At 38.7% G+C, this 143,754-nt stretch overlaps 1 long non-coding RNA gene across 1 annotated transcript; it reads left to right on the forward strand.

Moving 5' to 3' along the window:
• Window positions 1-72,053: 72,053 nt before the first annotated feature.
• Window positions 72,054-106,257, forward strand: LOC141738389 (uncharacterized). Its single transcript, XR_012585375.1, has 3 exons — window positions 72,054-72,654; window positions 92,220-92,287; window positions 105,228-106,257. It is a non-coding gene; the product is annotated as an uncharacterized LOC141738389 (long non-coding RNA).
• Window positions 106,258-143,754: the final 37,497 nt, after the last annotated feature.

Raw genomic sequence — 143,754 nt, forward strand, 5'->3', positions numbered from 1 at the left:
TTAGTCCAGTCCTTTGAGTTCTCCTTGTCTTTTTCTTCCATGGGTAGCTATCCTCAGCTAGCAATGCTTTTCATCTCCTCTTGTTGCAGTATACAGCTGAAGGTTTCATAGAGATGCTCCTCTCTTCCATTTTGTCCCAAAAGACATCTTGGCTCTAACATAATCAATTGAATTCTGAGTCTTTATGAGTCCATTATGTGAGTGTTTTCCAGGTATCCACTGAAGGATAAAGAAGATCCCGCTATTTAATTATCTTGTATCCTTATCCTAGTACACTTCAGGGATAAGCACCATCCTTTATTGAAGTCTAATTGCCATTACCTAACCACCCCTGTGTTGGAGTTGTGACCAGAAGAGTTGGTTGCTCATCTGACATGCACATTTTTTTTTATATGTTTCTTTATTAAACTACTTGGGAATGCTGAATTGAACCCAGATTACCTGTTGTTCTCAAAGGTGGCATAATCATTGTCCTGTATGTTACTTGTGCCTTGAAACTTCATAATGTCTCTTAGTAAAGATATTACACATTGTGTATCCTATTGTACTATTAACTGAGGCAGGGACAAGACCAAGTTGTGCCTTTGTGTTTATTTTTTTTTAAATACATATATGACTACATGGTCATTTCTTTTATTCAGTATTATATAGAAATATTCATTTACAATCTCAACAGTATATTTAAAAATATAGAATTACAGCAATTGTGACTGTGTCCCAGAATTAAATACAGACTTTGATTAATCTGAGTAGTGCTGCAGTCCCAAACGTTTAATTTCACACAGTGCAAATGTGTTTTGTGAAAAGAAAGAACAGTTTCAACAGTTTCAGAGAGGTAGGAGAGTGATCTCTAAACCAGAAATCCACCAAATCCACCAAGGTGGTGGTACCAGGACTTGGATAGAATTTGTGGGGACTTTTTCAGGAACTTGGGAGTTTGTGGATTTAGGAACTTGTAGGACGAGATGTCTTCTGATCTGCAATGTTGAGAATGGCATGGTGCCGAAACACTGGATAAGGCATGATTATACAGAGAGCCTGTACCTGGATTCACAGGTCAGCTGACTCAGCGATTAAATCAGTCTCTTTGGATTTTTAACCCTTTTTCATCTAATGTTGTTGAACTTGATAATAAAAAGTCCCCTATGATTAGTAAAATATGAAGTTCTCCTAGTACTGTGACTGTAACTGGCTCACCTCTTAATCGTATCTTGGATGTATGAATGAGTGGCGCTTTAAGTTTGGGTTTGTTTTTTGCTTTTTGGGGGATTTTTTTTTTTTTGCCCTCTTGCTGCAAAGCAGGTTTCCCACTACCGTAAATCAGTTCAGAACCCCTTCCAATTTTCCAAATTAATCTTAGGATACCAGAATCAAGGAGTCCTCCTTGGATGAAGTTCCCATGTTTGCCTGGCAAAAACAACTTAGATGTTGAAAAAAACGTACGTTCTAGTTCCCTTACTTGATGGCCTCTGGTAGATGCTTGCTGAATACCTGCGTGGCTCAAGTGAATGTTTTCCTCCCAGGGTGTGAGGCCGTGAACCTGTTTCATGAGGTCAGTTCTAGCCACTGTGGATAACTAGGAGTCTGGAAGAAACTCGTAAAGGAGCCAGCTGTAACTTCTGCATGCATACAGGGTACAAAATGCTAAGCTGAGACTAAAAGAAGCAAACCTCTATCATATTTCTGTACCCTGATTTCCAAGTAAGACTTGATATCAAAAGTAAAATGTACAAAGAATACTTCTTTGTGGGAAGAATGGGGTAACTGAGAGCGTTGTTAGTACTGAAATGTGTGGAAAATATGAAAGGAAGTACAAATAGTGTTTCACTTTGTAACTGCAGGGCCTTGGAGGGGGAAAAAAAAGAGAAAGACAATAGGAAAACAGCAAAATGGCTGGTTTAGGGTGTTTAATACTGTTTAATTAAACTATTCTAGAATAAGACTCATGTTATACGGTAAATAAAGCTTAAATTTAAATTGAAATTATCAAGATAGAAATCAAATTAAGTGTGAGGAGTCTTATTAAAAAGAAGCTAAATGTATAGGCAGAAGTAAAACTTATTCCAGTTGGAATAATTGTCATTATAAAAATACCCAAAACATACTGACAACTCAGAGCAAATGCATATTTGTTGTATGTGTTGTGGGAGGAAGTCTTCAAATGCCAAAAGAAGGATGCTATGGGTAAAGAACATAAGTAAACATGCCATGAGTAAATAAAGTTTCTGAAAGTGTAAAGAATTCCTTAAAAATTTTGAGATTGTAGCTAAATGAGAACAGAAAGGCAGTGAAATTGGGGCAAAAAAAAGAAAAAAGTGTGTTCAGAAAAGAATTGAAGAAATAACTTGCAAGAGGCATAACCACGAATAACAACTCACTTTTCATGGTGTGTTCAAAAAGTAAGCCTGCTGGAGATCTATAAGTCTAAGAGGTGATCAACATACGAAACAGGAGACAACATAGCTGAAAAATTAAACTCTTCTTGAATGTACATACATATATAAAAAAAGAAATTGCTGAGGTTTTCCATATGGTTATCATTTTCAATGGGGAAAACTGTTGGAGGGTCTTTCTCAAATCTAGTTATTGATGGATGAGGTCTCTCAGCAAATGGATGAGAAGGACAAGAATAAAGCCCCAAAGAGGGAAGATGTGCACTCAAGAGCTCTAAAGAAACTTGAAGATGAAACAGCTGAATTACTGATATACATGACCAGGCATTGAAATCTATCTTGGTACCAAACATGGCTAATGTGGTACTGATTTTTAAAACACTATCTCTGGGGACCGTCTAGGGAACTACATGTCAGTCAATTTGATGTCATGCAAGCTGGAACAAACTTTTCTGAAGAATATCAAAATTAGATGAACAAGTGGAAAACATGTACTTGGGATAAGCCTTCATTTTTTGTTTAAAAAAAAATATAAAAATTCAAGTCTGTCAGTGTTCTCTGGATTCAATAAACATATATCCAAAAGCAGTTTATCAAGATATCTCTCCAAAATCTTCTAAGAAGAGACCATGGCATAACAGGGAAGGCTCTCATACGGGTAGTGGATTATAAACTAGGTAAAAGGAGAGCATGGGTAAAACACTGTTTTTCACAGTAGAAGGAATTTGCCCAATAAAGTCTACTGTTCTGTGCTGCAAAGTGCTTTTTAACGTATTCATAAATGATCAGAAAAAGAATGAATACCGAGGCAACAAAGTTTGCTGATGATACCATCTACCGATGATGAAGAGCTCCAAAGCAATCCAAGAATACTATGATAAAACAGCTCTAGATAATGATGCCCTTAAGGGGGTGGGGGGGGAATAATGGTCCTAATTTTACATATTCTTGGATAGGTAGTGAGTTGACTATTACAACCCTAAATCTCATTCTGAGTGGTAATAGATGCTCTTATGGAAACAGGAAAGCAATGCTCAGTGGCAATCAAAAATCAGATGGAATATTATGAATTATTGTGAAAGGAACAGAGAACAAATCACAACCTCGTTATGCCACTTTGCAAATCCATCATGTACAATCATTGTGAATATAGTGTGGAATGCTAGTTTCTCAAATTAAAAAGAATATTATTGAATGAGAAAAAGCATTTTTAAGAAAAAAGAAAAAGGAAGTGGGGTTGATATAAGAATGAGGTATCTGAGTTTTTTATTTTTTAACAGAAAATACAAGAAAATAAAAAAATAGACTTATTTGCATGCGTGATGTGGCTGAAGAGCCATTTTCTCTCTCTCCCTCCATTCTTCTTTTCCTTTTTTAATGCTATTTCTCTGCTTTGTGATTAGTTTATGGGCAATATGTGGAATCAAAGTATCAAAAAAGTGGCTACTGTGTAGCTTAACGCTTGACAAAAGTGACTTTTTTCTGTGAAGGGAGCAGGTTTAAACATGTATGTGGAGTGCAGATGCTGCCCTCTGACCCTGCAGTCATGACAGATGATCCAAAATACTGTAAGAATGCAAGAAAATATACATAACTAAGTTGGTGTACCCAAAAAGCACCCGGAGATGATCATCATGTGGCACATTCTGGAAGATCAGAAAAAAAAGTGCATGCAGTTTGAGGAGGTACAAGACTTGTATCGCTTTGCAAGAGTTGACCAGACCTCAAAACATACCCAAGGATGATAACATCATTGCTAGATTAAAATAATTAATTTAATTAAAATACTTCCTAATAAAGGCAATGGATAATATAATATAAATCTGATTTCAAACAGGATTTTATTTTCTTTATAGTGGAGTTGGGCACTAGCACGTAAGCCACGGTGAGGCCAAGTACAAGCATTAAAACAGAAGATAGAGGTGGCCAAAAGAAGATGGATACACTTCAGGGCAAAGGCTTCTGAACATAATATCCTAAAGGAATGTGGTAAATGAAAGTATTGGTGAAGAAAAGCAATGTGAAAAAGTGAAAACAATGTGAAAATACACAAAAGTCTCAGCATGAAACGATGTTTGTAATAATAAAATAATGGCAAACCCTTTTCACCAGGAGAGAGTAATTGCTGAGGAATGAGGTAATTTGAAGAAATGTTTGAGGGCTTCATCCTGGAAAAAATAGTAAGTTTTTAACATGCACAAACAGAGCATTCACCTAGTTCTTTCACAGCTTGTGTCCTGCAGCAGAGTATGATGTGCCTGTTGCTATCAAGAGCCTAGGGGAAGTGATCCATAGAGTGGGTACAGTTTCTGTTCTCTGTAGGGGTGGAAAAAAAGCTCGCACACGATAGAACATTTCCTAAATTCATACATCCTTAAAAACTACATATGTAAAAAGGGGAATATTTTCAGTGCTGCAGTTGGAGATATTGAGTTTAGTAGTGCTTTGTGCCCAATGTTTGTTTTGGTTTTTTTAATTATTCTTGATGCAGCGATAGAGGTCTGGCAAGTATCCTGGGAGAATGAGAAGGTGTAGAAACATCTGTATGCTTTCAACAATCTGTTTGGAAAACACAGTTTCCTGAGACTGCCGTATTCGTTATCATTGGCACCCAGCGCATTTCACAATCAGGAGCGACAGAAAGTTAGTCCTGCAGTGAGCACTAAGACCCATATACAGAACCTTTTGATTTAGGGCAAAACTCTAGAAATGCTTTGCTACAGGATACAAAGGAGGCTTTGAAAAGAGCTGGAGCTCTAAGCTGAAGCGAACCGAGGAATGGTGTACGCTGTCTCGTGTAACACCGTTCCTTGGACGAGTGAAACATGCTTTAAATGGACTGCAGATGAACAGTGATGTTGATGCTATTAGGGCTTGTGCCATAAGAATACACATATAAATAATGCCTTAGAAACGTGCTAAAGCTACAAGTAAAAAGTAAAGCAGAAAATCCATCTGGGGAGCATAGGGGATAAAAGATCCCATGCAGTAAAGTGAACAGAATTATTAGCCTTGGCTGCCCATCTGTTCTTTCACTCCTCTGAGAAAGTCCTCCCTGAACATGCTGTCACTGAAAGGTCACCAAAAAATCAAATCCATTTGGGCTAGCCCTTGCCTACTTTATTAAAGGCTGCTATTAGGAGATTAGGCTGTTTGCAGCGAAGTGTGGGTACAGCTATGCCACCACAGTGTTATGAAGATAGCAAAGCCCCTCCTGAAAAGGAACAGGGGCTGTAATCGACAGTGTACTTCAGCTACAGATGGACAAAGCAAAGTTTGGTTTGCTGACTGCCACCACCTTTTGTTTCTTTTTTTTTCTCAGAGAATTGAAAATATGCATGTCTGCAGAGTCAGAATGTTATGTTCCAACTGGAGGTGTATACAGGCGGAGCAAAATGAAAACCTTAGCATTTTGGTGTTCAGGAGAGACTCATAATTCATAAAAACAATGCTGTGCTCTGATGTTACAGAGCTGAATGATTCTGTAGTGGAGAAACAGAAATAGTTTGAAATATTGCATTGAAAAAGATAGTGTTCCTGGTATATCAACGTACTGCAGATAAGCAGGTGTTTTCCCTGCATTCAATAGGAGACAAATAAGTGGTCACTCAACCAGCCATTTTGCTCAGGAAAGTGTTAGATAGCAAACAGCTACACTGGGTAGAGTGTCACTGGGGTAGGACGGGACCTGCTGGTTGGAAACAAGTCCCATGTCCTCTACAGCCATTTTGGGGTGTCATTTTCCTAAAATGAGACGGAATGATGACTTTCACTGCGTGATAATATCACGGGAAATCTCAGAGCATTAGGTAGGAAGTTATTTATTTTTTTCTTGGGAAAGGAAGATGTAGGTGAAATACCCCAAAGTACTTTTGCAAGAGGTATTTGGAAATGGTTGTTGGGTGGTGTAGAAACTCATGTAAGCTATAGCCAACCAGTTAGATCTTATACATTCAGTGAAAGATGCTTTTGCCAGGCTTCTACCTCAAGATACAGAATACTTTTCTCTGGTGGTCCCAATGAATATTTCAGGTTGGAATATCTTAGAGAGGAAAACTTGCAGTGCATATCCCAGCAGAATTACCCAGGGCTTCATGTTGCAGGCGTTTCGCAAGGAGCAGTGAGTGAGTTCAGAGCTCCTCAGGTAGGGAGCGGTTAAGGAGGCTCGTGCATGTAATGGCTTGGCTGTTGTAAACCTGGAGTTCTCTGTAAATAAAAAGAGCAGTCTCCTTGGATTTGTGTCTAACTAGCTATTCATTCCGTTGCTTTGCTGCTTTTGCAACGCCCATGGTGAAAATAAAATGTTTCTTGTCAGAGAAAATGAAATATTTTGTTTTTCCCTCAAATGCAAGTAGCTTTGCTTTTCCGTGTTGTTGAGGAGAAAACAAACACGTTCCTATCTGCTATTGTCAAGCTCACTTTTTCATTTTGCTTAGTCAGGTTTTTACATTCGTTCTCCAAGCAGGAATCCATCGTGCACCCAGCCCTGCTCTATGTCTCCTAGTGATCAGCTGCTCCCTGCTCATTTGCAGAATGAAGGGCTGAGACTTAATATGTGCCCTGAGCCCTTACAGGCCAGAGCGGAGGGGCCTGTGGCCATCTGTGTGCTGATGAAAGTGCAGTGTAAAGCAATGTCCACCTCTGTACGGACACTTTCTTGTAGTGGAGACAAGGTAGAAGGTGAAAGGAATAACATTGTACTTTCACTGAAATGTAATGAGACCAGCTAAATTCGAATAGTAAACATATAAGTTGAAATAAATGTACTCATGAGATTTTTAGTACTCGTTAATAGAATTAATGCTATATCTTTGGTAAAATGACATGGTTCTGATTGGAAAGAAGTCATGAGTCTATAAATATTCTTCAGATCAGTAAAACTGTAAAACTTAGCACGTTCTGAGTGAGCAATCAGGAAGGGCAGAATAAACATAGAGAATGTTTTATCTTGCAATAGATGGCTGCTTGGTGTTCGGCTTCTGTCAGAGGATATGCTTTAAAATGTGGCTACTGGAATATGGGGATACTGATTCCCTGCTTTTTTTCCCAGATTTAACCCATGTTACACAGGTGACTTTAGAATGAACCTAAGTTTTGACAAGGATAAATTGCGCTTTAATTAAAAGCGACTGTTTTGATACTTCCACAAAGTAATTGATTTTGTGTTAGAAAGGACCATTAGAACATTTAGTTCAAGCTAGCAAGGTAGCACAACCCCTAGACCATTACATGCATAGAGTTTAACAACTCATAATCTGTTATACTCTTTCAGAAGGATAGGCAACCTTAATTTCAAAACTGTAAGAGATGATTCATTATTTTGTCTCTTTGTTAAAAAATGGTCACTTAATTCTATTGGAATTTGCTTAATGTTAGCTATGAGTTACGTGTTCTGCTTTTACTCTTCTCCATTAGATTAAACGATCTTTTAAACACCCGATGGCTTGTTGCAATGAATCTACTCGTTCACTCTAATGAAATCACCGCTTGAACTTCTTTTGGCAACCAAGCCAATGGAACTTGTGAATTCATTTAAAGTAAGGCTAAGTTCAGTCTAAATCACTTTTGCACTTCCTCTGTATATATATAATAATATATAAAACATTTCTGAGACTAGAATTACAGTCTCTTCATTGTAGTTCTCATCAATGACTTGAAGAGGTAAAGTATATCTTGGTATTACATAATGCTATTCTGTTTAAATACAATCACAGTAGCCTTTTGTGTGGCAGAGCTGGGCTGGGAGTTTGTGTTCAGCTGTTTGACAATTATTTAGGAGTCATAATGGATGACGTCACTGTTTTCCCGAATACAGTCATTTAGTCAAGTGAGATGACTGGTATTCCTTGCTGCTATATCCGTGACCATGCACTTGACTGTATTAAGGTCTATGCTGCAAGAATGGGCTTAAACTACTAAATTACTTTTCAGATCCCTCTGTACAATTACCCTCTCTACTTTAATTTTCTGCAGACTTTGGTGGATCTATAAATGTGATCATGAATCAGTTTTTATTTAATTCCAGATTATTTACAAAATATTGAAAGGCATCAACTTGTGTAACGCATAAAATCATTACCACTTGATGATTCTTAGTGACTATTTAAGTCACTAAATAATTGCTTTTGAAGTTCCATTAATTATTCAGATCTTTATTCATTTAATGTGATTTTGAGTGACAGAGCAGAGTGCTAGATTTTTTTTGCCCCTTTGAAAAAAATATTTTAGAGACTACTTGTCCACTGTTGACATCTGTCTTGTGTGGTCACTGAAATGCATTTTCAAGCACCTTAAATCAAATGTTGAGGTTCCTAACTTTTATTTCTGAGATCTTTATGATACATGATTGGCAACCCTTTTTGGAATCACATCATTGCTACGTTTTGAAGGATCCCAGGAAATTGTCTAGTCCAACTGTCATGCACAAAGCAGGATCATCTAAAGCAGGATCATCTAAAGCAGGATGCTCAGGACTGTGTCTAGTCAGGTTTTGAATCTTTCCAAGGATGGAGACTCTGCAACATCTGTGGGCAGCCTGTTGCAGTGTTTGACCGCCCTCAAGAGTAAAGCAGTTTTTTCTGATGTTTAAATGGAATTCCTTTTATTTCAGTTTGTGCCCATTGCTTCTTGCCCTGCCACTGAATATGACTCAGTTTGACTCCATCACCTTTATCTGCCCCTTTTTATACGCATTGATAAAATCCACATGAGGCTTCACTTGCACATGCTGAACAGGTCAAGCTTTCTCAAGCACTTTTATGAGAGATGCTCCAATCTTCATGGACCTTCACTGGACTCACTCCAGTAAGTCCACAACTCTCTTTTACTGAGGAGCTCAGATTTTGAAACAAGGCTCCTGATGTGCTCTCGTCGGTGCTGAGCAGAGGCAAAGGATCACCTCCCTCTATCTGCTGGTGATGTTCTTCTTAATGCAACCCCTTTGCCATGGGGTCACATTGCTGGCTTATGGTCAGCTTGTCGTCCACCAGGACTCCTAGATCCTTTTCAGCAGAGCTGCTTTCCTGCTGGTTGGCCCCTAGCATGTACTGATGCATGGCATTATTCATCCACAGTGACAGGACATTTCTTTGTTGAACTTCATGAGGTTCCTCTCTGCCCATTTCTGCAGCCTCTTGAGGTCTCTTTGGATGGTAGCACATCTATATGGTGCCTCACCACTCCTCCCAATTTTTATCATCAGCCTCACAGTGACATTAGCCATCTCCCCCAGTACTTGTGGATGCACCCCATGAGAACCCATGGATTTGTGTATGTCCAGTTTCCCTAACTTGATCTTCTCCCACCAAGGCAATGTTACTGTAGAGGTCTGCTACAGGCCACCTCACCAGCAGAGCCAAGCAGATGAGGCCCTCCATAGGCAGATAGAAGTGGCTTTGCGTTCACAGGTCCTGGTCCTCGTGGGGGATTTCAACCACCCTGACATCTGCTGGAGGGACAACACAGCAAGGCACCAGCAATCCAGGATGTTCCTGGAATGCATTGATGACAACTTCCTCCTCCAAATGACAGAGAAACCAACAGGAAAAGGTGCTATGCTGGACCTTGTTCTCACCAACAGGGAAGGGCTGGTGACCAGCGTGAGGCTCAGGGATAACCTTGGCTGCAGTGACCACGAAGCGATAGCATTTAAGATCCTCAGGGCAACTAGGAGGATGTATTCCAAGCTTATGACCCTGCGCTTTAGGCATGCAGACTTTGATTGCTTCAGGGATCTGCTGGCCAAAGTGCCATGGGACAAAACTCTAGAGGGAAGGGGGTCCCAGGACAGCTGGTCAGTATTCAAGGATCACCTTCCCTGTGTCCAGGAGCAAAATACACTGACAAAGAGGAAGGCAGGAAAGAATGCTAGGAAACCTGCTGGATGAACAAGGAGCTCCTGGACACACTGTCACACAAAAAGAAACTTTATAAGGAGTGGAAGAAAGGACAGCTGGAATGGGGGGCATATAAGGAAGCTGTCTGAACAGCAACAGACCTGGTGAGAAAAGCTAAAGCTCAGTTAGAATTAAATCTAGCCCAGGACATCAAGGGAAACAGCAAGAATTTCTATAGGTATATTAATGGTAAGAAGCAGCTTAGGGAAGGTGCAGGCCCCCTCAGAAAGGAAACGGGAGAACTGGTGACAAGTGATATGGAGAAGGCCGAGGTTCTCAATGACTTCTTTTCCTCAGTCTTCACTGGCAAGGGCTCCAGCCACACTCCCGGAGTCACAGAAGACAATGGCAGGGGTTGGACAGAACTGCCCATTGTAAGTGAAGATCAGGTTCATGACCATCTGATGAACCTGAAAGTGAACAAGTCCATGGGACCTGATGGGATACACCCACGGGTACTGAAGGAACTGGCGGATGAGGTTGCTGAACCACTCTCTATTACATTCCAAAAGTCATGGCAGTCTGGTGAGGTCCCCACTGACTGGAAAAGGGGAAACATAATCCCCATTTTCAAAAAGAAAGAAGGAGGAACCAGGGAACTATAGGCCAGTCAGTCTCACCTCCGTGCCTGGTAAGATTATGGAGCAGATCCTCCTGGAGGCGCTGCTGAGGCAGAAGAATAATGAAGAGGTGATTTGGTACAATCAACACGGCTTCACCAAAGGCAAATCGTGCCTGACAAACCTGGTGGCCTTCTATGAGAAGGTCACAACATCAATAGACAAGGAGAGAGCAACTGACGTCATTTACCTGGACCTGAGCAAAGCCTTTGACACTGTCCCGCATGACATCCTGGTCTCCAAGCTGACAAAATGTGGGTTTGATGGACAGACAATTCAGTGGATAAAGAACTGGCTTGACAGCTGCACCCAAAGAGTGGCTGTCAATGGGTCCATGTCCAAGTGGAGGCCAGTGACAAGTGGAATCCCTCAAGGATAAGTACTGGGACCGGTCTTGTTTAACATCTTCGTCAGCGACATGGACAGTGGCATAGAGGGCACCCTCTGCAAGTTTGCCGACGACACCAAGCTGTGTGGGGCGGCTGACACACTGGAGGGAAGGGATGCCACCCAGAGGGACCTTGGCAGGCTGGAGAGGTGGACCCATGCCAACCTCATGAAGTTCAACAAGACCAAGTGCAAGGTCATCCATCTGGGTCAGGGCAATCCCAAGCACCGATATAGGCTGGGCAGTGACTGGCTTGAGAGCAGCCCTGAAGAAAAGGACTTGGGGGTGCTGGTGGACGAGAGGCTCAACATGAGCCGTCAGTGTGCACTAGCAGCCCAGAAAGCCAATTCTATCCTGGGCTGCATCAGGAGAAGCGTTTCCAGCAGGTCGACGGAGGTGATTTTCCCCCTCTACTCTGCTCTCGTGAGACCCCACCTGGAGTACTGCATCCAATTCTGGAGCCCCTACTACAAGAAAGATATGGACGTGCTGGAACGTGTCCAGAGAAGGGCCACGAGGATGATGAGAGGGCTGGAGCACCTCTCCTTCCTATGAGGACAGACTGAGAGAGTTGGGGTTGTTCAGTCTGGGGAAAAGAAGGCTCCGAGGAGACCTTATAGTGGCCGACCAATATCTTAAGGGGGCTTACAAGAAAGCTAGGGAGGGACTTTTTAGGATGTCGGGTAATGGTAGGATTAGAGGGAATGGATTAAAACTAGAGATGGGTCAATTCAGATTGGACGTTAGGAAGAAGTTCTTCACCATGAGGGTGGTGAGACACTGGAACAGGTTGCCCAGAGAGGTGGTGGAAGCCCCATCCCTGGAAGTTTTTAAGGCCAGGCTGGATGGGGCTCTGAGCAACCTGATCTAGTGGGAGATGTCCCTGCCCGTGGCAGGGGGGTTGGAAGTAGATGATCTTTAAGGTCCTTTCCAACCTTAACAATTCTGTGATTCTATGATTCTAAGGGTAAGTCTTCCTCAATTTGGATTTTCCAACTGGTCTCAGGGGTCTTGGATTTCTGAAGGCAAGCCTTGCAAGTGAAGTACCTTGGCCTTTTCCCATGTCCATTGTCACCAGGTTCCCTGCCCCATTCAGTGCCAGGCTCGCTTTTTTTCACCTATTATTCCTTTTGCTGTTGGTGGGCCTGTGAAAGCCCTTCTTATTGCCCTTCATGTCCCTCACTAGATGTGACTTCAGGTGGGCTTTGGCTTTCCTAATCTCATCCTTGTGCACTCAAACAGTATCAATATATTTCTCCTGCATGACCTGACCCTGCATCCCTGTCTTGCATGCTTCCTTTTTGTGTTTACATTTAGCAGGAGCTTGGTGTTTACCTATGTCAGCCTCTTGCCATTTTGCCTGACTTCCTACATGTGGGGATGGAACATGCTTGAGCCTGGAGAATGAGTTCTTTGAAGAACAACTATTCTGAAAGACTTTGCAAATGTGTTTGGAAACAGCAAAGGAGAGTCTTGGGACAGCAATAGTACAGGAATAGAACTGTTAGGTGTTGTCAGTTTCTGGGTTAGGTGGAAATACAACAGAAATACTGTTTCCTTTCATTTTTGTCTGCACATGGAAATATAGAGGTGTGTGGAAAAACATACACTGAAAGGATTTGGAGAAGCAGATCCAAACTTATCTGTGAAGTTTTGGCTTTGAACAAAAAGCATGAAAGTGTAGGGTAGCTGGAAATGTAATTGGACTGTAGAAAACCATCTTTGATCTTACTGAGTTTCTCTAGGTATGATGTAATTCCTGACAGGCCTCCAGGTCAATGAATGTGCCTTCAATTCAAACAAATGCAGCTTTCTCAGATACAAGATAACTTCCATGTTGTCTATTAGCATAGTTGATGCTTCTGATTGCCATTGTCCCTATCAAGAAATCATTTCCTGTTTTGCAGATCTATATAAGACAACATGCAAAAATGCATTTCACTTTGCATTAATAGGAAAGATAACACATTTTACATGTTGTTGCATTTTCAGAGATAGCAAGGGAAGAATAACCTTTAACATTTTGCCTTCTTATGATGGTCCTCAGTGCTCTGCTGCTGAAGTTTGGGAAGGGAGGTTTTTGATAATTTATCTTTTTTAAAATTAGACTGCACTATACATTGACATTACTTCCATGGAGACAGATTAGAAGTATCGAATATTCCAGTCCTGCAATACAGCAAGGAAAAAAAAAAAGAGGGCTTTTAGAAGAAAAAAAAAAGTACACTTTCTATATTAAGATTTCAATTTTAATAAATAAATGTATTCAGTAAAGAAACTTCAAAATAGAAAAACTTCTGTAAGTGTATTACATTTAGATATTGTATATAGATGAGAAGCACGTATGCTTCAGTGAAAATGTTAGGAGTTTAGGGATCTGAATGCATGAGGAAGTTCATTTTGGGTGTGCTGTTTCAGCTCAGGCTCACTCTTCGGTTGAAGGTTTATGTTTGTTCAAAACATTTCATATTTGTCTTTTCCATTAAATTCCATTCTTGTAAGGGCATTGGCTTTATAATAGTGATGGCTAGAAGACAGCCAGCTCTATCATTATTCAAATATGAAAGTTGCATAAGGAGAACAGGATACACCAGTAAGAGGAGGTAATGGTCTGTTTTGTTTTATCTGATTGTTTTAGCACCTTGCAATTTCCTCAGCCATCAGACTAGCCAAAAAAGTGTGAGTCTGAAAATCAGAAAAAGATGGGGAAGTAATTTGATGCTGTCGGTCTTATATATTTTGGCAACAGACTGTGAAAATGTGCAAGAATGTTTGCAAGTGGTTTGAATGAGTATGTGGAAAGATGTGGATCTGAGGTACCTTTTTAAAAATAAAATAAAACACTCTTAACACAAGAAGAGCTTTTTATGTTTCCCTGGTGTGAAAATTATTAGCAGCTACAGGCAGTCCCCATCTGGGAATTTGGAGCCTACTGTCTGGTCTTTCAATCAGATCAGTTGGTGATACTAGAAGGAATGAATGATACTTGGAGGAACTGTGTGTAGCTTATGACAACAAAAGACCGAATCGGCAACATGTGGCCAACAGCTCACAGACATCTGGTGTAAGCCATTTTCCTGAGGAACTAATTTTTGTTGAATATATACTCCAAATCTTTCCTTCTCTAACATAGGCCCTTGCAGGAAATTAGATGAAGAAAAAATAAATACTGTATCAAAGTTTCAACGTTAACTTGACAGGAAAGGAAAAACGCTGTGTTTGGCCTTTTTAATTTTTCTTTGTACTGTCTTAATAAGGACTGATGATCTATTGGTTCTGGGATTTTTTGAGGGGAGGTGGAGAAGAGAAAGATTTGATTTTTTTCTGCTCTATTTTTATCCTTAAAACTATTAGGGATGTTGTGGCATGCTTAACTGATGTGATCCAGTGGCTTCATGTTGCTCCTGTGGAATGAAGCAGCTGTAAGCCTGCTTAAAAAAATTTAAAATAATCCCGGTGGACAATTTTCCCTTGTTAGTGGATTTCTCCAGTGGTGCGGAGCTGACACAGTATTTCCAGTTCTGTCTTTTTTCTAGCGGGGGCTTGAAGAAATGAAAGAGGACAGACAGAATGCAGGTGCCACTGTATCTTGTTCAGGCATTGACTATTGTAACTCATGAAGAAGGTTGTAAATTATAGTACGTTGAATGGGCAGAGAATTTCACTTCCCTCCTTTGTTTTGCTAGTGCTTTCCCTAGGAAGATACAGGGAAGTGATATGGGATGCTGGGATTTTATCTGTAACTGAAGGGATGGGTAAGTTAAATATTTAACACGAGAATTTTCTTTTATGTACCAGTAGTAGACTTGTTCTGACTAAGAAATTGTGTTCAATTTCTATGTAGCTCGAAAATTGCTGCTTCAGTTTCAGATGTAAAAAACAGCTTGTTTGACAGGTTGTTTGGACTTTAAAAGCATCATATTTTACCTCCAATATCGATTATTCAACAAACAGACACATAAATGAGAGAGAGAGGGAGAGAGAGAGGTTTGAAACGGCCTAGGTAATATATTAGGACCCATCCACATGTCCCTGTTTGGCTGCAGTTGTGCTGGTCCACGGCGTTACCCCCAGCAGTCTGACACTGTCCTCTGCTCGAGTTCACCATCTTCTGTGGTCCGCTGGCTGAGCTGTGTGTGCCTGCTCGCTGAATTGTTCTTTAATTAAAATTATATGGGCTTTGCTAAGTAGTAGCCTTGAGATCATGATTTTTGCTGTTGAGCACCTTTGACTTGCGCAGTCACTCACAGGAATGTTTCATGTGGCAGATCAGAGAAGGCAGTGATCCTTGGCAGATCAGAGAAGGCAGTGATCCTTGAGCACATCTGTACAGTCAGATGTAGTCCAGGTCTATCTATTAGGAGCCAGCTCCCACCTCAACCCATGTAGATGTGGCAGTGTGCTTATGGCCAGCTATATTTATCTTTTGTACAGCAACGCGTACTAGTAGAGATATAGTGCCACAGCTACCCAGCTTCCCTGGGTCTTTCTTGTAACTGTTCTTTTAGCAAGTGATGACTGAGCAGGAAAGGAGCTAGCGAATTGCGTGGGTCACCTAGGAGTTACATGTGCAATTTCCATTTGGAGTGCAGCCTGGTGTTTGTTTTGTCCCCGCTGTCACTTAGGTTTCTAAAGCATTCTGTTCTTGCCTTCCAGATGAAAGCAGTCCTCCTTTCGTATGCACCCAGAATTACAAAGTTCCCATTCAAACATATGGTGTCATAGCTCTTTTTAATCCTTCTAGGTGTTTAATACGGTATTCCCGTAGCAACTTACGTTATGCTTTTGAAGGAACAGGGTGTCACTACCTGTCCCATTGTTCCACTGTAAAATGGCTCCTAAGTGGTGATGGTTCATTTGAAGAAGTATTGGGTAGGAGCCAGTTGCCCAAACACGAGCTTTCATTGCCATTTCTTGTGCCTTCAACAGATGACTTCCAGTTGGTCTCCAGAGAGGTACACATCTCTTCTGGTTCCTGGGCCATATCTGCTATGGTGACGTCTCAAGTACTTAAGATGTCTGAAACAACACTTGTCACCTCTGTTTAGCAGCAGATGTTCACCCATAATGTCACGGACTTCAAAAGTAGTTGGTAAATCTCAATGTTCAGTAAATTGGATGTTCTCTGAACAAGGAAAAGGCCTTTAAGAAGATGTGCTCAAAAGTCTGAAATGATGTATTTGTGTTTGTTTCAATGGCAATGTAGGAATGAACTAAATAATGATGTAGAAAGTCAGGAATAAAGTAAAGCAAGAAAAGAAAAACTGAAACGGGCAAAGAATGTAAGTAAAAGATTGAAGGAAATTTAAAAGACAATTCATAATCTTAAAGGAAAAAAACTATTTTTCTGCAGGAATTATATTAACAACCAGCAAAATTATTAAATTAATGAAGACTCATAAATGACTTAAATTCTGAAACTTTTTAAAACTCTGTCTTTAATGAGAAAAATAAAAAATATTGCATCCTCTGAAATTTGTGTAACTGGACGTTTACATTATTTGGAGAATAACGTCATTAAAATTACTCAAACATGCAGAAGCTGGACTGGACAATTTTAATTGAACTTTTCTATCTCTTAGTTCTATAGCCTTAAGACCAGAAAATAATTGATAAAGGACAAGACAATTCTGGGAGGTATAAGGATGTATAATCTGTCCCTCTAAATAGTCATCTTAAGGAGTTAGATAAAACCTATCACACAATCTTCTGACAACAATTTTGGAAGCCCTGGGGATTGCAGATATGCTGAAAACAAACCCAGTGTAATGTTAGTCTTTAGGAGAGTGCCATCTCAAGGAAGTTCATTGGTGATGTGGAAAGCACTGAGCTTTACACAGATACAACAGGCTCTTCAGACAGCTCTGGTCTCCATGGATGGTCCATCACGGAGGATGCAGCTGGCTTGAAATCTGTGCTGCTGAAGAGGGGCATCCCTGTTCATGATTTCCACACCCCTTATCTCCCACTCCATTTAGGCAAGGACATCGTTGTCTGTGGGTGATTACAAAAGTGGAGAATGCCCACAGAAATGAGAACGATCTCCTTCACCAGACGCAGGGACTCATGGTGGAAACTGCCAAGAGCATGGATGTGAGGTGCTAGTGGTCTGCCATAGGTTTAAAAACCTGCACTAGCAAAGAGATGACCTGGAGAAGTGAAGGTGTTTCTGTCTTGGACTTCAGGGATTCTGGGAGCCAGGAAGTGATGTTTACAGTGGTAAATGGACTGGAGGCAATATTGAAGTGAAACCCCAGAACATGTAATTGCCAGGGTCAGGGAAGACAAATGCCTCTTTTGCTTCTTCCTGGCTAGTGATACTGTGCAGCTCCAGATATTGCAGGCACATGTGTGTAGCTCCTTCAGAATGCTCACTGGCATCTTATGACCTCTTTTGCAGAGTTTTCATATTTTTCACTTTGAAGTTACATTTCTTGATGCTTCTTTAATAGCTGGCAGCTGTGAGTTCCCAGACCATTCCCCTGTATTGCTACCATGATATCTTCCTGGTAGCAAAATTTCAGCTCCGCTCCCTGCAGATGTCTACCAGGTCTGACGTCTCTACCAGTCCACAAGCTGCTTTGGTTTACCATTTGACACAGTTACCTTTTTTTTTTTTGGTAATAAACAAATTGTAATAGTCAATTCGCCAGAAGGCTGCTTTGCAGCTCAACAGACTGGGATTTTACACTATGCCATCAAGGGGATATTCTGTTTTTACAAGGTATTTTGGAGTTTAAGAAGGTTCAAGGACAGTGATGAAGGACTGTTTTAGGTAGAGGATTCTAATTTGACTTGGGTCGTAATCATATTGGCTTTGTCTTTTATGTATCGCTGCCTCTCAAGGGAACAGTTTGGTTTATTCCACACTGGAGCTCAGGAATAAATTATTATGTGTGTGTTGAAGTTGGCTATGGGATTAGGCCACTCCAGCAAACCAGGGAGTAAACCAAACTGATAGATTTTGTTAAGTTTACCTGTGAACTTGTGTCTCTTTCTGAATAAATGACAAGAGCAGCCGTTTCCTGTTGTCCACGATGTGTTCTACTTACATGGAAATAGAATTAGAGTGAAGAAATGAAATTCTCTCCTTTGACAATCAATTAAGGACGCTGATTAACTCAATCTTTTACAAAAGCTGAGCACTAGAATATAGTGATGTGATGATGAGTTATAAAGGTGATAAATTCTCCTATGTTTATATACAAAAATGTTTCTCGGGCAACATAGAGAGCAAAAGTAGCTAAACCTAATTTTCCACTTTGTGTTAATTTTCCACTTTGTCTGTGACTAATATAGAAAGTAAATGGTGTATGTGATTAAAGTGCTTATGATAATCACCCCTCCCACCCTCAGTGATATTTGTCCTTTTATTTTCATGAATATTGATTTTTTTTTTCCTCATTTGAATAAGCAAAGGAAACAGGATGAAAAATGCCACTACCTAATCCGTTCAATTTGTCTAGTAACAAATGCTTTCCACCTTCTTAGAACTTTGTATGAAGTGATAACATGAATTAGTTATTCTTAGCATAATCTTTCCAACTTCTCTTTTCCCGTCTTTTTTTTTTTTTTTTTGCTTTACTGTCCTACTGTACTTCTTCACAGTCTATGACCTTTTAGGTGCCAAGGATATGCATGTGTGTGAATAGTGCCTGACAGAGTGAGTCAAGAGTTTCTGGCTAGGGCAATGGACAGTAGCAGCAGATACAGCTAAAATTTTGTCCAAAAAGGACAATAAAAATTCTCGGTCCCAGAGCTTGAAATATTTTTTTTTTTATTGTGTTCTGTGTGTGGTTAACCTGGTCTTCATTTTCTGATTCCACAAGATGTCCTGAAGATCCCTTTTGTTCCCACCAAGTAAGACAAATAGGTCATCACATTCTTTGCCAAAGCTCCTGACCACTGGAGGTATAACTGTACATGGATAAGTGTATCGTCACTAATCTCATCCTTGGCTGTGTCGTGCCTATGTGGTATGCTTACCTGTCTTGCCGATTCCTCTCTTGTGTGTCTATGTGTCCTGCGCGAACTAGCTATTTCTCTTTCACTGTGTGCAGTTATCTCAGCAAAACAGTACAGATTCTGAGGGTCACTTGCCTTTCCTACACAACACACTAAAAGTAATAAACCAATTGCTACATTATTAACTATCAGGCTAAAGTTATTAAGAATCAGCCATAGGATGAAGAAAGTACTTATAAACTATAATGTACTTTAAATGAGATGATAAAATTGCAGCTGCAACTTAATAAAATTGTCATGTTTTGAATAGTCGCGGACTTGAGAACGTAACACAACAATTAAGTGCTAGATTCATGTTGGCTGAAGCATATGCAACTAACTAGACACAAAGCATTTCAACTGAACATTAGTACAAACTTCGTGCAAACAAGTATAGAATGGAAAGTGCTCATGGTGATATAAATACAGGTAGTAGCAGGCTACAGATCATGTATTTCCACAAAAAAAAAAAAAAAAAAAAAGCAAGCCATGCATTTGGAAGGCTAAGCCATCAATACAAATGTTGTGTAAACTTAACAAAAGCCTATGGAAAAGATGGTTGAGATGGTTGCAATAACTCCAATAGGGAAAGCAGGAGGGCGGCATTCAAAAATCTGGAGAGAAATAAAAACTTGCTAGCTGAATCTATTTATTTATTTATTTATTTTCATATATTTGGAAAAAAAAAAACCCAGTTGAATGAATGATTGACTTCCTTTCTCTCATTTAGATCACTAGGTAAAATGACCATTCTTTTCTTGTTTCTGGAAACAAAGTTTTGCATTTGAAGTTTTACGTCTCTATTACTGCTTGAAAAATAGAAGTGAATGTCATTCAGTGTAACTCTAGATTTCCAATAACTACATTAAAATTTAAAATATTTGTAAACTGTCAAGAATGGAAATATTGACATTATGATTTTGACTGTGATTCACTTGCACAGTTCATAAAATGTCTGAGACATACAGAGTCCTAGAACTTTTTTTGTTTCAAAATTTAATTGTTTCATACAAAAAAGATCATTTTTACTATTGTCATTTCAAAATGCAGCGATAAGAAGAAATAATCCTAAAAAAAGCCGTCACTATTTAATAATATGTCACATCTGGACTTTAATGAAATATTAATGCTAAGTTATGGTAAGAAGAGTACCTCTTTCCCAACTCTCTTTTATCTTAATTGTTTAATATTTAATACTTTATAATAGAGAGAGAGAGTAGACCAAAGTAGCATTTGATACTGTTTTATTATGCATGATTTTATTACCAGATAAGAGTATTTAAAAATGTTTAGAATATTATAGGATCAGATATAGAATATTTGAAGCTATGTAATGCATTCTGTAACAGATCCAGAAATCCGAGATGTTCCTTGCCAAAGGAAACCGTCGATATGAACCCAATTTTTTTAGGACAATCATCATTAATAGAAATATCTACATCCATGTTCCTTATGGGTCCCTTCCAACTTGAGATATTCTACCATTCTATTTCATTACTGCCACAAATATACCAAGGTTGGTTGTTTTGGGTTTTTTTGTTTGTGGTTTTTTTGTTTTGTTTTGTTTGGTTTGGTTTTTTGTTTTTTTTTTTTTTTTAAGAAAAGGTGCTGCATTAAATGGCATGTCAGATGTGGAGAGTAGCATAAAGAAGTCTGAGTTAAGCCTTATCAAAATGTTAGAAGAACACAATATCTGAAACCTGTTCGTATGATGCGTATGATTGACCGTTGCATAGAGACGGCTTTACATATGAAGTGATCCTACTTCATATGTATCTGTCAACTAAAAAGCGTAATCAAAGCTGAGACAAAAAGTATATTTAGTTGGTGCTATATACTTTCATTTAACTGATGTATCCTGTTGGACTTTGCTGACTTTGTTCTTCATTGCAAAACAAAATCAGGTAACTACTAACCAAGGACAGCACTAAAATATCACAGGATGCACAGAGGGGTTTCATAGACGTTATTTCCCAAATCAAAATGGATATTTAGATACATTGAACAATATTGAGAGAGGACACAGCTTGGATAAGAACTTGAAAATATGTGAGGTGGCTACAGGGGCACCTCAGGGAAACAGAAAGGTTCTTCTGAATCAGATTGCTAAATGGAATTTAGCCATCAAATGCTTGGCAGTTGCTATTTCAACATATTTTAAGTACTCTGACATAATATCATGTAATAGTAGTTTGACACAGGATCTTTGCCCCTGCAGATTTATGAACTTTTAAGTTCTTGGAATAGGAATCAGAAATAACCGTGCAAAACTAAATTGTAATCATGCAAAAGCAAATTTGTGACAAACCAGTGACCTCATTGTCTCCTTTGAAATGGTGGAGGGTACATAACTGGCTTTCAGTTTGGACACTGCAGATCTTTGATATAAGCAAGTGTTTCTTTTACTTGGTTCACATCTACCTTTCCAGAAGGAACAATTAGGCTACATGGTCCACCAGAAACTGTTTGTGGGGTTTAACTCTGATATAACACACAGACCAATGTTTCACTGTCTCCCTGTATTTCTCTGTATATCTAATCCTTCTACTTTCTGCTGCTTAGATTGTAACCTCTTGGGAACAAGGACCAACTTCTTGTTCTGGCTTTAGTCTCTGTTTGAAGCATGTCAGCAATACCTTGCACACATAGCATAAGACTTGACAGTGATTTGGGCTCAAACCCCCAGCAATTCCTTCTCTAAGTGAATCTTTGGAGTAGAAAGATGTGTTCTGTGCTTGCAGGGAAGTCAAATCCCTAAATACAGAGTCATTGTGATAGCCAGAAAGAGACAGAAGTACAAGTCAGTAACCCCTTAAAAGTATGATTTTTCTGTTACCCAAACAAAATGTTGCAAATCTAAAACTGAATTGGGGAAAGCATCTTTCTTTATATTACTTACATGAATTAAATTAGATGATAAAAACACTTTTATACATAGATTCTATTAACTCTAATGACAAATAGATTATTTCAAGTTATTTCCTCAAAAGTACCTATTCATTAAGCATAATTAAGCCCAGTTACCTCTACGCTTCATTAAAGGATAGATTAAAAACACCAAAGAATATGGTTGATAGGTAGGTAAGAGACTAGTGAGATTTTTCAGAAATGTGAAAACAGTGTGCTTGAAATCTCAAGTCATCTGGATAACCTTACAGTACAACCAGAGGTGAATAGATAATTGAGAGTAGAGTTAGAGAAACTCAAGACTCTAAACTTAATAGTATTTAAACAGAAAATTTTATTTATGTAGTGAGAAGGACAGCTGAAAAATCCACTGTCCTGTGAAGATTAGCATTAAATGGTGTGAATGAGCCTAGAATTTCTGTTGTGTGATCAAAAGAAAATGACAACTTTTTTTAGGTAAAAGGAGGAAGAAGCTTTGAGCTATTTTGTAAGTTAATATTTCTGCCCTTATTTTAAACATTTGGGCTCAGCAGTGTAAGATCTTACTCTGTGGGCAGCTTCAAGCTCTGTGAGGAGTCAGAAATGTCTGTGTGTGCTCTGAGCATGCCTGATCAGGTCCTGCAACTATGCCGAGTTTAACAACAGGAAAAAAAGCAACCCACCCTTATGCTGGCATTAACTTTTGTTATGTCTGAGGGGTAATAAAGACCCTTTCTCAGAAGAAGAGGGTCTGGGTTATTCTCAGACTGGGGGAGTTTGAATTCACAGGTGAGACTGATATTGATTTTAATGCTCAAAAATACTCACTTAAATCTATTATACAATTGCAGATAAAAATATTTCAAAATGTGTCGTAGGTGGGTTTTCCCCCCAGTGTGTCATAGTCAAGAATTCTCATTAAAATAGTCTAAACTTAACTTGCCTACCAAAACAAGAACCAGAAACCCTTAAGAAAAGGCAGCCTGACTATGATGCTAACATCCAAAAACCCAGAACTTCAGTGTAAACAAACAGGCAAAGGAGGAAAGGAAAATCATTGCTTCCTTGCAGCAGGTTGCAGTGTTGGGTCATGCAGCAGTCAATAACGAAATGGGTAGCACCCTCAATTGCACATATTTCACTCTTCGTGTAAGCTCTGTTGTCCTTCTGGGGGATTAATAGTTGTATGGAGTGGCCCCTTCGGCAGTCAAGTGCTTTTTCACATGAACCTTTCCTCTGCTGCCTTCTGGGAGTTAAATGTGCTGGGTGGTGGGCTTAAGTCTTCTGGAGCTGAGCACAAAAAAAGAATGTCCCATTAAAGGCTAAAATCCTTAAGTTACTCTTTGTCTTTTATACGCAATTTTCCTGGTGTATATTTTCCATGTATCCAAGATTAATGACTTTCTGGTGATTTGACTGTTCCCAAAACTGTATGGTTAGTCCTACTATAATAAATCCTACTTGAAACAATAATAGAATAAACCAGGATGTATCATTTTGAAAGATTAAATATTTATCTTCTCATGGAAATAAAGACAAGTATGTAAAAAATGGAAAGGCTGTGACTGAAAGAAAGACTAGCGCTCTCTACTGTGTGCACTTTCACCTGCTTGGTTCTGTATCTCCAATTAATTGTGGGCTGGGATTTTGAAAAAGGGTTGTGGGATTTTTGACATTCACATTATAGGTGACATAATTTGTAGCTATAAACTGTGGCATACTGGAAGCATTTTTGCAGCATTTTTTTGTTGTTTTATAAATACTGAATTTTGTGATATGCTGACAAAGAGGCTAATGCGATTCTTAGGTATGAGCGCAGAGGATCAATGAGTAGGTGATTTTTACCTCTTTAAACCAAGTCAGTGAGACAGATATGGACAAGTTAAATACCGCTCTGTTCCCCACAGTCTGGCTGTGGTCATATTTTACAAGTGGGGCCAGTGCGTAAATGAGCTGCAAAAATGATATAAAGGCTTTCAAAGGGCAGACTTAGAAACCTCCAGCTGTTCGGCTGAGAGAAGGAAAACAAAAGGTTGTGGTAACTTGATTACTGCGTGTAAGTATTTCTGAAGTGAAAAAAAATGCTGGCTGTTGAAGAGAACTTCATTCTGTCTGGAAAGGCATGATGAGAGTGACTCCCTGGGAGCCGCCGCCACGCAGCGAGAGTGGGCAAGGACTCAAATGTACTATGGGGGGAACCGGGGGGTTCCTCACCTGATGCATCTTGGCAAGATGTTTCTGCAGTTGTTGGGCAAGTGTTCCTTTAGCCAAGTTGATGTTTTTCAGTGCAGCATAGGGTAGCTGGAAGATAAATAAAGCATGCCAGACTGAGTGGTTGAAGGATCCCTTCAGGGCTCTGATTATTTTTCTTTAAGGACTGCTTTCTCCTTACAGTTTAAATTTTAGATTTTGTCCTTGGGTCCTCAAAAGACAGTCACAGACCCTGGTTCTGTTTCTGCCTTTACCTTATGTCAGCATTTTAAGAAGTGGAGACTATTGCCTTTAGATCCAGGCAATAATCCAGATCCAGAAATAGGATACTCTATTTCTGTATATTTTTTGTGGATATGTTTTCCTAAAAACCCCTCTGAGATCTGTGTCCCTATCGTTTGCTCTTTGGACTGTGAAAGGAAGGTCATGTCATTTGGGAAACTTTTTTTTATATTACTCTCTACTGCTTTTATGATACAGAACATTTTTCAGGGAAAAGGACCCACTTTTTCTTAGCAGACTCTGCTGAGGCATCTTTCTCTTCTCAAGATAATCCTATATATACTGCTGTTCTTTCACTCCTTAATTTTCTGAATAAATGAAGTGAAAAAAAATGGAATATGTTTTTATTGCTTAGGCTGTCATATCTTATGGTGAAGAGATTTAGAATAATGGAGAGCAATTATTTGTCTTAGAAATTGGAAAACTGTTGCCAAACTTCTAGTTTGGATAGCTGGGAGTGAAAGAGAAGCCCTGCTCAGAGAGAGAGATTTACTTTATAAAGCCTGTGGGGTTTAAGAAAGCCTAACCTGGTGGTGGTTTTTTTAAAAGAGATATCCCTGCAGAGAAAAATGTCCAGGACGGTGCTATTGGGAACGTCTGACAATGGCAAGACCAACCTCTTGCTTTCACCCACTTGTTGAATCCTCTGGAGAAAAAAGAAATATCATCTGTGTAGGGCAAAACGACTGAACCTGGAACCTAAAATTGTGAGCCTCTCACTAAAGGGGTCACCTCCAAAGGATGAGGAGATGCTATGCACCGTACACACAGCAGAGCCATGAAAGTCTCTCACAGAATTTCAGCAGTAGCTATTGCATCTTACAACTGTGGAGAACAAAAGGAAAGTATGAAATAAATGGATTATTGTCATGTATTACCGAACAACGTTGTCTTTGTCAATTACTGCTGCTGGTAGATGACAGTGATACAGTCTTTTCCCTCTCAGCATGCCTTCTGTCCCCTTACAGTTGACTTTCTCCAAACCCTGACTCCTGACCTTTCACCTCGGTCCATGGTTAGGGCAGATGATGGATGAGCCTTGTTAGGCTCATAAGATGTGCTGGTGCGAAGGAAAAATGCCAGCGGGCATGTTGTGTTTGTCTCACATTTTCATATGTGTGTTTGTTTTCATGTTGTGTTTGTCTCACATTTTCATATCATTCGACTTAGCTTTAAAACGTACAAATAGCTGCACAGGCTGAGCAAAATAAATTTGTCGTGAGTGTTTTGGTCCTTTGCCATTCAGTGTTGAATGCTGATGCCATATCAGCAGATAGGGAGAAGTGAGCACAGCAGGAGACTCTGAAGGAGGGAAGGAATGGATCTGTTGGAGCTGTAAAGGAACAGGCACTCAGTTTTGCTGCTCAAGTCTGAGCTTAGGGAATACAGAGCAGCCTGGTTCAGGAAGAAAATAAAGATTCAGTCCCTAGTGCAGTATTTTGTATAGCTGCCCACTTTGTGAATCACACCCTTGAAATGGAAAAATAAAGCATTAAAATTATGAAATCAGTATGCTGTGATTTTTTTTCAAGCAGTTTGAACATAAATTTAGTTTGAACTTTTTTCTAATAAGACAAGTGGTATGAACTTGTCATATAAAAATCTTGAAGCAGACCTACATGGTTGAGACTTTTTTACCTCTTTAAGAACTATTAGGGAATGATTTATTTTTTTTTGTTCAAAGAGAATTCTTTTAATGCTTTTCAGGAAAGTAGAAAAAAGGAAGGCATTCACTTTAATCATTAGATGGCAGGGTGGGAAAGAGAGTTCTAAGGAAAGAGTAATAGGAAAGACAGTTTCTTGCTAACATAGTAGATAGGACTTTTATTTAGGTCTAAGAAGTACGGTGCCACAAGATCTTTTTTAAGTCTATATGTTTTCAGAAGAATACAAGTTAAGTACAATGAATCTAGATATTAGGTCTTTTGGTGGAATTTATCCAAGACTCCATAGGCTTGAACTGCGGGCTTGAATTCAGAAGTCCAGGTAGTGAACAGCTCATGCAATATCCACAGAAACAACTTTTTTTTTTTATGTTTGTCAGGCCTCATGAACAAGAATAAACCAGTGTATTTTGGAAACAGCATATTTTCTGGTAAGGATTGTTGTTTCCTACTTATTATCATCTATTAGGTGTAGGCGTTTATTCAGAAAAGTCTTGCTCTGCCAATCCAGCGGCTTGTATTTCTCCTGTCCATAGTGCATTTAGTGCTTTCACCCTTTTTTCTAAAGGCTTTAGTTGGTCTCAGAGCCTTCAAGTTGCTGAAGGATGGCTGCTTTAATAGTCTTGTCCTGTCTGCTCCTCCCCACCTCTCCACTTCCGACCCTTCCGACTCTATTTGCCCAAGGGCAAATAACAAAGTGAGCTGACCTTGGTTGTTATAGCAGTAAGTATAAGCAAGAGCCTCTCTGCATACCATTCCTTGGCATAAACTATAAACATAGGTCTTGCCACTCTGAAAGCAGACTAGTGTCTTAAAAACTCGCCATTAATTTCAGAGAGTTCAGTTAGTTAAAGAGGCTTAGCTGCAAAGTAAAATTACTGAACAGAAAATTGGTTCTGTTTTACCTCAAACCAGGACAAAGGTACAAACGACTATTGAACCACAAATCAAGCCACTGTAAAAACAGTATGCTTTAGCAACTGTTGATGTTCTTTACTCTAAATTTGGCATGCTGTTTTCATTCACTTGGCCTTGCTTTTATTTCCATACTTTTATTTCCATTAAATGAGAAGTAATGCTGAAAACAAAGAAAATAAACCTCCTGTTTCACCTTCACAGGAAGGCCACAGGAATCTTGTTAAGGACAGAAAGTATAGTATAAGTAGCAGACCAGTTGTGGGCCTCATTGTAAAGGTAAGTAGCAGCCTTGATTTTCAAAACCTACCCTTCACCGGTTGCCAAGATGCTAGAAGAATTATGATCTTTCAAATATTACTGAATTTTATTTGTATATTCTTTTCTGTGATGGAATTTTTGTTTTATTTTCACCTGTTTTCAGTCTCTGAAATGCTTATTCTAAATGCAGAAATGTAATGCACAGAAATAAAATTTTTTTATCCCCAGGTATTCAATATTCTCTCTCTGAATACTCAGCAGATCCATTCAAATATTGGCTGTCCTGAACTCAGTAAACCCTCTTTTTCTAACAGTAGTTCCCCCTATGCAAGCTTCCCAAATTTAAAACATATCCATGCCACGAGTCACACAGCAGAACACTCCTGTGCCTGAGGTTCTCTTATAGGGACACTTCCAGTTACTAAAAAAAGGAAAAGAGCAGTGCACCACAGCCAAAGTTATAGGTGGAACTTTCAGCACAGTGAAGCAGCTTCCCGTGCTGTGAATTCTTCTCATAGCAGTATTCCATCCCATCTGCATCATGCTCAGTAGAAAAGCTGAGGGGTCAAAGGATCAGCCTTTCTTCAATGGCCGGCATTCGAGGAGGACTGTCTGTCTGCCTTTGATCCCAATCCATGCATTCCTGAATCCAGTTCCAGAGTTCAGCTCCTGTCCGTCGCTTTCCCAGTGCCTGCTGGTGATGTGATCATCATCCTGGGAGCTTGATAGGGTTTTGTATATATTGTATATATTTCATTAAAGTAGTTTAGTTTCTTTTCTAAACTCATAAGTCTCTCTCTCTCTCTCTTCCTCCTCTCCCTGAAGGGAGATGCTCTCCTGATGTCGGACAGCATCTGTCATCTGTTTCAGTGGCGAGTCCAGCCCAAACCTTGTACATGTGCAATGGCATGTAGCCATTTGTATGCCTGGTACCCTACTGGCAGTAGCATGACATGAGCTGAAGTCTTGCCAGCTGGGGAAGTGAAACCTATGTATCTCCAGACACTCATGGGTGCAACTTGCAGTCACGTAACAGCCCCTTGCAGCTCCAGAATTACAAAGTATTGGAACGGTTGAGTAAAAGAACTACAAAAATAAGTTGTGTGCCCAGGAAAGTGAGTTTTAATGAAAGTTTTAAGGAATTCAATCTGTCCATTTTTCTAAAGAGGAGATTTGAATGTGACATGATTACAATGCCCAAATACTTTCATGTTGAGAAAATCGTCTGCTCTAATTTAAGAGAGAAAAGATTAATGGCAGGAAGTTAAAGGCATACAAATGTGAATAAGAAATTAGGCCTAATTTTTAACAGTGAGGGCACTGAAACATTAGCACAGATTACCAGTGGAATTGATGATTTCTAGACCTTATGAGGTCTTCAAATCAATGCTGAATACTTTTCTAAAATAATTGATTTAGCCAAACTGTTCTTGGGAATACATATAAGGGGAACTGCATGAAATTTAAGGACTTCTGTTACATAGGACAAAATAATGAAGTAACTATCCTTCTGACCTTAGTTTCTCTTTATTTATTAAAGTGTTAGATAGCAGATGAATCACTGTTCTGAACTGCCAGTTATTTCTATTCTTATACCTAACATTTCATACAAGTACTATTTTCTTATGATCTTCAGTGAGAGAATCAAATTTCATGATGTCATCCAGCATGTTTATTATAATTGGTTATATAATTTTAAGACTTCATTTCTTTAGTGGAATAGAATTTAAATCTCTCTCCAATATGGTCTTGTCTGCTTGACGTACCCTGACCAATCCCCTATTTTCCAGGAGCATAACATGGCCATTTCGTGAAGAAAGCTCCTCTAAGTCACTGAAGAGAAGCAAGATACTTTACTACCACCTGGGGAGGTAACTGCATGGTCACTGGTGATGACCAGTGAGTCACCTCCCTTAGGTGAGGAGTGAAGCGTCTTTTGTTCACTGGGCCAGAGGCGCTTTCCTTTTGCAGTGGACTCTGACTCCCCTTCTGCCTGACCCTACTAAGATGTTTTAATGTAAAATCACTGTGAGGGGCAAACAGTAGCTGCTAAATACAGATTGTATAAATATTTCCTTTAAATTTTCTGAGTATGATAAAATACCATTCCTCTTCCTGATAAACATCGCTATGCACACATTCTAGCATTTTGTAGGTGGTGGGGTTGTTTTTCCTCTTAATATTAGCGTGTTTGATTCTGTGGGTTTTGACATCTCTATTCTTTTGTCTGACAAATCTGTGCGCTGACTTGTAAAAAAAAATCAATATTGTTTTCCCTGGCACTTTCTCTGCAGTTGAGTTGATTTATTATCACAGTTCCCTTTCCCCTCTTTTTATCAATGTGTTTCTATTGCTTTAGGGTTGAGTACCTGATAACATCACAGGATAGAAGACACACAGAGAGTTTCCGTGACCTTATCCCCTGTGTGATCTTGTCCAGTGTGACGGTGAGCCATGGCTATAAAGTGAACAATGATATTATCCAAAGTGTGTGATCAGATTTATGTTCTATTATGTTGGAAACAGAGACAAACTAGAACCAATGAACAAATTTTAATTTATGTTTAAACTGTACTTGTCCGGTATCTCAGTGACTAAAGGAAAAGTAAATTCCCATTGAGTAAAACCTAATTTGCCTGCAAAGTAGTATGTGCTGGAAGAGTCATACGGCCCATAGTCCTTGTGGAATTTAAATAAAGAATGAAGGTGAACTACTTGTTGATCCTTAAAAATGTAGCTTTATTACTGTTGTTTCTGTTAGCCACTTATATCCGGGTAGTATTTGAGAACCTCACTAAAAGATCAGAGCTACCTTGCCCTAGACGCTGTATGGACGTGTAAGAAAAGACAAAGTTCACAGGCAGTATTTTAGAACAGATGCAACCGAAGGCTGCAACAGGCAAATGTGCTGTGAGCATGTTGACAAGCGTGAGCACAGTAATGCAGGCAGAGGCCATGTTCACACAGGAACGCTCAGGAAAAATGAGTTAACTAAGTTTATTGAAGCTGTGCCTAACGTAGCTACAGCATATTAGAGACACTTTATTCTTGGAAGAGAGTATCCTCATGCAATGAAGTCTGCCTGTTGACTTTCTTTCTCTGCTAACCACCTTGGTAATCTCAGAGCATTCCTTGCCTTGCCACTGGGGACTGACACTGTCTGTAGGCATAGTGATTGAAATGTGCTTGAAGGTAGGATGCAAAGCAGGATTTTGTGAAGGGTTTTTTCTCCTATTGGCAGGGCGCAAGCAGTGAGGTGCTTGACAGAGAGGGGTGTGTGTGTGCCTGCTTGGGGCTGCAGGGGCTGGGAGACTGAGGGGAGAACTTGACAGCAAACTCATGTATTTAATAGCTAGAGGAGGGCAATAGGGTGAAGTCCAATAAGAGAGGAAAAATAATGTGTTAACTTGGTTAGTGGAAAGATGCAAAAGTGTGATGATACAGTTAGAGAAATGAGGGAGGAGGACAGTTCTAGCAGATATTAGACAACGGGGGCTAGACTACACGAGCGGAAATGATGCATGCAAAAAGTCTGAGAAAAGTTGGTTTGGAAACTATGCCCTTGCACTATTGCCCTTTCTTTCTCTTCCGTTCTTTCCGGCAGGGACTCAGGAAGGTTTGGCAGCAGGACAGTGGAGTTGGCAATAGAAGGAGCAAGAAGACATGGGGGAGCAGCATTACCAGCGTCCCTGGTGCTGCTGCTCTAATGCAGTATGTTTGTTAATGATGGCAGAAGCTTCAAGCTTCCTTCAGCTCTGGCTGGAAAAAGTAAGTCCTGATTGGCTTGTCTTTGTTTCTTTTCTTTTTTTTTTTTTTTTTTTAATTTTTCTGTCACTTCTTCCAGTAGTGTGTCAGAGTGTCAGTGGGTCTGGATTAATTTACTTGCAAGATGTGTCTAACAGACCTTCGTATATTTTAGTGACACTTCTCGGAAGAACCAGCTTATCCAGTTGGACACACAACCAGGCCCCAGTTACCTAGAAGCAGTCACTCTGGTGCCAAAGTATATTATCTTGGCAACATATATTTCATTAACCTTATGACTTTTATCAATCAATGTATTTTTTGTAAAAAGAGGCATAAAGTTGTTAACAAGTTTTATTTTTCATACACCCATACTTATCAACGTGAATTTTATTACTCCAGTTAAATTTTTTCTTAAGAGTCCAACCACTGACATATATTTTTTCTACTTTCTGTTGACCCTTTTAAGATACCATCAGAACTTAGTTCTTTGTTGTTTTTTTTCCCCATCATTTGGAGCTTCCCCAGCAACTCAACACATGTAATGTATAGTTTCAGTAGGTTTTTTTTAACACCTTGCTTAAGTATGCTGTTATAGAGAGCATTTATTCACCATTATACAGGGATATCATTTGTCCTTTTTCCAGATATTGAGCTATAATTTTCTGGAGGCACCATTGTATGACTCCCTTCTGTCTTAATTACGGAGAAATCTGCCTTTAAATTGTCCTCAGCTTTGGCATAATGATAGATTGAGTTGTTTTGCTTCCCTTACCTTATCAATTTTCTACTATTCTTACACACTGATTTATATTTATCATCAACTTCTTGTTTCTTTAATCAGCAAGCAATACTTTCATAGCTGCTGTCGTATTGTTAGGGTAGTTTTAACAGGTAAAGCCATCTTTCTTAATTGCTTCAGGCAGAAGCTTTTCAGACTTGTACTGAAATGCTTTTACACACTTTCCAGTTATCATTAAATTTTTCTGCTTAAATTATTTTCCCAATGGATTTGGTCATATGTTAATACAATAGCTGAGCTGTTTGGGTGGTTCAAGAGTTTGGGGCACAGAGATATTAGAAGGTACACAATGGTGTAGCTACTTGTTCTGCGAATTTTTGGTAAAATTCATTGATAGTTCCCTGCCTACCCATATACATGAGCAGTGTTTGAGCCTCAAAACTATTAATTTCTACAATGAATAATGTTTATGTCTGGCATAGTGGTATGAAGTAGATGATTGGCACATATTTTGGTTAACACAGCTATGCAACATTGATTTTTTAACAACAAAAAGACCAAATTTTAAAATAACATCCAATAGTATTCCTAAATTTCTTTTTGCTCAGAAAGCCATCTGAATTTTCAGGCAGCAGAAATTTAAAGATACATCACTTTCCTCTCGCTGGGGAATTAAACTTCAAGGATTTTTTTGTTTTTCTCTTTTTATTGTGGTTAGTACAGAACAGTTCCAAGGTATGTCCTTCATAAGTATCCCACATTACGCGTGAGCTCCTCTCTTCCAAGCAGTGCTGGGACAGGCTCTTTTGCTGTCATTGAATCATACTTTCATTTAGTACAGGAAAAAGCCTTCCTGATGACAATCATCCATATTGATACATTTGACTGAAAAATGATGTTGATGAACTCACATTTTCCAGTGAAAATGGTCAAAAAAGTCTCTCTGCTATTTTTACACCTCAGGTCTTCCAAGGTGATTATGATATGAGAAAAAGTATTACATGATTGTGCATCAAAATAGAGATTCTCCCCATCTTCCACTGGAAGACAGCATTTTCGAGTTCCTTCTGAGATACCTCAGTGAGAATGGGGACAACTGGAAGCCATGTGCCATGCTTGAAATGCGGGCCGGGGGGGTGGCAAGGATGGTCATCCATGCCAGTTCTGTTACACTCTCTTGTCAGCACACCTGCCCCATCTGTCCTACATTAAGCATCTATCGCTGTGGCTGAGATAGATAGTTTGGAGGCAACATCAGAAGGGATGTGAACATTCATATCGTTGCTTGCTGGACTGTCAGCATTTTCCTGACAGATGGAAGCAAAAGATGGTGCTTTTTAGGTGTGTCTCACTCTTCGGGAGGCAGACACAGAACAAGGAGAAGGTAAGTCTATAATCAGAGGGCTTCATCCCTGCTGGGTATAAAAGTCTGCTACAAATGACGGAAGTGAGAGACCACACAAAAGCAAAGGTCACAATTAACTTAATTAATACATGGTCATGTGTCTGTAATGCTGGGCAAGGATAATGCTTGTTTGGTTTTTATTTATCCAAACAGAAACAGTTATGGGTCAGATTCTGATGCCTTGAGTAACAGCAGCTACATCACCCCATAGGTTAGACCATAGATATTAGTTGAATTATTTGGAAAGATGCTACTTAGTCTGATTCTGCGTGACCATGTGTATGACTTACTTAACATTATTAAGATCATGTGAATACCTGTGTGTTATTTTGTTGACAAGTAGGTGTAATATTTCTGATTTGATTTGGTACCAAACAAAAAATAATCTAAACACGTGGCTGCATTTGTGTCTACAAGTGACAGCTGCAAAACCATAAGAATATGTGTCAATTTTCATGCTTTTCTTAAAAAAACCCCAGCTTTTGACAATGCAGTTGAAATCTGTGGGTGTTGTTTACCTTTTATTGTCACAACCTCCCTCCCCTACAAGAATGACAATAAATGTCTTCCTCCTTCATAGCCTACAAAAGAATGAATTCTTGTCTGCTCTTGCCTGTGATACAATTTTTTCAAATAGCTCTAGTGAATGCACTCTTGAGTGTATGAATAGAAAATTCAAATCATTTAGTTGAAAGTGAATCTTATGAAATTTGCAAGCACGCAGCAAAAACAGGCTGTGTAGATAAAAATAAGATCACTTTTGGTTATAATAAATGCTAAAGCTAATAATGAAAAAACTATCCCAAACCTGCAAGGCTTTCATAAGTAGGATGTTCTGAATTTTGAGAACACCACAGAAAGTATAATAGTTTTGTAACACTTCTAGTGTTTTTTAAAAGAATCTGCTCTGACTACTGACCTATAATAAATCTGGCAGATTGCTTCTGCCACATTTGAAACCTAAACTACAGATAATTTTACATACGTACAATAGCAATAATATTTTCAAATAAAAAGACAAAAATTGTAATTACCAATGTCAGCCTGAGGGTGAGAAACTCTTATTTTTCTTGTTAAATACTTCCAGTGTCTTCTAGGTAGTGATTTTTTGTCCCATTTGCAAAGATAAGGTCATGATTATGGCTTCACTTTTAGTTTGGCTTTGTATGCATTTTATGGCAATGGATCTTCAATTTTCTACGTATATTTTCGCGTTGAGATAACTTACTATTTTGTGAAAGAGTGATGTCAGGTAGAAGGTTTATACTTTAGAAGAGTTTGATCTGAGTTCAATTTATCAAATTTAAAAGAGCAGTATCTTTGCTATAAAAGTGATTTTAACTTTTAAATAAATACTGGCGTTATGGGCTGCTCTCCAGGACCGTACCTTTCAAGTGCTGTGGTAGCAAAGGTGTAAAATGAGCAGTACAATAGTACTGCATTAGGATCTATGGCTTCATGTTGGTGGCATGTCCCTTTCTCCTGAAACAGGGTTTGGCTCTACGCTGAGTCTGCCTGTGGTCAAAAAGGACACTCAGAATGAAGTGGGGCCCAGCAGAACTGAGCTTTCAGTATTTACCTGATCTGAGTTTTGTAGCTTGTACTGAAGCATGGTTGACCATTAGTTGATAATACCCCTAGAATATTATTGAGTAGCAGTTTAGCAATGAATTTATTTAAAGCCATAATTCCCAGAGACGAGTGATTATGTTATCATGTCAGCTTTCATTTAGAAACGTGAGAATATTTTCAGTCTTCCTTGTGTTGGGAAAAAGTTTAAAACATAGTCCAAGTGCAGCAAGCCAAAAAGACAAATGAAAAGATCTCAGCATTTCCTTATTTTCTTTATTCTTTTGGTTTTTTTAAACAACCTCATGATGCTTTGGGGTCACACCAACGATTTCTTTTTTAGCATTTTATGTTAGCCCCACTGCACATTCACTCAGCAAATGTTAAACTACTATGAAAACTAAGCATAACTCCTGGATTCTGCTCCCCCCTGCCCCCTATCTATTGAAAAATAACATGTAACAACTGTTTTCTGCTAATTACTCTTCTGTGATCTTAATATAAAATTCCAAATTAGATGCTTATAGGTCTTGCATATGTGTTTTAGCAAAATTGTTGATAAACTATGAATGAGCTATAAGCCACATACCACCTCTATACATGATATCACGTATTGCCGCCTTTGTTGCTAGTTCTTGGGTAGTCTTGGTGACACAGAGAGGGGAGGTGCAGTGAAAAGAGAACTCATTAGAGCTGTATCAAAAGGCAAAGGCAAGCCAGAACATATTTCCCTGGTTTGATTTTATTTTTTTGTGTTTGATTTTTGTGCTAAACATTGAGAACCAAGGTTAAAGATATGAGATAAAGGGTTGTTAATGCGAATTATTACTGGGAATAGCCCTTTGAAATAGAACTCTTTGGAATAACTAGCAGTAGTTCTTCTTGATCTTCAATTGCAAGATCAATTGCCTGAGTTTCTGTCTGTTTGCCTGACAGCCTTGTTTTTCAGAGGTCTCTTGTGAAAGGGCTTTTTCTAATATCCCATCCTAAAGGTTTCTACACGCAGTGGCAGAAGTGAAAGGGATGATGAACTAGGCATGAGTAGTGGGTTAGTTATTTGAATGGTCCAGAAGTGTGAATCCAAAGTCAGGTGTGAGCACAGGTCTCTTGTGGTGTCAATGTGTTCATTTGCTATTGGTATCATGAGCTCCTTTGCAAGAGGGATCCACACAGGCAGTAACAGAGATGACAGCTGAAGCAGAAGACAGTGGTGATGTAGGAGAAATTGATTTTAAACCTTCTGAGACGTCCTCTGAGGCCAAAGGATAGAGCTTGACTTAATAAAAATTAGCCTAAGAGCTCTGTACTGAAATATCATGAAGTTTGAATGCTGTGTGTGTATTTGCTTTACCATCTGTTCTTTGGTTAATGGGAACTATCCCTTTAAAACTTAGTGTGGCAAAGAGAGTGTCTGACATGAGGGAGTGTTTTGCCTGTGAATCAAGACAAGAGAAAAGTCTATCTGAGACATTTCAGAAGGCTGGAAAAATTGCATTGCCAAGACACAAAGCTTATTTTCTTTTTTCCTTTTGCAATCAGAGGGACTAAACATCTCAAGCCATTGCTAATTAGCCTCTTACATATGAGCAGTCTGCATCCTGCTTAGTTCAGCCTGGACTGAAAGGGGACCCACCTAATGCAGGCTTAGTAGCCACGCCGTTAAATGAGTTTGATGAGTTTCTGCTCTTACCCCCATGACACTGATTAGAGTGCATCTCTCCCTAGGCCTGTTCACAATGCCCAACGCACAGGACCATGGCTTTTCCGGGTCCTCTGCCAGGGACTCTTGTGTTGATTGCGGGCTGCAATCAACAGTCCTGGCAAAGGGTTTTAAAAAGCTGGCAAAACTCACTATCACAGGGGTGTTGAGCCAAAGGAATTTTTAAAAAGTCTGATGACAGTAAATAATTGAGACTTACCTTTTTACATAAAACAAGGCAGTTCTCATAATTTCATGACTTTCGACTTCTGAATTTTTTCTTCTGGAAGATACATTATTTTCCATGGTTATGCATATATTTTATATTCCATAGTTTTTCATATCTTTCTTTTTTCAAAAGTGGTGGCAAAGGAAGTGAACAATGTTACCTGTTTAAGTACATCATAGATCAAACAATGATGTCATTCCTGAAATTTTGTGGCCGACGGTAGAAGTGCAACATGAAGTGGCTCTGACATAAAATAGGACTTCTGTTAATTAAATTTGTCTTAGTAAATATGCTAACACAGGCTTAGATACTTTTTTATAGAAGATCACAAATACTGTGATGTGATTAATTTTCCATTTCTTTTGTGATTCAGAGATACAATCTTAAAGTGGGCTGTTAAGACTATCTGTGCCATCCTCTGGAATAAAGCAGTTATAGGCAGAGTATGGTCTTCTAGACTTAAATAAATTCAGAAACAATACTGCATTTTATATTCAACAGAAATAAGGGTTCTTGAATGAGTGGAGTAGGTACAAGATGCCAGAGATGTAATCAATTGTGCCGTATGGACTCATAAGAAAATGAAGAAGAAAAACCCCATGATTCATAAAAAAAGGTATAAAGGTGGCTGGATGATTTAAGGCCAGATTAACAAATCACTACAATGCAATTTATGGCTTTAGATAATGGGAGGTCAAACGTACTACCAGCTGACTTAAATTTGATTTGACTGAAAGATAAAACTCCGCTACATGAACCATATTAACTGAAAGACTCTGCTTTACATTTTTCACTGATGGCACCCTGGGGAGGCAACTTTCTTGGCATTTCACATCCAATTTAAGCACATCATTGATGAAAAGATGGCTAAATTGGTGCGTCATTTTGTAATAAAATATCTCACAAATTGTTTATCTGATCAATGGAGAATGCAGTCTCAAGCTGTTCAGGGCTAATGTGCTCATTGCACTAAAATAGTAAGTTATTGACTGTCACAGGGACCTGGGAATTTCTAAACTCAGTTCAGATTTCCTGAATGAGAGCAGCATATTGCATCAGAATAGTAGGTTGTAAGACATTAACTCTGCTCGCTGAAATCAAATAGATGTGTGTAGAGGGCACTAAGCACTTAGCAGGAAATGTTCAGCTTCTCCTATGATCAGGCTGTAGAGGACAGAAAGGGGTCTTATTCTTACCTTACTTATGCCGGCTTTACGCCACTGTAATTCCACTGACTTTATTTGACCAAGTCCTGCAGCGTAAGAAGGAAAGTCATGCCATATGTGTGTTGTATATCAAATGTTATTTCCAAAGCTGTAGTGAGACATTTTGGTGCCTGGGGTAGGGTGGGACCACTCCTTCCCAGGTGGGAAGCATCTGGGGCCTCCTCAGGACCAGAGCCACATGGAGACTCCCTGAGGAGATGCCTTCTCTTCAGACATGGGCTGAGCCAGCCCTGAGGGGAGCTGCGTGGATGGGGTGTAGAGAGAACAGGGAGCCTTCCTGTGAAGGAGCAAGGTAGGGCAGTAGGACAGATATGCATTTGCCCCTCCAGGCTTGACAGCTATTTTTGCTGGAGCTGATGCCTGCTTTGCATCCCTTAGGATCCTTAGATGGGGAACCAGCTCCATGACAGTCCTCCAGTTCAGCTGGCCTCAGTTCTGGCCTCACAGGAATGCAGAGTCATATTACTTATGCACTCTTCTAGCCATCCGTTTTGCATGCTTTCTTCTTATTTTTTCCCTATCACTTTTCCCACAAAATGGAGTGGATTAGAATGATTAAAAATGATTTTCACAAGAAGCAAAACCTCAGGAGGTCTGTCTTTAGTGAGCAAGGCTCCTGTCTCTACGAGACAGGTCTCATTCACTGCGGATGTGGGAGAGAACTAATTGTGTGATATAATTTTATTTTTTATCTGTTTATTTTCCTAGAAGTGTTCAGTCCACCACAGAAATTACTCACAGACAGAAGTAAATGCAAACCAAAGTGGTTGGTGGGTATTTTTCATGGGAGGAAAGTGCTCTTTTCCTGAGGTTGAGGGAGGAAAAGGCTTCTTTCTTTGCAACCCATGGGTTTAGGACCCTGCAAAGCTGGGCTCACATACTCCTTCTGCATAGGAATTAGTAAAAGAGTGGAAAAGAGTTGTAAAGTGCATGTACTAGGAAAGCACCTTCACTGATGAGATGTAGGATATTCCAAGGTGAGTGCTCCCTGCCCTCTTGTTGAAGCTGCCCCCCTGTGCACAATAGATTTTGACATTGTTATGCCTACAGGGGAGCACAGCGCTGCAGGCTGCTGACTTAAGTGTTTATCTGAGAGCTAGGAACAATAGGTTCCCATGCCCTCCCCCTAATAACTGCTACAATTAAGTAATAAAATTATTGTAATTACTTTATTCAGCCAAAAATGCTAGATTCTGTCCAGTGTTGTAATTTCATTTTGTTTGGCTGAAACTAGTAGTTTTGTTAATGGGGTACAAAATCATACTTCCAGGAGGAGATAGGGCTCTTATGCTTAAAGCAGCTATCAGTGACACAGAAAACTCAACTTGGTCCCCACCAGTGATCCACAGTACAACAGGGGCCAGATGTCCAAAATGCACTCCTTTTTTTTTGTCTGACTTTTGAAAGTTAAAGTTAAACTAGGCCTGCCCAGTACTTGAATGAGAGACCTAGGAAATCACAGAAAGCAGAGGAACAAACCAAAGAATACTGCTTTGTTGCTTGGTGAATCTTAGATCAAAGAAACTGAACAAGTAGGTAGACTTAATTACCCCATTAAGCCTTATGGAAAGCTGGGGAGAGAGAGGTGTTGCCCGAGTACTGACCCTGATTCTAAGCATGTCTTCCAAATTGTATTTTTTTTGGCAGAATTTGTCACTAATTTTATCTCCCCACCCCCCACCCCTTTTGAGGGTGTTGATCTTCAGGAAAACAGGAGATTTCAGAAATCCTAAGGGCTTCTGACTGTGCATGAACACCGATGGTTTCTTTGAGATCACATTTGTCAGGGCTAGTATGCAAACAAGGAATGGCAGAAAATGTCTTTGCGGAACTTGCTGTTTAGTAACAGCTGACTTCCAAAAAGAGCGTGTTAAATGAATGACTTTTGTCAAAATGAGAAACAATGGTAGTTTGGATTTATCTTTTTCTTGGTCTCAAAGACTGTTAGCGTGATGACTCTATTTTAATTTTGGCATTTACTGTCAGCAGAGAAAGGATATTGAAGAAAAATTGCACTGAGCAAAATAAAGCAAGGAAAATGAAGGAAGATACTCCCGACAAGCAAGCCGTTTGTTAGTTCTGTGGTATTTTCATCATCCTTAAAGTAATGACCCCCTATTGTTTCAAGAAATGTACAGATCTGCAGATGATGGCAAAAGCAGCAGAAATCTGAGTTTACCCGTTTTTACTCAAAAATACTTTCCTTATGTCCTTGTGTGTTCCTGACATTTGCTCATTTTGGTTTTGTGCAAATGAGAAAAGAGCTCTTTATATGTTACACAAAATTATTCTAGTCTCTTATTAATCTTGTGTTATGAGTTGTTCATATGAATTGACTTCTAAGAACTCTTGAGCTTTCATATCAGTATTACAGACTTTATTTAAAATATTATTTTTACCTGCATGACCAAGAATACCAATTTTCTAAGTGCTAGTAAATGATTAATTAATATTACTGTTACATTAAAATCAGTGTATTGATCATGTCCTCATAATCAGGTGAAGGAAGATGTCTTTAAGAAATAAAATAATCCTAATGTTTTACTAGATATAGAAATCACGTTTTTAATAACAGCTAGATTCAGAGCAGTACTTTTCTTGTTCAACAGCTGGGTAGTTTTGCGAGTCTGCCAGATGACATCTTCAAAGTCTTTTCCTCACTCCGAGTAATTAAAGCAAAGCCTAAAGCACACACATGGGCAGCTCAGGAGACTGATGATGGTGTCATTGTCATTGTTACAAGGCATGGAAGTGTCCAAATGCCCAACTGAAATTCTAGTTTTGGTGAAAATGGAGTTGGGATCTTAAATCTCTCAGTTATCACAACAAATCTAATCCTTATCTGATTCCTTTTGTGTCCTGGTTAGGGTGCTTTTCGTGTCCATTAACAAAGTTATTACCAGTCAGATGTGGAGTTACCAGGTGGGACAACGGTGACTTTTGAACTAGGAACTACCGCTCTGTCCTTCCCCAATATTACATGTATCTGCTTTTTCTAGTCAGAAAATATTCAACCTCATAACCAAAGGAGGGCCATGAAGGTGATCAAAGGGCTGGAAAACTTGTCCTATGAGGAAAAATGGAAGGAGCGAGGTCTTTTCACTGTGGAGAAGAAAAGGTTTACAGGGGACCTCATCACAGTATTCCAGTTCTTAAAGGGTGACTACAAAGAAGATGGAAGCTCTCTCTTCATAAGGAGACACATGGAGAGGACAAGGGGCAACAGGTGCAAGTTGATACATCATTTTGATATAAGAAAGAAAATTTTCAGAGTGAGAAAAATCAAACACTGGAACAACTTCCCCAGGGATGTGGTAGAGTCCCCATCACTGTAGGTCTTCATGGCATGACTGGACAGGGTGCTAGGAAATCTCATCTAGATTCCCTTTTCCACAGAAATTTGGACCAGGTGATCATAGAATCATAGAATTGTCTAGGTTGGAAGGGACCTTTCAGATCATTGAGTCCAACCATCAACCTAAGACTGCCAAAACCACCACTAAACCATGTCCCTAAGCACTATGTCTACCCGTCTTTTAAATACCTCCAGGGATGGCAATTCCATTGCCTCCCTGGGCAGCCTGTTCCAATGTTTGACAACCCTTTTAGTGAAGAAATTTTTCCTAATATTCAATCTAAACCTCCTCTGATGCAATTTGAGGACGTTTCCTCTTGTCCTATCATCTCTTACTTGGGAGAAGAGACCGACCCCCACCTTGCTACAACCTCCTTTCAGGTAGTTGTAGAGAGCAATGAGGTCTGCTCTCAGCCTCCTTTGCTCTAGGCTAAACAACCCCAGCTCTCTCAGCTGCTCCTCATAAGACTTGTTCTCCAGACCTCTCACCAGCTTCATTGCTCTTCTCTGGACATGCTCCAGCATCTCTATGTCTTTCTTGTAGTGAGGGGCCCAAAACTGGACACAGTATTCGAGGTGGGGCCTCACCAGTGCTGAGTACAGGGGGACAATCACTTCCCTAGTCCTACTCACCACGCTATTCCTGATCTTTTGAAGTCCCTTCCAGCCTGAGCTGTTCTATGATTTTATCTATCTCAAACAGTCATATTCTTTGCTATCTCTGCTTTTATAGAGTTATGGAGAGACAATCTGGTACTTTGTACGCCTTCAGAGTTTGATGCTTTCCTAAACCCACTCAATGAATGTGCCTTTTCAATGGTTCCTTGGAGCTATAAACACACATCCCCATTTTTGTCTCTTTAGCCCAACTCTTGCTAGTCTCTGTTCTGCTTTAAATAACCCTTCCACCCACACTTACTAGAAAGAAAACTCTGGGTTTGGATACAGCTTTTCTTCAGAATTTATTTCTAAAAATATGAGATAGAATGTGTGTATGGTAGATACCAGTTTTGTCAGCAGCTTTTCGATCTGATCTTTAAGTACAGGTTACCGTGACTATATTGTTTGATTTATTTTTTTTTTCTGACAAATGTCTTTTCTGAATTGTGGACATATTCAATTTGTGAAATGCTTCATATCTTAATGCATGTATAAGTTTGTGAAAGAGAAAAAACAGTTCTTTTAGAAATATGTTGGCATATATGCTATTCTCATGCAAGTTAGTGGAAATGCTGGCACTTACACTGAAATTTATAGTCATCCTTTCAACACCAACCTACTGGCACTGAAGGTTTCTTCTGTTGGTTTGTCTATGGACAGCCGAGGCATAGTGAAAATTCACAAATAAAAAAAAATAACTGAATTAGTCAATAAGACATGACTGAACAGACTTCATAATGAGATAACTGTAGACCTTCAGGATATGGTGAACTACTAGAGGTGCAGTGTTATCTCATTACAACACACATTTTACTAAAGAATAGCATGCTCTGAGGCATGTATTTATACTGCAATACATTCCTGCCTCAAGCCTGTTTTGAGGTATAAGGCGAAAGGACAAGTAGCTTTAAGACTGGAAAAGTAGATGCCTTTTACTGTAGCTGCATATGTAACATGCAGTTATATTCAATGGTTTATTGAGTGTGTTAATTGCGAGCAATAAGGCTGAAAAATGTGTGTTCTAATGGATAGCTTCCCCCTGCCCCTCCTCCAACTACTGCTGTTCAAAATATTTTCAGAAAGCAGACGTAAACTCCACAGAAAGAAATTCCAATTGCATTTGGGGACTCAAATGTATGTTGTTCTAAAGTTGCTGCCATAGTAGTACTATTATGGGATATTCAGTCAGTCGGAGCAGCAGCTTAAATGTTACTACCTTTCTCCTCATGACAAGAGAGCAAATACAACAACTGCCCAATCTATTTCGTCTCCACTAAGGATAAACCTGTGGCAAAGAAAGCACCTCTCCTAAGAACAAACAGTTTAACACGGTGGTCTGATTGTTCTTTGCTTCTAGTGTAGTGTAAATCTGAGGTGGCCCAGTGAAATTATGGGAGAGTCGTAAGTAAAATCAAGTGCTATGACAGAGCATCAGATCTGCAACATGAAACTCTCTCAACATTGAAATCAAGGAGAATTAGAGACTAATCTTGGTGCTGGAGGGTTTTCACCCATGGGTATGTTACTAGAAATTATAATGGATTGCAATGAGGTTACAGAAGTAACTTTCAAAGTCAGTGATCGGGGATTCATGGGAAAAGAGATCTCATGTGCTTCATCAAGCAGAAAAAGGAACAGAATAACTTCCAAACTTCAAAATGGCATAAAGCAGGAGAATAAAAATAATGAGTGACTAATAGTGGTTCAAAGAAGTGAAAACTGGTAGAAGGGGAATATAAAACTAAAGATAATTTGTTATTATTTCTATGTTTGTATTACACTGGCATGTAGTGTCCCAAAAGTTGTTGCAAGAAGAAATTTAGTGTCCTAAGGAACTTCAGGCCAACACTAAGAAGAAGGTCTGGCTGGGGGCCTGAAAAATTAATCGATGAGGGTAGATGTATGAGATAAATCATAATAATAGTTTTACAGTTTCTGTTCTGGGCTTTGCTTTGGGCGGCTCTGTGTAGTCCATGTCTGGCCTGACCACAGAGCGCTGACAGCACTATGCTAAAAAAATTCAAGGATGATCTACCAGAAATAACGTATATCAAATAAGTAATAATTTGGTAGGGGAATTTCTGCTTTGCATTCCCAGTAGCTGTCTTGCCCTTACCTTTAGAGACGGTATTTTATCTCCATTTTCAGTAAGGATGGTAATAATTTAATTTGGAGCCATATCCAGATTGCCCTTAATCACTGTGTCAGCCTCATTGTGATGTGACTTTACTTTTTATTTTTGTGGCTGAGAAGTCTTTTGCTATTTGTTCTCTTCGTCGTTGCAGGATCTTGCTCATTTGGCAATAATTTTAATTCTACGGAAACTCCTTTTGACCTCTGAGACACAGCAGTATTCGTTAACCAATTCTCTTTTTCCCTTTCCTTACAGTCTTTCCACACTGGACAAATAACAAACACCAAAGAACAATGAAATCATCAAGGCTGAGGCTCACCCCTCAGAAGCATCCTGGGAGGGCCATGAATGTCAGAGGACAGCATGATGAGACGTAAAAATCACAGATAAGTTTCTATTGACATTCTTCCACTATTAGAAATAAGCTGTCATGAAGAAAAGAGAAAACTAACAGAGGGTGGCTGGAAAAATTATTTATCTGAACTGGGAAAAGGGGGGTATGTCACGTTTCCCCTTTCAGTCTTTTTCAAAACACAGTCCCAATCAAGGTAGTTCAAATCCTGAATTTTAAGCATATTACAGAAAAAAGAAACAAATTGTCAAATTCAAGACTTTCTGATTAACACAAAATTATTCTTCCTAAGTTTTTTGCCTTGCTACATCGTCTGTATTTTAACCTTTTTCCTCACTTTAAACACCTCCTGTCACTGGTTCCAGATATTATACAGCTACTCTCTTCCAGCTGGAAGAGAAGAGTGGAAAAAAAAAGCAGATGGAAAAAGCAATGGCAAGTTTTCTTTGATTCCCAGGCTTTCTCTCTCAGAATATTTTCTGTTACTGTGTTAAATAGCAAGAATAGCATCTAAGTTTTAAGACAGATGTCTGGAGAAAAAAAAAAAAATGAAATGAGAAAATTGAAAAGGTTGGTTTTGTCAATCCTTGGGAAAAATGTGATAATTGAAAAAAAAAAAAAAGAAATCAGATAGAACAGTGCTCATATTTGATGGTCTTATTTTTGTGGAAGAGTCTCTTATATTGACTTAATGATATCCACTGGAATTGAAACAACAGTGTCTACACAAGGGACTTACCCTGTTTAATTGCATCAATTGAAAGTGATTCAATTTTTTTGGCAGAGACAAACATAGGGAGATGGAAAAAATAAATGGCTATTTTTTATGGTGAAATAAAGGGGAGGAAGCAAAGCAAACAACTTCTGGCCCTGAAATGCCATATTATTATATCTAGGAAACCATGACCAAAAGATGCTAATTTGTCTCAACTCACTCACTGTGAGGGTTCCCTTTGATCCTCCTGCCTTTCTTAGAGTGTGATGTTCTCACATTTTAATGCAGTATCATTTGACATTGAGATGCAGGGAAAATTGTCCAGTAAACAGCTTTCTTGTACCGATTCGGAGCTTGTGGGAAAGATTATAGCATGAGCTGGAGCCTGCCACAAGAGAAATGGATTATTACTCTGGGAACACTTACATCAAGGAGGGCCCTTTTACAGCTGAAAGAGGCAACCTTTTACAAAGAACTGTGTTCTGTGAACCTCCTTGTCAGCTTGCTGAAAGTGCTAACTCACTTACAGCATACAGGTCATTCCTCCCTAGAAACACAGGAGAAAAGCTTTAGCATGCTATTTGTGACTTCTTCTCCTTGAATGTAAAGATGTTTTCGACAAAATGACACCCCATCAAAGAAGAAAACCTAAAAATCAGATTTAATGAGACAGATGGTTTAGGGAGGCAGGAGAAAAGGGGTGGCTTAAAAGACATCAATGCTACATTCACCGTAGCTTAAGCTTTCAACAAACCAGCCTGTGTGATTCGGATAAAATGGGAGCGGTAGCGTTTTCGAAACGAAATCCAGTTCTGATAAATCCCAGAGCTGGCTAACAAGGTCTCCCTGAATTTCCCCACATCTAAAATCCTACTTTTCTTCCTATCAGTTTCAGTGTTATGATAAAATTAAAAGCCTCGCGAGGGAACATTTTTAATTTTGTTTTTGAAAGATTTTTTTTTTTTAAGTCAAAGAGAACTATAGAATAAATTATTACAAGGACATTAAAAGGATTTCATTTCCTTGAGCATACATATGCATTCTGCTGCAGCATGTCCTCTCCCTCCCAGTGTAGCCATTGATCCACAGCTTTTATAATGAACTCTAATAACAACTCTATTATTGCGAGGCTCCTGATTGGCTCAGGCGCCCACAAAATTAGCTACAAAGAAGCCAGCTTGTCAATATTAATTCCGCCACAGAGATTACTTGTTATGGTAGAACAAAGGTGTTTTGGCTCGAGCTGAACAACTTAACTCCTTGTCTCATAAAATTTAAGCTGCTATTGATCGCCTTTTTCCATTGTGCCGAAGGATTAAAAAAAAAAAAAAAAAAAAAAAAAAAAAAGGCGGAGGAGCGCGCGCACGCAGAGGCGGCTGCGGGCAGGCACCGGCGTGCTGAATCACGCCGGTGCGTTCTCCTAAACCACCAGCCGCCCCCTTCCTTCCCTTTCCCCTTCCTTCCCCTCCCTGCCTGCTAAGAATCATTCAGTAACATGAAGCAAATTAAATCAATGAATTCATCCTAGCAGATGGGTGCTTTAACAGTCAGTTAGCCTTTAGATAATTGAGGCGTTGACTCCGGAATCATAAAATGGATGGCTCGTTTGTACATTTTACTGAAATAGATCACCGAGGTTAAATAAATGAAATCCCATTTGTCAGGCGGTAATAAATGGCCTCCCCTTCTGCAAACAGCTCTGTTTGGCCTAATAAATACAGGGATGTTACAGTGCTCCTCCCTTGATAGGGTTATGGCTTAATGAAATGGTCTTTCCTCTGCTTGTTTTTGCCTCCTCCTGCACCGTGTGATAAGTAGCGAACCAACGAAGCTTGTAATTACAATCTTACAGAGAACCCAGCCAATCTGTATATAAATCTCACCATCCAATTACAAGATGTAATAATTTTGCAGTCAAGCTGGTAATGAGGTCTAATACTCATGCATGTGATAATCCCCCCTGGATGCTGACTCTATCAGATGTTAGCTTTGTAATTATACTGGCAGAAAATCATTATTTCATGTTCAGCAGAAAAATGAGGTTGGTGGGAAGTTAATTTTCTCTATGCTCTGTGAAGCATAGACAAAATTTTAATGATTTAATCATTATGGTTATCCCTTTTGCAATTGACCCGCGTTACTTCTGTAGAAACATTGGCACATTTAAAAGTCCCTGTTACCCGATAAAGCTTGCCAGGTATGCAGCTTTTAATGTAAGAATAACCGTATACAATTAAACTATTAACCTGCTTGATAGGGGAAAAATCCATAGTTTTTATGTTTTCATTATTTACACATAGGATCCAAAGGAATGTTTATGTCCAGTTCACACTGCGATAAAAAAAGACTCTTAAATAAAGAAAAAAGAAAAATGCTATAATTAGGATGTAAGCTCTCAGAACAAAACAGCAGGTTCACAATGTTCACAATGGTATTTTAGCAGCTCGGTAATCTTTTGTTCCTTTCCAGTGTAGGAGACATTCATGAGATGTTATACCTCTACACAAAGAGCTTATTATGCGTAATCAGCATTTTCACAAGAAATAGCTTAAAGAAATCGCTTGTGATACACATTTTTAATTGTTCTTTTCTGTTCTCAAAAATGTTCTTGCTATTCCTGTTTGTCCGGCCTGCCAAGAGGAAGGACATAGAAAAAGAAAGAAGTTGCAACATTGAGATGGGAGAGTGAGAAAATGAACAGCAGCGCAAACCAAACCTACAAGGAAGTGCGTAGGGAGGGCAAAGAACAAAGCGTATTGCAAACTTATAGCAACTAAGATATTTAAGGATACATTACCTCAAAAAATTAAAGTTAATGAAAATGTCATCAAATTCTCTTGTGCTAGGGTTTCTACTAAAGACTGGAAGGCATGTATCCAAATAGTACTTAAACACTCGCAAAATCACTTAGATTTGTAAGCTTAATTCTGCTATTTCTAACTTTTGATTCTGTGCCTGTAATGATAATTTACCGCTTTACATCACATCTATCTATATATGCATTATATATATATATGTATGCGTGTGTATGTATATGTATATAAATATTTATGTATATATATAGTCTGTTTCTCCAAGACAGACATTTTAATTTACTGGTTTACATCACATCTATATATATGTGCATTATATATATATATGTATGTGTGTGTATGTATATGTATATAAATATTTATGTGTATATATACTCTGTTTCTCCAAGACAGACATTTTAAAAAGGTTAACTGAATTTTATTTTCTGGAAATATCTTTATAGTTCCTGTGGAAACAGCAGTAGGATTAGGATGTGTACTGTCGTACATGTCCAACTGCTGTACTTCAGTTGATGATTTTCATGTAGGCTTAATCTGATATGTCTGGAGGTTTACCAAACCAGAACCCAACTAGTATATGAAATATGTAAAAGATAACCTCATATTTGGTTCCTGCTAGGCTTACAAGGTAGACACAGAGGTTTTGTCTCAAGACAAAATCAGTTACAGATAATGCCCAGAGAGTGACCTGCAGGTAGGTACATCTTCTGAGCCCTTGGCATGTGGCTGGTTCCACCTAACTTCAGATTTGGCCTTCCATACCTGGGCGGGTCATCTAGAGCCCCTTTACAGCCAGTGAGCACACCAGGGCTCTTCTTACCCAACAGAAGCATCTACCTTTTGTTAAGGTGATCTGTATCCCAGAAGTGCCTTTTCGTCCATTGGCTATAAAAAATAAAAAATGAGTATTTCAGATGTTGACGACTACTGAGTAGGCCTCAAAGATTGGTTGAAATAAATTCTACCCTTACCTCCATTGTGGATCCAAACCAAAGTGGCTCTGGAGAAGGCCTGGGGTCTATCATGTATTATGTATTAAACTCCTAATCTAGTGATATAAAAAAGGCAACTTGACAGACACGAATCCTGATCTAATTATGGTTCTCAGCCTTAAAAAAGGATTATTTTTTAATGAGTCCTGTAACTCAAAGCACATGTATATTTAGACAATTTATCAAACCTCTTAAGAAGAAAATCCTGACATTAGTTATGGCGGTTCCACTGGTATTCCATATGTTTTCTCCTGCAAAGGAAGCAGGATGGTGATGAGGAATGCAGATGAACTAAAATTAATTAGGTTATTAAGAAGCAGTGAAGACTAAGGTACATGAAGAGGGACATAATACAATAGTCAAATGGACAGTCCTTTGCTGACAAACCTATTGTGTGTAACGTGTGTTGGATGGAGTCATTTGAAATACTTAATGCCTTACTGGATACAAAATAAATTGTTCTGAGTTGCTAAAAAGATGAGGGTATTTAATTAGAGACAGCTGAGTCCAAAGTAATAAAAAATGCAAATAAAATATTAGACTAAGAATAATATGGAAAATAAAATGTGAAATGCCATTTAAATCGATGGCACTTCCTTTTCTAGAATATTACATTCCATTCATGCCATTTCAGTCAGGGTTGCCATCTTTTACAAATTTTATCATGAGTTTGCCATGTGTGTGGGGGGGGATGGTGTTGGGTTTAGATGTATTCTTGAAGTCACAGTTTTGGGTAAAGTTTCTAGATTTCCTTAAAAAAATAGCAATAAAAAAAATAATCTATCAATTTGTTCCCTAAAGAGTAGCTCTGGTGGAATGCGGCTTCCTAAAGATTAGCATCCTGCGCTTTCTTATTTCCCGCACTTCAGAGACCCTCCTTGTCTGCATATGCCCTCATCTGCTTGACCCACTTATCCTTTTGGTGGGCAGGTGGCAGAATTCGCAACAACTAGTCAGCAGCAAAGTGTTTGCTGAATGGATGGCAAGTGCGCATCTTGCCAAATGGGAATGGACACTGCTGTTTAGCTGTCTTTTTCTGGGAAAGTGCATATTTGATGCAATTGGCTTTTCTGTCTGAAATATGTTTTTACTCTTACTTGCGTACTTTTGCAAAACGCTGTGAGCTGTAAAGATGAACCTCTTGTCCTAAACCCACGTCACAAAAAGATCTTAATTTTTTTTTAGCCAGTGAGATATTTTTCTCACTGAGGTAGAACTAGGATTAAAAGTCAAGTGACTGTTTACTGCTGGCTAGAGAATAGCTGGACAAGATTGTATTTTTCTACCATAAATTAGGTAACAGATTGCAGGCAGAGAAAGGCTGGGAGATTTTGGGTTAAGACATTGGATTTAAATCCTATACAATACTTTAGGTGTTGTGTTAAGTATGGTGATGTTCTAGAGGGTGGATGTTAATTTTAGCTTCCTCGTTTTCCACATGAAGTACTGAAGACATAAACTTGTCTTACAGGACTGTGACTAAATAAATCTTTACTACTCAGAAAGTGGTAAGGAGCAAAAATGGTAACTCAGCTTCTCACCCAACTTCAGCAAAATGTTTCTATCTCATCTTAATCTCTCTGAAAATAACAGTGGAGTATGCAGATAGTGGCCATGTCTAAAAAGCAGCACATTTGTGCTTTTCCATACAGCCTGCAATAATGGTGGTTCTGTAGTCCAACCATTGCATCTCTTGGAGCTTTCTGTTGCTTCTTCTACTGTGTCATGGCATAGAGGGACGGGTCTGGAAGACTCACAGCTCCTCAGCTTACACATGCCAGTTGGTAGGTGAACTGTGTATAAATTTGGGGGCTAGTCTGTTGACCTAGAGATGCTTCCTTGAGAGAGAACAAACCTAGACAAACAGTGGGCCATGACTGAGTCCTAGGAGGTATAAAATATTGAGTAGAGAGGTTGCCCCCTTCTCAGTTGCTCTTAGCACAGTTTCTGCCTGCATTCTCTAACACAGGCTCACTTTTCCCCTACTTGACAGCTCTGGCATTTTCTTTGAGCGCTATAATCCCCCAAATGTCAGCTATTTGGGATCCTTGAGCTGAAGAGCTTCCCTTAGTCACATCCAGTCATGTTTACCTTCTATTTCAAAATGGACTTTACCTTCAAAACAGTGGAGAGCAAATCAATAAGACTGCATGCCCACCTCATAGAGGGAGCAGTGTCTGTGGCTTCTCCATGGACTGTGCCTTGCACATCCACCTCATCTTTGCTTTATGACTCTCCTGTTGTGGGACATAACTGCAGCCAAGCCATGGAGGTGGAAACTTGGCATGCAAAATTCTGGAAACTCTCTGCGAAGCAGCCTTTGATTTTTGTATGGGTTTACAAGAGATCAGCATAATTCTATTCGACCACAGTCAGGATTATATATTCCACTGAACAAATCCAATCCTTAAAAGAATTTCCAGGTTCAGCCATGATTTCGTTGGGCAGCTTTCAACAGCTGAACCCATTGAAACTGAAAATAAAATTCCTAGTGTGTTTTGTGCAGAAAATAGGAAGTCCTTTTGTGATGTGAGGTGCTACTGAAGCCTCATATGAAGGGGTTAATTTATAAAAAGGCACTGGCTCTTAGTAGTTGCTAGGTAACATTGACCTTTTCCCAAAGGCTATACTCTGCCAAGGAGGGTGTTTCGGCAGAGGTAATGATTCTGTCTGGGGTTTACTCAACGAGTTGGTGGTAACTTATTCTGCAGGAAAGTTGAGAGGATATAGTTCTGGAACAGTCATCTTCCACCCATCCTGCTCTTCCATTCATATTTCTCTCTCTTCTTAACAAAAAAAAAAACCAAAACAAAACAAAAAAACAAAACAAAGAAGGAAAAACAGTTTCTCTAATTTGCCTGTGAAACCACATCTCTGTAGTTGCAAGAACTATCTGTCCTCCCCTGCGGACTGGGCACTAGAAATGTGAATGACTATTTTGTACCTGTGACTGTAAGAAGTTACTGCTCTCTTCAGAGTAGTAAAAAAAAAAAAAAATGCCCATTTTCAAGGGATTATTGAAACCTCTTTTCTTTAGAATGAAAAAGAACTTCATAAAGCAATGAATTTTTAGGTAAGATTTATTTCTGTGTCTGATTATATGTCGGTATTCTACCTTCTGTATTAGGAACAGTGCTTACAGTTATTTCTTTACGAATTCTGTGTTTTGTTGTATTTTTTAAGAGAAAAGGAAAAAATGCTTGAAATTATGTGTATTTTCCACGTGCACACCCAAATGATTTGTAAGTTGGCGAAACAAACCTAATGACAAGCAGCGTATTTAGCTCTGTGACTAAAAAATTACAATTAGTTTTTTTAAAACCTGAACATTTTATATAGAAAAAGGTGCATAGACTTCATCCTTATGGGCCAGGGTAACTTACATGACAACTTGTTAAATCGATTTTATGCTTCTTTTAGATCTGCTATTCAATTTTTTAAAGTGCAGATACCATGGCAACCCCCTCTCTCATATGGAACGTATGCTGCTTTAGAGATAAAGAGCAAGTACATGCAAAGATGGAACAGGATGACATGTAAACTTTTTTTTTTTATATTCACACTTCTTTGGATGAAAAATATGCTACACAAACATCTTTTCTCTCAGCTGCAATGCATTTTATTAAGCAATCACATTTTTTACAATGCAATTAATTAATCTTTAGCTCATTTCATAAATATTATAGAAGGTAATTGCACACTATGCTTTTCTTATGTGTATGTGCATGTATGTGTATATATGCATATATATAGCCACAGAATTAGTCATATCTCTATATTTGTTTTAGTATATAATAACTCCTTCAAGGCTGACGCTAACATCTATATTTTACTGGTTTTCTTACAATACCTTAATGGTAAGAATGTATCACAGTCTTTTGGTTTTGTTTTGATTTCGTGAAGGAGCTGCATAGCTGCTGCGACTAATTATTTTTAAAAGAAAAGACAAAACATAGCTGAAGTATCAGTTCTGAGAAAATGCAGGAGGACCTATATGTACTTGGCTATGTTGGTCATTATTTAAATTGTCTGGATCAGAATTTTCAGAAGCAGGATAGTATATTGGATTCCTCAATTAGCTTTCTAAACAATTGACTTTGGAGGAGTCTGCTGGGGCACAGTGTTTTTGAAAATCTGGTCCCTTATGTGAATCGCTTTAGAAATAGTTGTATTTAGGTTGTGAGATATTGTTTATATCCAAAACAAGACAATTGATCATGGAAACTGCCATTTCTTATCACCAAAACCCAGTTTCCTTCCGTATTCTGTACCTTGGTTAAGAGATAGGATATACTTCAAATTTCAGCATCTTGCTGCTTGCTTTATTTTTTTATTCAAGCCTGGTTCGGTGATTAAAGAAAGACCTGAAATATCAATGATGTGTCTATCAATACAAGCTGCTCACTCATTTCAGTTTCCTGAATGAGTTATTTTAAGAGAGAAATTAAAACAGTATTTCAGGATTTAAAAGCACACTACTTAATTTGAAACCCTTGCTGTTCTGAACCTCAGTTTTGTTATTCCCACCCATAAAAACCAACAAATTACTCTCTTATGTGATCTTGTTGTTGATAATACAGATGACTTTCATATGCTTGGAGCATTGGAAGAAGGCAGGGTGTAGGGTCCATTGTGCCTTTTCCAGCTTAAACATCATTAGTACTGGCATTTCAGTATCTTTTAAAATGTCACTATTTAAATAAAGGAAACACCCATACATCATCTGTCTCTTATGTAAAGACTTGGTTTTGCTGCATTTTTATCACATGCACTACTGTTTGGCTGTTGTTGTCCATTTCCATCTGCCTGTTTACTGGTCACTGTTTGCACTTGTTGGCATTAAGTTTTGCCAGCTTACATCCTTTTTGCAAGCTTTAATAGGTTTGAAAGTTTAGTTTGGTTTTGATAAGCTTGCAAAAGTCCAAAACTGGTATATCAAATATGCTTGTGGCTGCAAATCTCATGGGAAAAGGCTCTCATAAGAGACTGACTACAAATAATAAATGGAAATATAGGCTTTTCTTTCTTTTTCTTCACACATTTCTGCTGGCAGCACCTGAACCAACTCCCATTAAAATAGGGAATCCCATTGATGGTATTAGGATGTATGGCAGACATCCAAGCATCACAGGAATTCATAGTGGAAACTCCAAAAATCACGAAAATTGCTATTACAAAGTTAATTCTGCATCTTTGAGTTATAAATAAATCTCCATTCGTGTTTCGGGGGATTAGATACCGGAGTTCATGTTCACAATGGTTTTCCTTTGTTGAAATCAATTTGCCTGTACCAACCACTTATGCTTTAACAAGAAAGTAATGTGATGGTGAGAAAAAGCATGGCATATTGGGATGTTCCTCTGAGTGCTATTCCCTGAGGCAGCTGCTGGAGAGTATTGAAGGGAGGCTAAATCAACATTGCCTACTTTTTTTCTTTTTTTTCTCAGAGACCAAATGCGTAACCTCTGTGATGCAAATTATATTTAAGCAGCTCTGGGGACTGAATATGGATTGGTGCTTTGGTGAGCCTGGGTCTCTCTACATGGCCACAGAGCAGTTTGTCTCTATGTTACAAGGCCAAAAGCGATATACATTATTTGTATATAAATAAAGCAATGAGTTGTTTTTATAATTCTTAACAACAGATATGAATTAGTTTGTTCTTTATTTCAGTTTATTTTTTTATGAACTTTCAAAGTGGGTAGCAGTGTTGAAAACCAAGGTAACTGAAAAGTGTATTACCCAGCTCGGTCTAATAAATGCATATTGAAGGGTTAACCTCAGCCAAAATACACACTCCAAACAAACACATTTATAAATGTAGATAGTGCATCTTGTAGCTTCCCAGCTCTGAGTTCATGACTGACTAGAAATATAAAAAAAAAAAAATGTTTTGCAAATGCTTTCAAATAACAATACCTTCAGGACAATAAATGAATTACAAAAATCTGAAGGTCTCAAAGGTCTATTTGTTAGGTATCAGCAATTATTATGAATGAATTTTGTAATGCAGCTATTAGGAATGCTAAATAGAGTGTAAATGGTATGGGAGAAGGTTTTTTTTTGTATATATTGTGGCCATAAAAATCTTTTTGATGGCTTTAATTGTAACTTGTGAAAATAGTCTTGTTACAGTTATTGCATATATTTAAAAAAATTTAGATTAAAAAAATTCCAAAAAATTAAGTTTTTCATTATTTTACTTAATATCCATTTCCATGACAATATTTTGTTAATTGTAGTTGTTTGTAAAGTAAATATTTTTATTTGTGCTCAAAGAATTTATTTATGCATTAAAAAAAAGCTTTCTCAAATTACATCTTTGTTTCCTTCTCATCCAGAACTCCCCGATAACAAACTAAATAAGCTCCTAGCTCCAGATTTGAGGCAAACAACTGAAAGCATAGGTTTCAACTAAAAAAACCTTTCAGTAAATTGCCTGATGGGCTTGGCTTACTTTCATCTTGGCACTACTGCTAAACCTCATACGATTGTACTTTATTTTTCAGGAAAGGCACAGAATAAAGTAAAAAGAACCCCAACGAATAAACCTGCCGCCACCACCAAAAATGCTGTTGAAGAAATTACATCACATAAAGTAGTGCAATTTCTTTCTTTATTTCACTGAGGCTTTGGGGGAAGGGGGGGGAGAACAACAACAAAAAAAGAAACGGCACTTAGCATAAAAGATAGACTGTATCTTAAAGTAATTACAAAAGAAAGTAGATTTTGTCAGAACTTGCCAAATTAAAGGTTTTTATACTTTTTTTTTTGCCTCTGTCTGTTATATATTTTGTGAAAGGTAATTCTCAGTAATATCAATTACAGGATATCCTTATATATTCAGGTCAAATGTTGTTTTAGTTTATTAAACGTAAAATATGTTAACTGAAAATGGGACATGTCAATAACAATACTTTAGTTATCCAACATACTGTATTTTTAATAGCAGTAAAAAAAAAAAAGCAATTTGAAGTATTTTTTCTTCCAAGATAAGCACTATTTTTAAATAAAAGCTTGAATAGGCCTCTCATTTAGGAAATGAGCATGAAAAACCTTTCAAAAATTGTACAAGTTCCCATTAGCTGTCATTTAAATGTTGTCAATCAAATCTGTTTGCATCTGGTACTGATGCCATGTGAAATTTATTTATTTAAACTTTCAGTCACACATGGAAAGTTTTGCAGATGGTGTCTCTTCTCATCCGTTTTTTTCCAATTTTCCCCCCAAATTCCAGTTCTTACTCTCTCGACCCCCCAATTTGATTCCTCCTCCTTCTAAAAAAATAGATCTAATCAGTAGCATGTTAAACAAGAGGGGATCTTTTATGTATTCTGTGTTAGGACAAGGAAAGCATCGCTGTAGATCACTAGAATAAACAACTCAGGCTGATTCAATTACAATGCCTGGGCCAGGCTTTTATCTGCTGGTGACATCATTTCAATCAAAATGTAAAATAATACAATCCAATAGATGCAAGAGGGAGAGATAGGACACAGACTGCTGCACTTAGTCATTTAATAAAAAAAAGTGGAAGAAAGCTCTTTCTGACAGGCTGCTAGGACTTCCATTTCCAAAACTCTATTACCTTGTATAATAGTATTCAAAAGAATTGAATGCAGGAAATTGTCTATTACTTTTTATTAGTAGAAGCTGTTATGTAGGATACAGCCTACTGCACTGTTTTTTCTTTGTTCCTTTAATTAACAAAAGCATGAAATCCTTCTGTTGGCAAGCACTTGTTCCAAAGCTTCTGTTGCCTTCTGTTTTTACTGAAAAGGTGGGTTTTTTTCTTTTCTTTTCTCAAAATGTCTTTTTCTTTTTTTATACTAAAAAAAGTAATTTTTTTTTCAAGTCACTGTAATCTAAAGTCTATCAGTCACCTTAATGGGCTAGGAGAGGGTAGAATGCAGATACATTTCCATAGTCACGGAACATTTTTTATAAGAAAGTTCCACATTTGAGGACTGAGGGAGAGTCGGATTGTAACCATATATAGTCTAGGGCCAGTTTTCTGACTGTTTCGCTTGCCAGCTGAAATTTTCTTTTGTTACTTAAATTATTATGATAGAAAAAAGATAAATTGATACTTATCGATTTGATAGATGCACAGTGCAAAGAAACATATTCTTTCTTCAGGCCATATCCTTGATTCTATAAGGTTGTCTGGGACGGCATAGGACAGGACTTCGTAAATGTCATCAATCTGGCCATCCTACAAAATTCTCTTAAATTTTACTGGGGGTAAAACTAGTAGACGCGACTCCAATGAGGTGTAGCTTCACAGACTTCTACATTCATACATATATATTATACCAGAAGGCTGATATAAAGTGTAGAATAGTAATGTACCTTTGGAGAGAATGTACGTAATTTATTTTAATGATTAATTACGTATATAATTCAGGTTCACTGTTATTAGGTTCATAAAGGTCTCAGTAACTTTATTTAATAATAACTTCTACACCTAAATTGTGATGTTGGGTAATGAACAGGATCTTGGCAAGGGCAAACAATGACTACTACAGCGGTCACTGAAGCACCCTTCCTGCTATGCTTACTGTTTTAGGGTGCACTATGAAAAGGATATTGAGTCAAATGGCTAACTGCAGATGTTGTCCAAGGGCATGTAACTCCTTAAATGAATTTTATCAATGCTTTCTTTACTAATGTAATGATTTGTTCTCTTTTGTATTTACCAGTAGCAAATAGACCGGAAGAGATCTGAGGTCTTTGGTAGTCTTGAGAGATGTTGGCTTTATGTCTTCTTTTGCTAAGAAAGAGATTTCTACCATTCCGGGTGGCGTTATTATTCCAGGCACGTGGTAAGCTTTTAAGTTTTTTCTGATGATTTCAGAAAAGGATACATGTGAGGATGAAGTAATAAATGACTATGTTGGGAATGAACTAGCGACGACTGTAATAACTGAATAATTTTAATCCCCCCTTTCACAACTATCAGGTGTGTTTTATAATTTTTCACGTTCATATTTGAAATATACTGTCTGTTTTAGGGTTTCTGTGATGCCCATCAGCATTCTTCTGCTGTTGCAGTGGGCCTACACCATAGCAGGCTAGAATTGTGGCCAAGATCAGATGACACATGTTAAACACAGCACCTGAACGAACACCGACCGCTGGTCCTAACGAGGATATTTAAAAACATGTAAACTAGTTATCTAAACTCCCTATCTATCTAGCCAACGAAGAGATAAGAACTCAAAGGGTGAAGGATGCTTAAAGCTAGATGTTGGGCTACGTGGGACAAGGGCACCTGTAATTTGGGTGCTTGAGCCAAAGTTGCATATTGAGTTATTCAGCCCATCTTTTCCTTCCTGACAGTGGCCCCAACTCCGCAGGTAGGATGAAAGGTGGACCAGTCCTAAGCTTTATCAATATTCCAGAGGCAAGTGTCTTTTCCAAGAAGGTGAGACCTATGGATTTCAACTCCTGCAGGCTGCAGGAGTGTCTAGCACTTCTGTCCCTTAGCTTTTAGCTGAATGAGATATCTGGTACACTGTTACTGGGAAAAAAGGGTATTTTACCATGTCTATGACTGTGCTTTTGAGTACTGGGCTGGGCTGAATTCATCATTGTCCAATTGTATTAGGAAAGGTCTATATGTACATGATCAACAGACAGAGTTACATGTGTCTTCAGCCATCTCTCAGTCCCACCTCAGATTGTGTATTAGCTTAGAGAAGGTTAATGCATTTGCATGACTATTTCAGTGCTTAGGAAACTCCCATCCAAAATGGAGATATGAGTTGATTGTAGGCACCCTTGGACATAGTGCTGGAGAGCAGACATTTTTCAGAGATTCATTAAGTCTTCATCTCAGTTCAGGTGGAACTCATATGATCTGCATCTTAAATCACAGTTTTAACCTGAAAAATGTGCCTATCTCAAATTCCAAGAGTCACAATGCGTTTCTGTGCAACCTGCTCTAGGAGACCCTGCTCTGGTAGGGAGGTTGGACTAGATGATCTCCAGAGGTCCCTTCCAACCCCTACCATTCTGTGATTCTGTGATATCTGCCATATTCAACCACAAATTGCTTTTTGACCTTACATGGGCGTGAAAGTGCTCAGAGTGAGAATTCCATATCTATCCTGACCAATGTCCTCCCTTAAACATATGTAGTTTAGACCCTTTAAAGTCACCTTTCTTCATAGGAAAATAAGCCAGGAAGGATAGGAAATGGCAGAATTTAACAGCTGAAATCCAGAACCGGCCTACTGTAAAATGTTTTTGTGAATGCTGAGGATGCAATCGCCTCTCATATTGTCTCATATACCATCATATATGTCTCATATACCATGAGAGCTGAGCAATGTAGGCTTTTTGGAAACATGCCTTTAGCGGGCATCCATGAATGTGCAGTTTGTAATGGAAAAATTTCAAAAAGCCCCAATACATTAGGCACATGAATTAAAAAAAAAGAAATGAGGCAGTACTTGTTGGTCCTGATTCTCCAGACAGCCTAGTAGAATCAAGGAATACAGAGGTTACCTTCCCTGCTGGATGCTCCTGTCTGTTCTCCTGCTGTGCTACTGTGCTTTTCACTGTGCACATCTCTGCCCAAATCTAAGAATTTTAGCCCCATTTTCCAGTCCCACTTGGATTACCCCTTCCTCCCTAGTGTCAGCTCTTGATTTGCTGCTTTTAGCCTGGTGTTTTTGTTCTCCTGCAATTTCTTGACTCCCCAGACTGTTCCATTTGAATTACAACAATATTCTTTCCTGAAATCTGAAGGTTACTGAGTCCTGTCCTAGCTGGAGATTGTTTCAAGGTCTAGCAAGAAATGACAGCATTTTTAAAATAGGGATTACTTTTCCATGCCCAGTTATCAATAGATTTTGAAAATACTTGAAGTAGTTCATACAACTTTTAAAGACTAAACATATTGTAAGAAACCCTATTTTTATCTAAAAGAACTTTATTTTGTATTCTAGATGTTAATAGGTCTGAAGCATTTCCATAGTTCCGATTAAATGCATCTGATAGAATGAAAAATACAGAAATTTTGATAATTAACTTTTAGTTTGTTAGCTTTACACCTTTGTAGCATTTGGTGGTTTTAGTTGTTTTTTTTTTTTTTTTCTTTAGATAGAAAACTGTGCCAAAATAGCAAAACCCTGACTGTTACAAAAGGTAAACTGAGCATCAGATCTACTAACCTTATAGCTTGTTTAGAAGTCTTGGTGTTCCTGTATCTTTCAGTGCAGCACAATGTGCAGTCTTTTAGGTGTAATAGTACGTACAAAATGCATCAGACTTTTCTCAAAATTTGACTTTTGGAAAGAACTTTGCAAAGCGTTAGTCTTATGTAAGCAGGGAGTAGGCAAGAACAGGATGTGTGGGGTTTTTTTTTTTATAGCTTTCACACTGCACATTTAATCTTTATATAAATTAGGGTAGGTTGTATTATGTTTTTCGAGGTTATATGGTTCCAATTGTTGGCCCTCCGTTTCACCATTATCTTAACCTAAGTCATGCTTCGTTGCACATGCATGTTTGGTCAGCAGACTGTGTGGTCAGAAAGATTTATCAGAGAAAGCTTATACAGGAATGTACTTTATTCACTGAGCATCTTGTGACATGGTATTCCTGCTTTATAAAATGTACGTATTAGACCTGTACATGAAAGTACCTATTGGTCTGCTGTTTAACATGAACACTGCAATTGATGATGTTTATGTAAAACCTTGTGCTATCCGTACATGAATGGGCTTTTGCACCTAAAGAGAGACTTAGAATGAATTCAAGCCTGTGGATCCAAACTTGAGATTGTCAACTGTGGCTCCTCTGGTGCATGTTGGCTCCCAGGCATCTTGGCTTCTTTTACTCATCCAGGATTGCCCCAGGCTTGATCAATCAGAGCAGTTTAGACCATCTGGAAGCAAGAACATAGATGTTCCATCAAAAGCTAAATCCTTTAAAAACCTGAGTTGAGGAAACGTTTGGAGACTGTACTGGATAGTGGCTGCTGAGATGGGGCTCCTCTGAAAACACAGGGGCGGCTAATAACTTTCTTGGCAATTTGGCTGGAGAAGTGCATAGTTAGCAAAGCAGTTTCTGAACATGCTCAAGTCATCAGAAGGTCAGATTGAAAGGCCTTCACTGCTGATGGGGCTTTCTCTAGAAAGAGGCAAAGCAAGCAGTCTTGTCTAGAGTGGCAACATGATTGTAACTGGGTTGGATGCTGTTGCTGCTGCTACAGAAAGGATAAGTACATGTGGGGCGGCTGCTGCTTCTGGAGAGGATCCATACCCAGTGAGTGCTGCTGTGCCTCTCAGTGCAGATCGGAGAGGAGCTGCCAGCTCACTGCTGCTCCTCAGTCCTGGTACCACCCCTCCTCCCTGCACTCTCCTTACCCATGGCAAGAGTGTCCTGCTCCCATGGCAGCGTTTAGAAGTTAAAATTCGATTTTGCTGGCTTTACTGAGAAGTCTGATCCAGCTCCGACTGCCTGAAAGACTTCAAATGGGTATCTCCTACAATGCTGTCTGCTGAGGGGCTGAGCTGGAATCGGTTTTCTCCCTTCCTGTTAAAACTGCACTGCTGTGCGTAGAGTAGTTTGAAAGAGAGAAATTTTACAGCCTAGTGGTTGCAGTATTCACCTGGGAGGGGAAGCTGGAGGATTCATTTGTTGTGTAAAGGACTGTTTATTAAGTGGCCAAAGGAAACAAACAAAAAAAGAAAAAACAAAGAAGGAAAGAGGAGGTAAAATGAAAGAGACAACAACAAGCAGCAAAGGAGCTCACAATGAAAGGAGAATTTGATTCAGCAAACTGTTGAATTGGTTACTTTTTGATGATTTACTATAGAAAGGCAGCTTTAAAGAAATTTTGACTGTGAATGCAGTCTCTTCCTGTTTTCCGCTAACATCATAAATTTCTTATTAAGACAATTGGTCTTAAATATGCATTCTTCCTTCTCTAAAGCTGTTCCAGATGGGAAATGGCATAGTTTGGAGAGGAACTGGATTAATAATCTTCCTAAATAGAAAACTACCTGGGCACCACTTTTTGTAAGGTTTCCTCTGAGTCCTTGAAGTTGGTCAGTTGTAGAATGTGGTCTTCGGTTCAGAGTTTTAGTGGGAAACTCAGGTAAAACACCACTGGGTCTGTGAGTTAATGTTAACATGGCAAAAAAGCATTGTGGTAGCAACAGAAGTGTCTGGTATTGTTGTCTTTGCATCGATATAGGCACATTTGAAATGTACCTATCCATACTTAGCAAATATCTTGATTATAACGTACTAATGTCAAGTAACATTGAGATTATTTAAATTATTTTAAACAGCATCCAGGTAAATACTTAAAATTTTAAAATCAATTGCAACACGTGTAAAATCTGCATTAAGATGACTTTGACTTGGTAAGACTAATGCCAGAATGATCAATAATGGCATGATGAAAGAAGGACATTTATCCTACCCTTCCACATACGGAGAGATCTGCAAGCACCACAAAATAAACTGCTTGCTGCTTTATCTGCTGCTGCTGTTCAAGGGAACAGAAACCCTGCATGAAACTGGATCTGTCCCTTGGCAGTGATCCCAGTTAAGTAGGCATGTCATTTATCAATGTGCCAATAACATCTTTTCTGTGATATTTTTTTCCTCCCAGAATTTTGCATTGATAAAAGACTTCTTCCGCCAATAATCTTGCTTAATATTGTATCATAGAACAAAACTGCCTCTGCTTTACTCTCCACTTCTTGTTTTCTACAGCTGGGAATACTAGAACAGATCAGTGAAGAATTAACCATTTTCTTGACCAAGTTAAATTTGTCTGTTAAAGGATAAGCTACCGAGTGTCTATTATGTATACTCAAAGCAAAATGTAGTTTCTGTTTTGTATAAACTGTTATGTGATGTTTTATGAGAAGAAAGTCCTCAGCTGTAACTCCTGATTCACAGCCAGACTCAAACTTCCTTAAAAGTAAATGTGAGATCTTTGTTTCAGCTTTGACCAGCAGATGGGCCTGAATTTAAAAAGTTAATTTAAGTCTGTCTAGATTCCATATTCTTATTTGGTTTCACCATAGTCAATATTCTATTCCTAATAATAGTAGAGTATAAATACGAGCGTTCTCGGACTTGGTTTAGACCTACCGGTTTGGGGTGGGGCTTTCTTCCCCTCATCTTTTTCTTAGTGAAGACAGTAAAGGCATGCTGATTTTTCTCATTCCACTTCTTCACCGAAGCTGCTTAAGAAAATGAGATACAACAAATCCATTTAGGATTATGTTGAAAAAGCATCTCTGCTTTTAATATTAACCAGATTTTTACTGCTGAGTTTTGCTGGCAAATCTCTGAAAGTTTCAGCTTGCAACTTATCCGGATCACTTAAATCTACAACATTGGCTTTGCAGTCTTGCAAGGACATCTGTTTTGATTTCCAATGCTATCTTTTTTAGTCCTAGAACACTCTTCTTTAGTGTTTTAGGAGATTTTTTCAGACTCTTAAAGGGCCTTAGTTTTAACTCCAAAACTAAATGAAAATCAGGAGGTAATCACCTCATTGTAATATTTCTTGGGCTAGTAATTTCACTGAATGTATTCAGCACAAATTGACAAGGAAACAGCTGGATGTCCACATCACAGTTACTTTTCTATGACTTCAATGAAACTCGGCAATACAGTAACGTTGTGCACTACAACTCTTATTGTGCTGTTATTGGGACATAGTTTGTACATATATCTCTTTAAATTGTAAAGTATTAATTAACTAAACTATTAATTAATGAATATTAATGTGTCTAGTAGCATCCTGTTCCTTTTCTTTCACGATAAATGGAAGTGTTTGGTGGGGGAAGTATTGGTCTGAATCTAGATTTTTAAAAATTATTTTATCATTTTCAAAATGAAACACCTGAAAAAAGCTGTGGTATTGCAACCAGATGGTGACTATCAAGTAAAGAAAGGACTAGTTAGACATCTGTTCCTTAAATTGATTCATCTTTCTAAACACAAGTGTTAATAATGATATTGTGTACATCTGCACAATGGAAACCAAAATAGGTATGAATTAACTCTGGTTATCACTAAAATCGGAACAAGTGCTCCAACGGGAAAAATAGCTGACTAGCTGCTGGCTTGTGTTCTCACAAGCTTCTTAGCTTAGCAGAAAAGAAATCGTTACCAAGTGCTCAACATCAGTTCCAAATAACTATTCCTTAAGCATGCTATTTTATACTTTAGATAAATTATATACATTAATTTCTTAGTCCATGTATGTACAGCTGTCTTCAGTCTACTGGCTAAACCTTTATACTCTGATACACCTCTTGTATATTAACACAAATACCATACTGTTGTTGATATTATTGTATCCCAACCTTTTATCAAATTGTCTGCCAATATAAATCCGCCAATTTTTCTACACACATTCCGATCTAAAAATAATTATGTCTTTATTCCATAGTTGATACCAGCTTGGGTAGTGCCCTAAAACTCAAAGGTACTTATGGGTAAAAAGCAACTTAATATATGCATTGTTTCACTTATACATTTATTAGCAAAACTTCTAATTAAGTAGACCTTTAAGTGGCCTTTGTCATACTTGCACTATTAGATACTATGATTATATTGTGACTTTTTTTAGCACAAATCCCATGAAAAATAAGTGCTTTATTTCATTTTTAGTTGCTTTCATTCGTCTAAATGTTTTTCTCTTTCTTTTTTTCTGGTCAGGTTAATTTTTAAACCAAAATACCATTTTGGAAAGAAAAGTTGAATAAGATTTCCACCACCACCAGCCCCCACCAAAGTATAGAAATGAACCTTTTTGTCACACTCAGAAATTAACATGTTAAAAATGTTGGCATGAAATAAAATGACATTTAAAAAATCTCCTTTCTTCCTTTTTTACTGTGTTTGCCAAATTTTCCTAGAGCTTGTGAAAAGCTTTGTTCCCGAGAATACTTTTCTGTGGAAAAATAGATGTATATAATTTTTAATATTTTCCCAGCTTTAATTCCAAGAGTCCATGGGAAATAAAAATATTATTTAGTTTATGTCGGATACTACAAATGATGTTGGGAGTTGATGATTGTGTCAATTATTATGATAAATATTAACCCTTCTTTAATATAAAGCGTTCATGTAGCCTTTGGATAGTTTTCAAATATGCTTATAAGCTGTTATTACCTACTGACATATTTGAAAGGATAGTCATGATTTGTGACATCATGTATTTGCTATTTCCTACTCATAGTGCACATGGGTTTGTTCATTTAAGTCACAAGATACCATTGTTCACTTTCCACCTTCTAGTCAGGAAAAGAACCCAAACGGGTTAATGAAATGCAAATAAGGAATAATATTTTTTTTAGTTGAATCTATGAAATTTTCAGAATGTGCATGAAAACTTGTTGAACTCATGAATGATTACAAAAGGCCCAACCCTCTGTGAATTGCATGAATCTGGCATTTTTATTATTCCAGTATTTTCTGAACAGTCCTTGTGCTGAGATGTTACCATCTCATGATAGTTACGTGGATGTCATAATGCACCCTATGAATCTTTGTTAACATCAGGTGGGAAAAAATGTGTTAAAAGATTATTTATGTAAATCAGTGACCACTCCATAATTCTGTCCACTTTCATTAGCTTTTAATTGTGCTCTGCTGCTCATGTATTAAAATCTTTCACATTATGTCTCTTTTATCAAGCTTGGTGTTTATTTAAATGAATAACTGCAAGGGTGGATGGGTAAAATGAAAAAGAAAGGTGGGATCGTGTTTTCCTCTTCTGTCTCTCTCTCTTTCTCGCTCTCTCTCACTCTCCCCCTCTTTTCTAAACAAGCTAAGAGTTTTTATAATTCATCACCTGGCTGACAGATGAGTTCTGCTGGAGAATATTAGAAAATGTCTCAAATCTCATATATATGCTAATGGTATGCTGAGACTGGTTGGTGGTATGCCGGAGTTTTTAATCTGTCTCGACCAGTGTGGAAAGTGGAGGAGACAAGTCATTGCACTCGACAATTTATGATCAAACAACTGAATTGTAAAGGAAGAAGGACATGCAGAAAAGGAGAGTAATTTTCTGATTTAACAGCGTTGTTACTACAAATAAAGAAATCTTGATTTTGACTGCACTCGACATTAAATGAGTTTCCTGTGCCCTGCTCTGAATTTTTCATTTTCAGATTTGTATAAAGCACCCTGCTTAGATACAAGTGACAGATAAGGAGACGATTGCATATGGAAATCAAATGTGTATAATAAAGCCATCTTCTGTTTATTAAATAAACACATGTAGATGACTTCCGTGGAGAATGCACTGATAATTCTTCATTGTGTTCTAGTTTTTTTGCAAGTCACAAAGAATCTTATTTAACAACCACGAATGACTAGATGCAAGCTTTTCTGTTTATTACCTTATAGCAAACCAGGCAGCCTAATATATGGCATTTATAAACATTTTATTTTGATTCTTTAGTCCAAGTTTTAGCTGCAACAGTACAATATATTAGTGTTCATGCTATTAGACTTCTGGAAGCTACATCAGTGCATTAGTATTTTCTGAATATTAGGTTTTCATGATAGAAATGGTAAAGATTAGCCAGATAATATGTACATTATTGTAAAATGAAACTTCAGGAGAAGTATAACATATAGCACTTTGGTCCTCAGATAAAAAAATATAAAATAATATAACCATAACAAAGAAAAGAACGTGGAGCCTGCAGTCAGCTTGGCAATGATTTCTGATTCAGTGATTTAGGAGTCTTAGTTTCAGATGTAAAAAACACTTGAAGTTCATCAAGGGATGTATTTCTCACCCTTGATTTTTTGCAGATATGGCCTTCGTATAAATTACTATAATGTACTGCAGTGCTTGAGTAACATCATGAATATGGGTTGTTTTTTCCTGAAAGTGTTTTCATATTGCAACTGAAGTGCTTGTAGACATTTTAAAGTAAAGCAAAAGACACTTTTTTCACCTCCTACCTCTGGAGAGTTAAGTTCGAATTTAGATTTTTGTTCAAATTTTTATTTTGAGAATAAAAAGAGGTGAAGGGGGAATCAGTAATGTCCTAATGACACTAATGAACTATATTTGGTGAAAATTATTGGCCATGTCAGAGGAGGTCTATGATGAGTAGCTCACTCTGTCTGAGTTGAGAGGGCCATTATACTGTTTTAAGTCCTTCCCTGCGTTTATCAATATCAGCCGCTGCATTAGGAAGGTTTTAGACTGTCAGCATTTTTTTCTCAAATTATCAGCAGCATCACCCTGTACTTTTGCTCTTGATTGAACTCTGCTTTGATGTTTCACTTCTGAAAAAGAAAAAAATCCCACCAAACCGACACCCCAAAAGCAAAGCATGCCCACCTCCTGCCAGGCATTTACTGTTGAATGAGGGGGGAGTTATGAAATACTGGTTCAGACTTCCAAAACACCAGGCGGCTTCTCTGCCTGGGGTAACTGTAATGTGAGCTTTGGCATAAGTGCATCAGAAAATCCACATGGATTTCTTACTATGATTGGAAGTGATCGCTGTGCGTGGAAGTGCACAACCAGTTCAAACAAGACTAGATAAGCTGTGTTGTAAAGCCATATGGCTTAGTTTAAACAGCACAAAGAGGAAGTCTTTGATCATGGCCTTTGATCATACTTAACCCTAAATGAAGTGGTGGGCTAATGTAGGTAAAAAGGTGTCAGAATCAAAGCAACTAGAGGCTGGTAAGAGTCTAGTAAAAGAAGGATTTTGGAGAGGACCCTGGTATGCAGATGGTTTGTTTGATTTTAAACCTAGGGTAAGGAAGAAAAACTTGGGCACCAGTGGAGAAGACCAAAATATGGCAGAAACTAAGAAGATGACTGGATGCAGAAGCTGTAAGGTGTATGTTATCCTTCAGTGAGTTTCTGACAGAATTTACATATGCATGAAGGGTCATCTCATAATGTTCAGGGGGAAAAAAAAAGGTGTGAGAGCCTGAAATGCAGCTAGAAATGAGGGTAGAATACAGAAACACATTTGACGATGACAGACGAGATGAAAGGTAAGAGCATGCATATAACTGGAGTTGCAGATGGGTTGATTGGCAGATCCCCAGGTGAAAAGGAGACCTCTAGAAGTATATGAAAATGATGACAAGGCAGAGGAAAATACCAGTGTGTGAAGGAAATCTGTGGAAGGGGTTTGTTCCATGGAAGGAGTGATGGGGTGCAACAGCTAGAGACAGAATACTGAGCAGCAAGAAAGAAGAGACTGAGTAAATGGTAACAGCAGGGCCTAGCGGCTGAAGAATAAGAGAAGAAAACAGATCGGTGGAAAGCAAAAAGGAAGCAAGAAGGCCAGAGTACAGGAACTTCATGTTGCTCTGAAAGATTACGTTTTTGATAAGAAATATAAAGAAGCTGGCCATCAGAGTGCATCTAGAAAACAGTCTGGTGCAAAGTCTGTCCAAGCACAACGCTGTGAGGGGTTGGCATGAGTGTGAAAGTCATTCTGAAGAGGCTGGGGAAGAATCCTTTCATTGCCATTCTGCCGTTTGACTGTAAGAATAAGAATCCTGCTTGAGCGGCTCAAAGAGGGTTGTGCTAGATGGGGGATGATGTTCAAACATCTTTGTGGGAATTCTTCTATTTTCTAGACCCAGAGGGCAAATATTTGGGAAGCTAATGATTATCATCAGGATTGGTGAAAGCAGCAACGCAAAGGTTGAGATGTTTGCCTGATTAAGTACCTGGCGAAGTAGCCTTCTTGGATTTTTGCTAACCTGACTGATAAGAGAATGGACAGTAAAGAGGAAGTAAATACTACGAGGATAATAGTGAAGTGGGTAGTTAAAAATAGGAGTACTTAATTTGGATAGCGAGATTCAACTGGAAACTGCCTCAATAATTCATAGGAACTGCACAACAAAGCAGATGAAGTCAAACAAAGAGTCAGATGTGAAACAACATTATAAGAAAAGCAAAATGGAATAGCTGTTATCACTAGAAAAGAGATATAGAAGGAGCTTAACTATTCAGGAACTGTTCCGGTACATTTTGTCATGGAACTGCCTCTAAAGAAGTAAGAGGAGGGAGTGTGAGTGAGCCGCAATCTGAATGGTAATTTCTATGGGGAAGACAATAAAGTACCTTTTGCTGTGAACATGCTGGAAATCAGAAATTGAACTCCAGTGTCGTAGAATAATAAAAATCTCTGTTGTCCCTGCAGTGAATGAGGTTTTCCTAAGATATTTTTTTTTTATTTCCCCAATGTAGCCTGAAGTGCAAATGTTGCTAATAGTGGTAACACCTAAATGCAAACTAGACTTCTTCAATAAGTAGTCCTCGAGCTAGCAAAAGACAATGTTACTTTAACTTTGGTTTTAAACAGAAGAAAGTTTAGCAAGGTAGCACACTATCTCTTGCTTTCCTCCATCCTCTTACCTTCAAGTTCTTCTCACTGTTCAGCTCATTGTTGGCACAGCCCAGGACCTAGGACACTGGCAACACCTAGCTGCCAACTGCAGGCAACTTTCTTTTTATCCTGGTTATGGAGGAAGCAGTATTTTTTAAAGGTATTTAAGTAGCATTTAGGAGTCAGAAAGGCTTGATCCACATACTTTTGTAGAAAAAAACACCAAGCAGGTATACAACAGTATTTTATCGGTAATATGCTTCTAAATCTGAGACCTGCAGGTTGGATTTTTGAAGCTGCTTAAGAGTTATACAAGTACATTTGGCACAAGGTGAAGAGGAAAGTAGGTACTTTTAAAAGTCTTACCCACAGTATTTTAGAAAATATCTTATATTTTCAATTTACAGTTTCTCCAAAATGATAGTTTCAAAAATGTATTAATGTTAAAGAAAAATAGATACATACAGAAATCCCCAAACAACAAAGACACACTTTGAATATAAAAATGTGAATTAATAGACACTGCTTTTTCCCCCATGTTCACACAAGAGCTGTCTACACCACTGTGCATGACTGCCCTTTTAGTCTGTAAAGGCATCGCCATGAATAAATAAAACTGAAAGTGTGAAACAGCTTAGAGTTGAAATGTGCCTTTAACAGGGCATAACAAAACTTTATTGAACCTGTATGCTTGTGAACAATGCCTCAATTCAGTTGTGCCAGCAGATGGCACTCTATATTAAGTAGCTTTCATGGGAAAATTTAATTTGTTTCTTTTTTTCTTTGTTTATTAAATAGTGGGAGGTACTATCCGGTGTAATGCTTCTTCCTGAAATGATAAATTGATTGACACAAAACTTTAATAACTGTATTTATGATGGTGTGTATAAACTGATATTTCTAATGCGTGCCTTTCTCAATACATGAAAAAAATTAGGAGAAGAAATTCGGTATGGCTGGAGATTTAGCACTCCTGAGGGTTGGAAAATTAAGGTGAAGGAGCAGATTTCTGTGAATATTTTGGAACTGCTCTGTGTTTCTAGTGGTTAGGCATTTCCAGGCTGAACATTGGATACTTAACGAAGTTTAGCCAGTTGATTCTGGATGTTTGCAGTCAGGCATTGGATGCCCTTTCCAGTTCCAACAGAGGAGATATACCAGAGGAGATAAAGACACAGCTATACTGGGTTTAATGGAACAGGGAAGACTGGGGAGGATGGAGAAGAACTTCAAATGACGGTAGTTTTATCCTGCAGGAGAAGTTCAGGACTAGGAAAAGAAGCTGTCTACAAGTGGGAGCTACTTTTCTTCCACCTCCTGTGATGGGGCTGGGAAGCCCCTTTGTGAAGCCGGTGTCCAGGTGTGGCAAGAAGGTGCCTCACCCCGTCTGAGCCGGGGAAATGCTGCCTGGGCAGGGAAAACCCCAGGAGCACAGCCCCACTCCACCAGCAAAGAGCTGCTCTTCCACAGATGCCCTCCAACTCCCTGCAGAGCTGCCACCTCCAGCACTGATCGCAGAACCCACAGCCAGTTGACTGTAGTGTATGTTTACAAAGGAATTTTAGCAGTGGAGAGTAATGTATATTCAATCTGTGAACAGTAATATAAAATCCTGTGTTTTGCAAGTGAAGGGGAAGAAGAAAAACAGGTTCCCATAACCCATAAAGACTTCTATAGCTAATAATGTGCTAAGTTACTGATGGACACAAGACACATAGCCCCTGGGGGAAAATAGAAAGCCTTCAATTTTTCCAGCTACAGCAGACTTCAGCTGAAGTGGAGCCTCTTTTACTGAGAAAGTAAGTGGAAATAGCTTCTGCTGAGCTGGAAGGATACTCTTGATTACTTGCTGTGCTCTTAGATAATCAAGGACACAGTGGAAATACCACATAGCATGTGACCGGCTTTGATTTATCCCAGGAAACCTCTCTCAAGCTCAGAATGCGCTTTAAACAGCTGCTTCACAAACTTCAGAAAGAAAAACCTCTTCATTTTTTATCTCTTAGTTAATTTAAAAAAAAAAAAAAGTTCATTGGATGTTGCACAACTGCATCATTTCCGGTCCTTGCATGAAATTAGAACATGAAACAAGGATGACTTCAAATAATCTTGTTTCTTGGGTGCAGTCTTTTGCAAGGTTTCAATTACTAACTCAAACCTGTTAAAAATATTTGCCCCATTAATCACATTATGTGCTGCCTTATTGAGTATTCTGGCTATTTCTCTACTGTAGCATGGAATTATATATCTCTCTGCCCTCTAGAAACTCCTGATAGTTTTTCATTATTATGCCTTTTTACCTCACCATACAGATGTTTACGGCTAGTACCCCAACTTTTATATCCTTTCCTCAGCTTCCTAGATCTGACAAATTTTAGTAATAACATGAAGCTTTGGTAAAGCTAATTTCTGGCTACCTCTGTGACATTTTTTTTCTTAATAAAAATATCAGAAGCTTCAAAATAAAAAAAAAATACTATATCTAATCCCTCTGTTCTTCTAACTATAACTGTTTTTTTTTTTTCTCTCTGTCTTAATTTTCTCTTGGTGACTCTGAAATTATTCTCTTCTGCTCTGGTCTGTGTTCACTGTTATGGGTGACAAACTGTGTAACCTGGGAAGCTAAAACCTAAAGCTGCTGTGTTCAAATGCTCACTCGACTTCTCCCTTCTTGTGACTAGTCCCTATATATAGTGCTGCTTGTTTTCCTTCCTCTTTAACGTCTTTGAATCCTCTTAATGCCCTTTGTTACACAACTTTTGTTCAGGCACTTGGGACTTCTCAAGTTGCTTATTAGAAACCTTCTATCAACACTTACCTTATTGCCTTAAATCTACCAAAAATGCTGTCACATCAAAATAAGCTATTTCACTTACACTTCTGCTTCTGCACAGTCACCTCCAAACCCTTGTATTGACACATTTCCTCTTTACCAAATACAACCCTTCTCCAGCTTGCTGCTTGTTTCTTTCCCTTCATTTCTTTTGGCTGACCTCCTGGCTACTTTGTTGAGAACAAAACCTTGCAACTAAACATCTAACTTCTGTTTTTCATCTGTTGCTCATTCTAGGACTCCTTCCTGCACCTCCATCCTCCATGGACACATTCACAGACCGGCAGCCCAGGTGAGGTACTGCAAAGATGTGCATTTGAGTAGTGCCGATATAGGCGACCACGACCCCCTAACTCACTGCAAACCTGCATTGCTTTCTCTTGCTTACTCTTATTTGAATGTGTTTGCAACTTTTTTTTTAAATATTTCAAAATGGACTTTTGTATTCAGAGGAGAGCTGAAGCACTTAGGTCTTTTATTTTGCTAGTACATAACATTGTGTGCGAAAGTATTTCTGAAAAGAAAAAAAGTGTAATGAGAATTTCTATGAGTCCCTACCTTCTCTAAGTAGGTAAAGGTATAAATATTCATCCTTGAAATATTTTTGCTGTCATCTTGGAAGCTCTTTGGGTGTAGAGCTCACCCAGATACACAGCAAAAAGGAGACAGACAACACCATGGAAATTTTTGTGAAAACTTTAGCAGTTATTCATACTTCTGAAGAAAACTGTGTCAGTAATTAAACAACTGAATTAATAATTGCTAATACATATGAAAAAAGCATTTGATAAGCTCCAGCCTTAATATTGTTTAGATGTATATGTCATTTGTCCAAAAGGTCTTTTAAGATTTTTGGTGAAAGGAGGGGAAACAATGCCATTTTTCCAGAGAATGTCATTTACTGTGCTTTTAATGGAGAGTTGAACTATTTCCTTAAAAATGTATTCACTGTCCCCAGTGTTGTTTTTGGTGTGCTGTTCGTAGCCTCTGTTCCTCTCCTCGACACAATCCATCACCGCCATTACTCCTAATCAGTATTTTATTGCATTAAATGTTTGTTTTACTGTATGCTGATGTGAGATGCACAATGCTCTCTAATTAGTAGATCTTTCTTATTACAAGATGCTGGTTTGGGGGAACAGCACATGGGAAGATGACAAAAAGTTTCATGGTATTCTGCAGTCCCCTAACACACACCCACTTTTTGCCCATAGCGTTTCTATATTGCAAAGACATGTCTGCAAACCCTTTATGATGTACTTTGACAAGCTCCAAGCTAGCTTGTATGGACAACAGCAGTACAACGTGGACTCCAGCACCAAATTCAAGGCAAAAGCATTCATCTAGCTTCTAAACTGGGATGGGGGTAGTGTGGTTACGAGTACAAGGTGTTGGTCGTAGTTAGTGACCCTAATGTCTGAGTCAAAGATTTTTCTAACCTCTCTTGGGCAGTGAAAAAAACCTGGAGCTTATATTAAGGAGAAGAAAACCCTATAGTGATACTCCCCTTGACTTATGATCTTCTACCGTTCACTGGTTTAACTTGCTTATGATCCAGGTGTCATACCCAGAGAATCATGTGTTATGGATCTTGGGTTTAATAAATGCATCTTCCATTAACTTCCAGGATTTAGTTGTGCATTGTATTAAAAAAACCAACAGATTCTCTTTTAGACTTTCAACATGTTTATTGTTTTTCCTAGTTGTTTTGTCAAGAGTAATAACAAATCATAATTCCCTAGTCTCTTGGCCAGGATATTCATTATTTACAGATCTTTATTACATCGTTCTTCAGCAGCTTCTTTTGCAGGCCAAAAATCCTGGTCTAGTTTGTCTTTCCTTGTGTTACTCCATACTCTCTAGAATTCTCTTTCTTTCTGCCTTTTTTTTTTCTTTTCACTGTTTGGAGTGTTTTGCGGTAAGGTCAGTTTCCGAAATAAGACAACTAGAGCCACATGAGAATTCAGGTTATGAACTAACAAAAAACTAATGGTAGCATGTTGAGGTTACTTTGTTTTACTGTTTTTCCTTGATACTTCCTAATAGTGTTCTTGCTTTTTTGCCTACTACAGAACAGTGAACTGATGTTTCCAGAGATCACATGCTCTCTTTGCAAGTGGTAGTAGATAATTTAAAGTCCAAAACTGCGTAGTTAAGAATATTTTTTATGTATGCCTTCCTTTTTTTTGTTGGCATTGCATCTCTACTGACATTCTGTCATATTATCAGTCACTAGCATGTGATTTCTTCTGCAATGCTTTTTAGACAGTGTTAGTTTTGACTATCATAAATAACTTTCTACCTCAGCAAACTTTGTTGCCTCAGTATTTTCCTTCTTTTCAACATATTTTTTTTGGGCGTAGATGGCAGTGTAGAGTTTCATGGCACACACCCTTTATTTTCTATCTTTGTATATCTCTGTAAGGGTCTTCCCTTTTATTCCATAACAGCTTGCTTGCTTCAGAAGTCAAAGGTAAAGGACCCTGAGCAAGACCCCTAGATATTCAAGTACATTGTGTCACTTGGTTCAAGCTTACTCATATATTTGCTCATACCTTCAAAAGCTTCAAGCAGATCTTTAAGGCGTGGCTTTCTTACAAAAGCTGCATCAACTCTTCTCTAATTTATCATTAGGTTCCATTGCAGCTTTTAAGAATTTGCCAATGCTTCCTGTTTGCAGTTCTCTACCTTAAAAACATCCTTAAAAACAAGGATATTTTGTATCTTTTATTCTTCCAAAATTATTTAAGTTAGAGTCTACATGTCACCAGTAATAGTTCTGATACTTAATACCTAAGTTCCTTGAAGGCCCTTGCATAAATGCCATGTGGTCCTGGAGGCTTTTACTGTTTTTACTGCCCTCTGGAAGGGTCCTTGCTGTTGCTATTTTATGAAAAAAAGTTTTATCTTTAGTTATCTTCTTCAAGGAAGTTGCTTCTCAGTGAACACCTTGTTATCTAGATAACAAAAAATTAGTTCTTCTGTGTTCCCAGGACCCATAACCCAAGTCTTAAAGATTCTATTTCTGCATTCCGTTCTGAAAAGTTCATATTTCATTAGCCAAAGTTTTAACACTGAATATGTAACTGTAAAATGTTAATGCAAAATCCAAATGCACTTCCAGGTATGACATTTTTCAGTGAAAAATCCTTCAGTTATTCTGGAATTCTAATTTCTGAAAGAAAAATATGTGATTTTCCCCATATACCTCAACTTTACTGTTCACAGAACAGATCTCACCTTTTTCAGGTCTAGGAATGAGTTGTGGAGGGGGGAAACATCCTGGGTAGCTGATACACAAAAGGTCAGTGGATTCCTCGGGTATTTATGTGAAGGTAGCAGGATGCTAGCCATCAAATTTCCTGGTTTCAGACTTGAAGCATTTTACTTATTGTCTGTGCTACAGAATGAAAAAGGATGACCGTTTTTGATTAGCAGGGGAAATTTAAATTTGGAACTCAGGATGAGAAAGTATGAACTTCTACCAATTATTGCAAAAGCAACAGATGCTTTAGAGTAAGCTGATGATATCAAGCATGATCTAGCTGTGTTTTAGCTTGGTGTCTCACAACCATTTTTAATGCAGCAACTCAATCTGTTGGGATTTGGAAAAAAACCTCACCTTGTGTCATGCTGCTTCTGTTTTTCACTTAAACCCAAATGTGTGTGAATCTAAGGACTGTTATTATTTATCTTCTTGGCAGTTGTTTCATGGGTTGTTTTCATTTAGACTGTTGGCAGTTCATAGACCAAAGGATGTGAAACACCAGTCCAGCTTATGAAAAGTGACACCAAGCCGCAACATAATTTTTTTGCAATTATCACACTTCTGGTGTTTCTTTTCCAAGATGGGCAAAGTGAGTGTGGTGCTGCCACTTTTCATGTCAAGGTTCTCTTTCCAGATCTGCCTGAATTAATACCATACAACATGATTGTTACAGGAAGAAATGATAGATTATGTTGTCATCTGTGCTGTATCATCTCATTTGTATAATGATTCCCACTATCAGTGTGGGATTAGACGAGTAGAGTGAGGTACCACATAACCAAAGGGAACATTGATAGCTGGGACAATTACTTTGAGGGATGCAAATGTTGCTGCCAGTTCAAATCCTAGGTGAGAGTGGAGTGAGGATCAATATTTCCCCCCACATATTGGGACATCTTTATCTTCTAGCTCAGTGTTAATTCCTCATTACTGTAATGTCAGCACTCCAGACAAAAGATCAAAACAGACTGCTAGTGCGTGGTCAAGGATTATATAGTCTGTACTTTCAGGCAGTTTTCTGCCTTCTCCCACTCCTTTTGCATGTGCCAGATGATGCCAAAGGAGCAAGATGGCACCTCGGCCCTATCTCTGGAGGATCCCCTGTCAGAGGTGGAGCTAGTTACCTAGCTGTGATGGCTCTCTTCTCTCCTTACTTAAGGCAGGGCACAGATGACAGTGACATTCGTTGTTAGTTGCTGGCATGGGTGGGCAGCTGCTTGTTGGTTAGTTCACAGGCTTTTCTTGGTGTTTCCTGTGCTGCCATACATGCAGCCACAGCTATTCTCTTCCTCACACCACCATGTTCTAATAGGCAATTCTGGGGATAGGGGAAATCAGGGAAGGGAGATCTGTGGGGCCAAACACTCCCAGTTTGGACGGGGCCATTGCTGCCCCTTCACAGCTGTGCTCTAGGGCCACTGCACAGAGACTGCCTCCCACCCATTTATTACACGCCACTAATTTAAATTACTCTTGCATGCTAGGCGGTTAATGCTTCTTTACACAGAGAGAAATCCAAAATAGGCAGTACATTATTACTTACTCATAGATCCATATAGGAAAAATTCATAGAGCTATGCAGATCTTTATTTATATGTGATAATCTATATCATACATACTCACAGATATGCAAATTGCAGCTTTACATCAGAAATTCACAGGAAAGCCTCAGGCTGATGTTAATTCCGTCATTTAAATAAAGAATTTCCCATTGTTACAGGGGCCTTGGAGTGCTTCTGTGCTCTTTCTATTTACATAGTGATTTTCTCAGTTGAACCAAATGTATAGTGATACAGGCTAGTGATACTCTTGCCAGTTATATATTGAATTATTCATCATTACAGGAGATTTCAACCAATACTGATTAATCATTTCTCTTCTAAATACCATTTTTGTTATAAAGCTTCCACTAATTCCGTTCTCTTGCCATTATGTATGATTTCTATCTGTTATCTGAGTTGGTTTTCAGTCTGGTATTTAAAAAGTACCAGAACTGTCTAAAGGCTATTCAGTGAAACAGACTTTGGAAAGATATACTGTCAAGGGCAGAGTATTGAACAAGGCAGTAAGAGAGAAAAGAAAAACCCAGACAACATAATGATTCAGTTACAGTGATTACACTTGTAGTAAGCATTACTTTCCCGGAGAAATGGATGGATGGCCCACTTCCAGAATAAAAATAGACAGTTTTTATTCCGCGGCCCCCAAAAGCTTCTTCCAATGTGTCTCATGTGAAGGCATGTGATTTCTTTCATGTCCTTTTAAAGAATAAAGGTAGTGAAAGAGGTACTGAGGCTCTTTCATTTGTGCTTGGGGCCAAAAATAAGACAATGATATGTCTATTTGATCATGTGACCCACGTCAGGGGGTAACTTCTGACTTCTGTGCCAGGTGGGCTGGGATGCTCTTCACACCATCGTCGTTCAAAGCAGGCACTAGCTACGGGTGGACTGGTCATGTCCTTAAGGTGTATCAGTTGTCCTTGTGGCCTGGCTCAGTCTCTATCTCCTATGCCTTCGCATTTACTCACCCACCAATCTGTCTAGCGTGCCCTGCTTCGTACATAGGATATGACCGCTTCAAATTAGGAAACCATGGGTGAAACATTTTGGCAGCTTTGTTTGAGACAACGTGCTGTCTTCTGAGTCTACCGACTCCTTGCCATTTCTGCTGTCCCCACCTCTGCTGCTTATGCTTGAGAAGGCATAGCACCACCATGGGGGAGCTGGTGCGTCAGGATGTAAGCGGACATTTTTGCCAAAGGTATGAGCCAATATTGCAGGTCTGTGGTGTTAGTCAGGGATGTGGTCAGGGATAGGACTTTGAGTAACCGTCCCTTTGTTGAGAGGAGTGCAGAGGTGACCATGTGTTACTGTGGAGATTTTGTATTCTGAGATGACAGCAGATCCAGAATTTTTGGATGAGAGAGTAACATCTGAGGCCCTCTGCTGTTACCACCATCCATTTGAGCCTGAAAATCCACCAATTGCTGGGCAGCAATTTTGGGCTAAGGAAGTCTGCCACAGTTATGATCATGTAGAGGTCTCCAAAGCCTTTGCAGTCATTGTATGTGACCTGCACAGACAACATCTCACGGGTATAAGGGCCTTCAGTCTTTGTGGATTGTACAACTGCAGGGCAAGGAAGATGACTGATGAGCTTTACATTATTGTATGATGTTTTCAACCTTCACCATGACTTGTAACAGGCATAAGGGCCACCATTGTGTAATTCTAAGTCCTTGTCAGTGGAAAATTCATGAATAAATTACCACATTACGCTGTGTGCATGAGTCCTTGATTTTGGACTAGAATCAGGCCTTTTCCCCAAACTGATAGTAGTTTGTGTTGATTCAGTAGGTGTCATGGCTGACACTGTGCACCATAAGTCTGCCTGTAAGGTGCGGATCTCATAGCAAATTGTGCCCTCAACCCTACTGAGTTTCCTCTCAGAAGGAAATGGTTGTCTTTTGCTCAGCTCAAATATGGCCACAGAGTAAGAGTTATGCAGCGAGGATGATTGGGATCCAGCTACATTGACAGTGCGGAGACAGACACATCCCAAGATTTGGGAAAACACCAGACTAGACTGTTTAGCCATACCTCCAATTGTCGCTTGCATCTACTGTCATAAAGGTGTAGGTCCGTCCAGATCTATCTGTGATTCTAATTCCAGGCTCTAAGACCATTCTTCAGGAAAATTTACCTCCTTGGATGATGAGAAGATTAAAGCTTTGATAAAATGCTAGAGCAGCATTTTGCTGGGGTTCTGAGACACCTTGTTTCTCTGTTATAGGTCTGATTTCTGACATGCATGTTAAAACTCAGTTCTCATACAACTGTCACAAACAGTCCTCTACATTTCTGTGGGGTTTTTTCCTGCCATACCTCCTGTCTGTTTATTTAGTTCTATATATATATAAAATACTGTTAAGTGCAAGTAGCAGTACACAGGTACAAATGAAAACACTCTGAGAGAGGCAATATTCAATGATCAAACTTGTTTTTCTCCTAAATCCTCTTTTCATTCCCCCTTGGACTTGGAAATTTTGTTAAGACAATAATATCCAAGAAGAATCAGAAAAGAAGTAGTAGTACTTCATGAAGTAGTTTACCTTCTAAAATTACGAAAAACTAATCCATAGCATTAAAAACTATTACTGACTGCAAGTGTAAGAAATAATAACATAATATAGTGGAAGAAGCTTGATTTTTTTTGGTAAATGTTATCTGATTTTTGGGAGCTTCATTTAAGACCACTCACTTTGAAGAGTCTGAAGTCAGACACCCTTTCTGAAAAGGTGAGTGTTGAATGACACAAGAATATACAAAACTAAATATGAATATGAATTTGTGCAGGGACACTCAGTTTGAATGTGATCCTCGGTACTGAATTTGAATTACTGTTCTGCTTTATTATCTAGATTTCATTTCATGCAGACAAGGAAAATATTTGGATTAAAATCTGTGTTCCTATTTTCTGCTTTTAGAGCATGATGCTAGTGTTCCTGACAAAGAGGTTTCAAAAGATAGTTTTTATAGGAACTATTTTTTTTGTTTCAGAATAGACATTCTCTTTTCTCAGAGGATTCATTTTATAGAGCAAATTTAGAACACATCACACATTCCTTTCTGATTTTTGTCAATAAAGTTATCATGTAATTATCATCAACTAGTATTTAATAATTAATTCCTACCTTGAGGGCTGTCTGTGGACAAAGTATGATATCTCATCTGAAAGCAGTGGCTGAATTTGTCAGTGAGGTATGGGGTCTGATAATCAGTGTCATCATGAATAATAAAGCTTTCATAATTTTCAATGCATTTAGAAATCATTTCTATACTTGTAATATGGCCAAAGTGCCTGCAGCTCAGGACTTCATCATACCTTTTGCGTAGTCTCTGAAATTCAGAGTAAAAATCTAGCTTTACACAGAGTCCTTAAAAGAGAAGTAGTGCAGCTGTGGGCAGCTTAAGCAGAACTGACCTCGGACACTATCAAATGAGGCCAGAAGCTTCTGCATTTGCAATCATCTGAGGGGTGAACTTGGATTCAGATAATTGCACACCAGCAGAGGCTTCCTGCGACGGTCAGAGCAATCTCACCGCCATGCTGGCACTCACTTGGAAATTCCCAGGTAACAGCACAGTGTGCAGCAACTGCACAGCAGAGGAGGAAAAACACATTCTCAAAGGTCTCACTTTCTACATGGACGTCTCCAGCAGTGAGTCTAACCTCGGCTTTTGCCCACAGCTGCATGCTTTGGTGTAGGGGTGCAGTTCCTCCAGGAAACTGTGGAAGGATGCAGGGGGTACTGTGCGACGCTAAATGCTGAGAACGTCTGACTGTCAGACTCCCTGCTGCCACAGGCACTCCTAGGTAGAAGAGCTTGGTTCTGGCTGGACTGCTTTCCCATAGCCTACTGCAAAGGTTTTTTTAGCAAAGCAGACTGAAGGGAAATGCACTGCATGTGGAAACGTGGCCTCCTCTGACCGATGTGGCCAAAATGGCCTGCATTTTATTTTATGACAATTGACTGTTGTATAGCTGAAGATTTATCTAGGTGAGCAGGCTGCTTAAAGGCATGACGGAAGAATGTGGGGCATATCAGGGACTCGAGTTCGAACTGGAGATGGCAGTAGGGGGAGAAGCAGAAATACAAGAGGTGTCATGCACAGATACTAGAGATTTTACTGTTAAGCTTGAGAGGTACCTTCTTGTGTTCTCTTGTGCCTGACGTTTGAACTTTACCCTTCCCAAATAAACCTCCTTGTCTGGTGGGATTCTCGCAGATACTGGAGAGGGAGAAAGGCAAAGGGGAGGCTAGGTTGTTATATTGTGTATGGTTCCAAGGAGGAAATGATGAGCCTGTTTAGATCTTAGGAAAAGGGAACATTTAGAGAGGGAGAAACAGGGCTTTCACATCTTGTGTGAGTACGAACCTTCTACTCTGAGTGTCTGGGCCTGCCTGTGGGTATTGGGTAAGACAGCCCAATCTGTCCTTAAGCCAGCGCAAGAATTGTATGCCAAGACTTGTGTTGAAGCTGCTCCTCATATGTGTGCAGATGGCATAAAATATCTGTCCTTTGTCGTACACTCCTGCATGTTTATTTATAAATAGTGAAACTGGATGACCCATGGGCAGTCATCACCCTAATGCAGAGCAGTCATAGCGCAGTAAACTTCACTGACCCTCCTATCAAAGGCCCAGTGTAGCTCAGAGGTCTGTCCTGTGTCTTTCGTTCAGCCACCTGAATGAACCTTTCACCTTGACCATGAAAGAGTTTTGGACCTTGTTAAAGTGCAGCTGTGGTCCTCAGTTGTTTGAAACAGCTATATGATTCAGGGCAGTAGACAGCATTTGTTGTGCCCTATGATGTGAACTGGAATCCTGACCTTTTGGAGGCCAGTGTATCTTGAGGAAAGAAGACATTGATCTGTTCCCTTCAGCAGATTGAGATGTAGACAAAATGGATGCCACAAAACCAGTAGGGCAGTTAGCTGTGATGTCCACTATTCTTCTGGGGCGTAACACGTTCACCCTTCCAATGGTTATAAGATCAATGTGTGGGGCATGTGAATTCTGTCAGTTTTATTTCCACAGCCAGAAAATTCATGCTGAGTGAAGGTCCACATGACATTGAGGGATATAGTCACTGAGGACTGTACAGGAACAAAGTATCTTCATGGAGACACAGCAGACATCAGCCACTCCTTATTTCTGGTAGACTTATCCACCCCAGACCAGTTGCCCAAGTTGAGATTACATGCATCAAAAGAGAAATGGCAATTTTCAGAAGGTGTGGCTGTAGAAGGCATTAGGCTGGTGTTGGAGGGAAGGTATAAACCCTTAAAGCAGAGGGCTTGGAATTCTAAAATACCAGCTCCATTACTGGTCACCCCATGTCTATGGGACAAAGCAGTGCCTTCAGTGGGTTTAACCTCCCTCACTCAAAACCTCTGTCTGACGGAAAGGACCCTTGGACTATGGCCATGGCTCAAGCCACTGTGAGAGGGTGAAAGTATCACTAAAGATCCTGATGAGCATCTGCTCAGTTTCCTGTCAGTCTAGGGCAATTCACAGACCAGTGCACACCATGTGTCCTAGCTCACTCCATAACAAAGGCAAGGATCAGCTTATCTGTCAAGACTGCATGCTCCTTATTTCCATGTGTGGCAGAAGCAATCTTTATGGGAAAGAAAGATTTGTAAGCCTAGTCTGTGTTTGATCTGTCTTCTGCAAACACTGATTACTTCCACCACATTTAAGTGAAAACATTTTAAAGTTTCATTGTTTGGATATTCTTAAAAATGAAAACAATATGAAACACAATAATCATTAATATGCATTTCCCGACAGAGTCTGCACCTTCCTTTGTATCTGAAGAGTGCCTGTCACATGGTAAATTCTAATTATAGCCATTAACTTAATGAGAGCCACAACAATAATAATGGCAAAATTCAAAGGAGGGAAATTGAGGAATGACAGAAAACACTGTAACTTGCTAGTTTCTCCATATATATGTGGTTTGGATTTGTATTTTGACTCCTTTCTATCTTTTAAATTGAAATAATGATTTTTTATGGGCCACGGTTATACTTAGTTTTCCTTTAAGAATATTCAGTAATGTATGTTATTGATCTAATTGACAGCAATGCCTACTTTGGAGCCATGAAGGTACAGTTTGCCAAACCTTTTAATTCATGATTACATACTACAGCAATGGAGACTTCAGACATTTAAATATCGGTTTGTTTGTTTATCTTCATATTGATCAAAAGAGGGCCCATTGGTCGCTCTTTGTAGAAGAACAAAAGACTCTTGAAGAATTATTTCTCACCAAGTCCTAGGTAAAGAAGGTCAGGACTTATAAATAGTATTCGGAGCTTTTCTTACACTTGTTTGAAACAAATTCTGCAGAAATAATCTGTGGAAGGGCATAAACTACAAAATACATATCATTTCTTCAAACTCTTTTTTTGTGCAACTTAGGGAGATATCCTAACAGGAAACATGTATTTTATCAGCTGATTTACTGGACTGCTCCTCAGTCCAGTATGAACATATGTGAAGAGTGTGGCTATAGCTGCCTATAAAATTATTCTCAAAAGTAAAGTGAAATACTTCTGAATTGACCCCAGCCTCTCAGGGAAAACAGAGACAGGCTGTAATACCCACTAAGTATTTTAAAACAGCCAATAAATTAACAGAAACCAAAGAAACTCTCAAAGCTATTAGTTAAATTTTAATCTATACCATATTTTATAAATACATGGGATCTAAGGGCTAGAAAGAGCCATTAGATCATATAGCTTTATTTCCTGAGCTCAGTGATTTATGTTTGACAAAAGCGAATCTTCCAGGCAGACTTCCAGACAATGCTTTGGCTATATTAAGTAGTGGAGAATCCACCACTTCCCTTGGTAGTTAGTGTTGCTGTAAAAGTCTGTACCTTAGTACTAATATGAATTTGTCTGTCTTCTTCAGCTTCTGGCCATTGATTTTCTTTATGCGTTCTTTAGTAGATTAGAAAGCACTTCAGTTTACAGTACAGTACTTGTACAACTGTAATTAAATCACCTTGATCTTTTTTCTTTTTTCTTATGATAAGCTAAACAGCTTCATTTCCTTTAGCGTCTCTGTACATGGCAATTTCTATAGCATGTTGGATCATTTCTATGGCTACTTGCTGTACTCTCCCTTTTTTCAACATCCTTTCAAAAGGAGAGACACGAGAACAGTTTGCAGTGAGTAAGCCCCATTTATATGCTACTTACTACTGCATTTTACTGGTAGTTCATGTTGAGTTGCTTCTCATCCCAGACCCAGAGGTACTTCTCAGAATTGTTCCTCTGTAGAATATGATGCCGCATTCCAGAGGTTTAACTTCTTCCATGTCTTACTCCTAACAATAGTACATAAATCTTTGCATTGTTCCACTTGAAAGGAAATTTGGGTTGGGTAATCAAGTGATTACTGATAGAATTCTATAGGATTGGACATGAAATGCTGATTCCTGAAGAACCTCCCAGAACAGCACTCATGTAAAAGCTGTTCCTTATTGAAAGTACCTCTTGAGAGGTATCACTTATGCTGTCACATTTGTAATATGATTTTATTTGCTATGTTGTGTAACATTAGGACAGTGCTAGTAATTTTGTGTCTACATTGTCTTCAAACTTTATTTAAAAAAGCTTTTCAAGATGATACTTGTTGAATATGAGGAAGGGAAAGGGAGGCCACAGTCTGAAGACACTTCTTCTGTGGCACACCTTGAAGGCAAACAAGACGCATCATTCTCTTCCAGCTGTCTGGCATGTGTGTGCATTCATAACATAGCTATTCCAATGGAATCAGTTTCAAAATTAGGGGTGACAAATGCACTGTCACACAATTAAGATACGTCAGCTCCTTTCTTTCAGTCAGCATGCAGCAATGTGCTGAGTGGTTCCATACTCAGCCCCAAGATATGACTGCCTGTACATCTTTTTAAACATTTAAAAAAAAAAACTAATGGATTTGAAATCTCCTTTCAAACCTGTTTGGAGGTAAAAGCTGTTAACATTTTATTGAGAAAAAAACTCACAACAAAACCCACCAAACCCAGAGTGTATTAACATGTTTTACAAAGTGGTATACATTAAAACAAAAGACTTGCTAAATTGCTGCATACCCAGAGGTAAATGTTCCATTTTAACCAGTGAATTCATCAGTTGAAGTACAGAGAACTTCTTTCCAAGGCATATGTAAGGCTGAAAGTACTCTGTCCTCTAAAAGCTCAAATTCTAGTGAGCAGTGGAGGATGTTCAAGACCACCACTCAAGACAGCACTAAGAAGAGAAACAGACTGTTAGGAAAAGGATGTCACTTGTTATATTCAATACTAAAGTAGCTTCTCTAAGAAAAGAATAATCTCTTTCACAGCCCTTCCTCCACCAAATAATAATAATAAAAAAGGTAGAAATAATCCTGTTTAATAAATTGGTCTGGAAAACAATGTGTATTGAAGAGGGGAAATCCTGGTCTATCAAGTAGGTGGGCTGGATAATATAATGTTTACAAGTTGAGGGTCAAATTCGCTTTACTTTTGCAACAGTGTGAATCAGTACGAAATCCGATGAGGTCAGTAGAGTAACTCTAGGTGCATATATGTATAATGGAGAGTGAAATTTTGATTCAACCATGGGTGGATTAAAGTAAATATTATCCTCCTGACAGATTTGCCAGCATGATAAAATAACAAAATTAATAAATAATAAATCTCAGACAATATTCTCTTTAAGATAAAAATGAGAAGAAAGAGTGAAACAGTGTGTGAAAATAACTGGCTCATTCATCTTAGGTTGATCTATAAGCCGTGGCATTTACTGATCTCTACCACACTGTGCATTCTCAAAGACAAAAGTAGGTAGTCAAATACATTGCAACTCTTTTTTTTTTTCCCTTTTCTTTTCAGATTTGTTTGGTTTTTCCCTCGTGCTCAGAAAGACATGAGAGTAGAAATGTTTTGTCTGCATTATGATACAGATGCCTTTCACAGGACAAGAAAAGGAAATTTTCCTGATCATCCATTTTCTGATTTCTGAGCCATTTCCCATCCTACTAAATTGCTTAATACTCCCTGTAGCTGGACCTGTGACCTGGAATCTTTATGCAAGATTAATGGGAAAGCAAATGGGAATTAGTATCTGGGCGGGTTGCTGCACAGCTCTTGCTTTTATCTAGCACTCCACCTGTTTTTTTTTTACAATTATGCTTTCATTAGTTTCTGAAGCCAGCGATCCTAAAAGACCTTCCCATTTCTTCTCTCTGTCTTCCCTCCCCCTCGTCCTCAATTCTTTCCATCTCCTATCCCAAAATTATCAGACTCACTCTGCTTGTAACTGACATGCTGACAGGAAATTATTACACGTCATTACACTTCTTAAAACACAATTTACCCAGCCTTTGCAAATTATTCTTCAGCAAGTGTGAGGGAGTAATGGAAACTGTCTATTCCACTTACAGTTGTCACTCATGCTTTCTTCTGTACAATGAACAATTTATGTTTTCTCTCTCTCCAAAAAAGGGCTGTGCTCGAAATATGTAAAAGCAACTTATCACGGAATAGGAAAATAAACCTCCTGTTCAAGTTGCCTTACTCTGCCTTATTACAGAGCCGATCCATTTTCTATCGTAACCTCATTAGTCCTCATGCAAGCACAGTACAGGCTGATGTTTATTTAGTAGGAGCAGACCTCCTTCTGACTTCTGGCCTGCCAATTGCACTTGACACTGCTGTAAAAGAAAAGCGATCTTGTGTGACTGTAGTACCCAAAACTGATAATCCACAATCATAATAGTCCTATTCCTTGCCTGACACTTTTATTCTTCTTCACAGATAACTACTGCAAAAGGGTGTCTGCGGTATCTTTTTTCCCCCTGTTGCTGCATCCTGAGTTTTGCTTTGCACTTGTTTGCCTTTTGCTTTTTTCTTATATAAATTCAAACTACCAAATCTTAACGGGAATGGGTTTTGTTTATTTAAAAGACTTAGAAACAAACAAACAAAAATTTTTAAAAAAATCATTGTGACACGCTCTCCCCCTCAACTTGATCATATTGATTAGCTTTCAGGCATTCCTCTGTCAGGCTCATTCTGCCTCAATGGGAGAAGGATGATGAATTGTCTGACTACTAGAGGCGGGGAGAAAGAAATGCTAAGCCTGGGTCTGGGAATTGGCTAAGTACTTCTGCGGAGCCTCAGACTCTCAATTGCTCTCAGCAACTTGGCCTCCTTGATTTATAAACTGGAGTGGTGATTAATGATCTTTTAAGTGGACAAGGCAGGCCAAATCTGCACAAATCGGGCCACTCAAACATGACTACTACTTGTAGGAGAAGAATAACAGCCTTTACGTAAAGGTAATTGAGACCGCTTCAGAGGATCTGGTAGTCTGCTTCATCTGAAATAAATCAGCCACACAGGCCATCTATTTTTGAAATCAGTCCTTCTCATCAAACCTCCTCAGGTCAACACGTGGGGCTGAGAATGTGGTGGGTTAGCAGATGTACTTCAGGTCAGTAACAAGGCAGATCGAGCAGCCCCCGTGCTCAGAGAGGAAAGAGCATCCCACCTGGGCATCCCGCTGCGGCTTCTCAGCATCAGCACTGAGCTTGATCCTACCTTTTTCTGTGCCTCCGTATCGGACAAACGGGGCCTGCCCTGTGGGTTAGAGGCTTGGTTCCTCTCCCTTTCATACTTGTCCCATACCTGTCTCTCTACGACTTTCACCTGGGCTGCTTGTGACTACCTGCCTGTCAGTGTGTACTGCCTTCAGGGGCTTGTGGCCATATCTGCTGCGCTTCAGGGCCAAATCGGGCTTCCTATTTCCTTGAGGGAGATGAGCTCAAAATGTTGTAATCAAGTCTCAAAAGCTGTCAGCCTTGGCTCCTCCTGGATGCCCAATGGTGATTAATTTAAACAGACAGAAACACTGACTGTAAGTGCTCAGTGCCCAGTAGCTTGTGTGAGCTATCCCTTTCCTCCAAAATTTGGCTCCTCAGGCAAGCACTTAGTTTGCCCATCCTTAGGGCCAGCCATGCAGACAAGTGATCTCCCTTAAAGGGACTAGTGAATTTGAAAGCCACTGCAGTGTCTGCAGCCCAAGACAAAAGTCTTTTCATGCCGTGCTTGTAAGATGGAGAACAAAAATCGTGGGCCATAATGAATATTTATCAAGGAAATGATACCTGGAATCAGGAAAGCTGACAAGCAGTAAATAAAGGGGGAGGCTAGAGCAATTGAGCAGCGTGCGGCAGCAGGATCAATAGCAGAAAGGTAACTTGTGGTTGGAAAGCAGCACACGCTCTTCCCCGGAGGGAGATTCCAAAATAGTTTCAATCTGGTGTCCCCTCCAGGGAAAAATCCCTTTTATCTGACGGGGGGGGAAATCACAAGCCTATTTTCTGAAACTCAGTTATAACAAACAGAGGCGTTTGCTGTGAGGTTGGTAATATCTCTTCCACTAGCCATCCCCAAGCAGAGGAGTTGCAACTAAAGTAATGAATTATCCCCAGACTCAGGCTATCTATGGATAACAAACATCATTAGTCTGTTTCCATGAATGCTGTGGCTGTGGGCTTCTATAAAACCTAACCCCAAATTGCAGTTTCTCACAAGAGGACTGGAGAGGTTGAAAAACACACTACAAAATCCTCTCTAGAGGAACTTTCCTGTCTGTCTTGCCATTACTGAAATGTTGCTTTTAATAGAAGGGGTGTGGGAATCACAAGACTCACAGCTCTGCACCCTGTTGTCTCCTTGAAGGTGACTTCCCTGCTTTGGTGTATTTCGGTTTGTTCTGGTAAAAAATGTATAGAACAATAGCTGACTCACAGAGTGGCCGTGAAAACAAGTTTTAAATATCTGGAGACCATCAGATGCAAAAGCACAGGGTTATATACACAAATATACATATACATGTATACACACACACACACGTGTGCACACACATTCTCAGATGCTCCAAGTATCTCCTCTGTCGTAATTGAACTGTTTCTTCTGACAGCAACTGCTTTGAGGCTAACAGCATAGCCATTAGTTTTAATGTCAGCTTTTAAAAAAATTTGAATTAGTCTTACTGTTACTATTATTATTTTAAGATTGTAAGGAGAGAATGTGATGTGAAAGATCATTCAGTGCAGAGATCTTGTGCACCGGAAACTCCTGTGTCTCATTGGTCCTTTTTGGGATGCCTATTCTGTTATAAGTGGAAATAGGTTCTGATGGAGAGAATAAAAATTATTAGAGATCCATTCAATGTTGTTTTTGTTTTGTAGCCTGGTTTAGGCATAAATATTTTTTTTTGTTCTTATGTGGGAAAACTCTTGAGGAGGTTTCTGATAATAATATCCTGCTAAAATTTGAATCCTGTGGCACACTCAAATCTGTGTGCCAAGCAGATAGCTTTTTAATAAGTCATTAATGTTTTGAATTGTACTTATTTATATGTTCAGGTTCTTTTTACTCTTGAAATTATCTTATTTTCATACAACCATCCAGTTTCAAAGTTTATTTGTAAAAAAACAGTAGCCAACTCATGCAATTCTCATTCGCAATCGGTAGCAAAGTTTTGTGTAAGATCCCAATACAGATGTCCTGTTCCAGTGCATTGAGCTAGGTCTTAAAATAAAATTAGAACACACATCTGTGTGTGTAGAGGTATATGTTAGTGTGGAGCTTGAAAACAATTGTTCTGTCAGTCATTGACTAATTGCTCCGTGAGAGGGTCATATCTGCCAGAAGAGAAGAAACTTCCATAGCAACAAGTTTCAGGACTTGATGGGCGCTTAGTTTGTGGCAGTAGTAACTTCTATATGCAAAACAGTTATTTCACTCGTCCATGCCTGAAAAGCTCAGCTGTATTCTCCCCAGAGATCTTGCAACTGGAAACATGGGGAAGATAGAAAAGTTAGTTCTAGCCCATGTCAGAATGCGATGTTGATGTGAAACTAAAACTTCAATGACAACCACAGCAGACCAGCCTTCATTAGTGATGCTTTGTCTTCCAGCCTGTTGCATAGTCTGTTATCAGGACTCTTCTGACTTGATACTGACCGGAGAAAAATCTCTTCCTGAGCTGAGAAGAGAATGGAGCACCCTATGGCAAGACTCACAAAACAAAGGGATAACTCTTGACCTTCAAATGGCTTACGGAAGTAGTTTCTGATCTCTAATGTTGGCTGGGAACTGCTGATAGTACAGCACTCATTGGAAAGTGAAGCCATGTTACCCGCTCCTTCTTGGGGAAAAAAAAATAAGTCCACTTTCTGTAGCACTCCTGCCTTATTTTGGCCAGTCATTTTTGACCCCATTCTCATTTTCTTGGAGCTTGCTGCAGTGTGGAGACAGGGCTCTCTCTGCTGCCGAAAGGAGATACGGAGCTGGGTTTCCAGAGTGTGTGGCTGCCTTGGGCCACCCATGCAGCTCCTTCTGCAAGGCAGCCAAGGAAGGCTTAGGATGAGGCTAGCAGAACCTTGCAAAGTGAACTTCTCATCTATCTGGAGGAGGGCTGCTGGAAGACAGTCATGCATCAATGAACTCTGTCATTGACTGTCATGGTATTTCCTGCTGAATGCCACTCCCAAAGCAGCTATAGGTTTGATTTCCATGTGTTGGGCCATAGAGTTTGTTATTGTTTTCATCAACTTTATCTAAGTGATATCTAAGGCACTCTTCCGTTCTTTTAAATTCTAACCCACCCCTAAACTCTTTTCCACTGTAAATATTTCATCCTTCACCAGGGAGTTAAAATAAATATAAATGTGTAAATGTTAACCTGTTCATTCAAATTATTAATTCAAATTATTGAGTTTCATGCCAAAATCTAACTTCCCGTGTTGCAGTCTAGTTCCAGAAATTGTATAAGCCGAATGCAGTACAACACTGATGTTTTTCATATAACCAATTCCCCCTATTGGCTGTTTGCGAGCTGTCTTGTCTCCTTTCTTTTTCTTTCACAGCATTTTCAGCCTTGATAAATACAGGGCCACTACTATGTCTTGAAAAACAAGTCAGCACATACAAGAACAATAACTGTATTTTATGGCTCAAAATCCAACCGTTTGATACAACTGGCTTCTACTTTTTGCAACCATTTATTAAGATTCCACATCTGCCCACAGACAGAATATGCTGAGAAGAACTGTTACACTGTCATGGCAAAAGTTTATTTTGCTATGGGTTGTTTCATCTCCAACCAGTTGCAATATTGATTTCTCTCAGTGGATTAATTATCAGTGGCAGTTTCAGTCTTCCTTGCAATGGGCAGAAGGAAAAATGATGTTTTTATTTCAAGGAGGTCTATTGACAATTGTGCCTGGGCTTCCCTTGGGTCTTAAAGTCAATGAAGTTAGAAGACCCATGTCATGAAAGTACTGTGCATGAAATTATTTATTTTATCTGTAGAGGTAGTATCCTGTGCGTGCCATGATGACTGTTTAATTTAAAAAAAAAAAAAAAAAGCTGGCTTCATATGGTTGTCATATGATATTGTAATTGTAAAAGCAACACTGAAATTGGACAAATATCAAATGATAGCATAATATTAAAAAAGTAACAGGAGTTATTTATACCAGCAAAAAAACCCAATTAAAATGTTTAATTTGAATAGAGAGGCTGTGTTCTTCTGTTACAGAACATTTCCAGTTAAAAGCACTATGCAGTTTGGAAGGAAAATCCAAGCTTGTGTTGTTGCCAAAAAAGCTCTGTGGACATGTGTATAAAACGTCAGGGATCTGTAAAAACAAAAGCCATAATGGATTAAATTTTGGATTTTCTTGTTTTCTTTTCTGTCAAACCCTCAAAATACACGTAAATAATACCCATTGATATACCTACCTTTTGATAAAATATGTTTCATTCTGTATGGATAAACTATGTATAATTTTCTCTATATATAATGTTCTACACATAACTATTCTAACTTTGATGGTATTGTCACAATGCACGTATTATGTATGGATTATGTACTCATTAATTTGAAAAAAATACGATGAATATATTACTATTAAATTACTTATTTCGGTGTTGTTTTTTTTTCTCCAGATCTTAATTCAGTTACTACATAAACCACATGTGAAAAGACTGCAAAGAAAAAATTAGAAATGGTGTGGGTAAGAATGCTGGTATTCCTTTCATTGCATTGTTTTGTCTTCAAATATGCTTTCAGCTGCGCTACAAATTTCCACTGCAGCATACATGATGGATGATGCAAATTTGCACAAAATAATGGGAGATTATATAGTTGGGATACACGATCCAAAATGTTGCAAAGAAAATGATATAGCCTGGATTCAATATCTGATTCTTTTAAACTGGAGACCACTTATTTTCCTGAGATTATGTTGTAGACATGTAGGCTAATTGGTTTGCATATCTGGAACATACTCCATCAGTTTTGTTACTTTCAGGACATAGGCTGATTTTGTAGGAGTGCAACTGAGAAAGATATATTTACTCACAGAAGAGCTAATTTGATAAAGAATCAAGCATGAATACAAAACTCAGCGATAACATTCACAGCAACACTGTTGAATTTACTCTGTAAATTTGAAAAGCTTGCAAAATGTTTCCTTCAGCTGTTTGGTCCCTCAGCCTTCTGCAGAGGTAAACAAAGAAGGAAAACATTATTTAAATATCTTCCTTATCTCCAACACTTTACAAGATGATTATTTCTCTAATCACCACAGCCCAAGGCACCAGGAAAGCCCAGGAAGACATCCCATAAGGTTGAAAAATAATTCCCCTTTTAAATAGAACGGGAAATGGACTGGTGAGCAGGTAGTGACAGTGACTTCTATGGATTTTTAATAAATTGACCTTATTCTGAGTCCTCCTGTCCCTTTCCCAGTCAGAGACTCTAGATTCATTAACTAGAGCTCAGCTGTACCGTAGTTACAACGTTGTTACATTGCAAGTCTCATTTTTGCTGTATAGCGTGGTCACTAATTCCCACCAGCTGTGTAAGTAGTCATATAGTTTTACTTATGTTCAACACAAACATAATGAGGTAATTTGTTGAGAACCGGACTATAGCGGAAGCTCCAAGCAGATGGGATTTTTTTTTTTTTTTTTTAACTAGATGTGAAGTATTCTTACACTTCAGAGGAATCCATTTCTTGTTCTCTAGCCAGATGCAATGAATGTTTGGAGAAGTGGCAGAACACCAACTAAGAAGGGAGGTCCACTTCTAGCAATGTTTTGTATAAGTGAGCTAATGACATTGTTTCCTCATCATCCCAATTCCAATGGAAAAAACTGGCTTTTAAAAACTAATACAAAGTGTATGCAGCTTTTAGCCTTCGTCTTGGGACGTGTGATTTTTTAAAATACTCTTTCAGGACTATAAGTAACATTTCAAATGGTCTAAAAATGGAAAGATTTGGGTAGTGGAAAGTACAAATTGATATTTTCCATGTGCATATGTCTTTTTACAATAAATTCAAGGACAAATACTATTAATTTAATAAACATATGTATTGGAAAAAAGTATGGAAAGCCACATAAGAAAATTAACATCAGTACGTTGTAGCAAACAAAACAAAAAACAAAGAAACCACAATAAAGTTAAAAAAAATGAGTGAAGCAGATGTGCTTTTTCATGCTTGACCATGTCAGAACCACGGCATCGCTGAGATTGGCTTAAGCCATCACAGATGAAACACATCAGGAATTCCTCAAAAACCTGTAGTGTGCATGTTCATTTAGATAGTAACATTCAGCATCCTGTTCCTTCCCTTGCAATTAAAATACCTGATTTGAAAATTAATCACATATATTTACCACAAAAGTGGTTCAAAAAGAGGCTTCTTTGGAGTCCTAAACACAATCCACATGGCCACATGTGCTTACTTGCTGTGCTGGCTGGAGAACAAAAATGTAGAGTTCCGGCATTGTCACTTCTCTCTCTTTATTATGGGCATATCCTTTATCCTTGAAAGCCAGGATATAGATGCCTTTGGGATCTTTTATTTCGTTATTTATAAACTTATTTTCAGATAAGGCTCGATAATTATTTTCAGATAAGGTTCCCAGAAGTCATCATTCACTGTTCAGTCCTGAGGAAGCTATGTGGAGCTGCATAATTTTTAGACTTTCATGCTAGAATTACTCAATTTCATATGTAGTGGCACACGCATAAGTGTGCGAGATATAAAAACATAACGTTACTCTCCAAAGTGCTAACGTAAAAGGGAAGAAAGAAAACAAATTACATTTTTTCCTACTGAAGAAACACGTAGATTGGCTACTGTCAACATAGTTTTATATAGACATAGAAGTTTGCTTGGAAATGAAGTATACGTTTGCTACACAAGGAAGCATAGGTAAGTACACAAGCTGCAAAAAGCATAACAACGTAGTGGAAGGAAACTGACAAGTGTGCACTAAAACAAACTCAGCCTGGTACCTAAACTTCTAGGATCCTAGGATTTTGTGGCAAATTCTTGTGTCAAAAACAATAAAACAGTTACAATTGTAATGTGATTATCCAAGATTAAAAAAGACAGAGAAAGGGAGATATTTTCCAGTTATATTCATGAGTTGAATTAATATATATATCTCTCTCGATGATCAGTCCAGAACTTGGGCTACACTGTGAACTTACAGCATAATTATACTGCAGTTATGCAGCTGTATCACAATATTCAATTCTTCAATAAAAATATCTGATATTTAAATGCCTGAAAGATGAAGTACAAAAAATGTGAGTCCAAGATTGGTTTAAAAACTTGGAAACAAAGGTACATGCAAACACACATGCTACATAAATACATAAAAATATATTTTAAAGTTTCAGTGATTTAAAAGAAAAGCATCTAGAGGTTTCTAAGCATTCCGGCAAGAAGAGATGGAATAAAGGACATGTACCAATTTTTTTTAACATATGCACTCTCTCTACAGATAATATTGAGGGGCGGACACACTGAAATTGTGTGATAAATCTTAAACGTGGATGGGTGCATATGGATCATGATGGAAACCCTCTCCCCTCCTCTCTCCTTCCTTTCCCTTCCCTTGTCTGCCTTTCCCTTCCCTTATCCCTTACCCTATCCCTTCCCACATTCTCTTCCCCTTCCCATATCCATTCCCTTCCCTTATCCCTTCCTCTTCCTTTTTCCTTACCATATCCATTTCCTTCCCTTCTCATCTCCTCTTCCTCTTCCTCTTCCTCTTCCTCTTCCTCTTCCTCTTCCTCTTCCTCTTCCTCTTCCTCTTCCTCTTCCTCTTCCTCTTCTTTTCCCTTCCCTTCCCTTCCCTTCCCTTCCCTTCCCTTCCCTTCCCTTCCCTTCCCTTCCCTTCCCTTCCCTTCCCTTCCCTTCCCTTCCCTTCCCTTCCCTTCCCTTCCCTTCCCTTCCCTTCCCTTCCCTTCCCTTCCCTTCCCTTCCCTTCCTCTCTCTCAGCATTAGTCATGTTTGTTGAATTTAGCAAGTGAATTGGAATTTTTGCAAAGGGCCATATGATGCATCCTGACCCCAAGTTGGCAAGATGAATTTCCCTCCCCTAAAGTTCCTGTATATAAAGACCAATTATGCAGATGAGGAGAATTTCCCCCAAAATAAATTGCATGTTCCATCTGATTATGGGTAATAGATTATTTCAGACCTATACTGTCCTCAGGTGGAATTGAAGGATCCTTTAAACATCAAGGAGTATATTCATAACCATTATCCTCTTAACCCTTTGATGTGAAGAGATTGCTATAAAATTTACTAAATTCATCTAAAATGGCTTTTGAATCTCCAATCACTTTGTTCTCTGCATTAATAATACTAGGACTAATCCTGCATGACTTGTGAGATTTAAGATGAGTAGCTAATAGCTTTTGAATCAAGGGTGCCTTTCAAGGGTGCCTCTAAGCAGTATCTAAACCTGTGCGTGTGCAATTTGTCTTATCCAAATTGGAGCATATTCAGAAAGCTATGTAACCTATATACAAACTGCATTTTCATTCAAGATGTATGTAGACTATGATCTTCCTAACTCATATATGCAAATATAGTCTGAGGATTAACAGTGGATTTTTACACAGAGAACAGAAAAGAACTACACATGACTTCTTACAGCTACTTCTGAAAATTTAGCTCTATCCAAGTAGCGACTGTGGGGGTTTGATTGCTCTTCGTCTGATTTTGGATCCTAAGTGCTTTTGCTTTTCTTCTTGGTTCCAGGATTTCGTCACCATGGCATTAGATTACAGCTAACACACTGAGACTAGTATTTTCCCCCTCTGTTCTCTACCCCTCACCATTTGGCCTTCAGGTGAAAAACAGGGTCAGAAACACTAGTCAGTGGGAGCGGCTGCAGACACAGACAAAGCCTGAGCCTTTCTATATCCAGAGACTGTTTGCAATATCACCATTTTTTTGGCTCTCTACTTTCTCTGACTTTCTTCTTCCTTCGTAGTCTTTGCATCCAATGTTTATTCTTACCTGGTTCTTTTGCCCTTCTTCTCCCCTGTTTTAACTCCCTCAAATTCAATATTCCTTTTTCCGCCTTTATTCTTTTCATGTACCCCCAGGTAACCTCCCAATTCTTTCTTTGACATCCCTCTGTCCCCCAAAGATATAGTAGAATATACATGCTACTTTCTGCTGCTTCTACTTTCTTGCCTATTTAGAGGATAAACTTCTCAGAACAATGACTCTCTGCTACTCTTTATGCTCTGTGCCTAGCACAAAAGGACCCCAAACAAAAGCTCACTCACAAATCTTATGTATGAAATCTTGAAATGTTGGGGGTTTTTTTCAGATTCATGTAATTTGAGCATTTTCATGTTCTATTGCAAACCAAAGACAATTTCATGAACAGAAACAGAACAAATTTCCAGAAAATTTTGTCTCACTTATCAGAAGTAATAAAATCAAAACCAATTCAAGATAACATAGTCTATGTGTGATCTTGGATAGCATTACAGGATATGAATCCTGTTTCTGAAAGTATAATTTATGCATTTAAATGATTCAGCCTGTTTACAAAATGGTTACTTCAGAAGTTCGTTAAGCTATCATCACCAATGACCTTCAAGATCAAAGCCCTATGTATTGAGATGTCCCTCCAGAAACATGAAATCAAGAATGGCATCAGCACCAATCTGGTGCATCCTCTTTCCCTTTCTCTGATAATGCAGTGAACTGCCTAGTTTAGAGCAAAATGAAATGTCCTTTCTCTCTCTGTCCTAAGAGAAAATGAGATCATTCCTGACCAAAAATTATGAAAAGCAAGTATTGCCATGGCTGTGAACAGATGTTCCCTACACCTGGGAGGATAATTTTTCCCATGATCTAAAGGTAGAAGAAACTAATGCTTGATACCCAGAAATAGTGACAAGAGCTGTGGGATCCAATGCCTTTGTGTATTTCATGCTTGTGCCTGGGGCAGGAGGTTGGACAAGAGGACTCCAGAGGTCCTGGCCAACCTAAATTATTGAATGATTCTTTGTTCAGGGTCAGGTCTTCAGGGACACTGTTGCATACTGACTGGACTGTGTCTTACCTGCAAAACCAAGGTGCACTCCAAATCTGTGTCCTGTCTCTATTTTGAGATGAAAGCTGGGGGCAATCCACTTCTCTGTCTCTCTTCCCATTCTTTCCTCCCTTTTCTCCTTAACCCACAGCATATGAGAACATACTTGTGTGGACAGTTGGAAAGGGTGAATGCGCTGGGCAGATCTCTGCTGTGGATGTTGAGGAGACCAGGCTCTGTTTTGGATGATCAGGAGACTTGGGAGACTACTGCTACTGCAGCTTGGTTATTATGGCCTTTGAGTGTGTGGTTGAGTTCACATCCATTGTGGGAGGGAGAGCTAAGCTCACTTAAGGTATGGAAAATACGTAGCATCTCACAAGTGATCTTCAGAGAATGCCAAAGAGCTGAAAACCCAGTGATAGATGTGGGACTCAGCCTGTGAAGGCTGTTAAGGAAGAAGCCATTTTCTAAGCCTTTCCTTAGGCCTATTTGGCACTAGCTGTGAACGCTTGAATACTGCATAATAGCAATTAAAATGTGTCACAAACCAAAGCAGCAATCAACAAACTGTACCCTAAGAAAATATCGAAGAGTAGAGTTTACAAGTTGTAAAAGAATAGGTGATAAAACTACATTTTATTGAAAACACGGAATACATTCACAACTGGGAAATTCCAATGCTGGACAATACATAGATACATACAATATCATATCACATCACAGCATGCAATGTTTTAAGATCAATAGGATAGGTAATACAAATTTGTTTTATTGAGTGACTTTAACAAAAATTCTAGTATACTCAGACTGAAAGAGAGGTATGTCTATGTGTAATCAGTTTTATGCAGCTGTTGACTTCCTGGGGAGGCCAAAGTAGCTATGTCTGCAACATCAGTGCTGCTTCATGCACTGTATCTTCTCAGACACTCAGGGCTAACGTTGCACACACCTACATCCCCGCTCTTCACAAACCTCTTGCCAAGAAGTAGCTAATAGTTTTCTTATTTATGTAAGGGAAACACAGGCTCACAAAAACAGTAATGACCAATAAAGCTGCATTTTGCGCATACCACTAGTCCTAGCTGTTCAGTGAGGTACTGTTTATCAAAGTAGTAGAACAATGACTTATACCATCTGAGAATATGGCACAGGAACTGCATTTAATAGCATTTGTTGAGTTATCTTTGCTGGTAAAGTTGTATTACCCAGAAATAGATTGTTAAAGCTAAACGTGACAGTTCTCTGTATTTTCCAGCAGACAAAGGGCTGTCAAATACCCTTTGCATTAAAGAATTTTCTTTAAATAACCTTCAACACAAAAAAATTATTTCCAAACTTACCCATATATATGCGTCCCATCATCTGCTTAGTTATGCACATCTACTAAATATACCTTTTTATTAAGCTACTAGGTTTTGCTCCCTAAAATAGACTTTCACTAAAATAATTCTTCTTTCTCCATAACAAAATAAAAATAAAAAAATAAATAGTGCAGTTGACAATAGCGCACAATAACTGTGCTATTTTTTCTAACAAATCATGATTTGTCAAGAAAACAGTTATTAGCTCTTACTCTTCTGTACCTTTTCTTTGCCTCTGAATTACACCTTCCTTCATTTTATAACTGTTTGTGTCACGATCAGAATATTTTGCATTAAGGTTTTGCAATTGCTTGCCTGTGCTGGTGTTCAAATTCCCAGGCATACTATTTTCTGAAAGGATGTAAGTAAGGATACATTTTAATTAATGTTGATTTTATAAGATTTTAACTCTGCCTGATGGATACATGCTAAAAATCAATCACTGTCTCTTAATTTTCAAATCAATCCAAGAATATATGAAATGAAACATCACAAAAGGCACTTATGTGGAAGATCTAAACTGATGGGGAACTGTTTGATTTATTATACAACAGATAAGATCTGCATGATACAGCTTCCTGATGGTTTATGAGCCTATGAAATCTTTCTGATTAAGGTTATTCCTGAACTCTTAAAATTTCATATTCCAGTCTGTACTCTATCATCAACATATAATGCTAGATTTGGATTGATAAACTTAGTAATTATAAAAAGAATCCTCCTGTTGATTTAATGAAGAGGTGCTCTTTGGGTGGAAGATATAAAAATGGAACTAACTCTTGCCGCAGCACATCCTCAAGGAAGCAGCAAAACCGACCACTTGTTTTCCTTGGTCCCATTTAAAGAAAGCTTTTCAGCATGTGCTTAAATTCAACCTTATTGAAAACAACACGTATGCATGTTTTTAACATTAATATAAAAATCTCCCAATAAGAATGATTTCCTGAGTGGGAGCTTTAATCTCTACCAAGTATTTAGTAGAGCTCAAAATAGGATGAACATGTGGCACTTTTATTTTGCATCAGAAATTTGCATAATAAAGGATTAAACTGACAAAAGAAGCGACTTAAAAAAAAAAAAAAAAAGGTTAGCCAAATAATTGAAATTTATCCTTAATGGGCAGAGGAGAGAAAGTATACATGAAAGGCCTTTTGGGATTTCTGCAAAAAACAAGAACCACATGAAAAGTCAGAGGATGTTTTGGTTATTTTTTACCCTGTATTTCTATGAATCCATTCAGATGGATTCATAGATTTTACTTGTCTTTCTGTAAAGCAATTAGAAAGCTTTCAAAGTGGAAAAGAAAGTCCTTTATCAATTAACTATCATTTTCCATTTCCTTGTTTGTGATCCTGTGGCTACTAAGCATCAATAATTTCTGCTTTGCTACAATGTCACCAGGAAGATTGATTGTGCATGTCACCTCGATGTGAGAAGATTTAAATGGAAAACATATACTTGCAACACCACCAAATTCACTTTTGCAAAAAAGAGCAACTCAATTATATTTTTAAAAATACAAGTTTTAAGATGCATCACATCTCTGTCCAGATGAAAGCTCTGAATGTTCCCTCAGCATTTTAATTGACATTGTTGTAGTACTTGTAACCATGCAAACAGCAAGCACCATACCTAAAAAAATATTATTATTATTAAAAATCAAGCACTCTGAAAATAGGAAGAGCCAAGATCAAGGTTGCATAGGTAAATTTAAGTCATCTGCCTGTGCATATAAATTATGATACTGTTAATTAGATGATCAGTTTAAGATCACATGAATACAGTAGGCCTTTGCTTTCTTCAGCAGATAGAGTAGGTGGTGGTTAGGAAACTTATCAACAACTGGTTTTCAGATTTTCCTTCCAAACTCTCCTCCAAAAGAACCCTTCCCATTCTGATGAGCAAGGTGCCTATGGACTTGTGCCTAACACTTTCGGCACTCATTTTCTACATGTTTTTGGAGACACTTTAGCCCTCTGCTCAAAACTGGTATTTTTCATGGGCTGGCGTCTGCAGAACTGTTTAGGCTTTGGTGCTGCTGAAAGCCCCATCCAAGCCTGGAACAGGATAGTCGGGTTATGTACGGGAACGTCTCTTTGAGCATCGGGGTGCTGTCCTTCGGGTGTGCTCACTGAAAAGAAAGGATTGACACCGTTTTGAGCAAGTTGCCTGCTCCACTGACTCGTGATGTTGAGGACTAAAAACGAGTGTCTGTTTCAGAGCCTCAGTTTCTAAGACAGTGCTCTATGGAAGCTGTTTGTTCTTCTGGCCTAGTAATTTTTTCTTTTATACAAAGATGTGAAGAAGAGACTAAGGAAGCCAGGGCTGAGGGATACCCATAGAATGTAAGTTCACGTCCCTGTCCCAAATTGATAAAAACACAGAGAATTTGAAAATGCAGATCCTGCATCCCAACTGAGCACCTCAATCAGGATTACTGGATATTCTGGCTTTGTGCCATCTCTCTGCAGTATAATTGCAGATGGAAGAGGCCCAAGCTACTGAAGCAGCTGTCTGTCTTCAGTGTCTCACAACTGGCTGGCGCTGATGCTTCCCTAAGCAAATGCTTTCTGGAAATGTCTTTGTCAGGCTTCTCACTCACCTATGTGTATATGGGAAGACCAGATACCAAACACAGGGCTGAGGATTCCTTTGCAGAGAGCGTGCAAAACCACCAAGTCTTGCAGGATCTGATCTATTATTGCTGTCTCAGATTTCTCAGTGTATCATTATCTTCATGGGCTGTCCTGTATTTTCAGAAATGTTGTGGGTGCTTCACAAATATGAGTGAATTTGTCGCTACACTTCTTGGAGGAGTAATTTCCAAATAGAGAACTGTGGCACAGAGAGATGAAGGCGACAGGTTCTCATCGGTGTCAGGTTCCCCACCCTCTGCTGCAGAAGGTTACTTGCAGGAGGGCGAGGAAGGCCGAAGAGAGATCTGCAAACCTGTAGGTTCCCATCTTAGCACCGGGAGGGAATTTTAGTGAAGGGATGATTACATGAGGAGCAAGGCAGGGAGGCTGTGGCACACTCCTGCCAGCCTGCTCTCTGCAGTTCAGTTACAACCCAGAGCAGGAGTACTCTGTGTCTCAACCTCTTCCCACATCACTGTAAGACTGGAAAGAAAAGAAGAACCTAAGAACCAGCCACTGGTATTTAGGTTTTCCTGGCTTGATTGACAGGTAGCACATGCCACAAGTCATCCTAGGGAATTGTGGGGGTGAAAGGATTTAACATTTTTGGGATGAGGAACAAAGTTTGGAGGATCCTATCCTACATATAGGATCATATTAATTCACAAGTACAGATTGTGATTCATTGAACAGTGGATGCTTTGTTTTCACACAGAATACATTTTGTGACCATATATTGTTCAGTATGATAGTACTGTGTAGTACTGTTTTCTAGCAGCATAAATTATATTAATCCCTTACCCTGGAGACACAATACACTGTGCCCCATTACTCATATATGCGTGTCTATTATTGACAATTATATTCTTTACCTTCTTGGAAAAATAACCTAAACAAAAGCTTTCTACCTGTTTCAGCATCCTTCCCTCTCCTTCTCTTTTCCTTCAGCCTTTCTCCCATCTTTCTGCCCCAAATATATATAAAGGTCATAGGCTTTTTTACTACAAAATGAATGAATCTTGGTACAATGTAATCCTGAATCTAGAATCTTGACCCTGTTGTTTTATGAGATCTGAGGCCTCCTTTCAGGTCTGGTTTTCTACTGACTTCTTTGACACGCTTCACTAGACCTAATAGCTCCCTATTACCAGTTACAATTTAGCATCTGAGCCAGGAGCTGGAGGAAAAAGGGAAAAAAGGAGTGTAAATTATACGGAGTTGCGGTGAACAAAGGTTTTATTTCTCCTGAGCACAACCCTTTGATAGGAAAACGGGGGAGACAAATGTGTTGCTAATTTAATTAAGTAGTATGAGATGGCAGGGTCCACAGATGCCATTTAGGACTGGATTAATCAAGAGCAGGTGATGAAAATGAATAGTCACACATAATGTTAGCATTTTTAACAATCCGACACAGTCTAATGGAATCAAGTGCTATTTAACAACAGGGCTCAGTTTTGCTTGCTAATCCAAATTTATCTACACTTTCACCCTGCACATTCATGTGGATCAAGAACTCTATTCCCTCTGATTCCCATTAATTTTCTGGGGCGTTTTTAGTTATTTAACATTTTGCATAACATGTTCACATCCCCTTGTACTGCATATAGAAAGAAGCGCAGTGAGGGCTGTGGAAGCATTGCATTCTAGGTGCTGAAGTTTTACATGGAGCAGGTAAAAACCTTTCGACAGCTGAGAGGTCATACTTACCAGTATGAAACCTTTCTTTTCCTCCATGCATTCCTTTCTAAAAGTACAGAAAATGTCCTAGACAGTTGTTTCCTTATAGAATCATGGCCAGAAAATGTTTTTGTTCATAAATTTTGTGACCTCCTGCAGCTATTTAATTCAATTCTTCTAGAGTGTCTTTATCTTTCCTGGCCGGACAATTGACATTAGTAAAATCTTCAGTCTGCTCTCTGGTGAAAGAGTTACTAAATGAAGATTGAAACCTCTGTCAGACTGGAAGGAAATTTAACTGCATATGAAGTCACACTTTCCCAATAAGCAGTTTTCAGCTAGAATAAATTTTGTGCCTATAATTTCACTGCTTGCAAAGAGCTAGAACGTGCTGCTGGAAATCAGAACTGTGTCTGGTTGTGGTCTTAGACCTGTGAACAGACTGCGGCCTCAAAAAACACATTACTTTTATAGAGCAGTGGGCATACAGCTCGTTCCTCTACTCCTCTGACAGCCTTTGACACAGAGGAGAGTGTGTAGGGAAAGAAGTATGACATCTGTTTCTCATCCAGTTGTGCAGAGGGGGTATAAAGACTCTGTCACCTATGCTAGGGCCCTGAAAGCTTTATAACCTATTACTTCTTTATGTGGTGCCATAAAAGCAAACCAAATCCTGTCCAACATGAGACTGACAGAGCATTCTGCGGTATCCCTAGTTTTCAAAGTCTGAGCTCTCTTTACCCTTTTAATGGATGGATTTATTGCACTTCAGAGTGCAATTTCCCATTAGTTGTTATCAGGACTGAGGGGAGCTTCTTTATGTCACAGGGAGAGAGAACTACTCCATTAGGTGCTATACATTTTGTTGCATTTACAGAGCCTTGCCAAGCTTGCTTTCTAAACCGTATGAAAATCAATTACAAACAGACATGTCAGTTGCCATCTTTCAATATAGCTATTTTCCAGTCCCTGAAGTCTCTTTAGAAGAGAGACTTCTGTGTGCCATCAAAATATCTGTGGTTTTAAGTACCGCTAAATATTAACAAATCCAATCCAAGAAATTCAAAGATATATATGCATTTCTTTCCAGTGAGCATCCCCAGGATGACCTTCCTATTGCTGCATAGCGATCTTTGGCTCTCTGGTGTTTCAGGTGAACAGTTTCATTTGTCAAAGTACTCCTGACAGATAGAAGAGAATACCAGCGAGGAGAAAAAATACTCAACCTTGCAGGAAAAGAACACTAAAACACAAACAGCAGAACCCAAAGCCAATGTATGCTCCTATGAATATGTTTTTATATCAAAAAAACTCCAGGATCACAATAAGTTTCATAATTTTTTTGCCATCTGTTTCTCAAAATAGCACTGTGAGACTTAAAACCTCGGTAAACGTGCTGTGAGGCATTTAGCAACAGTAGATGTATCCATGCCCAGCTGCCTGTCTGTCCCTTACATGGTGTTAAATGTGGTATAGTCCTCTGCTGATTAAAACTCATCCTCAGCTTGGGATAACCTCTTAAACTGTTACTGACCTCAGTGCCTACTTGTATCTTTTTGCCCTGTAGTTACTCCTTTAGCCTCTTAAGTTGCTCCAGCCAAACTTGCCAGAACTTGGCTGCAATATCCATGAACTTGGGTGCGTCTATAAAGCTGCTGTCACATTTGAAGAAGTTACCACATCTTCCTGCTCGCTATTGCCCCCAGCTGAGACATCACAACTCACAGAGCAAGTACTCAGAGACTTCCACTTCAATTCAACGCCACGATTTTTACTTAGCTCATCTGTCTTTACACTGACCCAGACTAGAGTCACTGACGTAGGGTGGCAATGTCTTAAACTGATGTAGTTGCTTTGCATATTTGACAATTACCTGAGATTAAAAGGTTATCGAATCTTCTCCTTTTCAGGACGGCAGAAATAAGGAAGACTCAAGTGGAGAGAGTGTGATCAGCTGAAGTGTGAACAGTGTGCTTTGGTTCTAAAAAATTTCATCTAGAGCTGGTAGTTTAGTGTCAATATTTGTGAGAAGTGAGTGATGAAGGAGAAAGAATTGCTGTGTTCCTGTCCTGCAGGCTCATGCTGAAGTGGAGGGAGAAGCTGCTTTCAGTTGGAGGGAGGTGGGAGAAGGGATTACAGAAAGTGTTTGTTGTCTAATTAGGCTTTCAGAATAACATCCATAAAGCTCATCCTTTTTTTTTTTTTTTTAAAAGTGTTCACACTTTCTCAAGCATGTTCACTTCTAAAGATGTGATCTTGTGCATTTCATCCCTGTTTGAAGGCAGGGTTATATTCTGAGGTATGTTTGAGTCTTTTAATAAAAAATTACAGGTAAAATATTTAGACTACTTCTGAATTATGGAATATTTTTGTTTTGAAAATGGAAAAGTGTAACCAAGAGTCTCATTGCATTTCATATTAAAAACAGTGTTAAATTATAATAAAGGGAAAAAGTTAAAAGAATTACTGTCTGGATTTATGTATACGAGTTGAAGATTAATGCCTTTGGTTAATTTGGGTTGAAATATATATTCTAATAAGGTGTTAAAATTAGTTCTGAGAAAGTTCATCTAGCAACCATGAATATGTTATAACAAAGTGTAATTAAGTCTCTCTAAAGCTTTTATCTCTTTCCTTTTTTCTTTTTTTTCTTTTCTTCTTCTTTTTTTTTTTTTTTTGGCTGAACTTATAGGAACTTAGAGGCAGGTGCAAGGATACTTTTCCAGGGGAAATTATAGTTTTATATAAGCTCACAACCAAATTCCTTTATGTGTATTCTCACTCTCTGAAAAAAAAAAAAAAGGTGAGAAAACAATGAGCGTAAAAAGATTTGTGTTTCCACAATTTTGAGGTCTGTCTGCAATTGTTTATTGTTTTATGTTATAAAGATCTGCAAATTATCACCCAGCCTTAACCAGATGAGTGGAAAGCTGGATGGGTGGAAATAAGGGTAGACTACCCAGGCTCAGAAGATAGTGGTTAATGGGTCATGCTTTTCCTCAAGGGTGGTAGCAAGCGGGGTACTGCTGGGATCTCTACTAGGACCTGAACTCCTTAACATCTTCAGCAATGACTTGGATGAGGTGATAGATGGCAGTCTTACCAAGTTTGCAGGAGACACCAAACTGTGGGGACCACTCGCTATGCTCAAGGACAGGACTGACATTCAGAGATACTGGAGGAAGGGGACAAAAAGAACCTTGTGAAATATGACAGGGACAAATATTAGGCTCTGTATCATGGAAGGAAGAGCTCCTTGCAACCCTACAGTCTGGGACCTGAGTGCTGGGGGAGCATGTCCGTGGAGAAGTGCCTGGGGGGCCTGGTGGACAGCAGGCAGAACAAAGGCCAGCTGCATGCCCTGGCAGTACTGATGGCCAACAGCATCCTCAGCTATTGTCAACAGGGCAACAACCTGTGGAGGGAAGTGCTTATCCCTCAAAACTCAGCACTCATTAGATGATGTCTAGAATACTGTGTTTCTTTTGGGGCTCCCATTGGAAAAAAGATGTCTATCTGCTCAAGCAATTCCAGCAGAGGACCACCAAGATGGCCAGAATCTGGAGCACTTGCCCTGTGAAGATAGGCTGAGGGAATGGGGCTTGTTCAGCCTGGGGAAGAGATGGTTTTGGGAGATTTAACAGCAGCCTTCCATTACCCGTGAGGAGCTTATTGTGAAAAAAAAACTAAACAAAGCTAAACTCTTCTCAGTGGTGCATGGCAGGACAAAAATAGACAAAGCCATAAATTGAAACAAGAGTGGGTCTGATTAGATACAAGAAAATTTTTCACTATGAAGACAGCCCAGTAGTGGATGAGGTTGCCCAGAGAAGCTGTGAAGTCAAGGTTTTAAAGACTGGATAAATCCCCAAACAACTTTCCTCTGACCTGATAGCTGACAGGTCCATCCAACCCGAATTTGACTGTGATTTTATAAGAGTTACTACTTGTCTAGAGCTAAGATTTGTTTAAAAATGCTACACCTGGATTAGTAGGCGACTGGCCACAGGCAAATGTGGTAGTACTCAACTCTTGCTGAACTCCCGTGGCTCTGCCTGCAGCACATAGCAGAGCAGCACAGGCTTGCGAGGAGCAGGAGGCTGCTGTGTCCCAACAGAGAAACAATAGGGGCACAATCACTTTGAGGAGGCTCCGGCTACTTTCTGGTCTTCCTCATGAAGTAAGGTAGCTCTTCTCCCTCAAAGATAATTACTTAAATGGTGTTGTTTGTCCTTCCCATCCCACATTGCAACCGGGGAATACACATGAATGCATCTAGTGTCTATGAATGTCAATAAATACTGTGAATACTCTTTAAAGGATTATTGTGATTTACATGGAAAGTATAATAATCTCATTCATTTGACATTCTAAATTTTGAATTTCTTGCCTTTTTAGTAAATTAGTTATGCAGCTTTATCACTGCAACCATGATGGCAAACTTAAGTAGACTTATGGTCCAAGGAGTATCAAAGAGACATTAAAAAGCAGCTAATATTTATATCAATCTTCTTCCTTACCTTTTGCCTCATGAACAATTGCTCCACAATGCAGTTTTATTGCAGCTAGAGGTGCCAGGAAAAGAACAGTGGGAGTGGCCAAAGCTTCCCACTCTCATGTCGTTCACAAGGCACTGAGGAAAGCAAGAGGGATCAAACAGAAAACTGGGAATGAATGAATGCTGATGCAGAGAGGGGGACTGGGGAAGGAAAAAAGGAGGCTGGCAATGTAGAAAACAGCATAACAGGTTCATGGTTTTCTTCAGCTGAAGATATTTTCAGAAATGAGATCTATCTACAGGAATTGAGTATAAGGTAAATCATAAAAATTCCATCAATATATAATCATCCATTCTCCAGAACACCTTTACTTATCCATTGCTAGCTAGTACGTCTTTTGTACATTTAATTTCTTAGGTGCTGATTTCAGGTATTGGTACATATTACGTACCAGAATATTCTGACAATGATGTTTGATAACAAGTAAAGCACTGTGGAAGCTACAACTAGGAGAGGAAAGCTACTGCAATACACTGCAGCTGAAAACTTGTTTTCATCAGGTGAACTGTAGTTGCATTTCCTGGGCAGATGCCTAGTAATGAATTTCACTAACTTTTTCTCATTTTTCTCATGCCTAATGAAAATACTCTTATGATACAGACTTTACAGTACAGGATCTATTAAAGGGGTCAGGTGGACCTTGCAGATGTTACAGGATAAAACAAACAAAAAAACCCCCCACAAACAAAACTTCCCCACCCCCCACCCCGACACCCTTATTCTCCACTGCCAAATAAATCAGCTGATCCAGCTAGGTCTAGCATTATGCAAAAACTCATGACAATTCCTTGGGAAGGTTTTCTCAAACTGTGTACTCTGCCTTTGAGCCATGTGACCTTTGGTTTATCTGAAACATCTCCGGAAAATCTGCAGTAGAGACCTTAGTTTTGTCCTGATCAACACAAGAATGGAAAGAGATACTGAGAATTTCTTCTTCCCTTCACTTCTGCTGTCTGTTCTCTTACCACTCCTTCCTCTCTTCAGAGACGGTTGTTAGCATCTGCTTTCTTCTTATGAGATAGGGCATCAACACAGCTCAAAAGTTTTCAACATCCCTTAAAGAGCATAGTCATTAGATATGTACAGAGTATTAGAGTTCTGTTTCACTAACACTAAGGTAAAAAATTCTTTTTTCTCCTTACCTGTTTGTACATAAAATTGCAATTCTCGGTGAAGAGGATGTTTTGCTGTGCCATCCCACCAAATCGCCCTGTATCATGTCAGGCTTTATTGATCTGTGTGGATGTATGTTTCTACATCAGTGGACATCTGCCACAATAGTAGCAGAGCACTCCTTAATTGCCAGTGCCAAAAGGACTTGCTTTCTAACCTGCAAAGATCTCGAAGAACAAGCCTTGAAGCAATGTGTGACAACTTCCAAGGAGCTACCATTTCTCTCCTTTGCACAACTAAGATGCTAGCTGTTCTAGGTACAACTTCAACCACACACAAGTTGTTGTTCAGTTTGGTTTTGTTTTTTTGTTCTTGTTTGTTTGGGTTTTTTTGTTTTTTAACTGCAAATAAAATTTGATTTAAACTGCAAAACAGGGGACCTTCATGGATGTCCAAAATTTCTGTATGTACCTAGGCAAAAATCTATCTTTGGATTCCTTTACGGCTTAATGGCATATCTTTTCTCCAAGTTAATTAAGAAGTATATATAAATGAACTCGAGGCCAGTTAGGAAGCAGCAGAGCTGTAGAAAATCCCAATGAGGAGTTTTGTCTCGTAGCTTTAGCAATTGCATAATATGTAATTGTTATGTTTCTTTGTTTAGCATGTGCACTGTGGTCTCATTAATCAGTACAGTGATACTAAAATGGCCGTGATTTCCACCAGCACGATAAGACATGTTGGCTGCTACATTCATAGGGATAAATTGGTTATTTTACAAAGTCTCAAAGGGTGAAGGCTTGGGGGGTTTTGTTTTAACGTTTGTCACATGATCTCGCTGCATGACATCGCAAATCTCCCATCTCTGCTTTGTTGGCCTATATGCATGAATAATTTTCCCAGTGCTTGTTTGTAGCCGAGTGGGAGAAAGAGAGAATTACCGCCGCACAATCTCTTGTTGTCGGCGATCAGCATTCCGATGGTCTGAGCTGGCTTACAACAGTGTAAAGACATCAGTGGCATGTGTTATAATATATTGAGCATTGTACTCCTGAAGAACGCACGAAAGAAAGAACATTGTTCTACTAGGGAGCAATTCATTGGGTTTTTCCCAGAGACTCTTGGGTCAAGTTTTTATAGGCCTATTTGATTTTCAAATTCTTTTTCCCCCTTTTTCCTCTCAGTGAGCCATAGTGTCCAAACTTGTCTACATTTACTTCCCATGTTTTGTGCATGGTAGATGTCCTTTAAAAAGAGTATCTCAAATAAGTCTTTATTCTTGTTTTGTTGGCTCTTATTCTGTGTTTTCATGAACTCTGGCCCTGGCCATGGCAACTGCAAGAAAAATGTTAACATTGATTGACAGGATTAAGAAAGCCTCCATGCCTATCCGCATTTCAAACACTTTGGGAACAATGGTGTTTGGTGTGATTGAATTAATGAGATATCGCGGACTGTCAAAAGAGCACACATACTTTACATAAACCTGATTATCTTTGCATGGCAGAAATGAAAAAAAGGAGGGAACAGAGGTTTGGCTTTCACTCATACCTCCAAAGGAGCCATCAAAGTGTGTGCCCTGGCTCGGAGAGTGATGTGCCCGCTCAACTGGCCTGCCCTTCCTTTCTCTCCACATACTGCCTGGCTCTGCTTAGCATACATCAGCCATGGGCTTTAACAAGTCTATTCAGGCGACTGGGCCCAAAACAACACTCTTTTCACAACTCAGCACCTCTGTGCTGATTTTTCTTTTCCTAGGGATCTATTGTTTAACTTGAACTAAGCATACATTTCAACAATTAGACCTGAACTGGCTCCTACCGCCCTAGCTTAACCCCAAGGAGTGACATCAGTCATGATACAACATGCATTTTGAGAGGTGAGCCACAGCTGGTGCTCGCTTTTAGCAGTAGAATTACTGGAGAGAGAAGAAAGTTTCATGGGGAACCTCTTCCGACTTAAGGCTTTAAATGATATTTCTGTCCTTTGGGAAATGTTCCAGCAGGCACAATAATATGGTGAATAAATACAATTCATTGAACTAGTGCTGTATTTTAACATAAGCTATTTTTTTCACAAGAGGACATCATGGATTAAGAGGCTCTGAAATGAAATGTAATCCACAAACTGAAAGGATTCTACCTACCCACATACCTGCCTGTCTATCTGTCTACTTACCTGTCTTACGACCTCTCTAATCATTTTACATGGTCCTTATTACCAGAGATGAGCACTGCTTCCTCAAATATATGCAGCACTGGCTTACTCAAAATCATAAGTTTAAGGGAGGTGGTGCTTGATAGCTGCACAGTTTATGTCAGGCCTTTCAAACTTTTTTGAAGCAGGTAGTGACTTTTTCATTGAATTAAACTCATTAAATTTAAGAATCTAGCTGGTTTTTTTTTTCACTCCAAGCATGGCTCATATGTAATTTTATTTTGTAAACATAATTTTATTTATTTTATGTGCTAAATCCAATTGGAAAAAATGCGGTAAAGGTTATTTATCCAAAAAGCTTTTGTTAGGAAGGCATGTCTGGCAATATTTCTAGCTTGACTGGAGTAAAGAGATACTGGAAACCCCCCCCAAAATTCTTTATATCAGAATGTCCAGTCTGTTTCTGCATACATATGAAGCATGGATAATTTGAATAAAGTTTAAATAAGTGACCAAACATTGCTAGTTTACTTGCATCTACTCAAACCTCTAGTCTTCCCAAGATCCTCCTATCATTACTTTACTTCTCACTGAGTAGGAAAATGTAGCTATTATGCTTTTTTAGGATCCTTAACTCACTCACATCATACTGTAGGTCTTAATAAGTAAACCAGATATATTATTTCTCCATGTAACTTCAGTGGTAGTGGTGCTGAGCTTAAAATTATGAGAGTCAGTGGCCAGATACAGTATTTCTGCCTTTCCCACTTTATGGACTTCTTCCCTAAAACCTTGTAGCACTCCTGCAAGCTTTGGTGATTTTATGTTGTGATAAATGATTAATTTTCACTAAGGATTTTGAAAAACACTGTAAGCATACAGAAGTTTTAAATCACCTGGTGTCACGTGTTGAGCATTGCTTTGTAAATCATTAAATAATTTATGGCAAAACTCATTTTAACACGTGTGCATATTTTCTGAGGCCATGGATTAGTGACAGGCCTATCATAACAGATTAATGATTCAGATCAAAGAAAAGGAGGAGAACGCTGCCCTGTGAAGATGCAAAACAAAATATTTCCCCCCAAAGCTTAACCAGTAGATGTCTCTGTTTCACAAACCCTGTCATGGTATCAGCTGCCATATCCTCCCGGTTACGTCTTCTGAAGCCTTCTTATTAGTATAAATTCACCTTTACATAAAAATGGCAAGCTGATGTGAAGAAGGTGGTATTTTAAAGCCCGTATAAAGTTGTCTGAATACTCAAGATGTTTGAAATTCAGATGTGCACATAATAAGCAGTAGAGATTGAGACAGCTACTGAGTTGGAGACTCTCTAATAACTGACTTGGCATAATCAGACTGCTTTGCACTACATGACAGGGTCTTGGATTTACCATTATGTGCCCCTTTTCATCAACAAAACACAACCAAGATTTATGGGACTTATATATAGCGATAGGTAGGGATGCCACCACAGCTTGCTCAAGCTTATGCCTCTTGTTTTTTTCCCTCCAGCTAGTTATCTCCACTCTGGCTAGCATGGCTTCCCCTCAATGACTTACACACTCATCTGCTCCTTCTGAACTCTTTCTCCTCCGGAGTGAAGCAAGGGGAGCTGTGGCCCTGCACTGTAGGAGAGCAGCTTTCTTTCTCCAGACTTTCTCCAGTGCCCCAAAAAGAAAACCTGTACAAAAAGAAGCTGGACAGAGAGGTGTCATTGGAACAGGGACAAGAAGGGAGGAAGACTAAGTGTGATGACATAACCCTGCAGTTCCTTTGCTCCCCTGAACTGCTGCCAACCTGCAGTGCCTTCTGCAGAAGACCCTGCTCTGTGCAGCATGGAGTAGCTTCACCTTCCACAGAGTGCCGCTGGCCTCCTTTCTCTCCCAGGGAAGAGCAAGAAATGGCAGTACGGCCTGTTTCTCCTGCTGAGAGCTCTGCCAATGAGTTAAAGAATGTTTTCAAGTAGTCCTTTAAATTCACAGGGGCAATTACAAGTCTATGAGAACTGCAACATAAAAGAAGAGGGTATGAAAGATGGCAACAGTGATTTCTGCTTTTGCGAACAGAGGTATTGTTGATCTTTATGTAGACTTCAGAATGTGTTTACTGCTCACCCAAGAGTAAACATTCGCTCTGCCCTGTAATTTACTTGCAACTTTCTGAATGAATATTGCTTGCTTTTCCTTCTCGCTTTTAGTGAATTTGCAGTAAAATTGTGCTTTTCATTTATTAAAACTATTATAAGTTGAAATGTTAACACCTTTATTCTTGATATAAACAAAACATAGACCTTTCCCTCATCAAACAAATAATTTCAATTTGGGTAAAGCCTCAGGTTGAGGATTCATAACTGCTTTAAGCTCACCAAAGTGTGGTCCGCTGTCAAAGTAGGTAATTCCAGTCTACCGTCTGCCTTGTCTCACCACACTTCCCTGCCACTTCTCTTGTGTCAGCACTAGGACTAGCACATGTGCATGCCCATGGTGAGCTAGATCACTTCCCCCACCTGCTTCTCCCCCTGGCTAATGTCAGCGCAGAGGAGGCAACAGGAACACCTGGCTGGGGGTTGGATGGAGGTGGGATTTCCAGCTTTTAATTGCATGGTTTAGTTAGATGAGCCTAATGCAGTGGTGGAACCCCAAGCCAAGAAAGGAAGTCTTTGAATGTTGCAAAGGTGCATGTTTAAGGATGTGTAAGGATGTGTCTGCCCAGGGAAATGGTTGAGTCACCAGCCCTGGAGGTATTTAAAAGACAGATAGACACAGCGCTTAGAGACATAGTTTAGTGATGTTTTTTTGCGGGTGTTAGGTTGATGGCTGGACTCCATGATCTGAAAGGTACCTTCCAACCTAGGCAATTCTATGATTCTAATTAACAGCTATAACTGTTGTCATTCCACCCAAGCAGAAATCTTTTTCTTTTTTTCTGCCATCTTTTTTCTAGTTTCTTTACTAAAGGAGAGAACAATTTCCATTCTTGGTCCTTCAGTACAAATCTACACTTTTTCCGAGACATAGACAAAACTTTAATAAAAACATGAATAGGAAGGCAAACTACACAGTTTCTATAGTAGCTGAAAATTCTTACTATTACTATACAACAAATTTGTGTAATAGACCACATAAGAAGCATTGGCAAGTAGCTAGGAAAGCAAGTAACAGAAAGACAGAGAAAATGTGAGAGAAATAATGAAGACACCTTCTTCCGAGTTTGTTCTGTCTGTCTTTGTTTCATTTTGGTCCCACTTTGAATCTTGCACAGCGAGTCAATTCCTTTATCCCGATTCACTATCACGTATGCTAGCAACCAACTACTTACCAACCTTTCAACCCACCACCGTGACTCAGGCCTCCTTCTGGTGTAAATCAGCCAAATTCCTCTTGCAGCTTGCACGTAGCTCACTGTGCCATTGGAGCAGGAAGGATTTCTGCTGGTAGACTGGCCTGTGATAACTGTGCAGGCTTCTTCCATGCATAACTTTCCTGCTGGTCTGGATGTCCCTCTCTGCCTGCTGTCATGAGTAGGAAAACTTACTTTCCCTTATCCTGACACATATTTCTAATAATTTTTCCTCAAACCAGGACACATACTCTCCCATGTGTAAGTTTAGTTAAGGCTTAACTACAGGAAAGACTTGAGTTCATGATAACCTTACATTTATTGAGTGATCCTGCTGCCTTTCCTGTCAAATAGTTGTGTCAGTATTTTGTATTAATACTTAGGTGGCTGACTAAAGGCTACTGCCGGTGAGTTTGGACTGCCACCAGCAAACACCAGCAGATGCTGAGCAATGCTTTAAAGCATATTAATTAAAACCTGATGGCTAACATATTATAAAGCATCACTTATTTTCCTAATCCTGGCAGACCCTTTAAGCTTCATCTCCAGTAATATCCTGACCCAACAGTAGTTCAGCAACAAAAATCCCATTTACCCCAGGGCACTCACAATTTCATTAGGCTTTCTAGGAAGGAGCAGAGAGCGCACCTAGCAGCATGGTCTTCCTGCCACTTCCCTATTTTTCTAATTACTAAATCAGCTAGTACAAAGCTAAACGCTATAGATGAACACATTTTGTTAGATTGTAAAAAATTTTGCAATGGCAATATAAATTTTCCAGTACAAAGGCCACAAGCCCTGTACTGACAAAGTTGTTTAGTGTCCTATCCTTGAATAATGTGATCTAAAAAACAGAAGAGAAATTTAGAAGACTGACAATTAAATTGGACAATATCATACTTGTTTCCCTTAAATAATGAACACATTTCTGCATATTCCAGGGGGAGTTCATTTCTAGTTACACCCTCCTAGTGAATTTCCATATTTTTATTTTTGAGCAAACTTTGCAATAAAATTTTAAAAAGAAAGTAATTTTGTGTTAAACCTTACTGACTTTACAAAACTCTGCACTGAAAATATTTTTCTCTAATGACAATATATGTAAAACCATTAACTAAGTGTACGATACGTTTCTTGATTTAGGTTATCACTTCCTGATCATATTTCCCTCTGGTTTAAATATAGCAATTTAAAATCTGGCAATGTTTAGAGGTTAGGAGTTTTCCTTAATAGCGATGGTTGCACTTTCCTTTTCAACTTCGTTTTAAGAGGTGCATTCTTTGCACTGCAGATTCAGTATCCTTGAGTAACCGGAAATCATTAATAAATATAATTATCACTAGCAGTGCTGGAACAGGGGAAGCTTTGAGGTTAGTACAATGCCCTGGCAAAACATGTTTGACTGGATGAAAAAGTTTACGGAGATTAACACCCACAGAGCTGGCCCACTGGTAGGTTGTTGCAGGTTAATGGAAATGTGTGGCAACAGGCAGCAACATTAGCAGGGTCTTTATCTTTAGGTCTCATAAATATTCTCCTTAACCCCTGCTAACACCCATGTTTCAGGCTTTTCTAGAAAGAATTAGGACAGCTAGCTCCATGGCTATTGTTAGGATTAGGCACGTTCATTTCAGGGTTTCCCCCCTCCTTGCTATCGGTTCAGAATTGCCCAGCTTTTTGGAGACTTATTTTGAGCCTGTATCAGATGTTGTGATTTGCTGATTGCTACTTCTTGTCTCTTAACAAAAGGAAGGGAAATAAACAGCAAATTCCTGGGTTGTAGAGAACTGACCTTGGAACATTTTGTTTGAAATGTAGTGCTCTATTAAATAAAGCTATGAAATGCTGAACTAAAGGTTCATGCCTTTCTGTGCTGAAAAGCCAGTTTGGTCATTAAGTTGAATTTAAAAGAAGTGTGAGCTTCTTGTAATCATATACAAGTTTATTGCTCTTTTCAGGTCTTTGTCAGTTTCTTTGTATATTAAACCACAGAGACTTTATTCTTTAGTAGATTGAAAATGGAGCTGGGAAGGGGTTAAGAATCTTCGTTGACTGCAATTTCTCAATCAGCCTCAGGAAGCCTCAGGTCAACTTTGCTCATAAAACTCTGCACAAATATTTCTTTTTCTATCAGAGGAATTCTAATTCCACACACAGACCAGTGCCACTCAGATTATTACACATTATTAAAAATTAATTTTAAAAAATGGTTTGGTCCCTGTAATCTCCTGTAGAACTGTGAGAACCCAAGCTTTGGAAAAAATCACTCCCATAATAGTAAAATAAATACTAAATATAGTCTTTTTTCCTGCTGTTCTTAATATTTCTGTTATCCCTCAGTTTTGAAATCTTTGCTTTTTTTCCACCTTGCATGGTATGACTGAAGATTTTGCCTCTAGCTACAATACTATCCTTATAAAAAAAAAATAAAACTGTATGTAACTTAACAGGGATAAAAGCCCGCTATAGGGATTAATAGGTTTCCATAGAAATTACTCTAAAACCCATATAATTTAATAGAAACTTCAATAGAGAATGTGAAAAATCACTCCCTCCTGTGGTACAACGTGTAAGAGGGTGGGCTCAGGAGAAAATATAACGAAAATTATCCAGACCAATTTGGCAGCTTGCAGGTAAAACACCTTATGTCCTGCTCCTCTGAGGCACCAGGCCTCCACGGGATATAGATACACCAAAAAGAAGTTGGTCCATCTGCCAGTTTTCACTGATTTCTCCTCAGGATGCAGCTGACCACCTGAAAAATGCCATATGACCAGCCATGTCCTAGGGTGGTGGATGGCAGGAGGGCTTGTTACATGCCTGTGTTGGCACCATGTCCTGTGTGTCTGCAAATTCCCATGTACAGCTGGGAGAGGTTTCGGGATGTTCAGCTTGGGGGTAGTGGAAAAAAGAGAGGGGCAGGAGAGACCTGCAGAGGGACCTAATCTCCTGCAGACAGCGGATTAGGAGACCAGGATGAGTGGGGGAAGCCGTGGGGAGGGCACCCTGCAGCATGACATAGACCTATAGCCGTAGTACAGACAGGAGCGGTCACAGGCAGGTTATCCTCAGAGGGAAAAGTGTTGGGGGTTTGTGCCACTCAGGAAACTACTGCCGGTTGCTAAACTAGAGAAAAAAGGGAGCTGTTGGTGAGGGGCAGGAAATTTCTTCTTCAAATATTTTTTTGTTGTTGTCTTGTCCTCTGACTCTGCTTGAATTCTGTCTATATTCAGAGCTACCTTGTTCTAATTTGTGCTTTAATAAAACCTAGCCCTTTGGGGTGTTTGTGTTCCTGCATTATAGAAGAGACGGGACTGTTCTACTTCATGACTCTGGTGAATTTGGGATCTCAAATACACCCGAGTAGACATAACCTTTCAAGTATACCTACTGCTGGTTCCAGCCTGGCAACTACCCATGTGCAAATGTATGGGCCAAATGAATGCTGGTTCCAAGCTGAGGGTTATTTAAGAGAGACGTTCTTTTCATCCAACTCTGCCACTTGCTTGTTTTCTGTCAATAAAAAGTTTACAGATCTCACTGTAATCCACAGAAATCTTGGGGGGAGGGGAAGAGCAGTTAAAGACTGATTTAGTATATCAAGAAGCAGGGGGAAGTCCTCTACCCCTCTGAAAAGCCGATTACTTGTTTATTTGCAGATGTGAATAAGCTTATTAAATATAAATATGAATAACATTCTTTATTAGCAGTGCCAGACAGTTCTCTTAATAAATGTAACAGTTACTTATAACTTTACGCAATGTCAACTTTTTGAACAAAAATTTTCTGTGCTTTTTTACCCGACACCTCCATAGGAATGAAAACCAAAAAACCCTAGTTTGTTTATGCCAAAACATTCTGAGAGCAGTTTCTTAAAGCAATGCATGATAGCGGTGGTGTTAGCCTTACAGAAAGCTTTTCCTACAGTGGAATGTAATAAAAACATTGAGGTGACAGGTTTATAATTTCTTTGTATTTCTTCATAGTAAATGCTGATCATTGTGCTAATTTGGGTGTTCATCAGAGCAACTTGCACTGGAGATCAAGAGAACAGAAAGGATGAGGTGGAGCAGAGCCATCAGCTCTGCAGAAGGAAGGGGGATACGGTTTCTGGAAGAAGTCTGGTGCTTTCCCAGCGAGGACCAATGCACACGAAAGCAAACTATACATCACTAAAAATTGCTCAAATGGGACCACCTGTGGATCACCTGTTTAGCTGATCATTTACAACATTTGATACTCTTCAAAAAGGTTGATATTTGAAAGATGTTGGCAGATAACCCAAATTCCAAAGCATCTCATGGACTTCCTGACTTAATAACCACCTGCACAGTAATCAGCAGTTTGTGACAGTGGGTAGATTTTCATATGTCAGGGTGTATACTTATCTGTTGGACTTTTCAATGTGTGTGCAGAAAGTACTATGAAACAAATCCTCTGAGGATTCCAAAAGCACAAGAAACAGGTAGATACACCATAAGTAATATCGGGTATGTTGATGTCTCAGCAATTCTTTGCTACAGTTTCTGATGCAGTACACTGAACACTCTAGTTTTAAATCAGGTGAGGAAATGAGATCGTCCCAAAATGGAGCAAATGTAAAAGGTATGAAGGTATGTGTCATTTAATAGAAACAGGGTAATACTCAAAATTATTGGTAACATTGCGGAAGCAGCAGATTAATTCAAATTTAGTGTGTTCAACAAAAGGGATATTCTAAAGAAATTGCAATAAAATTAGAAATGGCTCACTCGCTCAAACACTCATCCATTCACAAAAGGCTTGAAAAAGGATGGAGTCTAGGAATGTACAAAAGTTTGTTGTAAAGTGTAATTCTTCCATGTCCTCCTGGGAGTAAAAATCATGAAAAATAGATGCTGCTCATAAAGAAACCGTGGGGGATTTTTAAAAATGGTGCTGGTGAGGACCTACATATTTCCTGTATCAAAGAGAAGACAATTTCTATGCTACCAAGATGGGAGTACAGCACAAACATATGTACTTTGATCATATCAGGCGTAGTGTTGGAAAAGACCTTGAAACAGTTAGTGCATATGAAAGGGATCATAAGAGACCACCCTTGCAGAGGATGACTGGCGAGAAGATGGTGTGTGACAGATGATCGGGAGTCAGTTGCTTATAACTCAAACAAGAAATGGACTGAAGTGGCTCCCAAATACTGCAGTAAGATGTTACCAATATTTTACATGGATTTTACCTTACTTAAGGGAAGATGAATGTCTCTCATACCTCATTTATCTCACTTCTAGTGTTATTCTGAATTCCTGACCGGCTCCAAGTCTTGCTGCACACAGAACCTTTCCAGGCCAGTGGGAATAAAGGTCAGTTCTCTCTATATACATAAATGTAAGCTGGAAACATTGTCTGTAAGATAATTTGATCTGATATTCCCATGTATTTTCAAGTCTCAATATATAAAAGGTGATCACTGGCTCAGAGAAGAGGACAAATATCCAAGCAGACACAAAAGGGACCATATTGCTAACCAACAATTTGAAGTATCAGATGAAAATACATATGGTCTCAATGCTATTATTTGTGGGAACATTTTTTAGAGGACACTTTGTCATTCTGGCTAACTTGGTTTTAGGATTTAACTTTTATTATTACTAGTAACACCAGCTACAGAGAGAGGAGGCATCATGACAGCATCTCTTCCTTCCTGTCCTATGCAGGTAGGAGGGTCAGGCAGTAGAGATAATATAGCTTATGACATACACATAGCAAGCACAGAGAATAAGAGACATGGGTCTGGAGAGTAAATGTGATTAGAGGGGCATATCTACTATATAAAATTCAGTTTCGGTGGAAAAAGACGGTCCTTTCAGAACAATGTGTTTGACAAACTAGATTTGCTTATGTTAAAGGGCTGAACAGTTAAAGTCTGGACAAAAATAATTTTTGAAGGGACTGCAAAGAAAGAACTTGGTTTGTCTTGTTACAGGAAAACAAATGTGTGTTGTATTTTGTGTAAGTATTATATCAGAAGCAGGTACTGCTGCTGTCTCTACATTGGGAACTTCCCATCACATTTGCTTTCTGTCCCTAGGAATTCTTTTTTTCCCCCTCCTTGTTTCTTGCCTTATTTCCCCCCCTCCCCCGACATTTCCTTGTTCATTAGACCTATTTGTTTTGAATTTGCTCTTATCCTCTTTAGAGAAAGACAGGCTTGCAGAGCAATTTTTTTCAGTATTAACAGGCAAGAACTTGATACTGCTTTCACTAGTATTTTATAAAGTTTATCTGACCTAGATATGTAATTTACAATTATAATTGACCTGCAGTGACTTAATAGTAAAAAAAGAACTGAAGACCAATACAAACAAAACCTTTTTGGCTCATTCTTAAGAGGAAATTATATGAAGGTAGTTCGTGTGAGATAGTAAAGGAACTGTATTCAGGAAGCACAGATATGTAGCTGCTAATGGTGATTTTTATCACTATTGAATGTGTTTGTGCATGCAAAAACACATGATACTTGTTTCAGAAGTGGTTGCCTAATGACCAAATGCACAAAAATATACATGAGGACTACTAAAATAAACATTTGAACATACATTTTACTCAGCTAGCAATGCATTGCTTGTATTTTATTCCTTGTTTTATTATTCAGGGAGAGGGCATAACATTTTAAAATGTGAAACTACAGAGCTATATTTAATGCTCAAAGTCAACTATATTTCCCATAGAGGATAAGAAAATTCATTAAAATTTCTATGTATATTTATCTCCTTTTTTCCTCACTTTAAGTTGTTCTGCACTTGCCTCCTGAAGAAATCACGCTTGTATTGACTTATTCAGGCTATGCTCCTTTTTTACAAAAGCCATCTAGTGGAGCAGGATTTTTTATTTAGAAGACCATGAAAAAAACAGATCCTTAACTTGAGTAAGTTATCCTAGTCCTATTGACTTCTATGATGCTCTGGAAATTTTCCCCAGCTGATGTCATCCATGTTCCAAATTTCAAACATTCAGTGGGCGTCCACTATGCTTTTTGTTCTGTAGGTCACTAAGTTATAATGAATAGGTTGTTGGTTGGGTTTTTTTGAGGAGCTCCTGTAGGAATGACCAACCCGACGAAAATCTCTAAGAGAGGAAAGGATGAGTGATTTGCTCACATAGAATTGAGTGATTTGTTCAGTGAATTGTTTACACATACAGACTCCATTAAAAAAAGGAAGTGCTAGCTTCCTTGAAATATTACATACTCATGTGCTCAACTTCTAATGGAGAAAGAATGAAGGGGCATCCCAGTGAGTGGTTAGCAAGTTACCGAAAGTAACATGTAGGACCCAGGTTTCCCCTAGGAAGACAAGCTCACTATAGTTACATCCTTTAAGCAGTAGCTTCAGACAACTGTCAAATTCCTTTTCTTCCCATGCTTGGGGTCCTTTCCCTTACTGGTTTCTTAAGCTCCATGGATCAGGCTGAGAGGGGGAAAAAGGTTTATCACCCATACTTTGATTCATTGCTGTACAGCCAAGAACAAAGTTATTGTGCTTTTATTACCAGCACAGATATTTTCACACTAAAGTTATACAGCTATTTTGCCATCTTGATGTAGGAAAGTTGACCATTCTAGTGAAATGGAAAATTAAAAATATGGAAAAATATTTTAAAAGTCCAAACATTTTGTTACTAGCATAGCTGGACCAGCTACAGGTCCTGGATTGTCTTTGCTCCCACCTTCCTATTAACCTACTGAGACTGAGGAGAAGAAAACATTTCAACTGTTTCAGAGCCATATCTCTGTGACTCTTTGAAGGATTAAAACTTGGAAGCCATAGCTTGCCTCCGTCTCCCAAGACTTCTGGGCCCACGTGACTCCCCCAGATCTGAAACAGTCCACATGTCAAGGATGTCTCCAAAGAGCACATCCCAAAAGACTTGTGGCCTGCCAATATTCCCAAAGGAAATTCAGAATAAAAAAGTGTTACAGTAGTGCTTTGCACTGCATTTCTAATGTTGTGGCTCTTAGCATGTGATCAGGAAATGGTAAAACTTACTACAATTTGTTACCACCTCTGAAGAACTGTATGACTGCAGAAAATGAACTACTTATGCTTGAGAAGTGGCAAGTGATACAAGCAACTAGGAACTCATAAATCAGAATGCAGTACCATAAAGGTTTCGTGAACCCATTTGGAAGACAAAAGTAGTTAAAGGCAGGAAGTTAACGTAAAATGAGATAAACCCCAATATACATTTCAGATTTACCTGATGCCTCTCTTTATAAGATGACTGATTTGATAATGTTAATGCAGTAGATGTGCATCTTAAGTAAATCACTGGAGAAACAGCTAAAATAAAAAAAGAAAGCATTAGTACAAGAACTGTCAGATGAATAAGTAGTCTGTGACACAGGAAACTACAGCAAGTGCACTATAGGGAAGCTATCAGACAGAATAATACAGAGGAAAATGACTCATGCTCTCTCAGAAAGAATGTTTTATGGATACAGAGTATATATTATTGTTATTAATGCCTTTGATGGCACATGTTAATGAAATCTGCTGAATACACACACAGAGGAGATATCCCCAGTACAGAGAAAGACCAACTACCAGAGAGGAGAAACCTGAAAAGTGGAATTAATATAGATGGAATTAAACTGAATGGGACAAAATGCAGTAAGAACAAGGAAGGCTTTCTTGGCTGCCAGACTTCCCAATTCTATGGGAATTCACATATCGGTGATGCTTTCTGAGGCAAAATGAGGGAGATAAATTTGATATATACAATAAAAATCCTTGCCATTAGACTTATGATCTTCTAGGAAAAATTCCCTGTTTCCTGCTATCCCAACACCTCAGAAGCACTCTTGAAGATCTGAAGATTTTTCCTCCTTGGAGTTAGGGAGGAGGAATTTATCTCATCCTAAGGCAGACACCTAGAACAGTGGCATCCCTCTGCTTCTCTTTGCTCATCTATTTTCCTGTGCAGGCCGTCCCACTGATTCTGTGTGTTGGTGTGTGTATATCTGACTCCCACACTGTGCATCATAGATCTCCTTCAGTCTGCCTTCCCTTTTGTGGCTAGGGAGTCCTTCACTCATAGTTTCAGAAGTCCTAGATCTGGGAAAATGGGAAGAAGTTAATGAATTAGCATCTCTTTCCAGTCATCCATATAAAATTCCTCTTGCTCCCATTTAATATACTCACTGACTTTATTCCACTCCACCATAATACCCAAATTTTCTTACTAGTTCTTTTCCAGTGGCCTCAATTGCAGGTATACAGCTGTTCAGCCCTGCATGGTGACCTAGGACCACAGGAATATCTGCACTTTTCCAGCTATCTCTCCATAGCTTTCCCAGAAAGTATGTTTCTGGCACCGTACGGCATCTAAAAGTGCTCTCCCTAGAAGATGCTGAGACATCTTGTCCAGGATGTCAGATGAATGTCTTGCTGAATGTCAGATGCAGGTGTTCTATGGCAAGGCCCTGATAAGGAAGGAGATAGGGAGGAAAAGATAAAGACATTAGGCATTAACGTGCCCTCTCAATGCCCTTTCTACTGTAGCCCCTCATTCTAGGTCTTTATTGCTTACTCTTCACCCAGAGATCCTTATTGCACGCATTTTGTCCTCTGCTTCTTTCAGCTGTTATTCCGGAGCCCTTAATCACTTTCTTATTGAAAAAAATATCAATTTTCTAGAAGGCCCTTTTCCATTGTTCTCCTTTGTAGTCTTTTTGAAGGTCTTGAACAAAAGGTCTCTTACAAAAAAAGGGGGAAATGTGGATGTATACTTGTGGGAACCTCAGGATGAGATCCTAAAGGGACATTTAAATGGGCCATTCCTCTTGTTCTCATATCTGACTCCAGGAATGACTTTTCAAGTCATTGTGTGTTGGCACTGTGGCTGTCTTTTTTGAAGGGGACATCCTTCCTCTGCACAAGTTCAGTGTTATATTGCTGTCATTTCAATGAGTGGATTCCAGTAGAATAGGATAGATTGCCTATCCTCAAAAAGACTCATGTCCCCCGAAGTACGGGAATGGATTCACCTCACCTGAAGGTAGATATCTGCATCTGAGATAACAGTTTCCTTGTAGCCAGAGGTAATGACAGTTACTTTTGTTCTGTGGTTCTTCTGTCATCATCTCCTATATGGAAAGTCCTTAAAAGTATGTTTCCTTCCGCTGACTGTAACTGCAGCAAACAGTGTCTAATTGTGAAAAAAACAGGTGAGTCTCACCCAGGGAGTCTGACAGCCCTGGAAGCCCTGTGCAAACTCCCTGCTGTGACCTTCTGTAGAGTACACTGCAAATTTTGGTAACTTATGGAGAAAAAAGATGAATTCAAACTAATGTATGAAAAGAAGATATTCAGGAATGATCAGGGATGTAAAGATTTGTTTCACAATCAGAGCATAAAAGATCCTGGTTTACTTAGCATCAAAAATAAAAGAGGAAACAAAATTGCTCTTTGTAAACACTTTGTAGGAATAAACACCAGAGAGGTAGGAAAACTGAAGGACAAACCTGGGTGATGATAAAATAGGTGTAATTGAAACATTTAAGCTAGAAAGTAGGTCTACAGACATAACAAGAGTGAAGTTTTGGAACAGACTCTCAGAAAGAAAGGAGGAAGAAGATTAAACTGCTCTTAAACTGTGTGTAAGTAAATTTAAAAATGGAATCATAGGAGGCATAGTAGGAGACTGATGATTTACACTATTGATATGTTCTTAGGAGTGCTAGCGAACAGTAGGTTGCAGAACAGACGTGCTACAAGATTCTAATCTTTCAGTTCTGATCCTGGAGACAGGAAAGGTATACAGAAAAATAAAAATACTTCCTAAAATAGCAAGTAAATTTTTGTTCTACGTATATTCTGCCCTCTGTCAGTGTCACATCTGCAAAATTTTGGACAACAAATGTATTGTATATTCTAAAAGATCTATATAATCTGCTTTGTCACCATTTATTGGATGTTCAGAAACCAGAGGGATGGTTGGCTCACTTTTCTGCTAGACTTTTGTCCATTAATCATTCCTGGGGTGTTCCAAAACAAAGTTAATTATATGCATTGCCTCCATTATTAATATATTTATTTAGTTTTCCCACAGTCTTTTTAATCTCATAGAATCATAGAATGTGTTGGGTTGGAAGGGACATTTAAAGTTCATCTAGTCCAACCCCCCTGCAGTAAGCAGGGACATCTTCAACTGCATCAGGTTGCTCAGAGCCTCATCAAGCCTGGCCTTGAATGTCTCCAGGGATGGGGCCTCCACCACCTCTCTGGGCAACCTGTTCCAGTGTCTCACCACCCTCATTGTAAAGAACTTCTTCCAAATGTCTAATCTAAACCTACTCTGCTCTAATTTAAAGCCATTACCCCTCGTCCTATCACTACATGCCCTTGCAAACAGCTTCTTGTCCACCAGCACCCCCCAAATCCTTCTCCTCAGGACTGCTCTCAAGCCATTCTCTGCCCAACCTGGATTTGTGCCTGGGATTGCCCTGACCCAAGTGCAGGACCTTGCACTTGGCCTGGTTGAACTTCCCACCCCCCCTCCCCATATTCTGCCTCACAAAATGGTGGCCTGGTGGGGCAGACTGGGCCCAGCCTGACCTGTGACCTCGGATAGAGCCTGCCTCCTGCCACGCTCCAGGCCCAGCCATCCTTTCCATATACTGTCCCTGTTTCTTTTCTATTCTCTTATTATTGGTATGGGTGAAGTGTTCTAATTTCCTAATTCAAGTCTAATGCAATTCAGTTGCAGACCTTAGACCTGAAGCCCAAAAGTCAGGCTGACTTTCAGTAACTCTCATTTGCTCTCTTTCCATATCCAAATTAAATCTAGGCTCCTATGGAAGACCTTGCATAAACTTTACACCTATTTTACAATTCCTTTATAATGTAATTCTCCCTCAAACCTAATGAAACCCCCAAACTGAGTTGCTGATATCAGTGAAGGTGCTAATTATGTGACAGTATATTCAGAAGGGAAATTCACATGTAAAAATATAGAAGAAACACACATAGAAGATTCCTCCAGCTTCTGGCACTGTTGTCACAACAATATCTGAGAAGTGAATCTTGTATCTTCTGAAATCTAGATGGTGCTTCCTCATCTCTTGGTGTACGACAACCTTTGCCTACATTGTAGCATGCACATTACCTTCTGAATTACAGGAAGAAATAGAAAACCTTATTGTCAGATGGAGTTGTAGAATAAAAGATGCATTTATTGGAAATGTGCTTTTCAGAATTATATTGTAAAGTTTGAAAACAGTAAAACTTTACACTGCAATGTTTAAAAAGAAGTAGAGACAAATTTTTTTTTGCAATATTTGTATTTTTTTTTCTCATTATGGGGTAGGAAATTCAGTGTAATGTTACTGAATTCAATTAAATTGATACAGATTTATGGAAAGAAGTAAGAACAAAATATGTTTCTCTGAAAAGACATTACCCTGTTGATCAGTTTGCAGATCAGCTATAGGATTCTTGTGGAGGTTGAGGAAAGTCAATCTTTTTGCCTGTAATTGTGAAAATATATAGAAACCTAAGATAAGTCAGATTGCATTAACGTTGTGTATTGCATTTACACGTTGCACTCCTTTCCACCCGTCCATCATCATTGTATATAGAATATATACTTTCTTACTGAATGTCTATGCAAAGTGGTCTCCAGTATGAGTTAAATGATCTAGGTATAAAAAATAATAATAGTTAAAAATATGAAAATGTCATTAGTGGATTAACCAGTCTCCTTGCTCCTTTCTTTTCTTTTTTTTTTTTCTTTTTTGTTTTCCTGGTGGTAAGTATAAAGGAAAAAGAGTTTTCCCTCTAATACTACTGAAATTACTTCACAGTATGTTGTGTGGCCCAAAATATTAAAAAAAATAGTAAAAAGGAGTGCACCGCAAATAATGTCATAGATTTTTATAGTATATTTTCTCATCTATAATTTATTGCTTTCCATATAGAGTCTACATGATGAATGGAAAAAAACACAGAACAACCATTTAAATTTTATTCTCTATAAGAAGGCAGCAATTGAGGCTGGAAAGTGATAGGATTAAAGTGGAAATAAATGTGAAAATAAAATGTTTCCTTTTGAAGATGACTCGTTTAAGGAAAAAGACCTTCATATTTTCAGTTAAACCGTTCTTTGTACCCAGGGAGCCTTTCTTTCACTCAAAGAACGCTTGTTAGTAACAATTTCTTGTTGGTAAAAGTTAAATGTCTTTTCTTTTTGATCTTAAAAGTTTAATTCTTCTATATTAACCCTACTCTTAATCAGAGAGATTTACCAAGACTTAAGAAGGACACATGTACGCACACAGCAGGGAACAGACAAGAAAGGAAAAAAAAAAAAAAAAAGAAGATGACTACTCCTATTTATGGTTAAGCTTTGGAAAGATATAATTAATTCAGAACCCAGATTATTCAGGATTCGAAGGATGGTAGCTTTCTTTTCCTATCAGTGCAGATTTTAGCCCTGGACTCTTGGAAGGTAATTTGGTTTTTTGACAGAAATTCTGGAGGCTTCACTTCTCCTCTTCAAAAGCCTCCCAAACCAATTAAAAGCTAGCTGCATATCATTCTGGCGCCTCATGAAGGAAGCTCTTTGTTTCTTCAGCATGGTAGGTGCTGCAAGCCAACGAAACTACAAGTCCGTGCAGTTTAACATTAAGAAGCATAAGAAATATGAGGGACAAAGAAAACAGATGGGTGCGTGTGAACAAATGCAATGTTACAGCCCTCTGTCAGGAAATGAGGCTTTATATCAGACAATGTTTCCGTCACTTGGTCATTTGTTGATCCGAGTTACAGTGAGAGCATTGAAAAAGAACCTCTTTAAACTTACTTTTCGGCAAATTGGTTGGTTGCGTAAAATAATGCTTTCTTTTATGGCTCAGTAGTTGATTTTAACTTAATCAGTATACCTAGCTCTCACTGGCCCAGGTTATGGCCAACCTCGGCTGGCAGTGGCCAGTCTCAGAAGCCAGGATAAATGTGTAAAAATATAATTTAATGATACTTCCTGCAGAATCTTTTCTAGCTTCTGGTGATTTGTGGTTTAGGGTTTCTTGAGTTCTCTTCCATGAAATTTGCTCAGTCATCTCTTGAAATCACACGAACTTCCAATATCTGTAGCATCCTGAGTCAATGCACAACTGTTCTTTGTGTGGAAAAGTATCTCCATTTGTTTGTTTTTAATTTACTAGTCATATTTGCTGTCCCATAAATGTTGTATCGAGAAAAACATTGGACAGATATTCTCTTTTTATTTTCTGTGAGGCACAAGTGGATTTTATGGATGTGTATTATTCCCTCATTCCACCCCAGCATCTCTTTTCCAGGCTGACCTGTCCTTTCTTTTAGTTGTTCTTTAAAGGGAAACTATTTCTCACCTTTGAACTCCCACATTGGCTTTCTCCCTGAATTTCCTAGAGTCTGGCTTTGAATATTTTTTGAGAAGGTGACAGACCAGTATTTAATATGCAGAATATAATTTACAAAGTAGCATAATTATATTTTATGTTTAATTTTGTTTTGTTTTGTTTGTTGTTACTTCTATTGAAGTATAGTGACAGGTTTATTCTGCTTTAGCATAGATGTCAACATAATTTTAATTTTACGTTTTCCTGCAATTTAATTAATAAATGGAATGGTGCTGCTTTTGTTTTCCTTGGCTATGTGTTAGCATAGATTGTATTCATTCTACTATACATTGCTTTGAGGATAGAAGAGGAGGTTCTAAAACATTAAAACCACTCTCATCAGTCTGTGGAAAGTTGCATGACACAGCGTTGTGGTGCAGTTTTCAAACCAGGGACACCCCAAGTAGTTCATGTAGGACAGAAAGTCTTTGTCTTTATATAGTCACCCTGCTTTAATATATGCTGTCTCTACTGGGAGCAGTTGCGTGCGGCTACTCCTCTCTGAATGCCTGTAGTTGCTTTTCTTAACCTGAACAACACTGGAACAAACTGCAGCCTTTTCATTTCTGTAGGGATATCTACCTCAGGATTGGCAGCGGCAGCTGAAGGGTTAATTCCCAATGGACACAGAAAAAGCAAACAGTCTGGGTGCTGGTTTGTAAAATGAATTTTCAATGTGTAGCCCACAGACTATCATTGATTGCGGTAAATAAATAAAACCACTCCTGACTTTTATTGTTGTAGGGAGTAATTATAATTCACAGGGCCAGACCCTTTGTGCCACAGAATGCTTCATTTGTGGTTTGCATGAGCAGATACATTAACTTCTGTAAGCTCTTTTCATTAGAACGCTATTACTCATTGAGGACTGATCAATATATCATCTATACAACATCTTGAATGTGGATGTCTGGACCCATTGTGGGCTTGCTGATAATGACTTCTTTATTCAAGCCAGCTTGTAGGAACAAGGAGATAAAGAAAAGGGAAGAGAATTATAGCATATGCTCATGAAAGTATTCTAAAGGTTATAAACAGAAAGCAGGAGTAAAGCTACAGGCTAGGGAAAGCGATCATAGAGAAAAAAGAGTGGAAAGGAACTGAAAGTTGAAAAGGAAAAAAGGTTAGAGTTTCACTGTATTTCTTTTTCTGACATTATGCAAAGCAAGCTAAGTTTTAATAAACCTTCTTTTGAAACTAGTCCTCCCCTTTGGGATTATATTGCCCTTTAGGTTTTCATATCCTAATGCTCTGCTCATCTTGTGATGCATTTAAGTATTCCCAATGAAAGCAGAGCACCGTTTTCCTTCTCCCTTGCAATCTTTTATTTATCTTTTGTTCTCCTCCTTTCTCACCTCCCTCTTTCTACCCCAAATAAACTCTCTGGGGCTCAAAGGTTTTATTTCCTCAATTAACTTTTGATTTCTTACTGTATTCACCACTTTCTTCTGTTTCAAGCTTTTCTTATGCTCTTCATCAAATTTTGTATCATTTTATTAGAACTTTAATACATAGTGTGACAGATTACAGCTTGATTCAGGCTCACTGCACTCTCCATATCTGGGGTAGATTTTGGGAAATGGTAACGAATAGAAAATTATATATCCACAAAGCACTTTATTCATTTATTCTAGCTTTTTCCTTGCTGCTTTACTTTGGCTTCTGTTTTGCTGATGAGAAAAGAAATGAAGAATTATAGTCTGTTCTGTAGATTGGAGTGAAGATGCCATGCAGTTGAAGGAAATATAGAAAGGGTTAGACTTGTTTTCAAGGATCAGAAAAAGGAATTTATGAAAGAATACAATTTGTGAAAGAACAACAAAAGAGCCATCATAGCTTCAATCTTGGGGTGGGAAGAAAAGATTTTTTTTTTTTTTTTTTCTGGAAGACAATAAAACCAGATTCCTCCTAAAGCAAGTCTTTATCAAGGAAGTATTTTAAGTACAGTGGCAACAAAAAGACTGTCAATTAACACAATTTTAGCGGGGCATGAAGATAAGTACCTGCATAATGCATACATGAAAATTAAAATCTTGTGAGTTTATTTCAACAGATTCAGCAGTTCAGGAGGACCTTGCAAAGAAGAGTACTCTCAGTGACAGAGGCTCAACATCTGGAAGCCAAGAAGCTCAGGTAATGAGGCAGCTAACATCAGTTTTCTGAAGCTGATTGAAAACAAACAAGACCTTTAGTCACAATTTTGGAAAGATTTCAGAACAACAAGCTGATTTTGACTTCAATCCATCAATCTAAAGGTGTTAAACAACCCAACTCATGGAAATTAGGGACTGAATGTCCCAATGACAGACGAAAGATAAACAGTATTGCAGACTACCATCAGAATGGTTGAAATATTGCCCAGTATTGGTTCATAAGAGTAGCAGAGATGATCAGAAAAGCTTGTTTTTATTTCATGGGAAATGGGTATGGACAATTTCTATTAAGCTCGGAGTGGGAAAAAATTTTGTCAAAACAACTTTGCTTCTGGCTTCATCTTAAAAATGGCCGGATCCTTCCATCTAAAAACTAGAAGTTTCCACTAGAATGGAAATATTCGGGTTTGGGTTGTGTTCATATTTCAAGTCAGATCAAATATTATTCTTTGAGGTCACGTACAAGTAACTATCCATCTGTTTCAGCTGCCCCAGTGCTTTATGGAAGTTGCAGTTCAGGCATCTTGCTTGTGCCTTGTGATGAACTGTAAGGCTGAAGCATGGAAATCACAGGAGAGACTTAATGTGCCCCAGCCCACAAAGGAGGAAGGGGATTAATCACTCCCACTTTCCTGGAACATGAGAAAATGCAGTTTAATGCTGAACCGTGTCTAGATGAAACTTTTCGATTTGGAAATCTGTATGTTTGTTTTGACCAAATGAAGCAAAGGGAAAGGTTTGACATTTCAGAAAGGGAAGATTCGAATATTGCAAAGAAAGAAAAATATAATTGTTTATGGAAAGAAAAGCTAAAACCAGAAAAAGGATTGGCACTCAAGTTCTAGTTAGCTATGACTGCACATTGCTCGGCAGACCTGGATAATCTGTGCCCAGTTGTTATCAGATCACAGACGCAGTAAGTCAGTAGTGCCTTTAGCTAGAAAAGGCTCCCCAGCATCTGTACTGGTGGAGGGCTCATGAAGTAGAATTCATAGTCCAGAGTCTGCTGCTCAAGGTCCATAAACGGTGTGCAGAGAGAATTAAAACACAGCTCTAGCATGCAACACAGCACGTCCTACACTTATTGTGCACTCTAGCTATTTTGCCTTGGTGATGCTATGTGTCTCTGCAACTTGCTTTTATTCTTGCCTGCCTGTCCTGCGCTAATAAAGGCAGAACACAAGATTTCACTTCAGCTTATTGGGTTGGGGTGGTTCATGTACCTTACGTAACATGTCAGTCCTCCCAAAGGTCAAATATGGAGATGTTTCAGACTGCTTTATGTATAATATGCCTTCTAGACTCCACATATGTCTCTGATTCTATGATTATTCCAGCAACTTTATTCTGCTTATTTATAATTAGTTGTGTTGCAGAAGGAGGTTCAGTCAGATGTTAACAAACCAGTTTGTTTTGTACTTTGATTCTGCTTTCTCCTGCTTCTGCCAGACCTCTCACAGCTCTGAACCCTTTCTTAGTATGTCTAGTATTGCTATTGCAGCCTTTCACTGTGCTTGTATGAAGGACTTCTCCTCTTGCTTGTGCTTCTTCTAGGCAACTTTTCGTAGCTGGGCTATTCCAGCAATATTATATAAAGTAGTCCCGGGATCAAGTGGGAGAATCTATTAGAGGTTCTTCATTGACCCCTGAAGTGTTTGGGCTTTTTAATGTGTAACAGGACTTGCTTTAAATCTCCATGGATGTGTTCTAGTCTGCCTGGGGATTGGGACCCAGAACGTCTCTTCTCATTAGCCCTACAGAGGCAGCAGACACACTGGGCACTGAGTACCTAGCATATGGCCAATCCCAACAGTGTTTTCCTACAACCACCAGTGAGAAGCTAAACAACTAAAATCCCTGCCCTCTGGCATTTCCTCACTGGTGAGCATCCTTTGGTAAGTGTACTTCTTACCACTGTAAAGCTTTGCTTAACTTCAGTAGGTACTGAATAGACTCCATAATCTGTGAGCTGTGATTAGCTTCTTTGCATATCCTGTTCTCCACCTGGCACAAAGGAGAAATTCAAATGTCTTATCTTTGTCTTCTTCTCCTCCCTCTGCTCATTTCAGTGCCTTCCTGTTCCTTATTCCTAATCACAATACGACCAACATACTTCTTTCCACAGTGCCTACCTTTTGGAACAGCTTAAACTTCTCAGCTTCATAAGCTTCTTTTTATAACTTGGAAATTAAACTTGGCAAAAAGACAACTATTTTATGTTCTGTACCCTTTTCCTATTGCCCAGGTATGTCAATGCTCTCACTTATTCTTTAAACACTCTTTACACCTTTTTTTTTACTAAGTGCAATAAAGGTTCTGCTTTGCATAGAGTTCTTCCAAGTGATTTAGGAGGAAAACTGTATTAAAGATACAGTCCTTATATGTAAAGATACATATCTTTACTTATAAAGATATGTAAAATAAATTGCATTCCAATACACTGAAAAAACCCCACACCCTAGATGTAGATCTTTCACTAAAAGAAAAAGTGTAAAATAATGATTAAAAAGTACTGAAGAGTAGTTATTGATTCAGTCACAGAATTGGGATTCTCCAGAGAGCTATGCTGAATCCATTTTTATTCAATACATTAATCAATAGTTTGGTTTTCATGACAGGGAATAAGCTCCTGAAATAAAAAAAATTCAGCTGAGGGGCTGTGGATATGTTTAAAGACAAGCATGAAGTTCGGAAATATCTGAGCAAATTGAAAAATCTAATATGAAACCCCTCTAGTTTTCAGGTAGGAAGGTTTTATACCTAAGTAGGTGTCATCGGCTGTGCAAGCACATAACACAGAGTAGCTGGCTTTTCTGTAGGAAATGCTGAGAGAGACACAGAAACCATAGCAGTGTAGGGGACTGCAAGAAACATGTTGAGAGAAGGCAAACAGCATTATAATTGCAAGGTGCATGAAATGATCCTTTTAATTTTTTGGGAAAACGTGATCATCTTTGGACGTTACACTGAAGAAAGATGAAGGTCAGTTACAGTAAGTAGAAAGGACAGATTCAAGAATTATGAGGTAAGAAAACAACGTGAAAAGGGAAGGCTGAAACAATAGGGGCTATTTAAGCTGAAAGAGAGAAGATGGAAGAAACATAACAATAAGATGAGGTATGCAAAAGGCTGCTGCAAAGAGAAGAGGTCAAATTGCTGTCCAGGTGGAAGGGACAAAAGAAAATGGGCTTATACTGCAGTAAGAATGTTCCAGAACACCATCCATGGTTTCCAGTATGACAGTAAGAAGCCATGGAAAAGATTTGGTGGAGGTTATGGTGTGTACATAGACCCGTATAAAAGCTGGATCTTGAGGGGCCCTTCTGTTCCAGTCTCCACACTGAGACAATCAGTCCTATCAATGTGGTTGCCACAGTTATTTGTCTAACTTGTTCTGGGACATCTCCCTGTATCCCTAGGCTGTCTATTCTAGGTCTCCATTAGACTTGCCTTTAGGGGCCATTCGTAATGTCTTGCCTTTATCAGTGATGAAAAAAGAAGCTTTATGTATTTTTCAAGTAGTAATCTTTATCCGCCCCAGCAAAATATTGTAATTTTGACTTACTTGAGGTTCCTTAAAAGCAGCTGAGATAGCTGCAGTAAATACTACCATAGATAGGGAGTTGACCTGTAGGTACCTGCTTAAGGTTCTTCCAACCTGCTTGTTTAGGTTTTCTGGATTTGCCAGCAATACACCTGCATGATGGTAGAGGAAGGTAAGCTGCCCTCGTACTAAGGATAGAAGCGCACAAGAATCCAAAGACGGATTTGAAGCTCAGATAACTGAAGCCAAACTACCTTCATATTTCCTATGGATTTCAGCTGGCAAGTATTTATGCCAAACCCTGGGTGGGCTTGAGCAACCTGTGCTCAAATCCAAACTGTTTTGAGAATATGTTCCTGGGTTTTCCAGGTTATCTCTATAGAAGCTGCATTCATATCCTTGGATTCCAGTATTGTGATGTATCTGATGAAGAATTTTCGTATTAAGATACAATAATCCAAAGAGCTGTCTTGGCCATCCAGAGCCTGCTCTGCTTGTTGTGACTTCCAGTGTGAGAACTGTACTCCCTGTGAAATTTTTGTATATTAGATCAGGAAGAAATTTCACATGAAACATCATGCTTCTGTGGATTAAAAAAATTAAAACATATATTAACTTTACTTGTCCTTAACTTCTTTGTGAATGTCCTGTGAGTCCTAGGGCCATGTTTTTTAGAGGAATTACATTATCTGAAATGATCTGTCAGTATGCTTATTGAACCATATGAGTGAATCTGCAATACTCGCATGTCCTGAGGGCCTGATGAGGTTGACTGTTTGGTACTCTTCTAGTCAGGGACACTTTCATATCCTGGTGAGCAGCTATATATATATCAAGTTTTACCTTCCAATCAATATTTGGAGTGCATGAAGCGTGCATTCGTGCATTTAGTATGGACCCTTATGACTACGTGAGAACATGTCCTAAAAGATCTTGTGGAATGTGAAAGGAAGATGAGCGATGTACCTCTGTCAATCCTGCCAAACACGTAATTTGAGATTGCTATGGTGGAGGCCTTTTTCTGGCTAAGCTCAAGGTTTTGCGGGGTGTACTTTATGCAATATGTATAGTATATGGGTATATTCCAGCATTAAAACTGGAACAATTTATGCTCATGCGTAACTATCCTCACTTTGTGCATAGAAATCTTTGATGACTGCTCAGGTGGATAAACTAAAGGATGTGCCTGAGTGCTTGAGGTATAAGAGCCTCAGTTATTATCATTCTTTGGAAAATGAAACAAGGCCACAAAGAGGTCTTGTATAAATTAAAAATGAAGCAAAATGAAAAAGTAAATAAGTCAGGAAAAATAATTAGCTGACATACGTTAATTTTTTAAAAATACTTGTTTGTGGAACAAAGTGTAATTAAGCCCTTAGTGAGCATATGGTATGCAAATACTAATGCAGTTTATTAGTATGTATTCAGCAGAATATTTGGGCAGATCATTCACATGTTCATATAAAAGCGAGCTGAAAACTAGAATGTGAGAATGAGAGTGGTCTAGGAATGATGAATGTTCATTCTACTGATATTTTTGGTTTTGAAGGAATTCAGTAAAATATAACCTCTGCAAGGGACATAAAGCAATTTCATTTTTTAATGAGGGTGCAGGTCTAAGACGAGGGGAGGGCGAAACTAACTGTGTTAAGCTAATTAAACCTACTCTCTTTTTTTGTAATTTTCCAACACCAAGTACTGAATTAGCTGTAACCACTTGTAACAGTTCTGGCTCCAGTTTTCAGTACTGTATACACCCAGTCATGCTGGAACAGTTCCCCTCTCTCAACTTCTGCCTTTTAAGAGAGAGTCCTTTTGAAAGTTTTGCTCCGAGACCTGACTTACTGCTTTCAGAAAGAGAGTTTGAAGAGCTCTAAAATCTGCACACACAATTTATTTTGCATTGTGGTCAAATTAGCATTAATTAAAGCAAGAGAAGTTAAAAATCAGTGTTAACTCATAAACCTAATGCAATCATAATGTATTTTTTCAAAACTGGGACAGAATATGGTCAAAAACCTGCTCAGTCTTTGCATTATCTGGTCAAGACTTCCTAACATGAGCTTCTCGTGACATTTTTTGTTGTGCAGAACTAGTGAGACGGGATGAGTGAAAGAGAGAATATGGAGCAGCAAAAAATTTGGATTTGTGCAGTTCAGTAGTATTTGGAGGGGAAGGAACAGTGCCTCTGACTTCATGACAACTGTAATTTTTTACAGCTGTGCTGTCTCTGCATCTTATGCATTACATAAATGTAAGCACATAGCATATCTGTGCAAGATCTCAGTCTCAGATCATAGGCAGGGGATTATTTCCACTACTGTTTTTTTTCAGCAGAATGTACAACAGAGCACCAAACCTAATAGGATCATAGGAGTCCACTGAGCTATTTATTAACAACAAATCTTATCCTAACGAACATGTTATACAAAGAAGATATATAATGAACACGTTATACAAAGAAGAACGTCTACAGTGTCTATACTACTTTTAAAAACGCCTATCTGATGGGCCAGTTGTGGTAAATGCATTTCTCTTGACCATAGTACAGCTCTAGTAACACATACAAGCTGAAAACTTGTCATGATGCGTTAGTGTATGAAATAGGCAAGTTGTCATTACATTTATGGGATACTGTTGGAACATTATGGTAACATCTTGACTGACCATATGTATATTAATTATTTTGTTATTGTACATGTGTGTTTCTTCCATAACCTTCACTATGGAATATTCTACATTGCGGGAAGGGACTTCTGAAACTGGATTCGTAGGAAACCCCACCTTAAAGTGCCAGTAGTGTGTCAAGTGAGACTGCAGAACAAAGATTAAAGCAGCAGAACAACTGCTGAATATTGTTACGATAGAGTTTTAAATAGTGGGAGAGTGAGGAATGGTTTCTTAAAGGTTTTAAATGTTAAAATATTTCTATACAGTGACGAAGACAAAAATTATTTGCTGTATTGCTGCAATTCTAGCACTTAAATGGTTGACAAAGATTCATCATAGAGCATTAGTGGAACTCCAGGAAAACGGACACGTAGTTTAAGACAAGGAATTACATCATACCTTGTTACAGACATTGTGCACCTTCAGATATTAAAAAAAATCCTTTTCCTTATGTAAGAGTCTAGAGCACTGAAAGACATATTCTGCACCTGAGAAGACAATACATTTGTTTTAGTGTATGAAGATATGTCTTGGTTGCTCTGAAAGCAACAGCTACACTTAAGACACCTACATTTGACTTTGATGTGTTCCCACTGCAGGTCAATTTTCAGCTTTGCAGTTGCCTTTCTAGTCTTTCACTCTGTCTCTGCACACAGTTTCTTGAGCAAATTAAAGCTGTCTGGCCCACCACCTTTAATTGTAAATTGTAGTCCATCTTTCTGCATGAAAAAAAATCACTGTTTTGCTATAAACTAAAGATTGATTTAAAAAATTGCAGTGCAGTTTGGGTGCCATTTAGTTTTAAGGAAAAAAAATAATCTCACTCCTGCTATAACTTTTCATATAAAATGAAGTTTCTTTTTTTGACAATCCTGTCTTTACCATAACTGTGGTAATTCTGCAAACTAGGATTTCTACTAAGTTTTATATATGCTTAACTAAAAATAATTTTTCTCTTCATCTGTATTCAATTAATGTTGTCCTCTCAACTGAGATTTTTATTAGATACCTAAAGTATACAAACAGAAAATTGGTTTAATTTAATATTCTCTGTAGATCATTAATTTTTGGAATAAGCCCTGAGTACATCACAAAATATAGTTGTGCGCAGACAAAATAATATGAGCATCATCTTTTTTCATTGAAGTCCTGCATGGGCTCATGGAGTGGGGAATCATGAAGTTGATAATCAAGCTTGAAATGAGATTATTATATTTTATAGAAATTCACGTGAAATGTACATGTTTTTCAGTGAAAGGGATATTTGACAGATATCACACTAGTTGAGATCTGAATTGTGGCTGATGTGTTTCTGGATAAATCAGTGGAGCTTGTGCGTATATATCATATGTGTTTAGAAAAAGTTAGTGTTATATTAAGAATCCATTACTGCTTGTATTGACGGTCTTCAGAAGAAAACACATGCTAGTACTCAAGGTGTTACTGGCACGATTTCCCTTTTAATTGGGGCATTTCAGATCCAGATGAAAGTTTTCGGTTTTAGTTTGAAATGTGAATCTACAGCTCTTTTATTAGGAATCTTCAGAGTTCCAATTTCCTTTATTTTAAAGAGGATGTTTTCCTATTCTACAACTTCACATGTGTTTAAAAGAGAAAAGGATGGCAAAATAAGAGATTCAGGATGTTGCCATTCAACAGTGCTAGCTGGCACGTAAGAAAAAAACCAAACCCACCACCAAAAACACCACACCAGAATGCTATATTATTATTTTATTACAGTATTTTTGAACACTTTATGCTTCATAAATGTCATTGTAAGCCCCAGTATTTTACCATAGCTGTAACAGTTCAAGGACACAGGCAGAATAACGTTTGTAAATAGAAGCAATATATTTTAAGTCTAGTTGGTATTATTAGGAAAAATTGGTCAAACTGTCAAGTGTACGAGACCTTGAGGTTTGTCTTCAAGGCCTGAAGGCCTTCAAGACATGAGCCTGAAAACATGTCTAATTTTTCCAGCTATATCAATAGTCAAAGAAAAGATATCACACGTCCCAATAAACCTGTTCCTGCCTACTGTGAATATGGAGCCTTTCTTTATTTTGCTTTTGTTACTCTTCATTATTTATAGTGCTATTTTTGTAAAGAAAAGCAAAAAGGAACAGGGAGAAGCAGTATCTTGTTAAACTAGTTGATACAGCTGGGGAAAAAGCAAACTGAGCAGATTTCAGACATTCCCTCACTTCTGCAGGAGGAGGGAGTTACCCTTGTGTGGTGCCCTTGAAGAGCTTTCAGTTGCACAGGAACCGGAGAGTCACAAATCCGCTGTTACAGGCAGTCACGTTTTCTGTGGCAGGTAGCACAAGCACAGGAAAGGGTAATTCCCCTATGGTGCTGCAATGAACTGTTTAACCTGCACCAAGGTTTGTGACATATACAAGTGTGGAGGTCACTGCTGACTGTCATAGGAAATGGGAAAACAAGGAGAGGCTTCACTAATACTTGCTAATTTTGCTCGATTCATTTCTGACTGGTCATACTAAAATTGTCATAAGGAGCACATAGGGAGTGCTAGTTGCTGTCTTTGGTGGAGGAATTGCAGAGACCTTGTTACAAAGCAAACTTTTCTTGCTATTAGTTTTCCTCTGCATACCTCCATCTCAGTGGTTTGGCAGAACTAGATGGTCAAGAGATCTCCTGCATCCTGGAAAGAACTATGTCTTAATGGCGTCCTTTTATAACACAAGTTGCCTAGTTTACGTATGTGTCAAAAATGCATCTGGGGTATCTTACTGCTATGTACACCAATTACCCAAACCTTCAGTTTATGCAACATGTGGTCTGAAGGGATTGCATCAGAACTGGATGAGGCACTGGCAATGTCAAAGCTGAACATAGTAATGGAGACGATATGTATTTCATGCTTCTCAACCAGAGTGCAAACATGTATAAAGTTCAGATGCTACAGGCTGAAAAGCACTTAAATAGAGCACTAGCACAACATTTCTGCTAAGTGCTATGTTTGATTTTAACTAAACAACAAGCCTTAAGGAATGTGATTCCTTAGAGTAAGCTAGATTCATATGTGACCTTTGTATAATATCCTTATAGCTTTGTAGAAAGATTAAAGGCAGTGGATTAAAGCCGAAGACTAAAGGGACAGTATTAAAAATATATGGGAATGTTTTCATGCATGATGGCCATTTTGAAGAAGTGCGGCTAGAAAACATCCAAGAGAGGCAAATCTCAGCAGTTGGCAGAAGTAAATTTTCTCCACAGTCAAAAGAGGAATGTTTCCTGGAGACGACTGCAGGAAAATTGCCTATCTAGGGTAGGGCCAAAGACATTGAGGCAGACATGGGAAAGATGTTGTTGCTCAGACTTGAAGCTCTTCTACCAATTCTTTTTAGTGCAGAGCACGTAGAGACTCTGGCATCTGCTGTGGAAGCTGGTATGTAAAATGAAGAATGTAGAAAGCTGATGCACTTCATGGTAAGGGTATTAAGCCCTGCTCTTAGAGTATTTCTATAGATGGCTTTGAGTACCAAACCTGCTGACTATGTACTCTTTGTGATAGGAGAGGCAGGAATCATACAGGGATCTTGAAACACCTCAAGACTTGTTACTCAGTGTGCTTCCCAAGGTTCAAACAGACCTACTTTTTCCCTTTTTATTACTGTTTTACACCAATAAAAAAAATATTTGAACTCAAGAATTGTGAACCTGTCCCTCCAGAGTTTCTTCTCTTTTTTTCTTTAATAAATAACATACAGTTAAAAAGTAATACGTTCCCCATGCTTGCTGTGTTTCTTGGATTATCTGGCCAAAAAGAGGGTAGAAGCCTCTGTCAGCTCTGAGGTATTAGGTGGCAATTTATCCATTGGAAACACCTGACATCAACAAACTTACATAAAATGGACAAAAACCAGGTAATACTTGTCACTTATTGACATCATGGACCAGATTTTAATTATAAAGGCTTTGTATCCCACTATTAATTTTTTGAGAAGTTGAATCCTCCTCAAACTTCTCCTTGTACAGAGCAGACTAAAGAAAACCCATATATCTGAGAGGTTTTTTGACTGTTTAAATAGAGAAAAGTGTGACTCTTTTTCCTGCAACACTCCTCTACATCATTTACCTGATTCCAGGGAATTCCAAGGGCAGGACACATCCTTTAAAAAGGCCATGAACTGTATATCACAGCTAAGACTAGTAATAAACTCTAATACAGATGTTATAAAAGCCTTCTTAAAGCAAGGTTAATAACATGACAATAGTAAACACCCCAGTCAGCATAAAATGAAATGAAGCCTACAGTATTTTAAATGCATGGGTCCTGTGAAAAAGGATACCAAGGAAAGACCTTTTGTTCATGAGCTTCTATATATAAAAAAATTCAGTTTTCTGCTTTGTCTCAGTTGAAGGTCATCTGTACATGAGCAAGAGGAAAATAACTGCCATACTTTGCTGCAAAATGCTGGGATTACATAGCAGCATGTACAGTATTGCAAATACAATGCTTTAATTGAAGACTAATACTATTTATTAAATTAGAGGAGTTCCATTAATGGCCAGACATGCATTGTATTAATTTATATTTATTGCTTTTTGTTTCCCTTTTTTCCTCCTGAAAATAATTTGTGTGGTGTAGAAAGTGACAGAAATTCTTCTCCCCTACTTCATCCCTATGACAGAACTAAAATAATCTTCTAAAAATATCAGCATAGGTAGCTGAGCAGTTTATGAAGAAGCACTTTCTGTAGATCACCGTTGTGTCCCTCGTTCAAAAGAAAGAAACAGAAGGATATCCAAGTTCAGGATCAAATTTACATTTTGATGGGGTCTTGCACTGCTGGTTGGAATTAAGGATGCTTTCTGAAATTGGTGCCTCAGTCTCCAATCAGTTTCTCCCATCAGAAGGCATTTCCAGAGGGAGTGAGTACAGAATATTTGAACTAGCAAAACAAACCAAACACACCAATTTTCAGACACATAATCACTTCAATTGTTTTCAGCAAAGAATTTCACCGATTTCTTCCATTCACGAAAATTATAAAGAGTATTTGCAAGTTTTCAATGCTATTTCTATTCTATAAGAAGGCAGAAAATAAGAATTATCGTGCCATTCATCAGATAGTAGGCCATCAGTTGCATGTAATTTCTAAAAGGGGCTAGATGTAGGCTGATTTTGATGAAGATGAAAGAGATCTAATAAAAAATGTAGAATGCAATAGACTATTTTCTTAACCTTCTGAAATGGTGCTTTTCTACCTCTTTGTTTAAAAATTTTCTCAATTTGCTTGTCTTTGAAAACCCTGCTGATCACTAATCTCCTCTCCCCACAAAAGAATCCTGTATGTTTCATGATATTGTAGCATCAACATGTAAAACCTGATGTTCATTTAAAGTAGTTTAAACCTGCATATTACGAACATTTTCAAGATAGTCAGAAGAGAACAAGTTATATTGAAATCGCATGATAAACCTTTCTGCTAAAAGTTACTGAAGTTTTTCAGCTGGTCCTTTGTATTTGTGAGGAAAGTTTCCTTTTTCACTTCAGATGCTCTTAAAAAAATCATTACTTTAAAAATATTGTATGTGCTATTGTTTTATTTTACAAAGTAGCTTGTTATTCAAAATATAACTGAGCACCCTGGACATGAAAATTCAGTTAATACTAAAGAATAAAGCAGCGTAACACTATCTTTGATACACTTTTTTTACTTGTCCTTCTTCAAAGTCACCAACTACAGAAGTGTAAGCAACAGTTAGGACATCATAGTAGCTTGATATAATATTAAATGACAAACTCTCCAACAATGACTGACTGTATTTTCGTAGTGGAAAGCTAAATAAAAGAAAAATAGTAATTTCTTCAAGTAGAAATGTGGCCATTTTGCCAAATATTTCCATTTATGATGACGTGGCCAGCTTTATTATTTTTTTTTTAATTTTACTTTTTTTTTTTCTATCAGTTTTTCTGCTGATAATTGATTACTTTTCTGTGGATCACTGTAACACCTAAAAAACTTCTTATTCCCTTGCATGATTACTAGTTTAGAGGATTCACGTTTTCCTTCAGCCCAGTTTTCATTTACTAGTCCCTACATATTCAGCTCTTGATTAAAGTGACTAACGCAATCCCTAGAGGTATATAAAAGAAAATACTAAATATAAGTTGAAAGGTCATGTTATCTCTGCATGTAGCACTGGTGCTGCTATCTTTGGAAAACCGTCCCCGCTTCAGTGTCCAGAGGTCAGACTAGCTGTTGATGAGGTTGCAAATGCCCACAGAGAAGCCACAAGCACGATTTAGGAACCTCTTATTCTGTCAGAGAGTTAGTTAAGAGGTATCAGGTTTACACCTACGAGTATTTAAATGCAACATTGGTAATTGGCTCTTCAGTTCACTCACAGATGTTTAGTATGATTTAATGAGTTGAAATGGAAGCTAGAACAACCGAAACTCAGGCTTCGTTTTCTATGCAGTGAGGGTTAATTTCTAGGACAACT

The sequence above is a fragment of the Larus michahellis genome, chromosome 2, assembly GCF_964199755.1.
Source record: "Larus michahellis chromosome 2, bLarMic1.1, whole genome shotgun sequence".
NCBI classification, from domain to species: Eukaryota; Metazoa; Chordata; class Aves; order Charadriiformes; family Laridae; genus Larus; species Larus michahellis.